The sequence below is a fragment of the Panthera onca genome, chromosome A1, assembly GCF_046562875.1.
Source record: "Panthera onca isolate mPanOnc1 chromosome A1, mPanOnc1 haplotype 2, whole genome shotgun sequence".
Taxonomy (NCBI): Eukaryota; Metazoa; Chordata; class Mammalia; order Carnivora; family Felidae; genus Panthera; species Panthera onca.
Window position 1 is genome coordinate 144,775,935 of NC_138339.1, and position 134,165 is coordinate 144,910,099.

At 39.8% G+C, this 134,165-nt stretch overlaps 3 protein-coding genes across 8 annotated transcripts; 2 read left to right on the forward strand and 1 right to left on the reverse strand.

Annotated features, from left to right (window-relative positions):
• Positions 1–275: 275 nt before the first annotated feature.
• AP3S1 (adaptor related protein complex 3 subunit sigma 1) lies at positions 276–73,299 on the reverse strand. Of its 5 annotated transcripts, none has more exons than XM_060636336.2 (7): positions 73,117–73,299; positions 48,277–48,368; positions 46,264–46,375; positions 25,056–25,127; positions 9,898–10,005; positions 6,746–6,786; positions 849–995 (listed from the first exon to the last, which is right to left on the reverse strand). In XM_060636336.2, exons 1-6 carry the CDS (start codon positions 73,183–73,185, stop codon positions 6,751–6,753), a joined length of 489 nt encoding a protein of 162 aa, XP_060492319.1. In that variant the 5' UTR covers positions 73,186–73,299; the 3' UTR covers positions 849–995; positions 6,746–6,750. The 5 variants fall into 5 exon arrangements, with proteins under 5 accessions (XP_060492316.1, XP_060492317.1, XP_060492319.1 ...); XM_060636337.3 differs by lacking the exon at positions 849–995 and adding an exon at positions 1,571–2,353; XM_060636333.2 differs by lacking the exon at positions 6,746–6,786 and having other exon boundaries at positions 276–995.
• A 156-nt stretch (positions 73,300–73,455) lies between these two features.
• ATG12 (autophagy related 12) lies at positions 73,456–86,963 on the forward strand. 2 transcript variants are annotated; one of them, XR_013557531.2, is made up of 5 exons: positions 73,456–73,834; positions 77,980–78,116; positions 82,807–82,859; positions 83,887–83,949; positions 85,295–86,963. XR_013557531.2 is itself a non-coding variant. In XM_060636339.3 (4 exons), the coding sequence occupies exons 1-4, from the start codon at positions 73,672–73,674 to the stop codon at positions 85,352–85,354; spliced, it is 423 nt and encodes a 140-aa protein (XP_060492322.1). In that variant the 5' UTR covers positions 73,456–73,671; the 3' UTR covers positions 85,355–86,963. The 2 variants fall into 2 exon arrangements, 1 of the variants encoding a protein (XP_060492322.1); XM_060636339.3 differs by lacking the exon at positions 82,807–82,859.
• A 7,005-nt stretch (positions 86,964–93,968) lies between these two features.
• On the forward strand, positions 93,969–107,128 carry CDO1 (cysteine dioxygenase type 1). The gene is made up of 5 exons (XM_060636332.3): positions 93,969–94,378; positions 97,876–97,953; positions 99,876–100,030; positions 105,181–105,350; positions 106,375–107,128. Exons 1-5 carry the CDS (start codon positions 94,209–94,211, stop codon positions 106,402–106,404), a joined length of 603 nt encoding a protein of 200 aa, XP_060492315.1. The 5' UTR covers positions 93,969–94,208; the 3' UTR covers positions 106,405–107,128.
• The last annotated feature ends 27,037 nt before the right edge of the window (positions 107,129–134,165 follow it).

A 134,165-nucleotide genomic window follows, 5' to 3' on the forward strand; every position in this document is an offset into this window, starting at 1 on the left:
GTGTTCAAAAGCAATGAGGTATTTGCCACAACCGTTTTTTGTCATCTGAGCAAGAAGGGAGAAGGGACCGGATGAAAGACTTAAACCTACCTGTATAAAACAAGATGTTGCAATTTCTCAGTACGGATTTTAGAAAAAAATCTGTCATCTCCCACCCCAGTTCTCTACACAGTGTGTGACCTCATACACTTGGCTTCTGAAATAATGGAGTTTTAGAAGGATTTCACCAGTTTTTGAATATTTATTCAATTAAATAAATCAACATCAACAGCTGCTTAACAGTGATAAAATATATTTTTATTTACTTTGTTGAGTCAGAGGGTCGTAAAAAAATTATTGCTAAAGTAGATATCAGGCAAACAGAAAGGTGCTTTAGAAGTCCAGTTACCTTGGAGTTTATTTAAACTAAGAGAAAAAGATCATAATGTTTTCATGCAATACATACTTGGTTCTTTAAATAACAAGTGTGACAAATAACAGAAAGAACTATGGAATGCTGCACTTGTGATCCATACAAAACACCAACAGTTTGGATTGTACACAGTTGAAAGAAATGTCTCACACACCTTCTGAAATACTGTAGTAGCCAATACATAGAGGCATGCCTTAGGTGGGCACGGGAATGCAGTTTAGAAAAGAAAGTGAAGTATCACACTGGAACTACCCCATTTCTTCAAAATCACTGAGCAGGAAAAGCAACATTGAACTTCCGTACGGGTTTTACGCAACTTCTCTACAGTACCTTGACTTCAATCCAAGAGCAAAACTTAAGACTCTCCTCCTCTATTTTTGGTAAACAACTGCATGGTAAACTTAGATGACTTTTCCCCCTGGATTTTACCTGGGAGTGGCCTTTTTAATTTTTTTTATTTAAAAGAGGGCAGGTTTGGCACTTTTATACTGATGTCACCAATGTTAATATTTCTTGGGATCTCAGGAAGATTCATATTCTTTACAGCTGATACAGCACGGGCTGGAGCTCCCGCTAAGCCAGCCTGTATACAGAAGCAAATAAAAGAAAAAGAAAATGTACAACTCAGGTGTAGCTCATCAAAAAACACTAAAAATGGAGGACAATGATAAAAGATTTTCATATAACAAGCTTAGAGACCAGATGGTAGTTGGAATTGGTATGGGATGGTTACTTTGAAATTCTAATCTATAAAGAGAAAACAGTTGACACATTAAAAAGTACAGCGAATACATGCAATGATAACAACGGAAAGATTTACATACAAGTTAACCTGTGCTTAGATACCACATACAATATGCAGATGACAAAAACTACATCTTCACCTATATCCTGACTTACTGACTTATAATAGAAGCATGAGGCATATTTTACATTAGTTCCTTTTTAAACATCTCTTGCAACAACATGATGGATTTGGGTTTGTTTTTTGTTGTTGTTGTTGTTATTGTTTTTTGTTTTCTTTTTGCTTTTGAAATAGCATTTATTATCAAACTGTGCTATGAAATAAAAACTGAAAGTAATAGATCATGCTTGCTTAGTTTCTTTACTTAGAGCCAACTCCTTAAAACATTTCAAAACGACAATTTTTTTTAAAAAAATTCTTGTAATTGTGGAGGCTCTTCTAAACTTTTCTAGGAAAGTTCTAAAACATTGAAAAAAAAATCAGGCTTTTCAAGCAAAGCCTCAGTCCAAAGAGAACAGTTCTGCCTGAAAATGAAACTGCAACAAAGAGGATCTTTCCAACCCTTCAATGCATTAGAGACAATATGATGATTAAAAATACTTTGTCATATAAAGTAGATTCAATGACATATGTTCAGTTTACAATATACAAATTTAGAGACAGAACAGCATAAATACAAAAGGCAGTATTTCTATAAATAACTGAATTTTAAAGCTTCTAGTAGCATTAGTGTACGATATTTGGCTTTATTCTTAATAGGGAAATTTATAATCTGTGAAATAATTTTGAAAGAAAATATGCTTAAAATTTAAAAGAAAAATGCAACTGTATCATCTTTCTCAAATAGCTACAAGAGTCTTCATACTTTTGGGATTTAAAAATATTTAGATTTCATCCATTTTTATTCAGGTGATATAAGAAAGCCAACAAACACGTCTGAATTCAGTGGCACACATCATCTTGCACAAAAGCAGACAATTAGGTAACAGAAACAAATCTTCCACTTTGCTTCAATTACACATATGAGACAATGTCTGTGTAATTAGAAACACTAGTTTTAAGTCCCTTTTTGAACTTTTAGGTCTTTTTCTCATATGTAATCCTACCTCTTTTGTTAATTAAAATAAGAGTAATAATAAAGCTGTTACCTGAGAAAAATCTTGACTGATACAAAATAGGCCAGTGTAAACTATTTGCTGAATAAAGGATACAAACATTGTTAAGCAATGAAATAAAAGCCATGGATTATCAAGTCAGAATTGGAAATAATAGAAAAATCAGTAAAATAATATTAATAATAGCTATGGTCCACACAGGCAATGATAAGGGTGATAGGGTGATATAAATGAAACACTCCATATCCAATTAAAAATGAATAGGGCTGGAGTATTCAATTTTTGTAAGTGAATAGAGGTTAGTTGTTTTTCATTGACCTCTACATTTATACCTACCTGAAGCAATGCAGTTAATTTGTGTACCCCCAAAAGATGTTGGAGATATGAATAAATATTGCGTATTCATTCAAAAGGGTCTTTAACCTGATTATCTCAAGTTCAACGTCTAGCTACCAAAATTTAGAATGGTTTAGGACCAAAGAAGGATCCATCTTATGGCTCTCTTCCTTTCACCCAAAATCTGTTGTCTGCCAAGGAACAAAAATTATTTTACAGAGTTACAGCCATCCTGGAGCTTGTATCTTTCTAATTAAAAACCACTTGCCACCATTTTTACTTGGATGTGTCTATACAGGGTACAAATGATGAGTAGATTATGAAAAAGTATTGATAAGATATTTGAATACAAGTATTTTAAAAGGCAGGAATTATTAGAGGACTTTATTACTGAGACAGAGAGAGAAAGTAGGTATGTGTGTGTGTTTTACTGGATGCTATGGTTTTAACTTTTATAAAGAGTGAAAATAATTTTTTTCAGTATTAAATGTCATTGCCAGAAAGCCTTCTTTTCCATACCACCCTGTACCATGAACAGCTCTAGACTGAACCTGAGCAAAGAAAATGAGAATAAAAATGCGTCCTGTTAAATTTCTTTAGATTAAGTCGTTTCTTTGTGACCAAAGATGGTGTCGACTGTTAGCTGCTAATGAGAATACATAAAGTCAATATAGCAATTGATTTAAATAGCATATATGTGCCAAGTTCTTATTATGTAAAACCAAAAGAAGTTTCTAAGTACAACAAACTACAATTCCTCTAAACATAAGCAGCAAGCCGTAGACATGCAAAGGATGGTAACTATTCAGAACACGCAAATGAATTAAGAGAATCAAATTATTTCTCAAGCATGTTCAACACTTTTGTGTAGTACGTCATGAATTTAAATGGCAGGAAATAATCAAAAAAACCTGTAATGTGTACTTCAGTTAAGTTTTAATTAAACTAACATTTTAAGAAATCAGATTCTGCAGAATATAAAATATAAGAAAAACGTAAGTAGGACTGCTGATCAGTAAATAGATGCTTAAATGAGCTTTCAATATCTCCATACAAAAATGAAGGGCTTTAAAAAAAAAAAAAAAGACTATTCAGGCGGTCAATACCAGAAGTGCTGTAAAACAAATTTCTTTTTTCAGACTTCCACGACAGTGAAGTCTGAAACATTTTTATTAAAGAAAAAAATATAAATGAGGTAATTTGCCATCAGGAGATTAGTTTGCCAACAGAGAGGTATAAAGTAAATTTTATCTTAGTTAAGATTATTTTTCTTTCAGTAACATACATTCAAAGCAACAAGATAATGTGTACTAGTTTGTTTGGGTTTTTTTTGGACACTAAAATTTACAGAAATTAGGCTTACCTGACTTGTTAGTAGTGTGTACAACGTAAAATGTAAAATTAAGATACTCTGACAGCACAACATAGCCCTCTTAAAGATCTGAGATTACGCAGCTGACACAAAGCAGAAATAAAAAGAATGAAACCCTACTGGAGAAATAACTTGTTTCTGTCTATGTTATTGTACTCGAGCACCACCATGGCAGGCCGACTGCAGCGACTCCACTAACGAAAATAAATATGTGACTCCAAAGCAGTTAAGAGTATGAATTGGATGAGAGAATGAAGTACAGTATATAAAAGGATGGTCATGTTTTCTCTCCCATGGGATTAAATAAATTAACAGAATTAAGAGAAAGAAAACAAAATGAAGTCTGCAAGTATACCAAAATGAGGCCAAACAGATAGAAGACTTATACAGACATACTCTCGAAAATTTCAAGCACTTGAATCACAAAGATAGTAATGGATGGATATGATTTGTTTTTGATTTTGTTTTTAAATTGCCAGACCCAAAAATAAACAAAATATGTGCAAGCAAAAGTGGAAAAGCAGCATTGCTAAAATATATTTCAAAGGCTCCCTTTTCCTCATGCAATAAGGCAATCAACTTTCTCGAAGGGAAAAGGAAAGAATCTAGATATTTATTTCATCTAAGACATAAATTACTATCCTACCATCGTGCAATATTTTTCCCAGCTTGAAATGCCAAGTAAGATGGTAGTGGGATTAATTTGTACCTACTGAAACCTTTACCCACCCTTCCTGCTGGCAGCTGCTATATGCACATTCATAATTTTGACCTAACAGCAAAGTGAAAGAACAGCAACATTAATAAACACAGTATTAAATGGTTTCAGACTCAAAATCATTAACAAAATAATGGCAGTTCTTGAATGCACGTTTTGAGCAAAATAGGAAATGTCAGTATTTTACTTTCTGAACGTAAGGTAGAATAACTTAATCTGGGATCTTGTAACAGGCTTGTTCTTTGCTTTAAAGGCAGTGCTTTAATATTACAATTAGAAACAAACAGGTTAGAAATGCTGCTAATGACAGTCCTTTAGGGAGCAAGAACTGGAACATTTTATCAAAAAGTTTTATCATAATTAGAATATTTAAAAATTTATAAACCTTCCCAATCATATAATCCGTTTTATATAATCTTCAGGTATATTTTCATTTCAAGCACAGGATTTGCCTGTGTGAAATAAATATAGCAGATTCGTGCCCAATTTGCAGATTTAACAGAACTAGTTCTGACTGTGCCAATGACCTCAGGGGGTCCTCACTGTAATTTTGTAGAAGAATAGAATAACTGCATGTCAAGGTAAGAAGCAGGGACCAACTCACAACCTGACCTTCCAATATCACTGTGTCTCAGGGCCACTTTTCTTACTCTCTGCTCTTTGAAAATAGAAACTTGATTTCAAAAGAGAAGAAATCTAATTACTAGTTCTCGTGATGGAAGTTAACAGACCCAAGCAGTTCTTGGCTAGAAAATAACAATCTGACATACATTAAAGACTAGAACGTAGAAATTGGCAGTGACGTGGATCAGTGGAGTAAATGAGACCATTATGGATTTTCTATTCCAGGGATAAAGTAATACAGATCTAAGGACCAAACGTCGTACTCCTAGCTTCATGACACAACCCGCGATCTTGGGATAAGATAAGCCACCTGTATGCTGCAGCTTCTCAAACCCATCCAGAAAGTAATAAATTCGTGGCTGAAAAACAATGCCAAATTCTCAGTAGCATTTTTCTAATTAGTCAAGTGGGTCATCTAACTTGTGAATTCAAATTTTTTTTTCCCTCTATGGGACTCAATATAGTATTTTCACTTTGAAATTTTTTAATGGAGGCCTATAAGCATTTTCATTTTTGTACAGAAAAAGCTGTTCATCATCATTTAGATTGAAATTTCTAAAAAATACTTTACACAGTTAATTTAGGGTGTGAAAAAATGCACAGGAAATGTCAGAGAATATAGAGTTTTATGAAGCTAGGAGTCTACTGAGTCTTATTCTAATATGTTTGGGATGTCAGAAGGTTGCTATGCTGGAAAGCCATTTTATTTTGGTCAAAATATTTAATTCCAATTTTTAGAACATTTAGTGCAATTTTAGGAGACTTGTTATCTGATACTTTTTGTTGGCCACTTTTAATATGTACTTGTTAGTCAAAAACATAAAAGCAATTCTGTTAAGACTTTGGAACTGAAAACCATTATGGGGAGAGAGAAAGTACTATTTAAGTCACTATTCTAAGCCTTCACTGCTTCTCACTTTGTATGCAAAACTTTAAAGGTTCATGAAGCCTTTAGTTTTCAAAGCACAGCTTCCAAAATTCAGCAGGCAATTTTATGTTAGAATTCTAATTTGAAAGATGGAGAAAAAACTAGCTGTGAGAGTTAAATTAGATTGATTCTACCATATGATTCTCGAAATAAACTCTAAATTTTTATATAAAAGTAAACTGTCATTTCTACAAATGTAATTTGTCAGTTAAATGACGATGTTAAAAAAAAAAGAACAAAAAATTTACTTTCCTTTCACAATGCAGGCAGACAAAACACAACAAACATGACATCGATGAGATACTAGTAAAATACAGTAAGTCCAATAAAAGATGAAGAAACTACAAGGAGAAATTAGAATGGAAAATTGGCTACAGGGACTACATGGGTTCATTAACACAAAGAATTTTTGAGTCTGGCCTAAATAATTAATTGCCTTTGACATCATTTTGCTTTCCCTTTGTTAAAGTACATTTTTCTCAAAGTCAGCAATACCTTGTCTACCTGTCCTGTCTGGGAGATTGAAAGATAAAGGTCTGTAAGAGAGAAGAATGGAAAGAGCTAGAAAGATCAGGATGTTCGGAAAAAAAAGAAGACTGACTTTAAAAAAGTAGTGACTATATTCAGACCCATTTATCCCATTTATTCATCTTAAAAATAACATGAAATACATAAAAGCTAACAAGTCTCCCCGACTCCACCCCTCTACCCCCACCCCCAGGGAGTCCTGTATTCCTCAGGCAGATTCCTGAGTGCCTCTGACACCTTCCCCCAAACCCATCAACCTCCCAGCTTAAACCTTTTCCCAGACCCCATTGTTAGTAAACCATTTTTCTGTCAAATCAGGATAGATGAAAATACATTCAGAGCATATGGTTGTTTCTACTGTCCTTAAAGATCTGGCTGATCTTCGCTTACACTGGGAACTGAGGTGGTTCACTTCCAACTGTCACTGGAAATATACTACCTTTAAGCCAAAATAATAAACTCTTCAATTTCTGACAAGGTAAAGGCACCTAGATATACCCATGTTGCATCTCAAGAGGTTTAACCTTAAATATACCTAGGCTGATTTCTAAAAGATAAATGATACTCTAAATATCACTTAAATTAATCTTAAAAATGATACCCCCCAGGTCTTTTCATCAACCACAATATTCTGGAATTTGATTCTTTCTGGGCAAGTGTTTGCTTGCATTTTAACTAAAAGTTAGTAAGAATCAGATAAAAAAAAAAAAAAAAGCTTATAGCGTGTCCTCAAATAATTCTGGATGATTCTATAATCATTCATATATTTGGTATAAATGCCCAGTTAAGAGAAACAGGGAAATGGAACCCATATGAAAACTTCCGACATTTCAATGTGTCTGGAATAAAGGTGGTAGTCTTCAAAACATACGTATGAAAACTACGGAAAAATTACACCAAGTCAACATTATTTTGCTGAAAATATGATCAGGACTAAATGGTCTCACTTGAATTCAAAATCCTACTTTAAAACATTAGCAGACATCACATCTAGAGATATACTTGATAAAAAACAATGTTGTGGTTTATTCCCAGATTTTCTTTTTCTCCTAATTTGTACCAGATAACAGCAGATTGTGCGAGTTAAAAGATGATCAGTGGATGAAAAATATCAGTACTTTTTTCACCAGTACTTAAAACCATTTTAAATAGAAATGGTTCTGTGAAAAGACTTTTTTGTAAGTTACAGTATTCTTATAATGATTTCCATTGAAAATGTAAATTTTGTATTTTACTGCTTTTCACAGATAAGAAAAACTGCCTCATTAACAAAGTTGTACTGGACAATCAGAAAACAAATATCCATTATGCAATTATAATAGGTCCTTCATGACTTCTGTCAGTATTATAAATAGCAAACCAAGGCCAAAAAAAAAAAAAAAAAAAAAAAAAAAAAAAAAAGAGGAGGACACCATCCATGAAAAGAAGTTAAATAAATACCCGGAATGTGAATATTCCAGACAAAAGGTCAATATATTTTTACAGATAATCACACAGAAATCATGAATTACCACATTTCCATTCATTTCTGACAGATTATTAATGGATTGTGTCACTGTCTCTTGGCATTTAAAATCTATATCCATACATTTTTGTAAAGCAAGTTTTAACAGATTACATAAATTTCAAGTTATCACTTAAGACTTTACAGCTCAGAGGTTATAGTAAATCTCTTACTATACTAAACAATAAGATAAACCAACTATAGTCAATAATATTCTGGCTCTTTACCTTGTCCTAAAACAAAGCTTTCTGTATTAATCTAGTTTGTTTTCCCTTTTCAAAAACCAGTATTTTAAAAATTGCCGTAGAACACATAGCCTATACATAGTTATTGAAAAGAATCATAATTTTAAGCTCTTCACCATTACAAGTATCTCTTTTGGGCAATCATAGGGATGGTAAATTGAGATAAAGAGAAATCCAGAGCTATTGGAAAACATTGGAAAATGTTCAACAAAGCTTCAACTATTTCTAATTCTCAGATGCTGGATTTATCCATCATCCTATGTTTCATTCTATTCCAATGAGCATAGCATTATTATGTTAAACTGATCCTTTAAAGTGCCAACAAGATAAAAACTCTTTAGAACTCACCTGTTGTAAATTAATGCTAGCATATTTTTAATACCTTGCTGCTTTTATAGTAATATTTACTTTAAATCAACCAAACACCTGAACTTGAACTAATAATTATAAATATACAATTTGCTTTTCTAATCTGAGTTATGACTATAAATATCAAAAGTAGCAAATACAGTGTTGAATGAGATATCAAGACTATTCATCTTTCTAAACTTCCACTATTATAACAAGAAACAACCAAAATCGTGTGAACTTGAGTGGCTCAGCTACAGTACCTGTTATTGATATTCAGTACTTGAGGAAAGAATCACTAAAATTCTCAAGCAGGACTGTATACAATGCTAAAGTGCTGGTTGATTCTCATGCACCTAATCTAACAGAACAAAGTTAGGCATGTATGACTAACCAAATCTTTCTCATCTAGAATGCAGTAAAAGCCATGAAATGCATGTATCAGTGTACAAAATATGTGCCTTAGCCAACTTGTAAGTGACCTCTGAGAAGGATCCAGAATTAAGCAATTAAGGCAATGAATTTTTTTCAGTGTTCACTCAGGCTTGCTAAGCCCCAACTGAAACCATAACAAATGAAATGCTCTATTCCTCATGAGAATCCCATTTCCTCTCCTCTCCTGTCCCAGAAATAGTTCTGTGACACTAAATTTATAGTCTTTAAAAATATCAGTTCTTGGATTTCCTTGATAATTACTGAATTAGGTTTTGTAGGGCAAATCCTGATTTCATTATTTGAATATCTAATCTCTTTAATTTTCAAGCAAGAAGAATCTGAACTGTTTATTACCCAAGGCAGTTACAACTGTGACTAAAAGAGAATAGACAACACTATCAGGTGGATAATAGTCACAGAACATTGAACATACTAAGATATGTATATTCCATTTTTTATAACCTGAAGAAGCCTCTCAGCTGTCCTTAAAGGGTGATACTGAAGGACAAACAGTGAAAGCTACACATCATGCATAATTTGTGATCATGCTTTCTACCTTCATTACCTAGAGCACTTTCCATTCTTACCTCAGACTTCTCCAGTTTATTCTGGGCGTCAATTTGTGTAACGATCTCATTCATGTTGGTCTCCAACACCATCCCCCCCATCACCATTTCTGCAAGAATATTGTGAACCTAAAGGAAAAAATAATACATGGCCGTAAGGAAAACTCACTACAAAAATGTTTCATGATTCCAGTACTTTTTGTTTCAAAACTGCTGTGGCTATTTTATAAGTATGAAATGTAAAAAACAACAACAACAACAAATAATAACTCGGGGGGTGCCTGGGTGGCTCAGTCGGTTAAGCATCCAACTCTTGATTTGATTTAAAAAAAAAGAAAGAGGGGGCGCCTGGGTGGCTCAGTCAGTTAAGCATCCGACTTCGGCTCAGGTCATGATCTCACGGTCCGCGAGTTCGAGCCCCGCGTCGGGCTCTGTGCTGACAGCTCAGAGCCTGGAGCCTGTCTCAGATTCTGTGTCTCCCTCTCTCTCTGCCCCTCCCCTGTTCATGCTCTGTGTCTCTCTGTCTCAAAAATAAATAAACATTAAAAAAAAATTTTTTTTTAAATAAAAAAATTTAAAAAAAGAAATAAATAAAATTGACTAATATATATTTAACCAAAAGAAGTTTTTTTTTTAATAAAATTACTTTATAATACCTTTTAGGTCCTATGCTACATACTCTGCCTGAATTATTCTTACGATAACCCTATGAGGTGTCTATACTGTTTTTATCTCTATTTTACAGATAAGGTAGTAGTTGCACATGTATGAAAGGGCATACAAGTAATAAGTGGTAGAGTCAGTATTTATACCAGTCTAATTTCAGAGTCTCCATTCTTTTTTTTTTTTTTTTTAAGTTTATTTTCGACAGAGAGAGAGAGAGAGCAGGGGAGGGGCAGAGAGAGAGGGAGATACAGAATCTGGAGCAGGGTCCAGCCTCCGAGCTGTCAGCACACAGTCCAACACGGGGCTTGAACCCACAGACCATGAGATCATGACCTGAGCTGAAGTCGGATGCTTAACCAACTCAGTCACCCAGACGCCCCTATATTATTTCTCATTCTTTTATAAGACTGTATACAAATGTATTCATGATTTTTAAATCCTATCATTATTTACTAATTTTCCATTTTGGAAAGAGGGATACCTGATGTACAATTCTTGAAGAAAGAATTAGAGAAATCACTTTTCCTGCAAACAAAACAAAACCAGAAGTCACAACTGTTTTAAGTACTAGAGCTAACTATCATTACTTCTGACTGCTACCTCTTCTGCAACTAGATACCATTTATTAAAACTATGTTTTGGTGTTGCATTTAACAGTATCTAATTTAATTTTCATATTAACCTTTGTTACAGTTGAGAGAATAAACCAGCTTCCTCAAGACACATAAACTAATACGTAGCAAACAAACAATTCAAACCTAAGTCCCAATCCTTGCTTTCTTCTGTTAATGTGAAACTGATACACCAAATTAATTTTTAGCCATATTCTATGAAGATTCAATTAAGGCCAAGAAGGTGATTAGGTGATAAAATATAATGTCCTCACAATAGCTAACAGGTACTATCCAGAGGAAAAGTATTCAGAAAGAAAGGCCATGGCCAGCAAAAGATTCATTAAAACTTGTTTTAACAGTAGAATTTCCCCTCTTCTTTTTATTATTATTTTTTTAAGTTTATTTATTTTGAGAGACAGAACACAAGCAGGGGAAGGGCAGGGAGAGAGAGGGCAGAGAGAGAATCCCAAGTGGCTCCATGCTGTCAGTGCAGAGCCCGACATGGGGCTCGAACTCACCAACCGTAAGACTGTGACCTGAGCCAAAATCAAGAGTCATACGTTTAACCAAGTGAGCCACCCAGGTGCCCCTCCCTCTTCTTTTTAAAACAAATTCTCACGAGAAAGCACAAACTGTAGTGCTGATAAAAGTGTAGCAACTCCACCAACCTGACTTTGCTCAGGCTTTCTGGGGGGGGCTCACCCCTACATACACTTACTCCTGCCTTTCCAGAAACATCTCAGAAGCACAAGCAGATTAGTAGAAATTGTCGATTTCGGTATTATAGAAATGTCTACCAAGTTTAAAGGTATCAAAATATGAGAAGCCTGCAAATGTGGGTCATACCCAAGAAATTCTAAGAATGTATGATAATTTAATAAGGTCTAGGATGTAAATCTGTCCTCAAAGTAAAAATAACTCCTACGAAAGCAAATTCAGAAATCCAGAGAAAATAAAATAAATAAACGAGAGCCTGTGAGCTAAATCCTTAAACACGGTGTCACTTATTAGAAATATAGTAAGCGCCTAAAGAATGTATTCTAGGTGAGGAGGTACTATGTGTATAAGTCCCAGGAGATTAACCATATGGGAATGAGAAGTATTAATTGGGAGGCCAGTTCAGTATTTTCAAGGTTATGGTTTTCAAGTAAGGTATGGAGGGATCACTTAGAAACTGTCCAGTGACCGAAAACTTCCACGTTTCAAGAATTGATTGGGAGGAATTTCTGGCAGACTTAGTTAAGAGAAAGAAGATGATAAAAGCTTTAGCTTAGCTCTAACACATACAGATGACAGATTCCAGTATTTTGTCTTTAAATTTTACCTGAAACAGACTTAATGGAAATAAAAGGGTGACAATATGCTTGAAACATAACTCATCTACTGAAATCCTTTGATGTTCACCTATAATAAGAGTTCGATAGGTTTTTATCCCCTTTTCCTGAATACTTATAGGTATTTAAGTGTTTTTAAAAGTAGCAAATACCACATTAATGATGTATTTTTGCTTTTTTGTTTGGTTTTAACTATATATACCCTATCTATCCAATCGCATAGCTTCTTATGGACATAAACCAGAATTTCTAATTTCATTTTAATTTTTTTAAATCACAATACAAGGAAATTGTTAAAAGTTCAAGCTATACCGAAACTTAAGTATGAACAGTAACAGTCTCCACCACCCTCAACCTCTGTAGGTCCCTCTATCCAAAGATAATCACAGTTAATTGCATCTTATACAGGTTTCTCCCACTTCCCGCAAAGTTTCCTTTGAGTCCCTTCACTTTTACAAAAGACCTATGCTCCTATCTGTTTTTGTTAACTGCAAGAAATCCAAAGAGAATTTTCAACTTCTATGAAATGGTACTGATTCAGTGCTTTAAGCCACTTTGGCTTATGAAGTGGTTTATAGGAACACTACTTTTTGGATAACAAGGGAAAACCTGTACACCCTTCTTGAAAACTTTTTTATGCATATACTTGTTATATGTGTGTAAATCTAAGTCTAATTTATACAATCATATAATATACATTATAGTCACAGTTCTGCAAGAGAATAAGGAATGGACTTAAAGAGGCACTAGGGAATTAAGGATGTGAGTTAAGAAAATAATAAAAGATACTGGTGCCAGATATATGTGCAAGAATGATCAAGCAACTTTGTTGGTAACAGTAAAAAGACAAAAAACCAAAACTGTAAAATGGTAAATCTATACCATTTTTTTTAAAATTGTATTCAAATTCCAGTTAGTGTAATATTAATTCCAGGTGTATAATACAGTGATTCAACACTTCCAGACACCACCAGGTGCTCATCACAACACATACACTCCTTAATCCTGGTCCCCTATTTAACCCATCCCCCCACCCCCGCCCCTCTGGTAACCATCAGTTTGTTCTCTAGAGTTAAGAGTCTGTTTCTTGGAAATCTACCTGTTAATGAGAGACATCTACAGATTCCTTAGTAATACAGATTATTAAATGAAAAGATGGATGGGATAGAATAATACCTATAATATGATCCCACTGAGGTATACAAGAAAATTACATGTACACACCTACTTGGATATACCCAGAAAATGCCTGGAAAGACATGCAAATACTTTTTATCCATTTACCTACTGAAGGACATCTTGGTTGCTTCCACGTTTTGGCAATTATGAAATAAGCTGCTATACACATATGTGTTCAGGTTTTTTTGTGGACTTAAGTTTGCAACCCCTTTGGGTAAACACCAAGGGGCATGATTGCTGGATTGTATGGTATGAACATGTTTAGTTTTCTCAGAAACCACCATGCTGTCTTCCAAAGTGGCTTTCCCATTTTGCATTCCCACCAGCAATAAATGAAGAGAGTTCTTTATCACCACTAGGTGCTGTCAGTGTTCAGGATTTGGGCCATTCTAATAACAGGTGTATAGTGGTATTTCACTGTTGTTTTAATTTTCTGCAAATATTTTTAAAGGATAGTAGTTACCTAGAGAATGGAAATGGAGGACTGAGGAAGAATAGAGACTTGTCTTTCGCTTTATAGTTTTTGTTTATTTGTTCTGAAAACTTTTAGCATGTGCATATACTAAAACAAAAACAAACAAACAGAAGCTTGCTAAAAATAAAAGAGTGTCACATAGTAATTCAGAGAAATAATATTAAAGGTTATAGCCATGCACATATTTAGGTTAATTTAAGAGGCAGCCCAAAGGTGTTGGATATTTGTAAGTGATAAGAGAAGCGGGTCACTTTTTCCATGCGTTTAAATAGTAAAAATTCTATCTCATTGTAAGTGTCAGTGCAGAACTTGGAGACTTTTGCTTAAAACTACTTTAACTTATTTAAGATTAAATGTTCTCTAGGGGCGTCTGGGTGGCTCAGTGGGTTAAGTGTCCAACGTTGGCTCAGGTCATGATCTCACGGTTCGTGCGTTCGACCCCCGTATCGGGCTCTCTGCTGTCAGTGCAGAGGCCGCTTCAGATCCTCTGTCCCCTCTTCCTCTATCCCTCCCCCAATCATACTCTCTCAAAAATAAACAAACACTAAAAAATACATAAATAGTCTCTATATTATTCTATCATTATTTATAAAATATAATGTACATTGTGGGTATCTAATGAATGTTACCCACAAATTTTCTTCAAAATTATTTATCTCAATTATCTTAAAATTCAAAAGTTGAAGAACAAGCCATGTGTTTTTCTTTAGCAATTTTTACCACTCCATCAGTAAATCATGTTTATTAAATATTTTCTTAAGTGTTGATTTAAATCCCAGTTAATATACAGTGTAATATTAATTTCAGGTGTACAAGTTAGTGATTCAGCACTTCCACACATCACCCGGTGCTTCTCACACATTTATTAAATATTTATGTAAAGAGCTCACTGACAGCAGCATCCTGGTTTGAGGAAAGTGCACGTAATCACTGGAGACTAAAATGAAGATTAAATCAAACACATTTCACTTGTAACAGTTCCCAGCCCTCCACCGGATGGAATGAAGCATATAACAAAAGATGACAAAAGGAAAGGAGGTCCAGTTATACAGATTCCTTTCTACAGACTGTCACTTGTTTGCAGAGTATCAAAGTTACTTGCTCTAACTTCTGTTACAAATGAAGTCCTCTGCACCAAGTATTTTTCACTTTGCATTAATATTTGATGATAGGGGTGGTCAAGTAAAATACGGCAGATCATTCTGTTTAATTCTTCACCTAAGAATAAAAAGGATATGTACATATTGACGGGAGACTCTAAAGACACATGAAGTTAATAAAGCAAGGCACAGAAACACTGTGTAAAATAAAAACCAACCTGATCACTCACTAGACCAAGAGAACTATGCCTATCTTTGAAAATACATAGGAAAAAAGTCTGGAAGCCTACCTAGCCAAACTAGGAAGAGAAATGACTGTAGGGAAACAGCGTGGGATGAGGTTGAGTGGATATGAGGAAGGGGACAAGAAAAGAAGAACTTTAATGTTTAAGCATATAGTCTTTAGTACTGTTGGGCTTCTTTGTTTCTAAAGAAAGGTAAGTATTATTCATGTAATTTTAAAATAATAAAATCGTTTGCTATACATAACACTGTAATGTTCTTTAATGGTTTTATGTCTGTCAGAGAAACAGAGACACAGGTGTCTGCTCGAAAACGACAAGCTACAGGAAGACAAGGATAAGAGCGCCGTCTTCTCATCACCCTGCAGAGGGTTAAAGGCTCAATAAATATATATATTTTTTAATGTGTTTTGCAAGGAACACCTCCTCCTTCTTTCGCTTGAGGCAAAAGGAAACTGAACAGGAGTTTTAAAAGTATGGATGGAGGGGGAGTAAAGCAGAGTTACAGGTCTACTCTAAAAACTGTAATACTGTAAGACATGACTTTTTAACTATTATGACAGAATAGCCAATTAAGATGAAATGACCGATTTTAAATTGTTAGAAAATTTCAATTTATGTACTTCTGTGGGTCATACTGTTGTTACTGATTTGATAATAAAACTTAAATACATACGTTTGCTAATAAAAATTTTAAACACTAAAGTAATCTATTAACACCTGTATTTGCAATTCTAACTGTTGTAAACAGATCACTCTTCATATTTTGGTATTTCTTCAAATCTAAGCTACAACTGATTATTTAAAAAACCATTATGTTACATACTACTGAAAAGGAAAAACACTGCCAATTAAATTATGACAAGCTGTAGAATATAACATGCATCCCAATCTCAAAAGTGTTAAAATGTGAGAGAAATCTGCAATTTTAGAGGCAACGAAATATGGTATTTTCTCAATTTTAGCCCCATGAGGGTTGCTAAATAAAATAAAAGCTACAACGAAAAAATTTAAGTAAAAAAATGAATGTTTTGGGGGTTTACTGGTGTACTGTCAACATCAGAAAAACGTTTAATTCTGGATGTATTCTGAAAGTAAATGCATTAGGATTTCCTGATTAACTGGATCTATGATAAAGAGATTCATTAGAAATGATTAGGGGCGCCTGGGTGGCGCAGTCGGTTAAGCGTCCGACTTCAGCTCAGGTCATGATCTCACGGTCTGGGAGTTCGAGCCCCGCGTCGGGCTCTGGGCTGATGGCTCGGAGCCTGGAGCCTGTTTCCGATTCTGTGTCTCCCTCTCTCTCTGCCCCTCCCCCGTTCATGCTCTGTCTCTCTCTGTCCCAAAAATAAATAAAAAACGTTGAAAAAAAAAAAATTAAAAAAAAAAAAAAAAGAAATGATTCTAAGTTAAAGAGAAAAAAAAAAGCTTAGCTTCAGAGATATACCCTCTCAAAATGGATTTATCACAATTTAATTAAATCTAAAAATATTTTTTTAAGTTTTTATTTATTTTGAGAAAGAGGGAGGGAGAGAGAGCGCAAGTGGGGGAGGGGCAGAGAAAGAAAGAGAGAGAGAATCCCAAGCAGGCTCCATGCTGTTAGCGCAGAGCCCAATGTGGGGGTTCGATCTCACGACCGTGAGATCGTGACCTCAGCCCAAGTCAAGAATCGGATGCTCAACTAACTGCATCTCTCAGGCACCCCAATTTAAAAGTTATTTTAAGGGGCTCCTGGATGGCTCAGTTGGTTAAGCGTCTGACTTCAGCTCAGGTCATGACCTTGTGGTCCATGAGTTTGAGGCCCGCATTGGGCTCTGTGCTGACAGCTCAGAGCCAGGAGCCTGCTTCGGATTCTGTGTCTCCCCCTCTCTCTGCCCCTCCCCCGCTCATGCTCTGTCTCTCCCTCTCTCCTTCAAAAAATAAATAGACATTAAAAAAAAAAAAATGAAAGAAGTGACTAGGGGCGCCTGGGTAGCTCAGTTGGTTAAGTGTCTGACTTTGGCTCAGGTCATGATCTGACTGTTCCTGAGTTTGAGTTCCGAGTCAGGCTCTGTCTGTGCTGACAGCTCAGAGCCTGGAGCCTGCTTCAGCTTCTCTACCCCTCGCCCGTTCTGTCTCTGTTTCTCTCAAAAATAAACATTAAGAAAATAAATAAATAAAAATAAAAGTATTTTTAAATTTTGCTATAATTATTCTCCAACAGGCTATCTGACATACCAAAGTGTTATACAAATCAAAACTTACAGTTGATGTTATTAACCTTACGAAAGTATTTGCTGGGGCACCCGGGGGGTTCAGTAGGTTGAGTGTCCGACTCTTGATTTCAGCTCAGGTAGTGAGACTGAGTGCCACACTGGGCTCTGTGCTGAGTGTGGAGCCTGCTTGGTATTGTCTCTTTCCCTCATGTTCTACGCCTCCCCTGCTCACATGCATGTTCTCTCTCTCTCTCTCTCTCTCTCTCTCTCTCACACATACACACACACACACACAAAATAAACATTTAAAAAAAAATAAAGTATTTGCTAAGAAAATAATCAGTTTTATAGTCATCTGGTTAATATTATCTTGAGACTGAGTCAGTTAAGCAGATGCTGTTGCTAAACAATACTATCCTCCCCCAAACTACTGATGTCTTTCATACTATGTTATCATAATGACTTATCATTATAACGTATCAGTCTAACATATATCATGTTATAAAAGAACATTCTAAAGTATGACAATTTGGGAAATAATTCTGAAAGGAATCAGGAGTATATTTTGTTAGCCTATCAAAATTTTGGTACAATTTTCAAGACAAAAGTAGAAATGAAAAGCATGTAACTTATTAATAATAATGAAGACATTTGTTAATTACTGACCAATTAACAAATGGAAAGCAACAGGGATATAGTAATTCAAAGTAACGGATAAGAGTAAACCTATTTTGGTACACGATGCATGTTATACTAACACTGAATATTTCAAAATCTGAAAATTCAAAATATTCCAAGTCTGAAAAACTGGAAAGCTGTTCTACTTTCTGTTCTATATTCTGGGCTGAATATCAAGATATCCTTTTTAAAAACTGCTTATTATAAAAGCCAGAGCTGCTCATTAAAAGATCTTAAACTATTCCAACTCCCTTTTCCCCCCTTCCTGGCTTATGTTTTCTTGGCGACTTGTATTTTAATGCTACAAACTCTTTTCATATTAATTCCACAAGTACTTTAACAGTCAATGTTCTTTTACCCTCACCCACACATTTGCAACTTTCTTTGTTCTTCTTCCTTCTATAACTCACTCCTGATATCTGACACTTCCTTCTGTGTCAAGTACCTTCTTTTAGAATTTCTTTTGAGAAAGGCTTGAAGCAAACTCCCTCATTAGTTTTCTTTGACAGAGTCTTTATTTTATTTTCTTGTAAGATATTTTTGCCAGCTTTAGAATTACAGTTGGACAGCTATTTTCTCAATACATTGCCTTCTAACTTCTGTGACTGCCGTTGAGAAGTCATTTCCCAATTTAACCGCTGCTCTTGTGAAGGTAATGTTTATTTCTGGATGATTTTAAGAGCTCTTTCTCTGCTCTTCAACTGTACTATAATTAGTCTAAATGTAGATTTATTTTTATTTATTCTACTTGTGATTCTTTAACGTGTGGATTGGTATCTTTCCTCAATTTTGGCAAATTCCCATAATTTCAGATGTTGTGAAATAAATAAGAATTTATTCTTCTGAAACCGAGAATAAATATCCATTAGACCTTTCTTGCTCTATCTTCCCTGACCTATAAACTGTCTTCCATATTTTCACTCTTTCTTAAGAAGTTTTTTATGCTGCATTTTGGACAACGTGTTCTATTTTTCCATTTACTCAGATATGTGTAATCTACCTTTATATACCCATCCACTGAAATTTTTAATTTTGAAAGTTCTGCCTCTTCTAGAAATTCTATGGAGTTGTTTTTCAATCATCTAGACTCTTTTTTGTAATACTTTATTCATTACAAATTTTATCAGAATTGACTTTCTAACAACTCGCTCAGTTGATGGGATAGGGGCTGGTGGGTCTGGGGCCAACCTTTTGGCTGGTGCTGGCAGGGAAGAGTGGAGACTGGCATGTCTGGAGTTTAGCTTTCCAACAGCCCGGCCAGGAATTTGGTTACAGAAAGGAAGAATTGAGCAAGTAAGTAAATGCATAATAAATAATGGGAATACTAAGTATGAGAATAATCGGCATAATCTTTCACTGTCAGAGTAGCAAGTTGCAAATACAGAAAAGGAGAAGGCTGGAATAACTTCTGTAGCGTTGCACTAGACTCTGAGGCATTAAGAAGAACTCAGTGATTTTTGATATACATAAATATTTAGAAATAGGTTAGGGTGCATGTGTGTGTGCACACATACCTACATCTATTTCCCTGCTTGGTTCAGAGAACCAGGAGTTACATGATGCCAAGACTGTCATTTCTAAATATCACTGTCCCCTAAAAGGAACCAGTGTTTCTTGAAGAAATAGGTGACTCAAGGGCTGGGCAGAAAACATGCTCTCTCCATAGAAAAGGCCTAGAAACAATGACCAGCCTCATAATTATGAGCACCTCCAGACTGTGGTTTCCATACACCATTTCCCACAAAAAGGAATCAGGGCTCCTACATGCAATGGCTGACAATATGTCTATAGAGGAAGAAATGAAGAAAGCGAGTCTGTAACATCTAGTTGTTGCAGAACACAAAACAGCTATCAGAGTCCATGGAAAGGAGGGAACGGCAAAAGGACCCAGAAGACGACCTGAAGGGGCTCCCATGGGTCAAGACAGGGCAATCTGAGCATCCAAAAAAGTAATATCTCCAGTGGATTAAAACAAATCAATTCTGGGGCGCCTGGGTGGCTCAGTCGGTTAAGCGTCCAACTTTGGCTCAGGTCGTGATCTCGTGGGCTGTGAGTTCGAGCCCTACGTCGGGCTCTGTGCGGACAGCTCAGAGCCTGGAGCCTGTTTCAGATTCTGTGTCTCCCTCTCTCTGCCCCTCCTCAAAAATAAATAAACGTTAGAAAAAAATAAATAAATAAATAAAACAAATTCTGTTCAAAGTCCTACGTTACAGGGTACTTAAAAGAAAAAGAAAGAAAGAAAGAAACAAACAAACAAACAATCATTTTTGGTGGGTATTAGGGAACCAAATGGTTATGAAAACTGGTCAAGAATTTACCTGCCTTTCCTATACAAACTGTACCTTTTAAACCCATCATCTCTGTCTTTTAATTCATTTAGTTCACACTTAGTGTACTAAATATCTACTTTAAAATTTCATTTAAGTTACTTTCATTTTTCATCACAAAGTTGGTTGGTTTGATCAAATTTTACTTATATTCTCCCCCTCCTCTTTTAAACCAAAGATTCTACTGTTTATAATAATGATTATGATTTCTATTTTCTCTTAATCAAATAAATGACTTTACTAGTACTTGTAAAACCTTCCTATGTGAGCGAGAAACTGTTTCAGATCAGAACGTCTTGGTGTGTGTGTGTGTGCCATCTTTAGTCTTCACATCCAGACCAATTCTGGGTAGCGGGGGGCTATCTCTACCTCAGGGTGTCTACAATGTTAGTTTATGTGGCTGATACAGAAATAAGTACTTAAAGATTCATAATAAGATACAATAAAGACAGTAAAGGAAAAGACACTAGCTTAAGGGCTGGGCATTGGGCCACATGGAAAGTGGTATACTGAGGCTAGAAAATGAGTGATCGATGTATGCAGTAGCAAAACATTTGGTAAAGCTATCACCTGTGACACTCTGAAAAGCAGATAAATTTGCCCACGAAAGCTCTTCTCTCTGACATAGAAACTGACAATACTCCGGACAGTGACAGCTTTGTTACCGTGGATCCCAGAATTAAGGTATATGGAACAAGATAAACATACTGCATGAATGAGAGGTATTCTGCTATTTCTTAAACTGTAGCATAAACTAGCCCATCCCGATTGAAAACAGAAGGGGTAATCTTTACAACTTCCCCCTTTCACTGAACCAGCTGTGGTCCAAAAGGAGGCTGAGGGCTGCGTGCAAAATTTTGTACCTGCCCCTAAGAAAAAATGAGCTGAGCTGGTTAGGAGATCCCTGGCTGGGGAAGGTCCAGGGCTGCTTAAGAGTTGAAAACAATCCTACTTTCATAGAAGGGCTCAAAACAAGACTAGCATTGTTTTAGACAGAGAAGGGAGGGATAGGAAAGGTCCTGCTATCCTGAAGCTTTTATCTCATTGCACTGAAAAAAATTAAAACAAGAGCTTAGCCCAGAAAGAACAGATCTAGTTAATTTTGGCAGGTTCTAAAATAGTGATACACTGTTGTACAAAGGTATAGGCTACACATACTATATACTGCAGGATTCCATTTGTGTTGGTCTTGTTGACGTATTTGTTGGGGCGCCTGGGTGGCTCTGTCGGTTAAGCGGCCGACTTCGGCTCAGGTCATGATCTCGCGGTTCGTGAGTTCAAACCCTGCGTCAGGCTCTGTGCTGATGGCTCAGAGCCTGGAGCCTGTTTTGGATTCTGTGTCTCCTTCTCTCTGACCCTCCCCGTTCATGCTCTGTCTCTCTGTCTCAAAAATAAATAAACGTTAAAAAAGAAATTAAAAAAAAAAGATGTATTTGTTTCTGTACTTACTTGTACAAAACAATCTAGAACTCTAACACTCTAAAATGTTAACACTAATGTTCATTAAACAATTAGAGTGAGGTGGTTCTAATATCTAACAGCCTAAGTAAGCAAACTGAAACCTAAGCCTGTAAATGTCTCAAGGTTAAGAAATCAAAGCCTAAAGACAACCAATCACAGCAAACTCGACTTTTTCAAATAATACAACTGCTTGAGTTATAATCGGTCAGTTAATTCCCTTACTTTGCTTCTGCCTTTTCTCTATAGAAGCCTCTCCCCTCGCTCCTGTTGGAATACTCCTAAACATCCCTGGTTTGGCACCGCCCAATTTGAATCAGTATTGTTCAAATAAACTGATAAAACTCTTTTTTTTTTTAATTTTTTTTTAACATTTATTCATTTTTGAGACAGAGAGAGACAGAGCATGAATGGGGGAAGGTCAGAGAGAGAGGGAGACACAGAATCTGAAACAGGCTCCAGGCTCTGAGCTGTCAGCACAGAGCCCGATGCGGGGCTCGAACTCATGGACCGCGAGATCATGACCTGAGCCGGAGTCGGACGCCCAACCGACTGAGCCACCCAGGAGCCCCTGATAAAACTCTTAATATGCCTCAGCTTTTCTTTTAACATAAGGCAACCTCTGAAATTGAATGGCTTCTACTTATTTTCCACTTATCTGTATTTTCTGATTTTTCTTAAGTGAATGTATATCAAGCAATGTAAATTAGAAGTTTTAAGGGGCGCCTGGGTGGCTCAGTTGGTTGATCATCGACTTCGGCTCAGGTCATGATCTCACGATTCGTGAGTTCAAGCCCCAAGATGGGCTCTGGGCTGACAGCTCGGAGACCGGAGCCTGCTTCGGATTCTGTGTCTCCCTCTCTCTCTGCCCCTCCCCCCCTTGCGCTCTGTTTCTCTCTCTCAAAAATAAACATTAACAAAAAGAGGAAATTTTAAAAACATTGTGTGCCATGTACGGAATCTGTAGATAAGTGGAGCTTAATTTCCCTCTTACAGATCTCTTTTATTCTCTAGTACAAACATGAGAACTTTACTCTTACTACAATGTTTCTAAGAGATTCCTCAATTTTCTTAAACTGCTAGATGTATTACACAAACTAATGATTTTGAACAGTCTTTTTTAAGCATTTTAATCATATTTAAGCATTTTAATCATGTGCCAAAACATAATTTTGAATATTGCAAACCCTAATGCCTAAAAATAACAGAAGCCTTTGTAATTGTGAAAAAGTGCAAGGTACCGTAATTAGAGAAAAACTAAAAACTGACTCTTAAAAATATCAAGTTTAAGTCTTCTGCCCAAAATCAAGTCATTTAGTAAATAAGAAATATGACCAAGAAAACTGGCTAATAATAAAAGTATTCTTTGATTATTCAGAAATAATAAAATGCATTCCTTCGTTGTGCTGTTATCTTGAATGTGGTAGCAGTCACATAACTATATACATCTTCTGGGACTAACTAACTGTATGCTTAAAACTGCCGAATTTTGGGGGCGCCTGGATGGCTCAGTTGGTTGAGTGTTCGACTTTGGCTCAGGTCACAATCTTGCAGTTTGTCGGTTTGAGCCCCACTTCTGGCTCTGTGCTGTCAGCATGGAACCTGGAGCCTGTTTCAGATTCGGTGTTTCCCTCTCTCTCTGCCCCTCCCCAGCTCATGCTCTGTCTCTCTCTCTCAAAAATAAATAAATGTTAAAAAGAATAAATAAAAAAAATTTTTAAACTGAATTTTGGTGTGTGTAAATTATACCTCGATAAAGCTGATTTTTAAAAATCACCTTTTCTGCTAAAATTTTCAGCATATTATTTCAGACTATTTTATTCAATGGATTAATTATTCAAAACAACTTGTTACTGAGGCCTGTGTGGCTCAGTCGTGAGCTTTGGATTCTGTTTCCCCTCTCTCTGCCCCTCCCCCAACTCGCACTCTGTCTCTTTCAAAAAGAAACAAACACTAAAACCAAACCAAAACAAAACAAAAAACCTTGTTACATTATATAAGCTTAATAAAGAAAAAAACCTGTGTGTGGTAAAAGTGTACTCTCTTCCTCCCAAATTCCCTATCACCAGCACCAGGTAATAAATACTGGCTACAAAGTTCAGCAATCCTTCCCTCCTCTCATGTATGGTATCTATAGGTAAGTGGAGCTTTTTAGCAGACCATGATGTCTTATCAATTCACCCTCCTGCATCCCTACTGTACTGTCTTACTTCTCTTCTTTCTGGAACTCCTCAAAAAGATTTCTAGCGGATTTCCCTGCCTTTAATCTCCCACCTACCACCAATCCAATCCAATCCAATCTTCGTAATGTAGAAAAAACTGATCTTGCCAAATCAAAACAAAACAAAAACCAATGTACAAACAAGGCAACAATAAATGCCAATACATATTTTTATTAAAAAAATTAAAGTGTGTCAGAACAAAGTCCAAAATCCGTGCACTGAAGACACTTAAATTAGGCCTCTCAATCAATACCACCCCACCCCCACCCCCCACAACACACACACCAAAGGCCTGTATTTTATATCTCTGCCTCCAGAGCCATCCTCTCCACTTCGGTCAGTGAAATATCTACTAATCCTTAAAAATCCAACTTTAATGTAATCTCCTCCACTCACATCCCCCTGGGCAGAGGCAGGTGGGACAGCTGTGTTTCCATTAACACTCAACACACTGCTACTTAATTAATGCCACAGTCTCCTCCTCTAGATGTGGATTCCTCTGGCCAGGGTCTGAATCTTCGGCACCAAGCGCAGTGCCTGGTTCATAGTAAACATAATTTATTAGTTACACTAAATAAATAAGGAATAAAAATAGTATTATTCACTAAATCCATTTTTACTTTGACAAATACAAAATAACATTTGTCTTAGATACAGAGCTCAGAAGATTTAACAATAAGAAAGAGTACCTTGTCTACATGGAAAATTAAATCCAGTTCACAGACATTTTCAAAACACTTGTCTAACGTTTCCACAAACACCTGAAGAAAAAGAAAAGAAAAAAAGGTTAAGAGCTCTTGAGAACTGTATAAATTCATTCAAACCTACCATCTACAAAGGAGACAATTCTTAATTGTGAACACTTTTCTAAACTCCGCTATCACATTTGTTTTAAATTAAATACTGCATTAAGTGCAACAGGAATAATTACACGCTATTCCTCATAACTATGTTTCAATACATTAACATACAAAACAAAATAAACTTCGCTGAAAATAACTAAAACTAGAAATTCTTAGCACCATTACTTTAAAAAGCGTTGAAAAAAATAATCAAATCAGGCTCCCTATCTTCATGTGAGGAAAAAAGAAAACTTACTGGAAAGATTTATCATGATAGATGGACATAGTCCAAGTCTACCACATCTAATGCATCCAGTTGGTAATAAGCAATTAATTCAGGATAAAAGATCACTCAAAATTATCTATGGAAAAAGCAAAAAAGACTTTGGAATCAGACTTACCTGAGTTCAAGCTCTGGTTTGAATACCTTGTAGGGCCTTGCGGGGGAAAGGGTTAACGCAACAGGACTGTGAGGCTCAAAACCTACACATCCCCCAAAATGGCCTGTTTACCAGACTAGCCCTTGACTAGCTCCTGGGAACTGAGCTCTGAGCCCCTGCAAAGTTCTGATAAGTATGTTCTGGCATGCCTGAGTCCTTGGGCTGCACTGTATACCAGTCTGAATGAACAGTTTATGCTAACAATGTGATTTATGATGAACAACTCCTTACCTCTGAGGTTCTAGAGCTTAAGTAAGCAAGGTCAAGTCACAATGGTGCCACATGCCTATGTGACTGACCCCCAACAAAAATCCTGACACACAGGCTAGGAGTGACTGTCCCTGATTGCGAACACTTTACACATACCATTTCTGGGGGAATTAAAACATATCTTGTGTGACTACAGTGGGAAGGGACACATCGAAGCTTGTGCCTGGTTTTCTCCAGACATCCCCTCATGTGCTTTTCCTGTTTCTTACCACTGTACTAAACCCTAACCATGAGCACAGCAACTTTGGAGTCCTGTGAATCCTAGCAAATCAATGAGATGGTCTTGAAGACCTTAGACACAAACTTTTGAAAATTAATTTCTTAAATTCCCTTGGATAGGCTGTCACTCTGTTTCTATCTCTATTCCCACCACCCTTCTCAAAGGTTACTGTCACAGACAGGATGACCACAAAATTTATCATACAAACTGGGGGCATGAGGAGTAAAAAGGAGCAGCTAAAATTTTATGATTATTAAGCTATAATAGAATGCAATGTTATCATAATTTCTTAACAGCCTGGAACGAAAGATATAAAGAAGGACTTACTCCCAAATGGAAACGTATGGTTACTTTATTCACAGGTGATCCCATAGGACAAGGAGTAAAATGCAAACAGCAGGCGTCTTGCTAAACTACTCATATCTCAGGCCAATTTACACAGATCTCTAACCCAAGGTTCCTTCCATCCATGCAGATGGTAAGATAGGTGAAACATTACAAACAAGGAACTGTAGGACTATAATCAATATCTCTCAGACCAAGAGTTGGCAAACTTTCTCCACAAAGGACCACAGAATGAATATTTTAGCTTTGTGGGCCATATGGTGCAACAAAAAGCAACTATATAGATATATAAACAATGAGCATGGGGGTGCCTGGCTGGCTCAGTTGGTTAAGTGTCAGACTTCGGCTCAGGTCATGATCTCATGGCTCATGAGTTCGAGCCCCCTGTAGGGCTCTGTGCTAACAAGAGTCTGGCTTCAGATTCTGTGTCTCCCTCTCTCTCTGCCCCCCCCCCCCCCCCGCTCATACTCGTCTCTCAAAATAAATAAACATTAAAAAAAAAAAAAACTGTTTTAATGAGCATGGCTCTGCTCCAACAAAACTTTACAAAAAGGTGTAGCAAGCTGGACTTGACCTGCTGTAGTTTATTGGCCCCTGGCTTAGACTAAAGTCACTAGAAGTAAGAGGTCTATAAGTAACAAAGAACATGCAGTTTTACTCGACAATTTCATTTTTGAGAATGCATATTATTCAGATGACCAACTGTGGGGGCATACAGGGGTCAGCCTCAAAGTTTCCAGTTAATTTCAATTTTTTGAGGTAGGTAGGAAACAAAGAATATCCACTCAACCTCCCAACTTTATCTTAATTTCTCCTCAAGGTCTTAGTGACATGATACCTGGAATGACTTTATTCACTCTACTTGAAATTAATTCAGATTCATTTTCCTTCTTTTTATAGCAGATTCTTGCTTATAAGCACTGAATGGGATAACGCTGCTTGAACAAAGAGTTGAACAAGCTTAACAAACTTGAACTTCTTAGAAGAATGTGAGAAGAAACAAACTTTTCCCATTGATAAAGTAGAAAATATTACTTCTGAAACCGTACCTTTAAGTTGGAAATGATCTGAATTCCAATTTATAACATCATAATTAAATAAGTTATAGTATGTAAAGCCATTTCACTTCTGCTCCCCAGATCCAGGAAATTTTTCCTGAAGCATAACATACATACACAGAAGTACACAAATCACAACAATGTATATAACCTGATGAATTTTCACAAAGTAAACATACCTGTGTAACCAACACCCAAATCAGGTGTTGAAATATTACTTGCACTGCAGAAGCCTCTCATACTTCAGTAAGTCACCATCACCATTAAAGGTAACCACTTTCTTTCTAATACAACAGACCCGTTTTGCCTATTTCTGAACTATATTATATGGGATCACACAGTATGCAATCTTTTGTGAGTGGTGCCTTTTATTCATCAATATTTTTGTGAGATTCAACTATTACCTAATAGCTCATTCATTCTCATCTACTGTATGCCATTGCATGAAAGTATTTATCCATTTCGCTGTTGACAGTTTGGGTTGTTTCCAGTATGGAGCCATTATAGTTAGCACTACTAGGAATATTCTTATTCGTGTCTATTACTGAATGGATGCACACATACCCACTGAGTGCACACACACAGGAGAACTGTGGGGTCACAGGGTAGCAGACGGCTTCAAACAGACTTCCAAAGCAATTCTAAAGCTGGATACCCCAAAGAGCAGTATATGAGAGTTCCCACAATCACACACCCTTGTCAGAGCGTTATGTTGTCCATCTCTTAATTTTAACCAATCTCATGGATATGTGGCAGTAAGTCATTGTAACATCAATTTGTATTTCCCTGATAGCTGTAATGACACTGAGCGCTGTTTCATATTTATCAGCCATTTAGATATCTTTCTTTGTGATGTCTGTTCAAGATTTCTGCTCATTTTTGTATCGGTCTTTCTTGCTAGTGTCTAAAAATTCTTAAATTATCCTAGATACAGTCTTGTCATCTATACATATTACAGATATCTTCTCCCACTCTGTGGCTTGCCTTTTTATTCTACCAACGTTCTTGGAAGTTTTCACTTTCAATATTTTCCAATTTATCAGTCTCTAAGGTTAATCTTTTTTTTATGTCCAATTTAAGAAATCTTAGCCTACAGTAACATCAAGAAGATATTCTCCCAGAAGAAAACAAAAGCTTTACTGTTTTATCTTTCATGTTTCGACTAAATCTAGTGGAGATTTTTGTGTATGGCGTGGTTGAATTTAATCTTCTTTAATTTAAAATCATTATTAGGGATGCCTCGCTCAGTTGGTAAAGCATGCGACTCTTCATCTCAGAGTCGTGAGTTCAAGCCCCAAGTGAGTGTGGAGCCTACTAAAAATTAAAAAAATAATAAATAAAATCATTATTAGACCTACCCATCAGAGTCAAAAGTTTCTAATATGTCTTTATTTTTCCATGCTTACTTTTTCCAAATTACCTGGTTTCATTACCCATATACTATAAGCCATTGGTTTTTAGCCATCAGAAGATGACTATCCTGGTGAAAATGCTGTCTAAATACTTTCCCTCCATTTATGTACACTTATAAAAGATCAGTGGAACCCACTGAATCAATGTGCAGACTATGTTGGGCAAAGTGAAAACAATTTTCCTGGTAGCTTTAAGTGAGCCAGTGGCAAACCATGGAGTAGCAAAAAATTATGGCCTGTCAGAGACAGTAGGGTCTAGTGGTGAGGAAACCAACTCGGTTGCTACCTTGCTATGTGAGCTTCAGCATCACTTACTCCCCCAAACCTCATAGAAAACAGTGATAAAACTACCTACCTTTTTGGATTACCTCACAGATCTAGCTCGATAATTTTGATAAAGTGCGTAACACATCTAATAAAAGGAAACCAGTACTGTTCATCTGGCTGTTCAAAACATGCAAGGATTATAAAATTGAAACAGAAATAGAAAAGTCTAATTCTGTAGGTAAACACTGATATAAAAGCAAGGTGACTACCTGCTGAGGCTGGCAGGCCTTTGTGATATGCTTATTAATATAGAAAGAAAAATGTTGCCTATATTTAAACCAGAACAATACCACCTTTGAAAAATATAAATACAAAAAAAAGTGTTCTGCAGTACAATGTCATTATAACTACAGGTTCTTAATTTAGGAAAAGAATTCTTAAGATTTAAGACATTTAAATGCTACGTCTGGTCTAAACAAATCAAAAACCCTCTTCAAAAAAACCCTCTTCCACTGGGTGCCTGGCTGGTTCAGTCATAGAGCACGTGACTCTTTGGGGTTGCGAGTTTGAGCACCATGTTGTGTGTAGAGATTACTTAAAAAATAAATTTTAGAAAAAAGTTTCCATTAATTTTATTTTGATTTAGCAAAAATTCTTAATATAGTTAGAAATCTGGAGCTTTGTATATAGATACACACACTGATGTGTCATATGGACAAGGCCAAGACAAAACTAATAATCTACAAACTGAAGTAAAGAAATTAAGAACAACGAATTAATGGGCCTTTGGGGTTCTAGCCAGAACAAAAAATAGTAACAAAGTTGTGACTGCATTATATTTCACAAGGAAATAGATAAAAAGAACAAAGTACTAAAAGTGACATGGTAAATACCACTCTCTTACGTTTCATTTTTTTTTAAGCTTATTTGAGATAGAGGAAGAGGGAGAAAGTGAGCACAAGTGGGGGAAGGGCAGAGAGAGGAGACCAAGCAGGTTCTGCGCTGTCAGCGCAGAGCCCAATGCAGGGCTGGACCTCTCAAACCGTGAGATCATGATCTGGGCTGAAATCAAGCCACACACTTAACCAACTGAGCCCAGGCACCACTTTTATGTTTCATTTTCAAAATGATAAAAATGTTGGGGTGCCTAGGTGGCTCAGTCATTTGTGTCTGACTCTCGATTTTGGCTCAGGTCATGATCTCATGGTTCAAGAGATCGAGCCCCACGTCAGGCTCCGTGCTGCCATGGTGGAATCTGCTTGGGATTCTTTCTCCCTCTCTCTCTGTCCCTCTCCCACTTCCTTCTCTCTCTCTTTCTCTCTCAAAATAAATAAGCTTAACAAAAATGATACAAATAAAAAAATAAAAATGATACAAGTTTTAAGGTCAATTTAAATAGAACGGTTATCTACTAAGCAGCAACTCAATAATCTCTGCCCTCCAAAAATTCAAAGGTTAATGGGGAAAATATTAATTTACTAAGAGAATCATATTTTAAGTTTTCCCGCATTTTAATAATTATCTAATTTTCCAAAAAGAAACAAAAAAAACAGATTCACATCCACATAGAAATACTCTCCCTTCCCAGTGCCCTTGTAACAAAATTTTCTTCTGTTTCCTTTATCTTTAATTACAAACCTGGGTCTAGGCCACAAAGGTAACCGGAATCTGTTATGAGGCAGCTTAGTATTTAACAGTGCTTAGAACGTAAGAGCATAAGCTTTGGCAAGCATGTCTCTATTAAAATTCCAGCTTAGCCTCTATGAAATCTAGGGCAAGTTATTTAACTCTAAATCTCAGTTTCTTCATCTGGACATAATAATGGTACCTTTGCCATACAGTCGTTTTAGTGATGAATATATATAGGGGCGCCTGGGGGGCTCAGGAGGTTAAGCATCCAACTTTGGCTCAGGTCATGATATCACAGTCTGTGAATTTGAGCCCCCCATCGGCTCAGTGCTGACAGCTCAGAGCCTGGAACCTGCCTTCAGATTCTGTCTCCCTCTCTCTCTCTGCCCCTCCCCCACTCATGCTCTGTCTCTGTCTCTCCCTCTCTCAAAAATAAACATTAAAAAAAAAATTAAACATATATTGATGAAAATAAAGCCACACTCAATGACAAGAAAATGAACTCTTGGAGGACAAAGGCCAAAGAAATCAAGTTGAAGCTATCTTGGGAATACATAAGCAGGGTATTAAGTTGAGACTCTCATGAGAGAATTCAAGCACATAAAACAATCAAAAATCGGGGCACCTGGGTGGCTCAGTCAGTTAAGCGTCCAACTTCGGCTCAGGTCATGATCTCACAGCTCGAGTTCGAGCCCCGCATCAGGCTCTGTGCTGACAGCTCAGAGCCTGGAGCCTGCTTCAAATTCTGTGTCTCCCTCTCTCTCTGCCGCTACCCCACTTGTGCTGTCTCTCAAAAATAAAATAAAACATTAAAAAAAAATGAATACACATAAAGGGCTTAGAACAATGTCTCCCTTCAAGAATATGTATGTTGGCTAGTATTATAATATACAGTATATAATATATATGTATACATAATATATGTATATATAATACATAATATATGTATATATAATATACAGTATATAATATACAGTATATAATATGGAGAAATAAAAATATGCCTTAGGTAAAACAGAAGCCACAAAATATCCTTAAGCAGTATCACTTACGTGGCAGACCCACCCCCCCCCCAACTTTATTTAAAAAAATATATATTTTTTAAGAGACAGAGTGTGTGGGGGGGAGAGGCAGAGAGAGAAGGAGTCACAGAATCCAAAGCAGACTCCAGGCTCTGAGCTGTCAGCAGAGCCTGACGAGGGGCTCAAACTCATAGACCATAAGATCATGACCTGAGCTGAAGTCAGACACTTAACTAATTGAGTCACCCAGGAGCCCCCCACCCTCCCTTTAGAGTTTTGTTTTTAGGTAAAATATAATTTTTTTTTTCTGAGTTTGAGGATTTCTATCAGATTTCAGCAGGAAATCTATAACATTAAGTGAAATATGTAAATGTTAAATAGACATATCATAAGATAGAAAAAGTCTTAAACCCCAAAATAGGAGGCACAAATTTAAGAATACTAATAATATGGCAAGAGATCTAAAAAAAAAAATTGTTTTTAGTCAGCAGCAAGATGTTCTAGAGAGATACTGGTTTAGCTCAAGCCAAGAATCAAAAAAACGCCACTAAAAATGTACCAGAAGAGGGGCGCCTGGGTGGCTCAGTTGGCTGAGCATCCAACTCCAGCTCAGGTCATGATCTCACACTCCATGAGTTCGAGCCTTGCGTCGGGCTCTGTGCTGACAGCTTAGAGCCTGAAGCCTGCTTTGGATTCTGTGTCTCCCTCTCTCTCTGCCCCTCTCCTGCTCATGCTCTGTCTTTCTGTATCAATAATAAATAAATAAAAACATTAAAAAAAAAAATGTACCAGAAGAGCTGGGGAAGGCAAAATGAACTTAAAACCAGATCAATGGCCTTTGAAGAACACGATGAATACAGCCTAGGGACACTCTCCAGTACGTACTACTGCATGGAGATTCAGGATCTTCAAAATACGGTGCTTAAGGTGTGTAAATGGCACTCAACTTGGAATATGACTGGGTTCTGGACCGAATTTCCACCAAACCTGACCTGGACGCTAACATGCCGATGAGGACAGTCTTAGTAAAAACAGAGCCATTTATTGTGCATTTACCTCGTACCAGTACTTTACACAGATTAAACTCTCAACCTCAGCATGTAAAAATTAAAAGTTGATGAGAGGGCAATCTGTCTTCTACTCTCACATCAAAATGATTCTAAAAGAGTTCACATCAAGGATTCTTTCTATGTGACTTATTTCTGTTTTTCTTAAAAAAAAAAAAAAAGGTTAATGATAATAGCCAAAATCTACTGAGTACATGTTATTATGTCATTGCTATGGTTCCAGGCGCTTTAAATATATTATTTTATTTACTCCTTCATGGTAAGTCATAAGGCAGATACTTTTATTATCGGCCACTTACAGCAAGAAAGGTTCTAGATTAGCAAAAAGTCAACTAACTACTAACCCGGGTAAGTAGAAGAAAGTCTCACTGCAGAACCCAAATTCTTATTCACTAGGCATACTGCCTCCAACAACAGGAAATAGTACTTGATTTTAATGTAGTAAGTAGTTACTTAGAAAATTTGGAAAATACAGAATAGTATAAAGCAAAAACTAACTTTCAATACTTCTACCACCCACATGAACACAGAATTGTGCAAAGCGGACTTCTTGTACCATAGGAAACTTAATTATATTGGAGCCCTTCCATTAAAATGACTTAATATGATTTGTATGTTGGATTTAGAAGTCTAAGGAAGAACCAGGGTTTTCAACCAAATATTAATTTTGGTTTTTTTAATGTTTATTTTTAAGAGAGAGAGAGAGAGAGCGTATACGCACACAAGCAGGGGAGGGGCAGAGACAGAGGGACAGAGGATTCTAAGCAGACTCCATGCTGACAGCAGAAAGCCTGAGGCAGGGCTCAAATTCACAAACTGTGAGCCAACCTCACAAACTCATAGACCTGAGCCAAAGTTGGACAATCAACCAACTGAGCCACCCAGGTGCCCAAAATACTAATTTTGAAAATGAAAATAGCCTCTGAATCATTTCCTTCTGTGCACAAAAGCAACTCGTGAGATTATTAAAATTATATTTAAACTTACAAGCAAAAGCTGATCTAAAAATCATATCTGATCTTGAAAAATATTCTCCCACATATAATTAAAAAATGTTCTTCCATGTATATGGTACAATTGATATGACTTAGAACAAAATAAAATAAATGCAAACCTAGAAAGATTTTCCTTATATAATTTTAACTAGTCAATACAGAGGGCATACTGGAAAATCACCATTTGGCAAACGCCACAACACTAATTCTTCAGGCAAGAATCATTGATACAAACTGAAATTAATGACCAAAAAGATGATTAGATAAAGGATATTTACATCATCTCAAAATTATTCCCCATAAGATACTTTCAAGCACAAAGAGATAACAGAAGTTTACAGTAGACGAACCTGGCAGGCACGGTCTTAACCAAGGGGTCGGAATAAATATTATAGTGAGACAAAATGAGATCTTGTCCCTCTTGATACGATGCACTGCAAAGGATGTTAACAGCACTTCTGTGGTATACTCAAACTGAGGAATATTCTATAAAATAATGGGCTTGTACTCTTCAAAGGCTCCAGATATGAAAGACATGGAATGCATGAAAGACAAAGATGAACTATTACAGAGTCAGGGAGACTCAGGAGACGTGAAAACTAAATGCAGTACGTGACTTGAATTAAACTCTGAATGAGAAAAATGACAATAACGGGACAACTGGCAAGTTTTGAATGAGGTCTGCAGATTAGATAATAGTATTATATCAATGTTGATTTCCCGATTTTAGTCATTATACTGTGGTTATAGAAGATGTTAAATTTAGGGAATCTGGGTGAAGGTATGATATGCAAGAATTCTTTGTATTGTACTTGTCACTCTTTTGTAAGCATGAAATAATTTCAACATATGTTTTTGAAAACTTTAAAGAAGAAGAAAATTTGAAAACCCAAGCTTAATGAGTCTCCTCCTGTATTACCAATTCCTCCCTGAAAACCAACCATCCTACCCTGGCAAATTAGGAATTCACCTTAAGTCAAAGAAAAACACCAAGATAAGTTGAGTTTTTCTCTCTCTCTCTCAAACCTACTTTAAATTTTTTTTTTAACATTTATTTATTTTTGAGACAGACACAGCATGAACGGGGGAGGGGCAGAGAGAGAGGGAGACACAGAATCCGAAACAGGCTCCAGGCTCTGAGCCGTCAGCCCAGAGCCTGACGCGGGGCTCGAACTCACGGAGCGCGAGATCGTGACCTGAGCTGAAGCCGGACGCTCAACCGACTGAGCCACCCAGGTGCCCCTCAAACCTACTTTAAAAGGAGAAAAAAATAAATCTTATTTTTTTCTAGTTCCAAAATTCTGACTTTAAGTACCTGAGTTCCAAAATACTTTCTTTACAGGTGTGCCTGAGTGGCTCAGTTGGCTGAGCGTCCGACGTCAGCTCAGGTCATGATCTCACGGTGAGTTTGAGCCCCACTTCGGGCTCGCGGCTGTCAGCAGGGAGCCCACATCAGATCTTCTGTCGCCCTCTCTCTCTCTCTGCCCCTCCCCCACTCACACTTTCTCTCTCAAAAATAAACATTGAAAAACTTTTTTTAAATACTTTCTTCACCACTAGAAATTACATAATAACATATTTACCATGTTCTAGGCCCTATGCCAACTATACACGTTAGCTCTCATTCTTACAACAATGTTGTTAAGGTAGGTATGCCTATCAGCACCTACAGACGAGAGAATTGGGAATGGATAAGTGGATACAGTTAAGTAATTTGCTCAAAGTTATATAACTGTTAGATGGCAAGAGGCAGTATTCAAATCCATGCCATTTGACTCCAAACACCAACCTGACTCTATGATGCCTCCCTAGAGGGTGGCTGAAAAGTTAACAGGTAAATTAGAAAAGAATCTTCAAATTCAATACCAAGATTTATCACGAAGCAGCAGTGTAAATAAGTGAAAAGTGAATATATTTCCAATTTTGGGAAATAGACTTCTCAGTAAAAATAAGATAGAAAACGAATTGTTTATAGAAACATTTTTTGGTTTCTTACATGTATATGAGAAATGAATCTTACTGAAAACAGAAACTTTTAATACTCAGGTTAAGGTATGGTGTAGCAAGTGTAAATTTTCCTGAAATGATCCCAAGTAATCACTCTGGATTGCTGGCAAAATAAGCCAACTGGGCCAGGGCTCCCTCTTTCGTCAGAAGAGGAACTGCACCAGAACTCATCCTCCCATGGACCAGCGGTTTATCTCCCGGCACCCGCCGCCCAGGGGAGCTGCAACTTCCCAAAGTCCCTAAGTGCTGGTCAGCTGATCTTCCTAGATAATTCTTAAAAATAACCTAGAGAGCCCAAATTTGATGCAGTATGCTACTTAACAAGGTGCTTTCAAGCACAGCCTTATAATAAAAGAGAACAATGACACGGGGTGGTAGGCAGTGAGGCTTCCACTGGCATACCATTCTATGTCCAGCAGCACCCACCTAGCACAATTTCCTATGTGATAAAGGGAAGATCACGGGATCTTTCTTCACTTAAGTATTCTTTTTTTTTTTTTTTTTTTTTTTTTTTTTTATTTATTTTTATTTTTTTTTTTATTTTTTAATATATGAAATTTACTGTCAAATTGGTTTCCATACAACACCCAGTGCTCATCCCAAAAGGTGCCCTCCTCAGATACCACCTCACGCCAGTCAGAGTTCACTTAAGTATTCTTGACTTACAAGTTCCTCCAATTAGGTCAATTTCTTAGTGGCTAACTCTATCACCATATAAAATTCATTCTAAGCACACAACATAGAGGATAAAAAGATTAACAAATTCTCATAAAAATAAGATAAAATAGAACTTCCTTATCCAATTCAATTTGCATACTAATGGAATAATACTTTGTATGCCTTCCTTATAAATATACGCTTTAATGGTAAAGTTAGCTAAAAACCACTGTCTACTACACGTCAGTCATTTAGCCATAAGCTTCATGTATCTTTTTTGATGCTTATACCTACTCTATAGGTTGGCATTATTATTATCACTCCATTTTGTAGATGAGGTCAATGAAGGTCAAAGAGGTTAAGTAACTTGCACAAAGTTACACAGCCAGTACAGGGGCAGAGGCTGAATGATGTTAACCATAACTAGCTTGCTTTAATTCACTGATCTTTCTAACAACCTCATGAAGTTTATAGGCAGCAAATTAAAATAGGCACCCTTGGGGCACCTGGGTGAGCATCTGATGACTCTTGATTTCAGCTCAGGTCATGATCCCAGCGTTGTGGGATCAAGCCCTACATCTGGCTCCATGCTGAGTGTGGAGTCTGCTTAAGACTTTCTCTCTTTCTCTTTCTCTCTCCCTCTCTCTCTCTCTCTCTCTCTCTCTCTCCCCCTCCTCCAACTTGTGTGCACACACACTTTCTCCCTCTCTAAAATATAAATGGATGAAGGAAGGAAGGAAGGAAGGAATAAATAAGTAAATTAAATAGGCATGCTTTATACAGGTGAAAAAATTCAAGGTCTATTAAAATCAAACGACAAGCTCAATCAGCATCAGCAGCCATAAGTAAAATAATTTCACAAAAGTCGGTCTAACATTCAGTACCACAGCAACAACAAATGCTACACATGGAGCTCTGGTTTATATACATATTATAACACCATGTATGATCAAACATCTTTTTTAACCTAAAGAAAAGTTCAGCTGTTAGTGTAATAGGGAAGGACAGGATAAAATAGGCAGAGAGGGAAAGGTTAGGACCTGAGGTCCCTGGGTGGGGAAAAACACATATTTTGTAACAGTACTACGAGTGTCTAACCACAGCAAACCCCCTTGGGTGTAAGGTTCCTCTTAAGAATGTAACAGAGCCCACCTACTCCCCGCCTCAGGTTCCCCTCAGGAATTTGACAATCAAGGTACCTAACTAAAAAAAGTAAACCATGAAACTTATGTTATACGAGGGACAGTACGACCAGTCTGACCCCTCACACAATGGAGTCGAGCCAATCAGGAATGGACAACCCAGCACCTAGAGCTATCAAGCCAATAAGGGTAGAACCTGAGAAGGAACTAGGGGGAAGGGACGAAGGGGGGCTGATCAGAACCTTATCAAACAAGGACCCTGGCCTTATGTTCTGGGTATTCATTTTCTAATGCCCCCCTCTCTGTAAAGAGAGCTCTCCTAATACTCTTCTTTTCTTGCACTCTAATAACTTTTGCCTGCTCCTCAATTTTTGTCCACCTCTTTCATCCTGCAAAGTGGCAAGACAACGAATCCCGAGTATTGAGGTAGAAAATCCTGCAACATTAATACTCAATTTTGTCCTGACTACAACCAAACAAGACCTGATGCTGAGGTAATTGCTACATGCGGTACAGAAAACTGTAATAGAATTTGGAATTATCTAGTGAACTTTTATGCCTCCATTTATTATCAGCTTGGCATAATAAATTAATTGAGGACAATATGACTGCTTATAAATAACTCAACCAACCACTGTCAATATTTAATGAACCTCTCATTCTCACTCTGTAAATATTTTAACGCTTCCAATGAAGACATGCTACAACAGAAAGACTAAAAAAAGCCAGGTATCAAGTCTGAAATTTGCTTATATGGCAGTCAATATCACACTCGAATAGTATGTATCACAAACAAAAAGGATCACCATTTCCCCAACTTACTTACAAAGAATTAAAAAAAGAGACAAAAGAAAACAGAGGCTGATGGTACTCAATTTGGTGATACAGTGGCCTAAATTCCACAGGGAGTTTAGTGATGATGCCTTCTCTCAGATTTCACAAAAGATAAAAAGTCAAATCTGGGACAGCATATGCATACCTCAGAAACACAAAACCTCTGCATAAAAATACATGCTCCCAATGATCATTTAAATGGTATCATTTTCAACATTGAAAAAAAAGCAAAATCTAGCATGTTTCTGAATTATATGATGACGTTTGGGACATCTGGGGGGCTCAGTCAGTTAAGCTTCTGATTTCGGCTCAGGTCATGGTCTCACAGTTCATGAGTTCGAGCCCCACATTGGGCTGTCTGCTATCAGCACAGAGCCTGCTTGGGATCCTCTGTCCCCCATCCCTCTCTGCCCCTCCCCTGCTTGGGCTCTCTCTCTCAAAATAAATCAATAAACTTATTTAAAATAGATAGATAGGGGCGCCTGGGTGGCTCAGTTGGTTAAGCGTCTGACTTCGGCTCAGGTCATGATCTCACAGTCTGTGAGTTCGAGCCCCGCGTCAGGCTCTGTGCTGACAGCTCAGAGCCTGGAGCCTGCTTCTGATTCTGAGTCTCCCTCTCTCTCTCTGACCCTCCCCCATTCATGCTCTGTCTCTCTCTGTCTCAAAAATAAATAAACATTAAAAAAATTTAAAAAAATAATAAAATAAAATAAAATAGATAGATAGATAGATAGATAGATAGATAGATAGATGTTTTGTTTTCCTGATCAATTCTTTAAAGAATATACAAGACCAAGAAGTTTTGATCTAAACTCTCTTGATTTATAATTTTCCATTTCTACTTTTAACATTACACTTGACTTTCTTGAAGCTAGAGAGAGGATGGACGAAGCAAGAAAATCAGCTCTAACTAAGCTTCTGATTAGCTGTTTCATGAAACAGAAGAAGCTATAAGCTATTCCCTTCCAACTTTGTTCATTCAACCAACATTTTTAAAGTGACTGCCTCATGCATGCTCAGCACTCCCTCTGAAGTATTTAACGATCCCTGGTAATCACAGGGGAAAGACAGCAACCACAGAACCTCCAACATGTTGGTGGTAAGCGGTAAATTTAACTGTCCCTGTAAGGGAAGTTACAGAACTTTTTTTTATGACATGACAGATCAACATTTGATAACTCAATTGGACTCTCTTAGAATAACAGCTCTAAGCTACATTAGTAATAGTTAAGTGACACAATACTCCTGAAATCTTCTTTTCTGTGTCTTACCTAGTATCAAGAGAAATTATCAACATTTGAACAGTAATGGCTAAAATATCTTACAAAACACAGACCCAGTTTCCACTTTCCAGAAAGGTGTGATAGAATTTATTTCAGATTTGATGCAGGATATTTGTTCTTTGACAACTCCCCATATAATTCTCTTCTGAGATATAACCACTAAACTATCGTAACCATTAAGATCAGTCACAGAAACAAAGAAATAATGATGATGGCTTAAATCCCAGGACACAAATATAAAATACTTCTGATTGGTCTCTAGGAAAATTCATATTTGTTTTAGTCTTTCTTAACTGCAATCTTTCTCTTACAGAGTAAATTTGAAACAGATTGCTTTTCTCCTTTTTTTCCTCTTGTAACATTAGTAGCTAGCTCAAGGAAATAAAAAAGTGTTTTGGAATGTACTGTGTATGTCTACCACTCCCTTCAGTTGTGGACAAGTGAGACAGAAATAGAAAACACAGTTTCATGTTAACAAATCATTTTCTAAAAAACACAAAGTTTCTATGAAATAATAGTGTAATGAATTAACTACTACCTATATGGGATAAACCAAGAAATGTGTTAATGAACAAAGTTAAAAGGCAATGCAATACTGGGTTCTGATTAACCCTTAACTGTTACCTAATTCATACATAAGTAAGTTTGCTTCTTTTTTCTTTACTAGAAAAGCCTTTGGGAAAACAAAACACAATAAAACTTAGCAGCGTTTCTCACGGAGGCCCCAGGAGGAAATTAAGTAGCTGTCTAAGGGCTCGTGAGGCACATTCACCTCAAACTCAAAATTTCTTTGAAGTTTCCTCTTACAGCTTTAAATACTATAAAAATTTCTATTCTACCTCATATTACAAACATATATATCTTAAAGGCATCATTTCTTCACCACCAATTAAAAAATGAAAGAGCAGGGGCTACTGGGTGGCTCAGTCAGTTGACCGTCGGACTTCAGCTCAGGTCATGATCTCACAGTTCGTGGGTTCGAGCCCCACATAGGGCTCTGTGCTGACAGCCGAGTTGGCTTTGGATTCTGTGTCTCCCCCTCTTTCTGTCCCACCCCTGCTTGTGCTCTCTCTCAAAAACAAATTTTTAAAAAATGGGGAAAAAAGAAAAAAGAGCAAGAATGTCTGCTATGATCACTTTGTGGCTTCATGGAACTCAGACACCCACCTCTTTCTCAAAACCTAGTTTGAAAATTATGGATCAAGAGTAATTTGGCATATGAAATGCTCCATTTATCACTTGTCCTTTTTTTTTCTTCCATTATTAACAATATTTGATACCAAAAGCCTTAATCTGGCCACTTTTACTGTTCTTAAGCTTTGGAACTCAGAATTACTGCCAAAGTTTTCTGCTTTGGTTAATTTCTCATTACCCTATCATATTAACTAGATCTCTAAGCATGCCCCCTTTGTGCCGACTGCAAAACCATGAAACTTATTTGGCACAAAAAAACTTCTTTTTACATGCAGCTTTCTCCAATTGACTACCATGTGCCTACACCACGCCCCTATGTTTTTGCCCTGTCTGGGGCCAAGAAAGAGAAAGAAAATGTATGTTCAGAGCACTCCTTCATGATAATCTTACTCCAGCACAATTATTTGTAGCAGTTACATTTGTTTATTGTGCCAGAGTTAGTTTTAACTATCACAAACAAAAGGTACAAAAAATCTCAAGTGTATACACAGCTTCATGACTTTCGCCAATGGAATCAGTGCTCAGATAAAAAAAAAAAATAAACAAAATAAAATATCACTAGCACGTAGCAACTAAATTTTATTTTTCTAGCAAACTCCTTGTGCCCCTCCCCTGCTCGTGCTCTGTCCCAAAATAAGTAAGCAAACATTTTTTAAAAATTAAAAAAGAAAAAAAAAAAAGAACAAACACAAAGGTTCTGAGGTGGAGGCACGGCTGGTGTTATTTGAGAAACAGCAAGCTGGCCACAGGGGCTGGAGCAAAAGGGAGAAAGAGAGAAGATGAAGTAAGAGAAGCAGAAGGGTACGGGGAGAGGAGTCAGAGCCTGTGGGGCCTCATGGGTCAATCGTAAGGAATCTGGATTTTACTCGGAGCTAGAAGGAAAGCCACCGGAGAATTCAGAATGTAAGAGGTGACCTATTTCAACAATATCGCCAGCTGTTTTGCTAAGAAAAGATGAAACAGAAAAGACAGTGGAAGCAGGAAGAACATCAGGAACCTATGTTAACAGTCTAGGCAAGAGCCAACGGAGGCCTGGACCGGCGTGGTGGCCGTGCAGATAGTGTGTGGTCACATTCTGTGTCTCCTACGGGACTTGCCGAAGAAGAGGTCAGAGAGACCAGGCGACTGAAATGAAGCACCTCTAGGGGCAGGTGAAAAGCAGGCGAGTGCAGTGGCCCAGAAGCCAGGTTGGCAAGTAAAGAATCTTAATCAAATAAAGGAGGACTGATGAGAACCTCTGGATTTAGCAACAACAGAGCTGAAAACCTGAATGGAGTATGTTTAAAAAGAGTGAAGAAGAGAAGAAAAATCTGAAACCGTGTGTGCTGACACCTTGTTTAAGGCATTCTGACAGAAAGGGAGGGAAAGACAGGGGGCAGTGGCTGAAGGGGGAAGTAGGGGTAGGACTTCTTTCAAGATGGGAGAACGTACTAGAGCTGGTGGGAATGACTGGGGAGAGAGAGGGAAAAGGATTCAGGAGAGAGAGGGAGAAGTGCTAGAGCCATGGGGAGGAGACTGCTTCGTAAGTGGGTGAGCTGGTCTTAGGCAGGAGCATGGGGAGTTCCTCCCTCACAGGAGAGAAAGCAGAGTGCATGGACCCAGATGTGGAGTCTATGGAAGTTCTCTTCTGATGGCTTCAGTTCTCTCAGTGAAGGAGGAAGCAAGACGCCAGAAGTGCCAGAGCTTTGACAAAGGAGAACCTACCAGTTGACCAGGAGTCTGGGAGATGGAGGGATCAGGGAAATATGATTACTGGGTAGCATTAAGGACTCACCGAGGTTGGAGATCATAAATTTAAATTTATAAATTTAAACTTAAAATTTAAAGTGAGACCTGTAGCTTCACAGAGCTAGAACAAACAATCCTAAAATTTGTATGGAACCAGAAAAGACCCCGAATAGCCAAAGCAATCTTGAAAAAGAAAAACAAAGCTGGAAGCATCACAATCCCGGACTTCAAGCTGTCTTACAAAACTGTAATCATCAAGACAGTATGGTACTGGCACAACAACAGACACTCAGATCAGTGGAACAGAATAGAGAACCCAGAAATGGACCCACAAACATATGGCCAACTAATCTTTGACAAAGCAGGAAAAAATATCCAATGGAATCAAGACAGTCACTTCAGCAAGTGATGCTGGGAAAACTGGACAGCGACATGCAGAAGAATGAACCCGGACCACTTTCTTACACCATACACGAAAATAAACTCAAAATGTAAGACATTTTGTAAGACAAAATGTAAGACAATTTCATGTAAGACATAAAAAATGCTCATCACTCATCATCAAGGAAACAGAAATCAAAACCACAATGAGATACCACCTCACATCTGTCAGAATGGCTACCATTAACAACTCAGGCAACAACAGATGTTGATGAGGATGTGGACAAAGAGGAACCCTTTTGCACTACTGGTGGGAATGCAAACTGGTGCAAGCTACTCTGGAAAACAGTATGGAGGTTCCGCAAAAAATTAAAATTAGAACTACCCTACAATCCAGCAATTGCACTACTAGGTATTTATCCAAGGGATACAGGTATGCTGTTTCAAAGGGGCACATGCACCCCAATGTTTATAGCAGCACTATCAACAATAGCCAAAGTATGGAAAGAGCCCAAATGTCCATCGATGGATGAATGGATAAAGAAGATGTGGTACACAGATACAATGGAGTATTACTCGGTGATCAAAAAGAATGAAATCTTGCCATTTGCAACTACGTGGATGGAACTGGAGGGTATTAGGCTAAGTGAAATTAGTCAGTCAGAGAAAGACAAGTATCATATGACTTCGCTCATGAGGACTTTAAGACACAGAACAGATGAACGTAAGGGAAGGGAAACAAAAATAATATAAAAACAGGGAGGGGGTACAACACATAAGAGACTAATAAATATCGAGAACAAACTGAGTGTTGCTGGAGGGGATGTGGGAGAGGGAGGGTGGGCTAAATGGGTAAGAGGCACTAAGGAATCTACTCCTGAAATCATTGTCACACCATATGCTAACTAACTTGGATGTAAATTAAAAAAATGAAATGAAATGAAAATAAGAGCAGCTGTGGGGTCTAGCCCCCACTCCAGCACTGACTTCTGCTTTCAGTGGGGATACAGGTGAGGAGCCACCATTCTTTTTAAAAAAAAATTTTTTTTAATGTTTATTTATTTTTGAGAGAGAGAGAGACACAGAGTGCAAGCAGGGGAAGGGGGGGGAGGGAGAGAGAGACAGAGAGAGAGAGAGAGAGAGAGAGGGAGGGAGAAGAGAGAGGGAGAGACAGAATCCGAAGCAGGCTCCAGGCTCCAAGCTGTCAGCACAGAGCCCAAAGCAGGGCTGGAATTCATGAACTGTGAGATCATGCCCTAGCCGGAGACAGACACTTAACTGACGGAGACACCCAGGTGCCCCAGGGATCCACCATTCTGAACTTTATTGTACTAGGCACCTGATGGGTACTTTCAGTGGGGAATAAACCACTTTTTACTCTTTTAGATCTTTCTTCTCATATATATACCTCTGTATTTCTAAAAAATATACCCATATTCTGTTCTTTCTCGAAAAAAAAAAGTGAGACCTGTGGAATGGCTATGTTTGTTTTTTTTCTACAAGTACATTCAGACATCTGGATACAAAGGAGCTAAGTGTATACCAGACTATGATTTATCACGACTGACTATGGAATTGAAGCGGGGTAAGGAATATAAGACATCAGGAAGATGGACAGTAAAAAAAAAAAAAAAAAAAAAGCTAAGATTCAAAAGACTGAAGGTCCCAACAGGCTCAAGGAATTATTGCATTAATAGAAACTGCGATATGGAGAAAGGTGGTAGACAGAGGGGAAACTGAAATGGAGATTATGGAGAATGGCAGTTTGGATAAAAACAAGGTCTAGAAATGAACACCAGGTGCAGCAGAAGGCAAAAGTTCAATGAAAGGGAATACTTAGTCTGAAGACACCAGGGTACTGGGAGAATTAACCACATGAATACTGAATACTGAAATCACCAAGAATTAGAACACAAGTAGTACCAGTGACTGCCAGTGAGCTAAGAGTAAAATTTTTAGGAGACCCCATGGGTCTGCCATTTCTGCATATAATATAAGCAGAGGTACAGACTGCTATTTTTGCGGACTATCTTTTTAAGCAAGCCTGTATAAGAAAACAGCCCCAGAAAATAGAGAGTATTTCTCTCCAAAGCAACAGATAGGTTTATCTATACCCATGGAAGATATTCTTTTCCTCCAGGACATGGGCCGACATGATTAGTGTCCAGTATAAAAGATTCCAGTTCCTCTTCTATAACTCAATCCACTGTTTGTACAGGTATCATCTGGCCCTCTTAACGTCACCCTTTGGCAACTTTGGAGATTGGCGTGGGGATCCAGTGCAAGCAAATGCTGTTACTATGTCTACTGTTTGTGCTGTTCGGAATAAGTCCTTTGTTTCTAATCCAGAAGTCTCCTGTCCTCTGCTGGCATCCACGACACTGTGGTAGTGAACTTGTTAGCTTGCAAGTAGGATAGAATCTCAGACCTTCGAAAGTTTTTGATAAAATCCCCAACAAATAGGAGGTGGGGATGAGAGGTTACTCAAACAGGATGGGCAGAGAAGGTGGTATAGTTTACAAACAAGAAACAAAGTTTGGAGGCATTTTAAACAAGAGAATGGTCTGGAAAAAGCAACAAGAAGCAAAGAAAACACTAGCAGGCTCAGCAGTATGAAGAGAAGAGAGCAGGACTGTTATTACTTGAGATGGTTACAGGTAGTGTCAGCAGGGAAGCCAGATGTAATTTATTACAGCAAAAAAGTGAAGGCAACATTAACAAAGAGGTTGAAGATACAGAGGAATGTGCTTATGACTGACCTTGAGTTCCAGGGACATTAAGAAAGATTTTCAGGAGGCAGGGAGGGGTGGGTTTGGGGATCAGATCTGGATACACATGGTAAGAGATCCGGAATCGTGGGCTTCTTGCATGACTTACGTTAACAGGAAAAAAGGGCATGATTAAATTAATTGTGATTAGTCTTAATCTGATTAAATTTACCCATGTGTTTTAGCACCCTTAGTCCCCATTTCACTCATCTAATATCTACTATGCAACAATTTATTTCTTACCAAACATAACATCATTTTAGAAAATTTAGAGCATACAAGTTTTAAAATATATAAATGCCAAAAATGGTATTAAGACAATAAGTGTTAACTTACTTGAATTAGATCTAAAATGCCAAGTTCACTTTCTGAAGAATCCACACAGAAGACAAAGTATAATGTTGCATAATGTCTATAAATCAGTTTGTTGTCAGATCCTCCAATTAACCTAAATGACAAAACAAAACCAAAAAATGGAATGGTATAGGGATAAAATGAAACACATTTTCATTAGCTCAAGCAAACTGACAATGTGTTTAAAACCCTTTATAAAATGTCTGGGCATAGCATTTAAAGGCATAGCATTCAAGTGAACTTGGGAGATTAAGTAAATTATCGTGGCTGTTTTCTTCAGAGATAACAAGTAAAAGAAGCTGGTGCTTAATTTTAGTTCATTAATTCATTAAGCTATCTACTGAGTACCTACCATTTGCCAGGTACTGAGAGTGGGTAAGAAACAATAAACAAATAAGAAAAAATGATCAGAGTAGAAAACACTACAAAGAGATTCAAAATAGGGGGATTCCATATTGATGGATTTGCTACTTAAGATGGATTCTTAAGAGTGACATTAAGAGGCTGAGAGGGGCTGCTGGGTAGCTCAGCTGGTTAAGCTGAGTGATACACTGAGTGTCTCACTCTTGATTTTGGCTCGGGTCATGGTCTCACGCTTCCTGGGATCCAGCCCCATGCTGGGCTCTACAGTGACAGACGGAGCCTGCTTGGGATGCTCCCTCTCCCTCTCTCTCTGCCCCTCCCCTGCTCAAGCTCCCTCACTCTTTCGCCAAAAAAAAAAAAAAAAACAAAAACAAAAAAAACAAGTAAGTTTATAAATTGTAAATGTGTATTTGCAAAATTTAACTGGAGCATGATATACCCTTTTAAGAAATTCAAGTAAACTTTCTACATGATTAAAAAATAATTTATGATCAACAAAGAATGAATTTTTTATTATCCAAACTCTTTTTCATAACATAAATCATACACATTAAAATACAGAAAAGTGTGGGTTTCTCTGACTAATCTCTGATTATTCATAATGGGGCTCAGCTAGTTTAGTGTTTGAATTGTCAATGAGGAAATATTAAGAAATTGATTATATAAACACTAGAGGGAACATTTATAAAGCTATTTTGAGAACACACTGCTTTCATGGAATCTATTAATTTAAAAGTATTTATAATAGTTGGCAAGATAATTATAACTGATTTTTATTTATTCATTTTAAAAAACAGAAAACTGTATTAGCTGAATTCTATCTATATACATATGCCTATACATAGATACATATACATTCACACTGATATATATGCGAAAAGCAGACTTCAGGCTTGTTTACAATAATAAGATAAAGAATGTAATCTAAATTTCTATGAACAGGTCCATTTACCTAGGCTGTTCTAAATGTGCTTATATGCTTTTCAAAATATTAAGTGAAAACAAGTAACATGCAAACAAGCATACCTAGTGTGATCCCATAAGTAAAAGTTTTGAGGGTTTTTTTTTGTTTTTTAATGTTTCTTTATTTTTGAGAGAGAGAGACAGAGTGCGAGCAGGGGAGGGGCAGAGAGAGAGGGAGACACAGAATCTAAAGCAGGCTCCAGCCTCTGAGCTGTAAGCACAGAGCCCAAAGTGGGCTCGAATTCACGGACCACAAGATCATGACCTGAGCAGAAGCTGGATGCTTAACCAACTGAGCCACCCACGCATCCCATAAGATTTTACTTTTATATGTTAGTCATAAAAAACTTAATTTTCTAGAAGGATACACAAGAAATCGAGAAAGACTAAAGTCAGGAAAGGGAAACTTAGTTTATAATTTTACATGTCCCTGCAACGTGTGAATTGTTGCCATGACCTTTATATAAAATGACTCCACAAAAATTTTTAAAAAAACAACAAAGACTGCATATCTTCAAAAAATTCAAGTTAGATTTACAGCTAACATAGGTGGTAATCTCCTAATCCAATTCATAAAAAGTAGGAAATTTTTACCATTAACCAATTAAACAGCATATATTTTAATCATATAGCCAAAGATTAGAAATGTTCATGAAATGCTTTACTTACAATCCTCCTTCTAGGAAATTACAAACATTTTCATCTCTCTTAGATACCAAATGGAATGTCTCCCTGATGATTTGCTGTTGTGTATCTTCACTCTGAGAAAGAATAATTCATACATGTTAGGATTAAATTTCTAGGTTTAACAGCATTTTAAGAATTAAAAAAAAAGTAAAAGGCACTAATATCTCTCAGGGACATTAACCTAAGGAGCGGTCCTTGGAAAGCTAACATCACATCTCACAGAAACAAAATCCACCATTTTCTGATGAAAAACAAAAAGGAAAAAAAAAACCAAACCAACATTTTACAGTTTGGTACTATAATAAAACTAACATTTCTAAGTTTCAAAAACCAAGAAGAAAAATATTAGATGAATTAAAGACACTAGTAAAAGGGATACTAGGTATTAACCAGTCAAAGCCCATTGTTTTACAAATAAGTAAACTGAAACAGAGAGAGAAAATTATAAATAATTCATGTACCTGATCTATATTTTATTGGAAGAAAAACACAGTAGTTTAGAGTTTCCAATTGTTTAAATGCAAACTGAGATGAATTCATCCATATTAGTCATGTAAGCACAGCCTAAAACCAAGATTTGGCTCAAAAGATTTTAAATTCACCAAGCAATTCACATCCCAGTAAAAAAGAGCCAGCTCTCAAACACTGCAATAGAAAACGGGGGAAAATCACAAATAGGAACTTCACAGGAAAGGAAATACGATGGTCCATAAATATATGAAAAGAAGTTAAAATGTAACAAAGTGAAATACAAATTAAAGTACAAGGAAATAACTCCACATGCACCACAGTAGCCAAGCATAAAAGTCTGTCAGTACTAAATGTGGGACCAAAGAAACTCATCACACCAAGTGGGAGGGTAAATGGCATAATCACTTGAGAAAACAGTTTTATAGTCCAGCATTTCCACTCCTAGATACTATACTAAACCATATGAAATCATTGTTTTTGAAGATCAAAAACAAAGCAGTGTTGGCAATTACATATACACAATAAACTCTTAACCTGTATAGCAAAAGACATGTAGATGTTCATCAAAGCACTGTAATGACCAAAAAAAACCCTGAAATTACCCAAATGTCCACCAATTCCAGAATGGATAAATTATGGTACGTTCACACAATGGAATCCTGTAACAAGAACACTTCTTTTTTTATTAAAAAAAATTTTTTTTTAATGTTTATTTATTTTTGAGAGACAGAGAGAAAGGCAGAGTGCAAGTAGGCGAGGAGCAGAGAGAGAGGGAGACACAGAATCCGAAGCAGGCTCCAGGCTCCGAGCTGTCAGCACAGAGCCTGACGTGGGGCTCGGACCCAGGAACCATGAGATCATGACCTGAGCCGAAGTCGGCACTTAACCAACAAAGACCCCCAGGCGCCCCAAGAAGCAAAACGTAAGGAAATAAATTATACCCATCATATGAAGGATTGTCAAAAACTTAATGTGGAAAAGGGCCTTCCCTTTATCTGAGCTCGGGTTACCATAACAAAATACCACAGACTCAGTGGCTTTAACAGAAATTTTTTTTTCATTATTGTGGAAACTAGTGATTCAAGATCAAAGTGCCAGCATTAAAACAAACAAACAAAAAATGCTGGCATAGTTGATTTCTGGTGAGTGCTCTCTTCCTGGCTTGAAGACAGTTTCTTTTCATACGGGCCTCACATGATAGGGAAAGAAAACAGGAACGAGCTCTCTGGGGTCTCTTCTTATAAGCGCACTAGTATCACGAGGGCCCCACCTCATGACTTAATCTAGACCTAAGTATCTCCCAAAGCCCCAATACCAAATACCATCAAATTGGGGGTTAGGGCTTCAATATATGAATTTGGGAGGTGGGGGGACAGAATTCAGTCTATAGCAGGGGGAAGAAAGCAAATACCAGAATGACATGTAATCATTCCACTAATATAAATTCCAAAAAAATGCAAAACTAAATAATAATATTTTATTTAGTGACACACATATAGGTAATAAAAATAAAACTATAAAGAAAATCAAGTGAATGATTATCATGTTTCAAAGGATTGGTTTTATAAAGACTGTATTCTTTAACCACATTGCAATTGGATAATATAATCAATAACTAAAAGGATGTTTTGGGGCGCCTGGCTGGCTCAGTAAGAAGAGCATATGACTTTTTACAATTCTTTTTTAATACTTATTCATTTTTGAGAGACAGAGCATGAGCAGGGGAGGGGCAGAGAGGGAGAGGGAGACACAGAATCCGAAGCAGGTTCCAGGCTCTGAGCTGTCAGCACAGAGCCCGACGGGGGGCAGAAGAGCATGTGACTATTGATCTTGGGGTCGTGAGTTTGAGCCCCACATTGGGTGTAGAGATTGCTTAAATAAATTTTAAAAAAAATAATAATTAAAAGAATGGGGTTTTTTTGTTTTTTGTTTTAACGTTTATTTATTTTTGAGACAGAGAGAGACAGAGCATGAACAGGGGAGGGGCAGAGAGAGAGGGAGACACAGAATCCGAAACAGGCTCCAGGCTCCGAGCTGTCAGCACGGAGCCCGACATGGGGCTCGAACTCACGGACCGCGAGATCGTGACCTGAGCCGAAGTCGGACGCTCAACTGACCGAGTCACCCAGGCGCCCCAAAAGAATGTTTTTTAAAAATCACAAACAGGCGTTCAAATTGGAAAGAAGTAGAATTTCTATTCACACATGACATCTGTGATAGACTTATCATATGTCTACAAAACTCAAAAGAATCCATAAAAAACTATTAAAGTTAATAAACAAATCTACCAAAGTTCAAGATACAAAATTAACACTCAAAAAACAGCTGTATTTCTATACACTAGCAATATATAATCCAAAAGGGAGACCTAGTTACAGATGCTGCAGAAATTTAATAGATAATAAATTAGTATGATGAAGATCTTAAGCCAATAGATTTAAAAATCTAAGATGAAGTGGCAAAAAATGCCTTCAAAAAATTAGTAAAACACTCCAAAGGAGAAATAGAAAAACTTTATTAATCCTATTATCATAAAGAGAATAAACAGTAATTTAAAAGATCTCTACCAAAAATAAATCAAGCCCTGATGACTTTAACACCAAGTCTGACCAATGATTCAAGAGACAGATCATTCCAATTTAACACAACTCTCCAGAGCACAAAGAATTAACATCCTCAATTCATTTTTATGAGGTTAACATGACACAAAATGAGACAAGGAATGTATGAGAAATGAACACTGCAGGCCAATCTCACTGAAGACCAGAGATACAAAAATTAATATTTAAAAAAACTAACATAACATGACCCAAATAAACGTGTTTATCCTGGTGATGCAAGGTTGATTTATTAGAAAACATATTGATGTAATTTTCTATATTAACAGATTTAGGGAGAAAAAATAGGTCATTTCAATGGGTGAAGAAAAAGCATCTGATAAAATAACATCAACTCTTGAATTAAAAAGAAAACTCTTAGTAAATTAAAAAAAAAAAGAGAGAACTTCCTCTAATTAAGACTATCCTATCAAACACCTTTTGCAAACATAGTCATGAAGAAAATGTTTACAGAGTCTCTCTTTTAAGATCAGAAGCAAGATAACTAATAATGGTTTTCCTATTCAGCACCATACCAGCTGTCATCAGTATCAGAAAAACAAGAAAAATAAAAGATAAAAGAATTTGAAAGAAAGAAAGAAAACTGTCATTCAAAGGCCACAAGATTTTCCATGTAGAAAATCTAACACAGCTTACACAAAAGTGTTGAAACTAATAGATATAACAAGACATAGCCAGCACATAAAATTCTATTGCAATTCTAAATTTCTCCAACTATCAGTTGGAAAGTGTAATTAAAAAAGATACCACATACAATACCATCAAAAAAATATGCAGTGTGTAGGAATAAATGAAACAAAACATGCAAGACTACTATGGAGAAAATATAAAACTTCACTGAAAAAAATTAAAAAGGAGCCAAATAAATGGAGAAATGTACAGTGATTACAGAATGAATGATTCAACATTAAGAAGATGTTCTAGGGGCGCCTGGGTGGCGCAGTCGGTTAAGCGTCCGACTTCAGCCAGGTCACGATCTTGCGGTCCGTGAGTTCGAGCCCCGCGTCAGGCTCTGGGCTGATGGCTCGGAGCCTGGAGCCTGTTTCCGATTCTGTGTCTCCCTCTCTCTCTGCCCCTCCCCCGTTCATGCTCTGTCTCTCTCTGTCCCAAAAATAAATAAAAAACGTTGAAAAAAAAAATTTAAAAAAAAAAAAAAAAAAAAAAAAAAAAAAGAAGATGTTCTATATCTCCAAAATGCTCCAAAGGGTCAAGGTAATTCTAATGAAAATCCCGAGAGAGACAGAGACAGAGACAGAGACAGAGACAGAGACAGAGAGAGAGAGAGAGAGAGACTGAGGGAAACTTGAAAACCTGAATCTGATTCCAAAATATATATATTAGATCAGAAGACAAGAATGACAAGACACTCTCAAGTAGAATGTTAAGAGGACCTGCTGAGCAGGTAAGAATTATTATAAAACCACAATAATTTGTTAAGAGGACGTGCTGAGCCGGTAAGAATTATTATAAAGCCACAGTAATTAAGATAACATGATATTGGTACAGAAATAGGGAAAGTGACTAATGGAACTGAACCTTAAACACACCCACGCAAATATAAGGTAATTTAATTTAAAACGAAGTAGGCACTGTAGATCAACAGAGAAAGACATTTCCATGAATTGTGCCAGTCAGTTGTTGTTTTCATTGTTTTATTATAATGAACTTTGACCTCTTACATTACACTAAAAAAAAAAATCACTCCAGGTTGGTTAAAAATGAATGTCAATGCTCAAGCTACAAAGGCTTTGAAGACGTAATCAGAAAATACCTATATGACTTTGTAATAGTGCCGAACTTTTAAGTAAGACACAAATTAAGGCTAACCATAAGAAAAAGACCGGTCGGGGAAGGGAAGAGGAGGGGTAACAAGAAAGAAAAAAAAAAAAAAAAAAAAAGACTGACAAATTTGATATTTGATATCAAAAGCAAGCATGCCTAATGTTCAGAAGACACCAGAAAAAGAAAGGAGAGCTACAAACACAAAGAATATAGCCACAATACATAAAAACGGCAAAGGAATAATACCCAGTATATATAAAAAACACTTAGATGTCAATAAGAAAAACATCTCAACATAAAAATGACTTAGCAAAACAGAAGACTTAGGAAACCATCAAAAAAAGGAAACTAAAATGGTAAATAAACTATGAAAGATATTCAACTTCATACAGGGGAGAAAGGAAAAAAAAACTTATAGTTAAACCTATAATGACAACATTAAGTACTCATGCTATCAGGGAAGATATATAAATATGTCTAACAATATGAAGTGTGGGCAAGAATACGGAGCAACAAAGCACCAATACTGCTAAAAGAACTGTAAGCTGATACAACCACTTCTGGAAACAGACCAGCACTACCTTGTAAAGTTGAACATGAACAGACCCAACTCCTAGTTATACCCTAAGGAGTTTCAAAAAGACATCTATAAGAACACTTAGAGCAGCAGCACTGTTTGTAATAGCAAAAACAATTACAAAGTAAAATGTCCATCAGTGCAAAATGTAGAAATAAACTGTGTTTTAGTCTTGCACGGAATACTACACAGCAATGAAAATGAATGACCAAACACCAGGAATGATGTTAGAAATGTTGAATTAAAAAAAAAAAAATTCAAGTCACAGAAGAATATGAATACTATGATTCTGTTTTTTAAAAGCTCAAAAACACGTAAAACTAACCAGTGAACTGTTTGAGGGCAAAAACGTGGTAAAACAAAAATAGGAGAATGATTTTAAAAATTCAAGGTGGTGGTTATCTAAGTACAGGGGTAACAGGATAGAATGGGAGAGGTGCAGAAAGACTTCAAGGATACTGGTAATTTTTCTTGAAAGAGGATAGTGAACACACAGCAATTAGAGTAGCATTTCTTGTACCCTGTGGATATTTAATAGGCACATTTATGTTTCATCTATTCAATATTTCAGAAAAATATCGAAAAGAGTGAGGGAGGAAGAAAAACCAATGTAGAAGACTGCTACCCTCTTCCTTTATCATCTCCATCACTTCCTCCTACTCTTCATCTAGAGCTAAACGGTGTCCCTTGAATGACCTGACTTATTCATGTAGCTTCAACCTTGTTAATCTCCCCAATCTTTTTTTCTTGACAAACGTCTTTTTTTAATTTTTTTTTTTTTTAGAGATCTCCCTAATCTTTAATTCTCCTACATCCCCAGTGCTTAAAAGAAGCCTATCTTCTTTTCTGAGTTGGTGACAGACAGATGTTTCCAGCTTGCAAACAGACATCTCCATTTATATTCCATAAAGTGATATTAAAACTTGTGAAAGACTTTCACAACTAACATACATTGTTATATTAGTTTCAGATGGAGGACATAGTGATTCGACAGGTCTATGCACTGCTTAATGTTCAGCACGCTTAAGTGCAATCGCCATCTGTCACCATTCAACATCCTTACGATGTTATTGCCTATATTCCCTCAGCTGTATTTTTCATCTCATTTTTCTCATCATTTTTCACAATGCATTTATTTTACCTAGAAGTCTGTACCTCTTAACAAAACCCATTTTTATTCCTATATTTCTTTTTTTAATTAACTTATTTAAAATTTTTTTAATGTTTATTTATTTTGGAGAGAGAGAGAGACAGAGTGTGAGGCAGAGACAGAGGGAGACACAAAATCCAAAGCAGGCTCCAGGCTCTGAGCTATCAGCACAGAGCCCGACACGGGGCTCGAACTCATGAACCACAAGATCATGACCTGAGCCGAAGTCGCAGGCTTAACCAACTGAGCCACCCAGGCGCCCCTCCTATATTTCTAATTTCAGTTAATAGCATTACCATTCATTTAGTCTCTTAAGTCAAAAATCTTGATGATTCCTTTTCTTTCACCTCCCAAGTCTTTCAGTCACCAAATCCTGTTAATTCAACCACAGAAACAACAGTAAACCTGGATTCGAAGATATTGTCTCAACTCATATTCTTCTTACCCAGGATACTCTAAGAACCACCTAGGGGCACCTGGGTGGCTCAATTGGTCAAGTGTCCTACTCTTGGTTTTGGCTCACATCATGATTTTGCACTTCCTGAGATCCAGCCCCATGTCGGGCTCTGCGCTGATGATGTGGAGCCTGTTTGGGATTCTCTCTCTCCCTCTCTCTCAAAATAAAATTAAAAAACAAAAACAAAAAAAAACCTTAAACATTCACTCTGCCACCTGTCTCTCCACTCCAAACCACCCCACATATGCCACTAGAATTGCTTCCTAATAAACAGTATTTGTTCCATCCTTTTCTTAAAGTTGTCCAGTTTCCATCTGACCTAACATCCAAACTCCCTACCACGCCATACACAAAGCCTTCCAAAATCGAATCCAGATCTACTCTGAGCTTTCATCATCTATTTCTCCTCCCTACACAACCCACCTTCAACCACACTGAACTTCTCACCATTCACTCCTTTCCATTTTCCTACTCTCTCCCATTCTCTAACAACACCGTTTGAAGACTCAGATCAAATGTGAAGTCTTTTCTTACTTTCCCAAGAAAAATTAGTTCCTTATTCCCCAGTGCTTCCTTTGTACTGTTTCTATTCCTATGATATACTTTTTAATAAGTTTACCTATTTATTTTGAGAGAGAGAGAGAATGAGAATGAGAATCCCAAGCAGGTTCCACTCTGTCAGTGCAGAGCCCAACCCTGAGCTTGATCTCTCAAACCATGAGAACATGACCTGAGCCAAAATGACTTGAGCCAAAATCAGAGTCCGACGCTTAACTGACTGAGCCACCCAGATGACCCCTACAGCATACTTTTAATGGTGTGCTCAAATTTCCTTTGCAGCTGAGTTCTATTAGACTCTGACCCCTACAAATCTCTTTAAATCTGAAATGCTTAAGAGTGGCTGGCACAGAGTCACCAGTAAGAGTACACTGAATAAATGAATATCTAATGTAGAAGATGGGATCCACATCCATTTATATTATCAGATACATGGGTTACGTTACATACTCAAAAAAAGGTGGGAGGAATAAAGTAAATGCAGGATGGTATAGTAGTTAAAGGTATGAGCTCTGTTCTAATTAAGAGACTAAATGCACAAAAACATCTATTTTGTTGCCTTGCCAAATCTCAGCTCAAACAATATCAAAATCTTCCCCCCCCCCCCCCGACACCTTTTTTTAAAGGCATAAATCACAAGGATGAGGAAAATAGGAAAGGAAGGCAAGGGCAACAAAATTTAGCAAGGGGCTAAATGAGTGGTCAAGCATTAAGTAAACCTCAGAAAATTTAATCCCAAATTGGTTACAGAGAAACCCAAGAGCTAACCCAATATGTATCACAAAATTAGCCAAAGCCTCAAGAATTGGTGCTTTTAGGTACTTCTGAAAGGGAAGATGAAAAGAGGAGTGTAAAATAATGAGCTTAAGAAGTAGAAGGACCCTAAATTCCCTTTTTCATCCTGAAGAAAAGTCTGTAAACTTATTTCAAGGAGCAGATAAAGCAAAGGGTCTTTGGAGAACAAGTGGTACTATGGTAGGCAGAATAATGCATTGCTCACCAAAGATGACAACTTCCTAATCCCTGGAAACTATGAATATATCCCCTTACATGACAAAGAGGACTTTACAGGTTTGATTAAAGTACAGACCTTGAGTTGGGGAGAATACCCAGATTATCTCATTACCTAATCTAATCACATGGCTCCTTAAAATCAGAGAACCGTTTTCCTGGGCTGTGGTCAGAGGGAGATGTGACTAGAGAGTAGTCAAAGAGATGCTATTCAGTTGGCTATGATGATGGAGGAAGAGGGTCATGAGCTGAGGAATAGAGGCAGCCTCTGGGGGCTGGGAAAGGCAAAGAAATGGATTCTCCTCTAGTCTTCAGAAGAGGATGCAGTTTTGACGATACCCTGATTTTAGCCCAGTAAATCCCACGTCAGACTTATAGCTCACCGAACTGCGTGGTAAGAAGTTTGTATTGTTTTAAGCCACTAAGTTTGTGGTCATTTGTTAGGGCAGCAGTAAAAAGCAAATACAGGCATCATACTGAAAACAGGGAGTTGAGGAAAATGTACACATACCTGATGCTAGCCCTTTTTTCAATCAGGTCCCAGAATACCTGGGCCAGGCCTTCTTCACCCTGCAGGCAGGAGCCTGGCCCAAACTTCTCCAGAAACTCTACCTAAATCTAAAGAGAATGACACTGGAAGCTCTAACAATGGTGGAAACAGTTACCTGTTCACCAAAATATAGCTCCTTTACTTCCCAGACACACAAGTCAACAATGATTTTCATACTCTCTTGAATTAAGGTTGACCCACACAAACTGGTTCTGGCCAGTGAAATGTGGCTGCCAGTGGTTTGCCAGAGCTGCCACAAGTGAAACACAACTGTCCCGTCTCTTCCCAACTCTGCATTATGTGACACCATGTTGACAGCCTGAAACCTGGCCCTTACGGGAGTACTGACCCCACGCAGCAAATGCTACCACTTTTTCCTCCCAGGTGAGCTGGCTGTTAAATATATGCCGTCCAGGGGCGCCTGGGTGGCTCAGTCGGTTAAGCGGCCGACTTCGGCTCAGGTCGTGATCTCGAGCCCCGCATCAGGCTCTGTGCTGACCACTCAGAGCCTGGAGCCTGTTTCGGATTCTGTGTCTCCCTCTCTCTGACCCTCCCCCGTTCATGCTCTGTCTCTCTCTGTCTCAAAAATAAATAAATGTTAAAAAAAAAAAAATTTTTTTTAAATAAAAAAATAAAAATATGCCGTCCAAGCTTCACCCATAAAATTCCTGCACAATCTCCCATGTTAACTAGAAGCAGAGTTTCCTTTGATAAGCCCTTCCTCAAAAACAAAGAACAAACACAGAAGTTTCTAGCTGATCAGGTTCACCAATACTGGACTTTATGTGAAAAATGCACTTTTATTGTGTTAAAGCCACTAAGATTTGGGGAATTGTTACAGCAACTATCATTTTTAAACCAACTAAACTGCCAACTCAGATCAACTCAAGAACAGCTCATATGGGCAACCTCTGATCATGAATTCAGAGCTTCTAAATTATAGCTTTCAGTATGCCACCCTTAGACAGGATCAGTCTACCAAGCATTACTGGACATCGGAAGACAGTTCTAATATAAAAACTAAGGACAAAATAGTGGGTGAAAGCAACTCAGAGAAAACACACCACATAGGGCAAAGAAAATTGTAAAATACTTATAATTAATATCAGAGAAGTAATAAAGAAAATGCACCTGTGAAACAGCATACTATAAGATGCCAACATTCAGAAATTTTAGAAGAAGCTCATGGAAATTAAAAATATAAGGATAAATCTTTTAATTCAGGGGAAAGACTGGAAAATAAAGCTGAGAAAAAAAAGAATCAACCAGAAAACAGAGCCAAAGGACAAAATGATAGAAAACAGAAGAGAAAGAATAAGAAAAACAGAACAGTCCAGAGGGATGCTGAATAAAAGCAGATTCAAAAAAAGAACAGAGAAAACAGAGAAATTTTTCAAGCAGAGAGAAAAAGAATTTCCAAAATAAAAGGCTCATCAAGTACTCAGCACAGCTGGTAAAAACAGCCTCAGACAAAGGGTCTGTGACACTTTAGAAAATGCAGAAAAACGAGAGTGTACATACTTTCTGGACAGTAAAAATCGACCATACACAAAGAAAAAGTAATCAAAATTGCTTTAAGCTTTTTGATAGCAATACTGGAAACTAAAAGGTAATGGAGTGATGCCATCAAAATACTGGGGAAAAGTTATTTCCAACTTAGAATTCTGTAGGCAGACAATGTGAAGTTAGGAGTAAGACTCTTTGCAGACAAGCAAGGTCTCAAAAAATCTCCGTATGGCCTTTCTCAACAAGCTGCTGGAAGACATGTTTCACCGTGGTAAGGTACTAAACCATGCCATCAAGCAACAGGAGGTCCAATGTAAAAACAGGCAAAAGATAACAGACACATCTGCCATCCAACAGGTCTAAACTGGGTCTAGTTTGCAAAAGGCTCCAGAAGCTATTTCTCCAGGAACGTGAAACCAATAGAAGCATATGACTGACACAACTGACAAAGACCTGAATTAGTGGTAAGTAAAAAAAAACCCATCAAAGGAAAAGGCAATTGTTTATTTACAAGGAAAATAAACTGTCAGGAGAGAAAAAAACAAGCACAATTTACCACACGGTTCAGGTGAGAAAAGCATTTTACACAGTAAATTAAAGAAAACACGGAATACTGCTCTAAGCAATATTATGAAATAACACTGAGAAGACTGGCAAGGATACAGACATTGGGCAGGACGGGTGGGGAGCTAAATAAGCATTTTCAATAGCAGAAGTCAATAGATTATGCCGACAACTGAAAAATCAGGCAGGAAAACAAGCGTGTTAGAGACATGCACATAAATACTGAGTAAGCAGCTCAAAGTACTTACCTGTAGGAAGGGGGAAATCAAAGAATATTACTTTTTATAATAAACCTTATAGAAGAACCATTAGATTCTTTAACCCATGTGTATGTATAACTTTGTTAAACAAAGTAAAAATAAAGAAGGAAGGAAAGAGAGTATGAAGTCTGCAGGCAGACTACATGGGTTTATTCCTGGACACACTCTTTATTAACTGTGTGACTTTGAACAAGTTACTTAACCTCTCTGAGCCTGAATAAGGCAACATTTGTAGCATGAATAACAAACAATATCTACCTCATAGAGTTGTTGGGAGGATTGAGTTAATACACATAAAGCTCTTAAAAACAATGCCTGGCACATAATAAGTATTGATTAACAATGACTTATTTTAAAATATCTGTGTCTGGGATTGTCTGTGAAATAAGCTCTTGAATTCTAATGATGGGTGTAAAGACCTTATAGGAGTTTTCTTTTTGAAAAGAAAAGGAAAATTATCTTTTTGCATTATGTTTTGTTTATAAACAAATTACAGATTACATAAGCTAAACCTTAAGGATGTTTTATTATTTTATCAGTGAAAAAAATTCCTCATATAAACTTTAAGAATGCCACTCGTAATTACCTTTCTTAAAATGCCAGCAATACTCATCTGAGAAAATCAATACTGGAAAGAATGCCTTAAAATTTTAATCAAACATCCAAAGTCTAAGATTAAACAAATCAAGTCTCTGCTGACATAAGGTAATTTCCCTTTCTTTAATAATCAATTTAATTTAATGGCTTTCATAAAGAAGCCTGGAGCTTGCTTCAGGCTGATCAGATTTCCTAACACTGTAGCTCCATCACAGAAGTCAACAGATACATTGTAGTTGGTCACAACGCCTAGATTACATCAGTCTAAAATTAGAGTTGCATAAAGGCAACAACTTTTATTAAATACTTCTTAATGAATTAATCAAAACTAAATTTTAAAGATTCAGTAACCTACTAATAAAACATTCTCTTTCTCAACGCTCCTTTCCTGTTCCTGTGCTTTTGTCATAATGGCAATTTTAAAACCAAAACATGCCTCTAATCAAACAGTAAATATGTCATAATCCTCATCCCTCCCTCCTACACACACTCGGAGAATTTTTTCTTAAAACGCATTCACTCACTCTGCTAGATGCTAGAATATCAAAGATTACCAAGAAACAGATCTTTTTCTCAGAGAGCTTAAAACAAGAAATAAAATGAATATAACCATCTAAAATTTTTATTTAGTGTTCTGTATCTTATTTTTTTTTAACATTCTCCAAAAGAAATAGACGTCTTTATAATCAAAGTTAGAGATCATTTCCTGACATAAGAACAGTACACACAACAAGCTACAAGAGGTGAAGGGGAACAATGATTTTCAGTAGCAAGATCATCATCTTCAAAAAAAGAGACAGGTATCTACAAAAAAACTTAGTAATTTAGAAATTCAGAGAATAGAGAATGTGAAGTTGCAAGACATCCAAAGCAGAAAAAAAAAAAAAAAATGGACAAACACTGGGGATCAGGAAAACAAGGAGCATATATAAGGAATCATAATTAGTTCGCTGTTCATTAAAGGCAAGAGAGGTATTGGGGCACCTGGGTGGCTCAGTGGGTTAAGCTTCGGCTCAGGTCATGACATCACAGTTTGTGGGTTTGAGCCCCACATGGGGCTCTGTGCTGACAGCTCAGAGCCTGGAGCCTGCTTCAGATTCATTCTCTCTCTCTCTCTCTCTCTCTCTCTCTCTCTCTCTCTCTCTCTCTCCCTCTCTCTCTCCTCCCCCCCACCTTCCCAACTTGCGCTCTCTCTCTCAAAAATAAAAAAATAATAAAGAAATAATTTTAAAAGTAAGGGAGGTAGGAAGACTAAGCCTCAGAGCAGCCCAACATTTAGAAATCATGAAAAAGAAAAGATCCCAGCAAAGAAAATTTAGGGAGTGTGGTTTTTCTGCCAGGCCTCTCCCAAGTAGGAAGTCTGGCTGGAGACTTGGTGTATGTGAGCAGGCCTTACGTTAGCCTGAGTGCATAAAGAATGAACCACTGGGATGGTGCAACACTTAAATCCCAAACAAGGAGGGAGGAGTATTAGTTCTTGCCCAAAAACCCTCTGGCATCTTCCCTCACAACGTATAAAAATGTATGAAAACCACTTAGCACAACAAGGAAAGTGCTCAATAAATGGCAGCTGTTAATTGACACTCTGAAACTTCCCATCCACTGTAGTAAGACATGACCCAGTTTTGGTGGCAAAGATCCTAGTTCTTTGTTTTGTTTTGTTTTTTTAATTTAAATAACATATAGCTGAGAAGGTGACAGACTGAGTTTAAAATATTTAAAGAGAGAGTCTGAATCTTGGTGGCTGCTAAAAGGTCTGAGAACTCAAGAACAAGCCAAAATTGGCCAGGGTGGGGGGCAGGGAGAGTTGGAGTAAGAGACCAAGACAATTCAATGAGTAAAGAACAGTCTTTCCAACAAATGATACTGAGAAAACTAGATAGCCACATGCAAAAAGAATGAAGTTAGATCCCTACCTCATATCATATATAAAACTAACTCAAAATGGATCAGAAACCTAAATGTAAAAAACAAAACTACAGAACTCTTGGAAGAAAACCCAGGTATTAATCTTCATGATCTTGGATTAGACAAATCTTTCTTAAATGTAACACCAAAAGCACAAGCAAAGAAAATAGGTAAACTGGACATCGAAATTAAAAATCTTTGAGCTACAAACGGTATCAGCAGGAAAATGACAACAACCAGAAGAGAAGCAATTATCTGCAAATCATATATCTGATACGGCACTTGCATTCAGAATATATAAAGGACTCTTACAACTCAGTGATAAAAACACAACCCAACTTACAAATGGGCAAACAATTTTAAAAGACTTTTTTTCAAAGAAGATACGCAAATAATAATCACATGAAAAGATGCTCAACATCATTTGTCATTAGGAAAATACAAATCAAAATCACAATAGATGCACTGGACATCCACCAGGATGGCCACAATCAAAAAGGGACAATAACAAGAATTAGTTAATGAGGATATGGAAAAATTGGAACCATTCGCACACTTCTGATGAGAATGTAAAATGGAACAGAAAATTTGAAAAACACTCTGGCAGTTCTCCAAACAATTAAAAATAGAGTTATCATATGACCTAGCGATTCCACATCTAGATATACGCCAAGAGAAATGAAAACAAATGGCCATGCAAAAATTTGTACATGCATGTTCATAGCATTATTCATAGTAGTCAAAGTGGAAACAACCCAGACACCCATCACCTGATAAAGAGATAAACAAAGGTGGTATGGCAATATAATGGGGCATTATTTGGCCATTAAAAGGAATGCGGTACTAACACATGCTATAACAGTGAATCTTAAAAGCATCATGGTAAGTGAAAAAAGCCAGTCACAAAAGACTACATATTTCATGATTTCATTAAATGAGAAATCTAGAAATGACAAACTTGTAGACACAAAAAATGGATTAGTGGTTGCCAGGGACTGGGGGGTAGAAGGGAGTGGGAAGGAACTGTCAACGGGTACTAGGTTTCATCTGGTTTGATGGAAATGTTCCAAATTTAGATTATGGTGCCGGTCATACACACAACTGTGAATACTATAAATTGTGTTGAACTGTACACTTTCAATGGGTGAGTTTTATAGCATGTGAATTTTATATTTTAAAGATTAGGACATTCTTTAAAAAAATAAAAAATAAAAAATAAAAAAAAACAAAAAAATTAAAAGCTGGGGCAAGTTTTATAACTAACTTTCTCCTAAAAAGTCTTCTTACAAAACTGCTCTCTGGAATAATTTTGGAGGACTCTGTATTCTGTAATAACAAAGAAGTTCATTCTAAAACAAAGCCTACAAAAAGACAATTCATTCTGCGGAAATGCAAAAAAATATCTCAGAACAATCTCTGGAATATTCTACAGTTCTTTAGCTATATAATCTTCCAACCAACGGTAGGAAGTAGCAAGTACTAGTAATAATAAAAATAATTGTTAGTACCAACTTTGTTGTTATTTATTACTTATCTGTATTATGTGTCAGCCTTTACAAGTACAGTATTTCCTTATTTAATCTTAAAAAAAATAAAATAAAATAAAATAAAATAAAATAAAACCTTATTCAAAACAAAAGTCCACAGTAGTAGGCTGTGGTAGATAAATTATGATACATTATACAATGAACTATTATGAAGTCATTACAAATCATTTTCTGGATATGACACTAAAAGCACAGGAGACCAAATAAAAGATTAGTTGTACCTTACCAAATTAATAGCGTTTGTGCATCAAAGGACATTATCCCTTTGAAAAAAGATACTGCAGTCTGGGTGAAAAGGCTGTGCATGGATTGGGAGATAATATGTGCAAATTATGTATCTGATAAGGGACTGATATCCGGAATACATAAAGAACTCCTCAAACTCAACAACAAGAAAACAACCAACCAGGTTAAAAAATGGGAAAAGGACTTGATATACATTTCTCCAAAGATATATAAATAGTCAGTGAGCACATGATAAAGATGCTCAACATCGCTGTCATTACACAAATGTAAAACAAAACCACAAGGAGATACCACTTCATAGCTGTATGGATAAATGTAATGAAAAAACAGAAAATAACAAGCATCAGCAAGGATGTAGACAAATTAGAACTCTTGTGCACTGCTGATGGGAATGTAAAATGGTACAGCTACCGTGGAAAATGGTACAGCAAATCTTCAAAAACATGAAACACAGAATTGTCACATGATCCAGTCACATGATTCCACTGGGTAGAAAAAGAAGTAAAAGAAGTATAACAGATTATCTAGTTTTAAAAAATAAGGAAATTTTGACACAAGCTAAACACAGGTGAACCTTGAAGACATTATACTAGTAAAATAAGCCAGTCCAAAAGGACAAATATTACATGATTCCTCTTTCATGAGGTTCTTAGAGTAGTCAAATTCAGAGACAAAAAACAGAACGGTGGTTGTCTGTGGCTGGGAAAAGAGAAGAATGAGGAGTTAGAGTTTAACGTGTACAAAGTTTCAATTCCTAAAGATGAAGAAGTTCCAGGGATGGATGGTGGTGTCCATTCTACAACAATGTGAATGGACATAATGCCACAAAACTATATGCTTAAAATGGTGAATTTTATGTATATTTTTCAATCTTTTTTTTTTAATTGGGGGGGGGGGGCGCACAGGGGAGAGGGCAGAGGGACAGAGAGAATGTTAAGCAGGCTCTGTGCTCAGTAGGGAGCCCAACACAGGGCTCAGTCCCATGACCCTGGAATAATGACCTGAGCCAAAATCAAGAGTTCGGGTGCTCAACCAACTGAGCCATCCAGGCACCCCCATATATTTTTCCATCTTAAAAAACTTATAACCATCACACTAAGATATATTAATGACAGGAAATAGAATATATTTGTGGTGGGACGAACTGGCAATCTTCCCCGTTTAGTTAGCACACAGAAATCAAAACAATTCAATGGGTCTGGCACATTGAAAAAGAGCCCTTTTCGCCTGGGTAACAAAGACAACAATGACTGACAGCTAGTGACTCTTGAATTACACCAGGCTTCAAACAAGGCAGGAAAGATGTAAATGCTTCTCAGCACAATAATAGAGGTGGTCTACTGGGCTTCATCTAAACTTTGCTCACCTATAATTAAAGTTGTGAGATGTCTGAGAAAAATAAATGCTTTTTTGAGTTCACAGGTGACTTAGGAAATGGAGCCAGCTTGATCACAGATCTCAGCAGTATAGAGGCTGCACAGAATTGGGGCACTCATTGGGTTGGCACTCCCACCTCTCTGGAGCCTATTGTAGACTGGGTAGAGAAAAGAATAATTGAGCAGAAGAAAGCATCACTGCCTATCCTGTAGAGGCCAGAGGCACTGCTCAATCGTGCAAACTACAAGTAGGATTCAAGGAGAAATATCTCTTCTTGTGGACAGCGTGTTGGGGGTGACGTCATGAGACTGAAAGAGTTTGGGGGGAAAGGGGCTGTAGGATTTGGTATACAGGCGTGATCTGCCCCTGCCTTTGTCTCCGGCCTCATCTCCTGCCACTCTTCCCTGGGATCACTCAGCTCTCCTTCTTGCTATTTATTCCTCGGCACCAACTTTGGTCCCATGTGAGAGATCCTGCACCATTTTCTGCCTGAAACAGTCTTTCCTCAGCCGTTCTCATATACTCCCTTACCTCATTCGGTTCTCTTCTCAAATGTCACGTCCTGAAAGAGGCTTTCCTTGATGATCTTATCTAATAATCTCTCCCCCATCACTCTTTCTCCCTTTTCATTGTTTGATTTTTCTTCACAGACTGATCACAATCCCACATGATTTGTTTATTGTCTATTCCCTATCACTAGAACGTAAAACTCATAGCACAAGGATGGTATCTGTCTTAGTCATGACAGCGTTACCTGCTGTTTAGGACAGGGCTATACAAACAAAAAGCAGATATTTGTGGAAGGAACATGGGCTGGGAAAGAGAGAAAGCAGAGTGCAATGGACAGGTCAGGTAGTCTCCAAAAAGACCATTCCTCCTCTCAAAGCACTGTCACGAAGTGCCTCCCCTCAGGGGCTTAAGAATTTCACACCCATTAGCTAGAACGCAGGCCTTTATTCCTCCTACACTGCAATATCCTTCTACCTTGCCTGATCTTTCTGTGAAAAAACGTGCATGCATATCTGTGCTTCAGTTCAAAGGATGTGGTAAGGGAAGGCTGATAAGGCAGAATGGGCAAGGAAAGCACGTGTATAATTTATCCCAATGTAAGAGTTTTATGTGACCAGAGGCTGGAAGAAGACTGGCTCATCTGGGTAGATGACAACTCAGAATCACCTTGCTCAGCAGCAGCAGTGAAGAAATCCATAACCCACAAGTACAAAGACAATTCCAAGTGCTAACGACACAAAAGAATTCTTGGACTTTCCAAAAAAATTAGCAAAGATTTCCCTTTGGGATAAGAAATGGAAGGGATAAGTTCAATTTGTGAAAAAAGATATCACGGAGGAAAAAAATGCACGCAAATTATTAAAGTGCGATTTACATTAATGTTATTTTTAAACATTTTAACGATAGCCAGACATTAATATATTTGGTTATCTTAAGGCCACAAACATTCGACAAATCCACCAATAGCTTCAATGCATTCATCTTATGTTATGAATGTCTAAAAGGTACATATTTTTAGCTATTACGTTATGGGAGGAAATACAATAAACGTTAACAGTTAACTATGAATGGTGAAATCAAGGGTGACCTCAGTGATCTTAACACTTAAATATTTTCCATGGAATCACAAAAAGGAAATGTATTTAAAAATCAAAATAAGTAATTTAATAATCAATAACTTTACTAAAGAAACATAACACAACCACCCTATACAGAGCGCTCCACTTTTCTGACAGGCAGAGGAATGCCCTATATATTGTTTATAACCTTCTCATGAAAACTGAAAACCACTGTATTTTTTTAAATTTTTTTTAAAGTTTTTATTTTATTTTTTGAGACAGAGACAGAGCGCTAGTTGGGGAGGGGCAGAGAGAGAGGGATACACAGTATTTGAAGCAGGCTCCAGGCTCTGAGCTGTCAGCACAGAGCCCGATATAGGGCTTGAACCCATGAACTGTGAGATCATGACCTGAGCTGAATTTGTACACTTAACTGACTGAGCCACCCAGGCTTCCCTGAAAAATCACTGTAATTTTGAGCATTTTATTTCCTTCTTCAGAATTTTCAACAAATTTAATATTAATTTTTTAAAGGAAGATTTCAAGGATACTACCTACAAAAACGATGATATTAGAATTTGAATTTTTCAATGATACTTTGATATAAGGAATACCTTGAACTCAGATCTTTTGTGGTACAGTGTTCAGAATCACATATTATCAATATGTGTTTCCCGATATTAACCTCAGAAGCAATGTAAAATTACAGGGAAAGAAATAATAGTATTTATTCAAAAGAAATAACGTCCACTAATCAAGTGGGAATAGTGACACTTGTTTGCCTACCCAACATCCACTCTTCTCTTACACGTTTCCAACAGAATACTCATTTCATTCATGTTTCTACCCTTATCCTCAGCTCCGAGGGTGGATCTTGATAGTATGAGCTGTTATTTATCTTGGGTGGAACTAACCAGACTGAAGGGGAAGACATACTCTAAGACTGCAGAAATAGATCACACTGTCCTTGTGGACTACACTGATTACCACTGATTTCAATGAGGAAACCAACCTTTGGGTATCAATTTTGTGAAGAGGCAAGGCAGACAAAGAGAGAGAAACTGGATCTACAATGAAGTCATCAATTTGCCGAAACAAATAACTTTGGAATCTGTCTACTATTTTGCACTTCCTATTATGTAACCTAACGTGATTCTTTACAAGCAAATTTAAGTCAGGCTACATAAAACCCTAATTATATAGCCAAAGCATCCCAATTAATATGGAAAGAAATCAAGTCATTTGGAATTCTTTTCCGAACAAAAAGAGCTCCAATGGTATACATTATTACGTACTAACACCTTAATCCTTACAACCGTTGAAAATTATATTTTGATCATAAAAAGAAGTTTAACTATCCCATCTGCCACACTGTCTTAAGAGTCACTAAGAAAAGGTATCGGTAAACATTGATGCATCTTTCTAAAAATTTAAAAAGGAGGGAGCGCCTGTGTGACTCAGTCCAGTTAAGCGTCTGACTCTTGATTTCAGCTCAGGTCACGATCTCACAAACCGCGAGATGCAGGCCTGCATCAGAATCCGCACAACAGTGCAGAGCCTGCTTGGGATTCTCTCATTCTCTCTCTCTCTCTCTCTCTCTCTCTCTCTCTCTCTCTCTCTCTGCCTGTACCGCACTCGTGCACGTGTGCTGGCACACACCCTTGTGTGCTCTCTCTCTCAAAAATAAATAAATATTTTCTAAAAAATTTAAACAGAAAAATTTGCACATACTTGTAATTTTTACTTTTCATGTAAACCAATTCAACAAAGGAAAGAACAATCTTAGGTTCCTTCTAGGGCCTGCATTTAGTTGACAAACAATAATAATCAGATTTAGTTCATATGACAATTGAGGCAACTCACCTACACAACAGTTTGTAACTCAGTATGAACAGTGCATGCTCTACATGCACAATCTTTTGTATCTGCAGAAACAACCACTATAATTCATACCAAAAAAAACCCACTTTTACTTTACTTAAAGCGATATGTCAGGGTTTATTAATAACACAGGAATGAAAACCCAAGGGTTTTATTTGTTTGATGGCTATGTAAAAATATATCTGGCTTATGAACTATACATCCCATTAGTCCTTCATAGTAATACACAAATACAGCCAGGCAAATATTAAAAGACTAAAGTTTATTGTTGCCAAGTTGCTGGGGCTAAACATCAATTAAAGAAACAATTAAACCAAGGAAAACGTTTGAACTTCTGCAGTCATAGCTCAAGGATACAGAGGGCAAAAACAAGAAATGATGACATTCTGAGTCCACCCTTGAATTCTTAATATGTGACTCCAGCAGAATGAATCAAAAACTTCAGTTTAGCAAAACAGGTGTGTGACTTCATATACATCAAACCTCACAGCAGTGTGAAGGAACAATCAAATCTAAAAATCTACTACAGCAGGAAACGGAAGTCTGCACTACTAAAGGGTAAAGATGAACAAATAAATTGTTGTATCATGAGGAACGATAAACAGGGAATGGAAATTCAGTGCAGTAAGGGAAACTGGTTGGCAAATGGTTCAACAGTTTTCAAACTGCTCACTGCTAAACCCCTTTACTGTTGGACTCAAATCTCTGCATCTTATCAGGACCACACTCGTAGGTACTGCTTAATAAATTAAACTCAAAACTGTCAATCTTATTGAATATACACTTCTCAGAAACTTCTTCAACTTAAAACAAATAGTTGAAGTAACAGCTATTCCACCATTGCTCTTATCCTGAAGGCATGAATTCTTTTCGTTTTTTTTTTTAATGCTTATTTATTTTTGAGAGACAGAGAGATACAGAGCGTGAGTGGGGAAGGGACAGGGAGAGAGGGAGACACAGAATCCGAAGCAGGCTCCGGACTCTGAGCTGTCAGCACAGAGTCCAACGTAGGGCTCAAACTCCCGAACTGTGAGATCATGACCAGAGCCAAAGTCAGAGGCTTAACCGAGTCACCCAGGTGGCCCTGAAGGCATGAATTCTTAAAACCTCTAGTTAATGAAGGACAAAACATTAAAAGTTGGAAGGAGCCCTAGGAAGTCACTTCTAATCCAGACTCCATATTAAGCTAGGAGAATCTAATGAATCCGTTAAACAAAGATTTTTGAGAACTTTCTATATTCAAAATTCAATGGTGATTGCTGGGGGTGACACAAATATATCTCAAACCTGATCCCTTCTCTCAAGGAACCTATAGGATGCCTCCAAGGAATTACAGGCTGTGAAACTAAATATTATACCATTAAGATAAAAATAAAATCCTAAGAACCAGGCAGAGTCATCCAGCAAGATAAAAAAGGTTCAGGAAATGTTTAAGTGATGTTTGAGTTAAATGGGGAACAGGAGGTCAAATCTGGACATCTGGCAATAGAAGAGAAGGACATTCCAGGCAGTGAGAAAAGAATAAACTCGGAAGCCCTACACAAATACACCTTGTTTCCAAGGACTCTTTCCATGCACAGTCTGCTTGGGCCACACCAGTTTTCTTGGTGTTCTGGATCTTCAAATAGGCATTCCATCCTCAGGGCCTTTGCATCTGCTGCTTCCTCTGCCAGGAATGATCTTCCCTCAGATACCCACAAGGCTGGCCTTCTTAACTCCTTCAAGGCTTTGCTCAAACATCACCCTCTCAGTGAGAAGTTCCACAACTATCCTATTTTAAACAGTCATCCTTGTGTTCCCTATCACCCCTATCACCCTTCCCTGCTTTATTTTTTCCACAGCACTTACTACCATCTGACACAGTATATACTCTATGTATTGGCTTTGTCCATCCCCTGCCAAAAGAGAAGTTGCTCATTTCCAGATTTTAAAACACCACCTGGACACGGTAGGCATGAAATGAATATATGCTGACAAACTGGCTAATGGAATAAACGCATAAAAAAGATTTCTGCCCTCAAACAGGTTATGATCTAGTAGAAGCAAATAATTATGTGACATCATTCTTTTCTTTTTTAATGTTTATTTTTGAGAGAGAGAGAGAGAGAGAGAGCACACAAGTGGGGGAGGGATACAGACGGAGACACAGAATCCAAAGCAGGCTCCATCCAGGCTCTGAGCTGCCAGCACAGAGCCTGACACGGGCTCCAATCTGCTGACCGCGAGATCATGACCTGGGCTGAAGCCACACGCTTAACTGACTGAGCTGCCCAGGTGCCCCCATGTTACATTATTCTTGAAAGACAAAAACATAGTTGGCAAAACCTAATTTCTAAAAGACTGATGCACAGAAGCAGCTCCTGGCATCCCCACTTCTACATGTCCAGCGAGCGCTAGGCTCTTTTGTGCACACCTCTTAGCTCCCTGCCCCCAGTAACACTGTCACTAATGCAATGGCCAAAAATGACACCAGAGTTGCCACTGCTGCCAGAACTGTCTCTTCCCACATTAACCTTCACTGTTACCCCTAAGCAAAAGCAAAAAGTATTTCTGATCCATTTTTGGATCAGAGAAACATGTATTCTTGGATTTCCAAATTAAATACATTTTTCTGCAGATGCTTAAATACTGCACCACATGAGTGGTTACACTGACATTACGGATTTGCAAGAAACCTAACTGTTTTGAATAATGATTGTTAAGTGTAAGTATGAAAAAACACATCTTTGATTTCTGTTTCTGTATTGCAACGTAGCTTTTCTATACTGCAAATGGACAGCCAACGCAATATGGTTAAGAAAAAGATGGGTAACAATGTAAAGTTAAGGGCATTTTTTTTTCCCCAGTCAGAAGGATCGACTACCATTTTATTCTGGGTTAACAAACAATGTTGAGTTCGCGACTAGAGCACAAGTATTTGAATTATACACTAAAACCAAACAGGAAAAGGAGAAAATATTCTTTCTCACTAGCAAAAGCAAAACCACTTAAGAAAATGAGGAATAAGCTCAAGATTTCTCACTTCGACTAACACCTCCACAGACTGCATTATCATTTTCAGCAAAGTGACATTTTCACATTTAATTTTTAACGGCAGCAATCCTTTCCATCTGGGCTTTATCTGCAGAGAAGTGTTAGCCTTGGCACAAGTTCAATCTTTAGTTGAAAGTCCATTTCTGACTATAAGCAGAAGCGCCCCAATAGTTGTACCCCTACATTAATCCTTACCCTGACAGCTCAATGTTACGTTTTACCTGGGGGTGAATTTTGCCCCCAGATGGGCACATATGTCTGTAACCCTTCCTCAATCATTGATAAATTACTTATCCTTACTCCCTTAAAACCTCCTGCGTTTTCTTCAACAACATTTACACTTGTCAAAGAGTTTCAGGAATATGACTATTCCTCCTAAATGGGAGAAAAGCTACAAACGAGGGCAAATTCCCTTCGGCCGGGAACTGCCAGACTAGCAGGCTGACATCGTAACTTTCAGGTAGAGAGAGTCAACCGTTCTCAGCGGACAAACGTCGCCGGTTATTGCAGGACCTAATTTACAGCCACTAGGGGAGAAGCCCGAGCGAAAGGTTAGGTCCTCACTTCTCTTCTTTAATAAAGAGACACCTGAAAGTCACACCGGGCGGCCGTTGGCTGTATGGCAACACAAGGGAGAGACCGCACAGAGCGAGCGCCCGGCTGATCGCAGGAAGCCCAAGTTCCTGCGCGACCAGAGGATTACGGGGGGGAAACAGAAGCCTCTCTGTCCACAGGAGGAGAGAAAGAACTCGACCAGGAAAGGCTGCGAGTCGGGGAGGTGGGGCTCGGCGCGCACAGAAGCCGCGGGCGGCAGGAAGGCCAGGGCTCCGCCGGGTGGGCTCGAGGGCACAGGTGGGCTGCGGCCGCCCCACCGCCGAGGGCACCGCGCCGGGCAGTCCCCCGGGCCTCGCCCGCGCCGCCGGGGAGACACCCAGCCCACAGACGGGCGGAGGAGCCGCCTGGGCAGAGCCCCGTCGGAGCACGGGAGCGCGGAGGGAGGTGAGCACCTAGCTCACGCCCGGCGGGAAGCAGACAGCCCGGGAAGCGCGAGGCGGCCGGGGCGCGCGACGGGCCGAGGCGCGCCTGAGGGGGTCGCCCTGAGGGCGCTGCCAGCCGCCAACGACTCCCCCTCTCGCGGATCGGCGGCGGCGGGATACTCACGTAGGGCTGGTAGAACTTGGAGAGCCGCGGCTTCCCGTGGTTGTTGAAGATGAGGATCGCCTTGATCATGGCTGAGCCGGGCCGACCGGGTGGGCGCTGGGGGCCAGGGCGGGGGCGGGCGCGCGAGCCTCGCCTCGGGATCTCGCCGGCGATCCTTCCCCACCCGCCCCCTCCCGCACGCGCGCGCGCGCGCTCCCGAGCCGCGGGGCGGGGTCTGGGCGGGGCCGGGGCGGGGCCGGCGTGAAGGGAAGCGGAAACATCTCCAGCCCCGAGCCCGCTTGTCGCACAGGCGCTTGCGCGCTTGGCGGGGCGCGGGTACGTGGTTCAGTGACTCCTTCCGGGGGCTGTTGCTGTGAGAAAACCGTAGTTGCGGTATTAAGAGTCAGGGCTCTGCGACAGGTTCCACATGGAGGACCAACCGGCAACTCCAACCAGCCCCGTTGGGTTGGGTCGTCCCCGCCTACTCTGGCGCCTCCGTAGCGACGCCCTCGGCGTAAAGCCCGCCCACTGCACGCGCTGAGCCATCACTTCCGCCCTCGCCTTCCACTGAGCAAGATGGCTGAGGAGCCGGAGTCTGCGCTGCAGCTCCCTCCCTCAAGTACTACTGATGGCGAAGGACCTACGGAGGTCTCCCCAGAAACAGCCACTCCGGAGCCTCCTTCTTCCGCTGCAGTCTCCCCGGGAACAGAGGAACCTGCTGGCGACACCAAGAAAAAAAGTAATTTTGAGAGCAGTTTCTTTCTAGGCAGTGGCGGGAGGCTTAGAGTGCGTCCGACTAGGTCCCTGGCGGCCAATAAAGAAGCAAAATTTAGAGGAGGGCTGGTCCCAGGCGTGGCTTTTGACCTGTCAGGAGAGAGGAAGTGTAGTTTTCGGCTTTCGAGACCTTTGAGTCGAGTCCTCTAGAAAGCCATCTCTGGACGCACCTTAGCAGTGTGGTACCGGTTCTTGGCTGCCACGGTACTTACTACACTGCCTTCGATTCTTCCTTTCAGTTGTCCAGACTGCGAGGTCGTTGAAGATGGGAGCCGAGCGGGATCTCGGTGGCTGCAGGCTCTTAGTGTGTATGGGACCTAATTATTTGATTAACGACTTATGGTGATAGGGATGGACGGTGATAGGGATGGTCGGTAGCAAGCCTGGATTAGAATCCACGCCTTCCGGCTGGTTCGCTGTTTTTTGTACCAACGGCGCGCGAATTCACTCCTTGTACCAAAAAACTAAAATTTGATCAAGGGTAAAGAATGTTCAAAGAAAACCAAAGGCATAAGCATCGCCTCCCCCGCCCACCCCCTCCAGCCCATTTTGGAACCTTTATAAGCGAGTCATTTCATTGGTTGAACCCTCAACCCTTCATTGCTTGAGAATTGGTTTGTCATTGTAAAATACGGAAAATCCTAACGAAATCACTTGTCCTCGAGCACTGTATGTAGAGTTGCAGATGAAAAAGGACTGAAATCAGCAATTACGATGCGGATCATTTGACCCTGGGCCTCAGACCGTTTTTCTCACTCCAGAATTTTAAATATGGGTATGGTATGTTTTCTACTTCCTGATCTCACAGCCTCTCAATAGAACTTCATTCAGTTGCTGTTGCTTTTGGAGAATTGACTCTCCCAGCACTGTCTCCCTTTTAAGTCAGATCGCCTTTACATTTGTGGGAAAACTTGTTCTGTTATTTCCACATGATACATTAGCAGAGAAACAGAAACCCAAGATTATGTGTGTAGATTACCACTAGAATCTTTATTTCTGAAGAATTCCGTGGTTTTTATGGATTCTTGCTATTTTTTTTTCCTTCATTTTTACTGTAAGCAGGAACAGACTTTTCAAAGGTTCTTTTGTTTTTTTGGCTTTAACAGCCTTAGTCAAAAGCTTACTACTTGATCCTGAAGATAGCTGAGTAAAACAGAGGCGAAAAAACAATGGCTCACAACCCAGATATGGACTCTGGGTTATATGGCATGTTTTCTTTGGTCTACATAGTTGGGTGGGTGGTTTTTTTTTTGTTTTTTTTTTTAACATTTATTCATTTCTGAGACAGAGAGAGACACAGCATGAACGGGGGAGGGTCAGAGAGAGAGGGAGACACAGAATCTGAAACAGGCTCCAGGCTCTGAGCAGTCAGCACAGAGCCCGACGCGGGGCTCGAACTCACATACCGCGAGATCGTGACCTGAGCCGAAGTCGGACGCTTAACCGACTGAGCCACCCAGGCGCCCCTTGTTTTGTTTTTCTTTAAACCACCTTTGGAAGATCCTATTTTCATTTTCTGGCTCTTGGAAACATTGGAGTTTGCCTCTGTGATGTAAAACTTAGCTGCTAGCTGTTGAATTTCTACCCTGAAGTTGTCCTTTTTTTGAGGATCTCTTCTGGTGAAAGAAGCTTCAGTATTTCATATGATCCACTTTGTTTTAATCTACAGAAGAATAAAGATTCTTGAAGCTCACCAAGGTTGTTGGTCCTTAGGAACTCATTAGGATGTCCTGGGAGAGCTTTTGAACATACCAATGCCCTGCTTTCAAAAGATTCTCATTTAATTGATATTAGATACCTGTATTCTTGTCAATGTTCTCCTAGTTGATTCTAATATATAGCTAGGGTTGAGAACTCTAGGCAAATCACATGTAGAATTTTAAAAAAGAAAAAGTTAAGGTATAACTACAATAAGTAACTTTCCCTTCTCTAGCTTCTTGCCCTCCCACTCTTGTTCCTTCAGCAGCATATGTAACTCACAATATTTTCTGCTTCACTTTACTGAAATTCCCAATTACAACTGAGTTATTGATAGTCCCCACGGAATTAGGGGAGGTGTGGAAGGTGAATCCACCAAAATCTTCTGTTACCTCCCAATTCATCCCTATTTAGGTAACTGAAGCCATAATTATTATATGGAAAAAGGAAGATAAACTTTATCAGGAAGATAAGTTGTATGTGTTCTGTGTTCTAGGTGCCTTCATTCCAGGGGTAAGCTTGAGAAATTGATTTCAGTGACCTGGTGGAAATCTCCATCCATTTTTAATACCAAAGAGTGAGTCAAGAAGGATGTAATAGAAGAGAGCTAACTTTAGGGGGCAGCAGTACACTACTTTGCTTTCAGTGTTACTTTTAAATTTTTTTTTTTTTCAACGTTTTTTATTTTTTATTTTTGGGACAGAGAGAGACAGAGCATGAACGGGGGAGGGGCAGAGAGAGAGGGAGACACAGAATCAGAAGCAGGCTCCAGGCTCCGAGCCATCAGCCCAGAGCCTGATGCGGGGCTCGAACTCACGGACCGCGAGATCGTGACCTGGCTGAAGTCGGACGCTTAACCGACTGCGCCACCCAGGTGCCCCCAGTGTTACTTTTGATTGTAGATGTCTGGGTTTTGTTTGTGTTTTGTTTTTTTGTTGTAAGCAAAGTAACTTTAGGAGAAAGGTTCATAGTCTTTGCATTATTAGCACTGTTGTGTTTTGGATTATTGAAACGATTTCTCCATCTGAAATTATCTAGTACTTTCGTTTTAATACTATTACTTTCCTTTATTAAGTTTATTGTGGAAAAGTTGGTGGTTACAAAAAGCACAAATCAAATCAAATGATTGTCTATAATGTCACTACTGAGAAGTAGCATTTTGGTGCATATTTCACATTTACGTGAATATGTGTGATGGTTTTAATGAAATCAATATCCTATTATACATGCTGTTTTATATTTAGTGCATTTTGATAAGTCATACTGTTAAATATGCTTTTATAATGTTTCTCTAATGGCTGCTTAATCCTAAGGCTCAGTAAGTATGAGCTGATATTGCTCTGAGTACTTTACACATATTAACTCATTTAATCCTGCCAACCTTATGAAGTAGATGATGATACCGTTTTACAAATGGAGAAACTGTGGCACAGAGAGATTAAAAAGCTTATCCATGGGGCGCCTGAGTGACTCAGTAGATTGAGCGTCTGACTCTTGATCTCAGCTCAGGTAATGATCTCACGGTTTGTGGGTTCAAGCCCTGTGTCAGGCTCTGTGTTGACAGTGTGGTGCCTGCCTTGGATTCTCTCCCTCTCAGTCTCTGCCCCTTCCCTGTGCGTTCTCTCTCTCTCACCTTCTCTCTCTCAAAATAAATAAATAAATAAAAGCTTATCCAGATATATATACCTAGCAAGTAGCAGAGCCAGGATTTTGAATCCAAGGAGTTTAGAATGTGTATACTTTACTATATTATTTAAATTTTATCAGAGAGTGTAATATCCTTCATTTAGCCAATCTCTTCTAAATATCCTTGCTACATATTTAGGTTTACCAGGTTTTTTTGTTTGTTTCTATAAAAATGAATTCTTCAGCAAAGGTGAAATCCTTCTAAGTGACTCTTTTCACATCTTATATTTTCTTAGATTAGATTCCTAGAAGTTTTGCTGAGTCAAAACATATCTTAAGCACTTTGATTTGTATTACCATAATACTTTCCAGAAAAGGTATATGTACCATTTTGTTTTCCCAACAGTAATAATGTCTACACAGTTACTGTAATTTTACTAGTTTGGCTGATGAAAAAGGCCATGACCTTATCATAAAGATTTTTTCGTATCTTTATTGACCAAATATTTACATTTATTCTCTTTGGAATTGCCCGTTATGTCCAAATACATTTTAAAGGTCAGTTTCATGGGGAAACCTTTGTGGGACTGTAGAATCACGGGAAAGAATCCACAAAAATATGATGAAAAAGAATATCGCCTAACATTTCTACGTCTTGGACATCCCTCCAGTATCATAAATACACAAACGTGTGTAGATTAAAGGTTTAAGTTTTCTGAAGTCTTTTATATCACATTCTCTTTGGATGCTCAGTATAATTGCCAGTATTTTTTTTTTCTTTGACAGTTGATGTCCTCTTGAAGGCTGTGGGAGACACCCCTATAATGAAAACAAAGAAGTGGGCTGTAGAGCGAACCCGAACCATTCAAGGACTCATTGACTTCATCAAAAAATTCCTTAAGCTTGTGGCCTCTGAACAGTTGGTATGAAAGCAACAGTGATCATTTGCCTACATAAATTCACATTAGTTCCTAGGCAACCACAAATAATTGTTGTATACTGAGATGTTGGTGGAATTTCTGTACTTTATTAAATTCTCTGGGGAACCCCAAAATGAAATGAATTTTAGATTTGCTTTTACATTGTGAACCACTTTTGTACCTACTATATTGGTGGTTTTTCTCAGTCACTGAATGCCCATGCAGAAAGATCTCTCATAGAACATTAGTACAGAAAAATTCTGGGTTTTTTTATTTATTTATTTATTTATTTATTTTGTTATCAATGTTCCTTTCTTCCCAGTATTGAGGTAAGCAATATATTTTTGCCACATATCATCGAAGAACTAAGAGAGATACCTATTTCATAATATAGTACTTTGTGGTAGCATTTGTAAGGATTAATATTTTAAATGCCACTGGTTTTTAATTTAGTATTTGACTACAGAAATTTAAATGTCTCCAGGCATCTGGTATTTTTTTGTCACATAGTAGTATATAAGATCTCTTTATCTGCATATCACAATCTTAGTATTAATACAGATAGTGTATGAGTGGATAGGTAATTGAAGAATCACTAAGTATTTTTAAAATAAAAATTAAGAGTTTGTATGTATTAGTGTTGGGGAGGGATAGAGTTGCTTGTAAACTTAGGAGTGAGAATGTATAAGATGAGTGAATTAATTTATTAAAGTGGAATGTGTTGAAATATATTTCTGCCATTAAAGAGGAAGAAACAGATCTAAGAGTTTGGCTAGAAGTGGCTCTCATGAAAGGTTTATAGGCACAAAAGTAAGTGCAAGGTAGGTCAATCACTAGAAGTTATTTGAGACAGGAATAGCATAAAACCAAGGATTCTTCCAGAGGAAGTTGCCTTTGTGACCAATGAGAGTGTGTAAAGCATCTGTTTTATAAGAATGCCATATAGAATTTAATTAAATAAATGCCAGAGATGGGCACAAGATTATAGTGTCATCCACATGCATATGGTAGCAGAGGACCTTGCCTAGACTCCAAGTCTAAATGGAAAAATTAGGGGAATGAGGACCTAATACTTAAAAGAAATGAGCAGAGGCTGTCTCTACTAAGGGTGCAGCCTGAAGGGATGGTGAAATAGAAACCCAGAGGAGTACCAAATAAGGCATTACTATTAGAAATTAATGAATACAAAATGAAATGATGCTGTGTTCTATGTTAATGTTAGACTCTTGACTCTTTGTATTGCCTATATCCAGTAATCTGAAAGGACCTGATAGATATCAGTATGTATTAGGTTGAACCACATAAAATTGTCATCAGTCAACCACTGTAACATAAAAATAGCAGTTTGGTATGGTTTGACTTTAAACCTTTGTAGTGAATCCGATTAGTTCTTCCCATTTCAGCAGTAGGAAAAAAAAAAGTAGAATCATTTTGTCACTTTCATCAATTAAAGTAGAACTCAATCTGACTTTCATCCAGGTGTACCCCACATTATTTTGAGTAAAATGGATGTTATTTTAAGCAAAGTGGTGTCAGAGGTGTCATCAAGTTTCCAAATTCCCACAAAAACAGAGTCGACTAGATACCAAAACCAAAAAACATTGATCAGTATTTATAACAAAATTGGATGACGGGCACCTGGGTGGCTTAGTCGGTTAAGCTTCCAACTTCAGCTCAGGTCTGTCCCTCCCTGACTCATGCTCTGCCTGCCTCTCTCTCTCAAAAATAAATAAACAGTAAAAAAAAAAAAAAAAAAATTGGGGACGCTTAGGTGGCTTAGTTGGTTGAGCGTCTGACTTGGGCTCAGGTCTTGATCTCACGGTTCGTGAGTTCGAACCCCATGTCAGGCTCCGTGCTGACAGCTCAGAGCCTGGACCCTGCCTCGGATTTTGTGTCTCCCTCTCTTTCTGCCCTTCCCCCATTCGTGCTCGCTCGCTCTCTCTCTCAAAAATAAATAAAAACATTTTTAAAAATTAAAAGAAAAAACTGTATGACAGAGTATCCTCATGAACCCTAAAATGCATGGTATCAGCAAATATGCCAAGAGAAGCATGGAAGCAACAGATTGGTATCTGACAGCACTGGGAAAAGGAGAACCTGAAAATAGCCAACAAGTATTCCCTGGAAAGTGGAGCAGGTCAGTTTAAGAATGGTAGCTGAGGGGCGCCTGGGTGGCGCAGTCGGTTAAGCGTCCGACTTCAGCCAGGTCACGATCTCACGGTCTGTGAGTTCGAGCCCCGCGTCAGGCTCTGGGCTGATGGCTCGGAGCCTGTTTCCGATTCTGTGTCTGCCTCTCTCTCTCTGCCCCTCCCCCATTCATGCTCTGTCTGTCTCTGTCCCAAAAATAAATAAAAAACGTTGAAAAAAAAAATTAAAAAAAAAAAAAAAGAATGGTAGCTGAACCTGAGCGGGTCCTCTCCAGTAGCAGGTGATTACATATGTATCAGTGCTAAGGAGGACTGAAGAGGCTGGAACAGTCTAGCTCCAAAGAGCTGTCAAAACAGACTCAGTGGGGCTCCTCTACTGAGGAAGAGCTTCTGGAAGTGAAACAAAATTGAGCAGCGTAACAACCTGAGAGAAGAGAGAAAGACCAGATCAAAGTGGAGAGGAACAGTGGAAAGCTCAAAGTTGAAGAAAACAAATTATATATAAAAGTAAGCAATGGAGAAGTACAAAGCTCAAGTCCCATACAATGTTACAAGAAAATAATGACATTCCTGAAGACCAAGGCATGCCAGAAAGATGTGCCTGTGATAGAAGTCAATAACTAACTTATTTCAAAACGAGCTAAAAGACATTAAGAAAACCATAATCAGCATCAGTAAAACTCAAGTGAAGTGACAGAGCTAAGGAAAAGATTTATAAATAAAAGTTATTTCAGAAATGGAGATTTAAGTAGAAGAAACATAAAAGCAAATAACAGATAATGCTTTAGGAAAAGTAGAAGGCAAAAACCAATTTTTTAAACAAAGAAAAAAATGGAAGGTAGAAAAGATTTCAGAAAAGGTGGCAAGGGCGTCTAGGTGGTTCAGTTGATTGAGGGTCTCGTGGTTCATGAGTTCGAGCCCCCACAGAGCCTGGGGCCTGCTTCAGATTTTGTGTCTCCCTCTCTCCCCCTCCCCTACTTGCGTGTTCTCTCTCTCTCTCTCTCTCTCTCTCTCTCTCTCTCTCAAACATAAAAAAAATTAAATAAGAAAAGGTGGCAAATGGTGAGTATGAGCAAAGGAGAGTGAACATATGGTTAACAGGGGTCCCTGAGAAAGCAAAGCAAAGGAACAAAACAAATAATTTAAAACTATAAATCAAAACAATAATTTGAAACCATAAATTTTTTTATTAATGTTTTTACTTATTTTTGAGAAAGAGACACGAGCAGGGTAGGGACAGAGAGAGAGGGAGAAACAGAATCCAAAGCAGCCTTCAGGCTTGAACTGTTGGCACAGAGCCTCACACTGGGCCTGAACCCATGAGACCATGACCTGAGCCGAAGTCGGACACTCAATTGAGTGAGTCACCCAGGTGCCCCAAGGAAAATGTCTTAAAAAGATTTGAAACTACATAGTGAAAAAGTGCCTGAGAATATCAACAAAGAATAACAAGTACCCAAGAAACATTCTGGTAAGATTGTATTACACTTGAAACTAAAAGAAAAAACTCCTTTGCACATACAGGGGAGAAAAAGAGGACATGACTTTGAAAGAAAATTAGTTTATCATCAAGCTTTGACAGCAAAGTTACAAAGAAAGAAAATGTGAGATAAGGATTTTATATGCAACAAAACTGACTTTTAATAGGCACAAACTATTAGCAATGTGCAAGAATTTGGAATTGTCCCCATGAACCCTTCCTGCGGAAGCTACTAGAAAAAAAAACTTCATAACAATGAAAGACTAGTGATTTAAAAACAAAATCAATTTTTAATCTTCCCAGGGCGTCTGGCCAGCTTAGTCAGTTGAGCATCTGATTCTTGATTTCAGCTCAGATCATGACCCCAGGCCCTGCATCACACTCTATGCTGGGTATGGAGCCTGCTTGGGATTCTCTCTCTCTGTCCCTCTGCCCCCCTCCTCTGTGTGCTCACGTGCTCTCTCTCTCTCTCTCTCTCTCTCTCAAATAAAATAAATACAATCTTAAATGTTTCTTGAAAAAAAATTTATCTTCTGAAGATGTAGCATTTAACAAAAGATTGCATTTTAAGGTTTTTGGTTTTTTTTTGTAATGTTTATTTATTTTTGAGAGAGAGACAGAGACAGAGTGCAAGCAGGGGAGGAGCAGAGAGAGAGGGAGACACAGAATCCAAAGCAGGCTCCAGGCTCCAAGCTGTGAGCACGGAGCCTGATGCAGAGCTCGAACTCATGAACTGCGAGATCATGACCGGAGCCAAAGTCAGATGCTTAACCAACTGAGCCACCCAGGTGCCCCCAAAAGATTGCATTTTTCACATTTTACTTCTGTGGAATTTTTTTTAAGTTTATTTATTTTGAGAGAGAGAGTGCACAAGCCAGGGTTAGGGGTAGAGAGAGAAGGAGAGAGAGAGAATCCCAAGCAGGCCCTGTGCTGTCAGCACAGTATATGTATGTGTATGTGTATGTGTATGTGTATATGTATATGTATATGTATATGTATATGTATATGTATATGTACCAGGCACTGATAGGTGATGTGTCTTATCTCATTTTATCTTTTCCAACAGTCCCATGAAGCACAAGTACTGTTATTTTCCACATTTGCAGATAAAGAAGCAGGGTGAGAAAGGTTATTTGTATTTGGAGCCAAGATTCAAACCTAGATCCATCTCTGTAGAGCCTCTGTTCTTAGTTACCACACTGTATTGCCTAAGGGAGAAATGGAAGGAACATTTATTCTTGCTATAGCTGGTGATCCACGTAGGATCTGATGTTTGGTTGTCTTTTTTTTTTCCAGTTAAGACTATGCTAAGCCCAGGAAATTTTAGTCTTCAAGTTTGATTACAAAGGAAAATTGAATATGTTACCTGCAAATAATGTTGTTTGTTTTCTAAAAAGAAAATTATCAAAACCCACTTTGACACCGAGGCCTTTTGTTTCAGTTATCTTCAGAAATGTTTTAAGTACTAGAAATGTTTTAGTAAGAACAGACCACCGAAGCATTGAACAGTGAATCCTTTAAAGAACAAGGCTGTAAGGATACTAGGTTTCAGTTACATTACTTTTTTTTAATCTCATATGGCTGGAAGTGTGACTAAACAGTAGTGGTACTCCACTGATGTTCAGTACTTTTGAGAGTCTTCAAAGGTGATAAAGGTTAAAAAAAAAAAAAAAAATGTTTTTAAGTCCAAACATGTGGCATTTATACTCCCATCCCAAAATGCACAAAGTAGCTCAAATACTAGATTTCTTGATTTGGGGCTGTATCTGTGTGGAATTTCCTTAGGAGAAAGCCTGTCTTTAATTATGAGTAAATGGGAAAATTTATATTTCCAGCAATTCCTTGAATAAACCTTTAAATGCTATTTGTAAAGACAGTATTTAAAAGTTTCTCAGTTATAAAAAGTTGGGAGCCACTGTTGTAGGACCAGAAATTTTGTTATGTGTGTTCACCCAGAGGAAAGAGGTGATTGATCTTTATAAAGCTTTCATTGGGTTGACTAACTTATTAGTATTAGAAGGAGTTTAGGGAAGCTTTTTTCACTTGTGAAGACACCTTGAAATAGCTGATTGATTGGAGCACAGAAAAGTATAGATTAATCAGGATACCACTGAACATGAGTCACCTTTTTTCTTCTCTCTTGCAGTTTATTTATGTGAATCAGTCCTTTGCTCCCTCCCCAGACCAGGAGGTTGGAACCCTCTATGAGGTAAAACATCAGGGCTTTGTTTTCTTTCTTTCTTTTTTCTTTAATAATTTTTTAATCCTTTTTTTAAAGCATGGCATATATATTTTTTAATTTTTTGCATGTCTTTATTTATTTTTGAGAGAAAGAGAGAGACAGAGACAGAGTACTAGCAAGGGAGGGGCAGAGAGAGAGGGAGACACAGACTCTGAAGCAGACTCCAGGCTCTGAGCTGTCAGCACAGAGCCCGACGTGGGGCTTGAACTCATGAACTGTGAGATCATGACCTGAGCCGAAGTCAGAGGTTTAACCAACTGAGCCACCCAGGCACCCCTTAATTTTTTTTTTTAATGTTTATTTATTTTTGAGACAGAGAGAGACAGAGCATGAACGGGGGAGGGTCAGAGAGAGGAAGACACAGAATCAGAAACAGGCTCCAGGCTCTGAGCTGTCAGCACAGAGCCCGACGCGGGGCTTGAACTCACGAACCGCGAGATCACGACCTGAGCCGAAGTCGGACGCTTAACCGACTGAGCCACCCAGGCGCCCCTAATAATTTTTTTTTAAGTTTGTTTATTTTTAAGAGGGAGCACACGTGGGCCTGTGCGCTTGTGCACGGGGACAGGGGCAAAGAGCGAGGGGGACAGAGGATCTGAAGCAGGCTCTGCCCTGACAGCACGGAGCCTGAGAACTCAGCACTGTGAGATCATGACCTGAGCTGAAGGCGGATACCTAACCGACTGGGCCTACCAGGTGCCCAGCGCTTTGTTTTCTTGATGGAGTCTGCACATCTGTATATATTATGTGATCATTAACTGACAACATTTGAAGAGATGATAGGCCATTCTTAGTCGGCGTGAAAGGAGAGATTACTTTCTTGTCATATCTAACACTTTGAACATAGTTGGATCTCAAATTATAGTGATGGGGGAATTAGGAAACGCATAATACAAACAGAAGATGACTATGAAGTACAGTAAATCCAGATCTGCCTCCCGAGACACTGAAAAGGAAGACAACCCAAGAATGACTTTCTTATCCCACATTCTTACGGGGGGTTACTGGTCCTAATCACTCAAGTGTGCATACTAGCAGCACTACTGGAAAACAGTACATACCTTATAGTCAGAGATGGGACAAGGTACTATGCAAGCCCAGCCATGCCTAAAATACTAGGTTTTATTAAATATTTATGATTACTGATATGTGTCTGAGAGTAACCTGGACCTGTGGAAAGAAATAGTCTTATAGATAACTTACGTGTATGAGGACATTTATAATACATGTAACTTTTTTCTTAGTTTTATCCAGGAACATCAAAAATTGAGTTTAATTTACTGCCTTTTTTTTTCTTTTTTTTTTTTTGTAGTGTTTTGGCAGTGATGGTAAACTGGTCCTACATTACTGCAAATCTCAGGCCTGGGGATGAAGTACAGAGAAAAAGATCTTGCTACCCAAATGAATCTTCACAAAGGAAACAGCCTTGGAAAAAGTTTTGATACTTGTGACAAGAGACTTGTGTATGTGATCTAGTTAGCATGTATCTACCATGACTTCTGTTTATGCCTAAGGAAATCCATAGAGTAGATGGGCTCACAAAAATGTGATTTGTATTAATACACAAATCATCATAGAAGATTGACTTTAGAGTATACCCATTACTACAGCTCTTGCTCCAAATCTGCCTCCAGTGTGTTGAAAAGGAGACTAAGACTGTAGAAAACTTCTTCGTTACCAGTTCTCAGTGACTGAAATTGTTTACTTGTCGAATGAACACTCTGCTGATTTTTTCCACTGTAAAAGGCAGTTTACTAAGGGATTCTTTTTGTGTGCATTCAGGGAAGTTCAGTTTGAGGTATGGGTTATGCCTTTTCTCATGTGCATTTAGACCTACGGTGTTAGGAAGTAGGAACAGAGACTGACTGACTTTATATCTCACATGGTCCAGTAGGTGGCAGCCTAGCTGGCAGAAAGATTTCAGCAGTTTGGTTTTACATTTTTCCCGGATGATAATGGAGGGAAAAAGCGTCTCCTGCTACTTTGTAGCAAACATCTAGCCGAGAGAGCAGGCATGTTGACACATTAGAAGGCTGCTTTAGAGAATGTGCCTGGTTTACAATTATTTTAGTGGGAAACGTAAGGAATTTTACAAATTCTGGACAACTGAGCATACAGCACTTCAGTCCTATCATTTAAGGAGTGTGAGTCCTAATGGTTGTAACTGTGGTGTCATTTTGTGTCTTATTTTTACAATGTCAAAAGCATTTAATGAGTAAAGCCAGGAACATCTTTGAGTTTTTTATAATCCATTTTCTACCCTGAAAATGCTCAAAGAATAATGGATAGCCTTAGGTTTTTTGTGTATTTCATTCTATGACTAAAAGTACCATTTTTCCTGATGCTGTAAGACTGGTAATTGCTTACAGGTGAGATTCTGTATTTTATCATTCTGTACTATAATGGTAATGCAGCATTTCAAAAAAGCATTCCAATAAATGGATTGGAATGTTCAAACAGGAGCTAATACATGGATGAGAATTCTGAGTGTTTATTTTCAAAGGTGATTATGATTTTGTCAAAAGACTTTGAACTACACTTTTGTCCCTTAAATCCCACGATGTACTTTATGGTTAATGATCTGCCATATGTTAGCATCAGGGTATGCTAAGGAACAATTCAGTTTACAGTGATGCAATCACTCTTCGGTACTCATTTTTCTGCCCAAGAATGAATTCTTAAGTCTCCTTATACTGATGGCCCTGTGTACTAAATTAATATAGCTAGGAGTTAGCGCTGGAATAATACAGGGTGAATTATGCGAATTTATCTTGTAAGACTGGGGAAGAAATTTATATATATGTTGAAAGCTGGGAAGGGTATTATTTTTGAGTCAAATAAGTTGGATATGGAAAAGATCTATTCTCTAGCTTTATCCACTTATAGTTACTGAAGGGTGTGGATATATTTATTTATATGCGTGTATGTAGCAAAAATGTGTTTAAATTACATTAAATTTGCCATTGAGGTTTCGGATAGAATATTTACTACCTCAGCATTCAAAACTGCTTGAGTTTGACTTTGTAACATCAACTTAATTATTCTTTTTTGATCTAAATGACAAATCTAAGGTTAGGTAAATATACATACCTTATTTGTTTTCATCCCTAATAACCTTGAAAAATATATGGGGCTTTATGTATTTTTCAAACCATATTTACATTATTATCTCTTAAATCCTTGCCCAAAGGATTTAGTCATTCTGTGCTAACTTTGCAACAGTTAACTTTTAAGCCTGGATCTCATAAGTTATTGAGTGGCTAGAAACTAAAACACACTTCACAAGTATTTTTACAATTATCTGGTTTAAACTGCCTTAATTGTAACTGAGTCTGGGGCAGGGAGCACCAAACCTTCCAGTTGTACTTCAAGTTTTGCATCTTTATGAGAAAATCAATGTCAGTAACTTCATGCCTTACCTTGCTGTGCGAAGATGACCCACAGCACACACAACATATATAGTAATGGAATATTGTGCTTCCGTCTTTGAAGGTCCCAGTGCCAAGGATTTCATAATGAGCCCCCCCACATTTAGGGTATAAGGTATGCTGAGAATTTTATCTGTAGTCAAAATAAGATTTGCTACATCATGGAATCTATGATTTTGTAGAAGTTTTAACCCCCAAGGGACCTTAAACATCTACTCTAATCAGATTAGAAAACCAAGTGCAAACTGCTCCTTAGATTGTATGGCGCTAGTCAGCTGGATTCATTTGTGCTCAACCCAGAGCCCGAGGGGTCTCGGTGTTGAAGGACTATGGAAATGAAAATCCCCTTTCCTGCACCTCCTTCATTTTCCAAAGATCATAATACAATGGGTAAGCATCTGGCAGTAGGGAAGTCAATTACAGACCTCATGGTGGAAGAAAAGTATTCAAAATAGTTCAGCAATGTCTTGCTCTTTCCCTACATTATCCAACCCACACTGGACTAATCACTGTTTCCTGAACAGGCCTTGTGCTTTGTTTCCTACATCTACTTATGCAGTCCACTTCTAGAAGTATACGGAGACCTTCCCCTCTGAAAATCCTACCTCTCTGCCTAATTCAGATTTTAACTTTTCCTCAAAGCCTGTCTAAATCATTTAGGATACTCTCCCTCATAAGAACACTCACAGCGAACTCCCACTCTTTCAGCACTTACTGTATGCTATATTATAAGCACCTTTCAACTTATAAGCTATATTATAACACCTTTCATGATTGTCATGTCTCTGAAAACAGGGATGCTTTTTGGTGTTTTATTTGGTCTCCATGCATAATATTCAGTATGTTTCCTTATACATATATAATCAGTAATTGATTATACAATACAACTTTGGATTGCGAGTCACTTGTTCTGCGAGTGTTCCGCAAGACAGGCAGACGTCTCTAATAAATTTTAATTTGATAAATGAGTGAGGTCTTGCGATATGTAGTACGCAACACCAAATGTCACATGATCACAACTGAGCCAATGGTTCTTGAAATTCGCCTTGATAGACAAGTGGTTAGGATTATAAGCATGTTTCTGGAACAAATTATGCTTGCAAACCACGGTTTTACTGTATATTGAATGAATTTTTTTGAGAGAGGGAGAGAGAGCCCGTGCATGCACACAAGTGGGGGAGTTGCAGGGGGAGAGAGAATCTTAAGCAGGCTCTATGGACAGCCCAACGCAGAGCCCAATGCAGGGCTCTATCCCACAAAACCTGATATCATGACCTGAGTCAAAATCAAGAATCGGGCACTTAACTGACTGAGCCACCCAAGTGGCCTGAGTGAACGAACTTTTTAAATGTGGCTTTAAAATACTCAATTTAGCAAAGCAACATTAAAGGAAATATATTTTACATTTTTGTATGGGGGAAGGTAAAGGAAATTATTTGCAACGTGTAGGGTTTTAATACTCAGTATGCATAAAGGACTGATTTCAATTGATGAGAATAAAAGAACCACCTGGAAAATGGGCAAAAAAACCTTAAAATACAATTAAAAAGAAAGAATACAACGTGGAGGAGTGGATGAAATAGATGATGGGGATTAAGGAGGACACTTGTGATAAGCATCCAGTGATGTATGGAAGAGTTGAATCACTATGTTGTATACCTGAAACTAATATTACACCGTATGTTAACTATACTGGAGTTAAAATTTTTCAAACATTAAAAATATAGATGCTTAAGTGCAAAACTCCATTATGCAAATAAAAACTGAGATGCCACTTGTCACCTATCATAGTGGCCATCACAGAAAGCACTGTAGTTGTCAGTACTGGCAAAGTTGTGGGGAAATAAATCCTGTCCTATTCTTGGTGCACGGAATATGAATGGACACTACGTTTTCAAGGGGCAGTTAAGCAAAACCTATCAAAAGCCTAGCCTAAACTCTTATTTGTACCTTCCCTTGGTTCATTCACGTACCAAGTGCCTATTAAGCCCTCAGCTCTAGAGTAAGACAGGATCCATATTCTCATCACTTTTGTTCTAATTAGGCAGGTTTTTAGATGGAGACTGAAATCTTGAAAATTTTTACACTGAATTTTTAGAAATGATGGAAAGCAAAAAGAATTTATACCAGATACTAGATTTACCTCTGTTTTCTTTCATAATAATGAAAAGTAAACCACGTATGTTTATGAGTGGGTAAAATCTCAGGTTATAAATCCACAGTTCCTTCTGTGTCCTCCTAGCAGATACACTGGAAGCTTAAGTTGATCACCTGTCGTGGTCGCCACAAAGAAGGCCCTATTCATTTTGACAATGCTCAGTTCCTTAGAAACGTCTTCTGTGGTCCTCCCTGCCTCCTCCAACTGTTTGTTCCCAGTTTTAGTATCTAGATCTCTGAAGATTATCTTTTTCCACATCCCCACCCCCAGTCCTCCTAAATCTTCTCTTAGTCTATAGCACATTTATTCCTTCCAGTGAGACTCATTCTTGATCCCTCTTGAACAACCCACTTCCAAATCTCTGCAAATCCTGACAGCTTTACCTTCAAAACGTGTCATTGGTGTAACCATTTCTCTTCTGCCCCTGCTCTGGCCACAGCCCACAGTTATCCCTCACTCCCATTGCTGTTAATAGCCAGCTAATTGGCTTCCCTTGATTTGCTTGCTCTCTGGCCAAAATCCCTGAATGGCTTCCATTGTTCTCCCTACTTCCACACCCTGCCACCCACATCCATGTTCTTCAAACACTTAGTGTTTCCTCCCAGGGCTTGTGCACTTAACTGTTTCCTCTACCTGGAAACTTCCCCCAGACACCTGCAGTCTGACTTCCTTCAGTCCCGGCTGACATACCACTTCATCAAGAAGTGTTCCCCTAAACTCCCCTAAAGTGACAATTCCTCAGCACATCCCACCCTGCTTCTGCCTTATTTTTCTCCATTATATATCTGTGTACATTATGTATCCATTTCTCCCTATATACTATAATATTTGTTGGCAGTGTCTACCTCCCCCCCTCCCAACCTTATTAGAGCATAAGCCCTGTAACGGCAAAGACTTAGTTTTGTGAAGAGTGCCTGGTATATAGCACATGCTTTTAAAAATGTGTTCAATGGATGGATAGACCATTATTTCCAGACCTGTAGTAATTCGTATTCCTTTCTCTGGATATCTACCCTATGTCAATGTCTGAAAATGTGATAATCCTTACCCTTGGCGATGCAAAGTGCAGTGAACCTACATCCCTGGACCTGGGTATTCTACTTATGTTAATAGAGCCTGTAATGGCAATCACTTTCTCCTCCTTCCCCTCCTCCTCCTCCTTTCATCCTCCTCCCCCTCTTCCTCTTTTTTCCTTCTCCTTCTTTCCTCCTCCTCCACCCCCTTGAAGAATTCAGGTGTCCTTTGCAAAGAATCCAAAAATACTTGAAAGAAACAAGTCTCTTGGATTTGAATTCACTACCCCAGGATCCCTAAAGAAAAACTAGCAATTCAGTTGCCCTAGCCAATTACCTATGCTTTTCCTAACTTTGCCATTCCTGCATACACAATGCAATGTGTACTGGGCAGTGAGGGGGGATATGAAAATAAAACGTAAACAGAGTCTGTCCTAAAGGTTCTCCCTGTTAAGATGATGCACATAGCAACTGGGATACATGCTCTGACGTAGTTAAGTGCCCTAAAAAAGATACTGATTATTGTACCAGTTCAGGGAGAAATACTACACCTTATTTGAAGGAAGGCATTTGAGCTAAGTCCTTAAGATTTGGACATAGAAACAGTCTTCTAGAATCTAGTCAAAAGGAAAAGCTAAAGCAAAAGAATGGATTGGGTAAGCACCAGAAATAGTCACTAATCCCATTTCACTGGAAGATATATATTGGGGGGGGGGGGGGGGGGGGGAGAATGGCAAAAGGTGAAAGATGAAAAACGTTATTTAGAACCAAAGGTGTAGAACTTTGAATGCCAGCCTGACAAACCATATGTGTTGGAAATAAGAGTTATTGAAAGTATCTGGGAAACAACATCCTTAGTTGTTGCCTTAGGATAATGAATCTGGTGGCTGTGAAGAAAAGCTTTGACAAGGCATGAGGGGTGGGGGCGGAGCTGGAACTAAGGAATACAGTTTAGGAGGTCAGTACAATTATCCAGCCAAAATTATTCAGCTTGAGCAAGTGCAGTAGCAGTTAAGAATAGAAAAGCAGGAAATCACAAAAGATATGGAGGTACAAAATTTGGAATTGGGTTGAAGGATTTCAGAATGAAGCAAAGAAAGGGTAGGCAGTGGTGGATGTGGCTTTTGAGTCAAGGTAGCCTCACTGCAGAAATAGAAACTCCAGGGGCACCTGTGTGGCTCAGTCGGTTAAGCATCTGACTCTTGGTTTCGGCTCAGGTTAGGTCTCACGGCTTGAGCCCCACATAGGGCTCTGTGCTGGCAGTGCTGAGCCTGCTTGGGATTCTCTCTCTCCTCTCTCTGCCCCTCCATCTCTCTCTATCTCAAAATAAATAAATAAAAACTTAAAAAAAAAAAAAAAAAAAGAAGAAGAAGAAAAGAAATAGAAACTCCAGGAGTTGAAAAGCTTGCTTGGAAGGAGTTCCAAATATCTTGCATTTTAGATGCCAAAAGATGTTAAATAGACATTGCTCTCAGTATTTAAAATTAGGGAGATGTGGGAGGCATCCGCACAGAAGTGACCAATGAAATTGTGAGTTTGCGGGAAGGTTTAGAGAAGAGAGGCAATGAATATGAATGTGTGAATATGGGTATATTAGGTAGATTCTAGAAGTCTTTGAAAGTCCAGAAGAAGAGCCAGTGAACGTAGATTAGGATAGCTGAAATGAAGCAATTAAGAGACTCAATAGAAAACACTGACAAGAATAAAAAAAATAATTTTGAATAAACAATAAAAACTGTTCAATGTACTCTGTCCCCAGCTAACCACCTCTCAGCAACATATATCACCAAAGGTTGGGTTCTGGAGTGCCTTCTACCTTTTTTTGAACAATGGGGATTGAACTGTCATTTTTATTTCCTAACAACATTGTTAGAATACTTGCAGTATAATTAGTTTAACCAGGGATGTTTAAAATAAGACCTTATGGGGCACCTCAGTGGCTCTGAAGGTTAAGCTTCAGACTTCTGATCTTTGAGCTGATAGTATGGAGTCTGCTTGGGATTCTCTCTCTCTCTCTCTCTCTCTCTCTCTCGCTCTCTCTCTCTCTCTCTCTGCCCCTTACCATCTGGTGCTATCTCTCTCCCTCTCTCTCTCAAAAAATAAACTTAAAAAAAACAAAACTAGACCTTATGGGGCACCTCAGTAGCTCTGAAGGTTAAGCTTCAGACTCCTGATCTCTGAGCTGTTGACATGGAGTCTGTTTGGGATTCTCGCTCTCCCTCTCTCTCTCTCTCTCTCTGTGCCCCTCCCCAACTGGTGCTGTCTCTCTCTCTCTCTTTCTCCAAAAATAAACTTACAAAATAAGACCTTAGGCGGCACAAGTAAATTTAAAATAGACACACATACATTGATGCAAAGAGCAGTCTTTCATAAATTTATGCCTTTAATAACACTGAATTTGAACTCTTCCCTGGGTCCATTTATAATGAGAATTAATCTAGACTTGCATTTCTCCCGTCCCTCACATTTATTTTCATTCCTACTCAATTTGTGTTGTTCACAAAGCATGCCAAGTGCCCTGCACAGCACACAGAAAATGTTTCCCTAACCAGTAGGCTCATTCATGCGCACGCCTAGATTTGAGTTTAATAGTATAATTAGAACCCTATAAATTATTGCATTAGGAGCCCGGAAGAGCATTTCTCTCACCATTAATTGACACATCAGGTCTTTGCACCGAATATATATTATCTGAAAGGAAATGTTTGATTTTAAAATCAGACAGGGTTACCTGGCCTTACTTCGTTTCGCTAGTCTTGCTAGAGTCCCGAGTGTCCTTTGTGAAAAATGTACTTTCAGTACAGTACATTTAATTTTTTTTTTTTTTTTTTTTCAAGAAAGACTTCCATTTTTCCCCCCGCCTAGCCTGGAGCATATTATGGACAGTGTCAATCAACAAAACAGTAGCTCTCCAGCTAGAGAGTACACTCCATCGTCAACCTTCGCAAGCTCTTCATAACCTCAGCTCTGTTTGGAAGCGAGGGTCGCTTTCCTCCGCCCTCCGCCGGGTCCCCCCAGCGTCCTCCCGATCCCTTCTGTCTACGTCCCAGTGTCGCCAACTACAGCGGCGGAGGGGAGCCTCCCAGAGTAGCTGGGGGCGGAGGGAGGGGGCGCGGGCAGAGGGGCTGGGATGGGCGGACACAAGGCGCCGCGCGGAGGTGGCGGACACGCCGCGCAAAGCCCACCGCAAGTGCGCGGACGCCGAGACGGGGGCTCCCGAGAGCGCTGCGTTGTGGGGGGGCTCGGGGCCGCCTGCGTGGACCTTGTCCGCACGCTCTCGCCGCCTCCGCCCGGCTGCCCAGCTCGCTCCCCGCCTCTCCCCACCCTCCCAGAGCCGTTGGTACAGTCCCGCTGACTCCGAGAGCTTAAAAAGGGCCGGGGCCGCCCAAGCCAGCCGATTTGGTCCTGATTTGTGTGCGCGGCGCGTCTCCTGCGATACCGGATCCGCCACGCCGCTGGAGGACGTCGGGGGGGGTCTCTTGCCGTCTTGGTGGGGGGCGTTCCTTCGGCTGCGGCGCTCGAGCGTGTGTAGCCGTCCAGCCAGCAGCTAAGGCCCCTCGCCGCCGGCTCCTCGGTTCGCTCAGCTCCCGCACCGGAGAGCCGCGCGCGCCGCCTGCTCGGCGAGGGATGGAGCAGACCGAGGTGCTAAAGCCGCGGACCCTGGCAGATCTGATCCGCATCTTGCACCAGCTTTTCGCCGGCGAGGAGGTCAACGTGGAGGAGGTGCAGGCCGTCATGGAAGCCTACGAGAGCGACCCCGCCGAGTGGGCAGTGTACGCCAAGTTCGACCAGTACAGGTGAGCGCGCCCTAGCCCTGGCCGCGGGAGCCCCGGCGCGGGATCCGGGTCCGAAGAGGGATCCGAGGGCGCGGCGGAGGAGGGGTCTGGCCGCTCCGGGCCCGCCGCTCGTCAGCTTTTCCCGCACCCCCCGCGCTACGCCTGCTCGCCCGCGGCTCGGCGCTTTGGGCCAAACGTGGATCATCCCCGCCTGGCCGGAGACTGCGGCAGGCTCCGGGTGCGGAGGCCACCGCGCGGCCGCAAAGGGTTTTGTCCTCTTCGTGCCGGTGCACCGCCTTCTCCGGGCCCCGGGAGCACTGCCCTGCCCTCCGGCGCAGTCGCTCGCCCCGGCCGCCAGGGCGCGGGGTGGGGGGACCCCCGGTGGCCCCAAGCACTCATTCTCCGCCGGGCCCGCCGCCCGGGGGGGACCGACTGGCCGGAATGTCGGAGCGTGCCCCCGGGAGACAGGGGTGGCGGCTGGAGGACTCGATTCCCCCCCGCCAGTTCTCCATCACTCGATCGCCTGCAGCCAGGCACCTGCCAACGCGCATTTTTATTTTTATTTATTTATTTATTTTTTTTTTGCCGATATTAAAATAGCGTCGTGGGGTTCCCAGCTGCTGCTGTTTTTCAACTTGTGCCGCCCCTCCCAAACCCATTTAACTTCCCGGACTGCGGGTTTGTTTCAACCCACGATCAGGGGTGTGCGTTGAAGGGCTGCTTCTGTTTGAGCCCTCCCAAGCAGTTGTGCTTTCTCGAATCCTCAGTTCTGAGGCATGTCAGTTGAAGACCGCTGCCTTTGCCACATGTGATGGAGCGAGGGGGCCCGTGGCAGCCCTCGCTTGGTGGTACCAATACAAATGAATCTCCCTACCAGGCGTCCGGGGCCAGAAGTAAACCTGAATCACCATGAAGGGTGAGGGTTTCTTTGCCGACGGGCAGCTCGCGATTCAGTCTTTATGGTTAGTCGGGCTGAGGGTAGGGAGAGGAGGATCCCTGAAAGATCAGAATAAACCGAGATTGTGTTCCTTGGGAACAGTTTTTGTTAGTCCCCTCACCTAAACATAGGTGTTTGTCAGCAAGGGCAGTTTCCTCTGCATTTTAGGGCTTGAAATAAAAATGTGAAGCCTTTGTAAGATCCCATTGGCTGCTTGCAGTGGCTCCAGGAAATTCCTTCGGTTCCTATCCTGAAGTGGTTGCCAGTAAAGCTACCGGAGGCCACTTTTTAATTTTGCCACCAGCTCCAAGTAAGCAAGGGCTTATTATGGCCCAGATACTCCTTACCTTATGCTTGTATTAACTCATGCACCTCATGACAGCCCTGTGAGATAGGTACAATTTCTTACCCTTTTTTTTTTTTTTTTTTTTTTTTTTTTACAGATGATGAGTGGTAGGCATTAATAAAAAGGTTGGATTACCTGCGTCAGGTCATACTTCTATCAGGTAGCAGCTCCAGGATTCAAATTAACCTTGTCCCACAGCCCAGAGCCCTTCCTCCAAACAACTACTAAACTTACTGCAGACAGATGATGTGGTAATAGTTTGCTTTCAAGGTAGATTATTGATCAAGTGAAATTCATCAACCAGGGTAGGCTGAGGGCTCTTTATCTATAGAACAATGCCATTTCCCCAGGCTTTGAGTTCATCTTGACTGACAAGCTCTAATTAAATCACTTGAGATGCAAGCATTTGGATTGATCTATTGCATGGGTATGCGGGGCGCAACTAATGAAGATAAATGGGTGGGCATTTGGAGAAAGGTGGGAGAGCAGAAATCATTTGGGCAGTATTTGTGTGTGTGTGGAATAGGTATCCTAGCACTGCAAAGGATTCTGATCTCTGACCTTGGGAAGGCCAGTACAGAAGAACCAGGACAGAATATGTTCCAGTGTGGGGCGCCTGGGTGGCTCAGGGGGTTAGCACTGGACTTCTGCTCGGGTCATGCGTTCATGTCAGTTCGTAGGTTCACGTCAAGCTCTGTGCTGACAGCTCAGAGCCTGGAGCCTGCTTCAGTTTCTGTGTCTCCCTCTCTGTCTGCCCCTCCCCCTGTTGGCGCTGTGTCTCTCTCTCTCTCTCAAAAATAAACACTACAAAAAAAAAAATTAAGAATATATTCTAGTGTGAGCCAGACAGTAATTTCTCTGGGAACAGTCCCAGAGAAGCAAGAGGGGGGCCCCTAAGACTGGTAGAGGGAGAAAGAGTCTGTGTGTGTGTGTGTGTGTGTGTGTGTGTGTGTGTGTGTGAAACAAAATGTAGTTTATTGTGAATTAAAGGCTGTGTGCACAGCCTCTTGGTAGGTCCTCAAGGGCTACAAATTTAGGATGACTGACATCTGAATAGCACTTACTAATCCACTCTCTCCCTCTGCCAGTACCTGGCTTCCTGCCTTGCTGGAAGAAAGGGGAGGAAGGAGCATTAGGGACATAAGTGAACAGATGACTCTGTGATCAAACAGTACCCCAAATATGGGGTAAAGATTCCTTCTCTTAAAAAAATAAATCTAAATTTAAATAATTAAATAAATAAATAAATAAATAAATCTAAATGAATGTCATAATTATCAAACTTTACTAATTAGATGGTATGGGTGATACCCCCCCCTTTTTTTTTTAAATGTTTATTTACTTTTGAGAAACTGAGACAGCATGAGCAGGGGAGGGGCAGAGAGAGAGAGAGGGAGACAGAATCGGAAGCAGGCTCCAGGCTCTGAGCTGTCAGCCCAGAGCCCCGCCCGGGGCTTGAGCTCCTGGAGGGCAAGATCATGACCTAAGCAGAAGTCGTGGCTTAACTGACTGACCCACCCACGCACCCCTGGATGGTACCCCTTTGATCCATAGAAACTTGAAAGTGGGTTGTTGTGTTTTTTGTTGTTTTTTTTTTTCCCTGATGATGGGCTTGTGGTGGTTTTGATTTGGGATTTTTTTGAGGGGGCCAGTTGCTGGCTTCTCCTGGAAAAGTTTTAGGGTGTTACTTACTATGCTCATGTAAATTTCCTTTGTTGTATACTTAAATCAATCCCCACCCTATTTGTGGAGGACTTTAAATCATGAGTGCTTTTGAATGTGGTTTGTGTCTGGGCTATAGCAAAAATTATGGAGAATTCTAAAAACAGCTGTGTAATGAAACCTTGTTTCTTATGGTTTAGCTTACAAGAGAAAAAAGAAAGCAATAGCAACTTTTTTTGCATATACAGCAGCAATGCACTCTGCAAATACCTCTGTGAGAAACTGATTCTTTATCAGCTCCAGGCTGTCATGTGGAGAATCAAAGAATTTCCTTTTTTTCCCCCGTTATCTTTTTTGTGCCTTTAATTAAAACGGAACATCTATAAACATGGTGGTTCAAAATACAAAAAATGTCCAAAATGTTGAACTGTGAAAAATTATTTGTTTTCATTTGAAGTTGTTTGGAGGAGGAAATGTTAGCATTTGTCAACCAGCCATACTTTGTGACACACTTCTTTTTCCCAGTGCATATTTCATCAACCAGATTCAAACTTCTGAATACCTTCCTTTTAGGTATACCCGAAATCTTGTGGATGAAGGAAATGGAAAATTTAATCTAATGATTCTCTGTTGGGGTGAAGGTCATGGCAGGTAATACAATTATTCATTTGCAGATACTTATTAATTCTCTGTTCCATCGTAAGGAAAGTACAGTGCCAAAATGGTCACAGGTCTTGGGAGCACTAACACATCTCATGTTACAATTATTTTGTTTACAACGTCCCAACAAAAATTCTTACGGGAATTAGGGTCAGGGAGTTAGGCATACACCCTGGGTGTCAAAACCAGCCCCCCAAAATGAGTAGTAAATCAAAGGATGTATGTAACCAGTTTAACTTCATCTCTGTCTTCTGTGGAGTTAAGTATATATGGAATTTTGCTAAAACTTGACCTTTGTGGTGCTTTGAGATATGCAATCAATTGCAGGACCAAAGACCAAAGTGTCCACATCTGGACCTAGAAAAGCAGTTCACCAGTTCAGAAAATTTCTTTCTGCGTCAAGTTAATTGTTGACTGTTAATTTTTTAGTTTTCTTTTTAATTTTTTATGTAGAGGGTAAGGCAGCTTAAACTAATTCCAATTCTTTGAAACTTGGTTCCTTCATTGGTCTTTAGTTGATACATTTGTGAGTTGCTATTCTCTGTAAACAGATCCTTCTCAGGCTTTTGAGAATGGTACAAAAATTGCAGACCCATTTTTGATGGGAGAAAGAAAACCTGAATTTATGAGATTTGGGGGCGAGTCAGGTCTATCTCGAGGACATTTATTTACTCCTATGGAATGGAGTTGGTTGCATCCATTCTTTCAATATATTTTGAAAGTAGATTATATGTCGAAAGTGGGACTAGGCTCTGTGGGTTTAGGAAATGAGTTCTTACAGTTTTATGAATTCTTACAGTTTAATGGATTCAACATAGGCATTAAATGCTAATGACATATATGGCTTCCTATCTTTTAATCAACCCTATGGCTAATGCTACTTATTAAACTGAAATACCGTTTACGATTACATGAATAAATATTTCCTGCAAATCCAATGTCCTTTCTTTCTCCCTCCGTTATTGGGAGTTAATCACAGGTGGAATACTTTAAACCTACAAAATGTTAACATTATTACAGTATAACTTCTGGGTGTTAACATCCATATACATATCTTTTGTCCCTCGAAGGAAAAGAGAGAAAAGGCCTGGGGTGAGAAAAAAACACTATATGTTACATGATCTTACAAGTGAGACACAGTTATTGTAGATAATTATCTTTATTCTTTACAGATTTTCCCTAATGTAATTGTATAATCAAGTTGTAGCCCAGCTTAACCAAGTTATTAAAAGCTATGTCTTGGAGAAGATAAAAATGCCATATGTACATTGATATGAAAGCCATAGCACAGTAAAACCTTGGTTTGTGAATATAATTCATTTTGGAAACATGTGTATAATCCAAAGCACTTGTATATCACAGACAATTTCAAGAACCATTGGCTCAGTTGTGATCATGTGGTATGTACTGCAAGACATTTCTTGTTTATCAGGTTAAAATTTATTAGAAATGTTCACTCGTTGGGTCGCCTGGGTGGCTCAGTCGGTTAAGCGTCTGACTTCAGCTCACGTCATGATCTCACGGTTCAAGACTTGAGCCCTGCGTCAGGCTCTGTGCTGACAGCTCAGAACCTGGAGCCTGCTTCATATTCTGTGTCTCCTTCTCTCTCTGCCCCTTCCCCACTCACACTGTGTCTCTCTCTGGCTCTCAAAAATAAACATTAAAAAAGAAAAATGTTCGCTCATCTTGCAGAGCACTCCTAGAACAAGTTCCTTGCAATCCAAGGTTTTACTGTATCTTATATGTCGCCCTGAACAATGTTAATTATAAATTGATGACCTTTACAAATACAGCTGAAGTGATTTGTGACCTGTCCTCATGATAGGATGTGGCGGGAAGCTCTGGGCAGACTTACTGCACGCGTGGGGCCTGGACCATTTACTGAGCTCAGTTGTCTCTTTGTGTATATATAGCAGCATCCATGATCACACTGACTCCCACTGCTTTCTGAAGATGCTGCAGGGAAATCTAAAGGAGACATTATTTGCCTGGCCTGACAAAAAATCCAACGAGATGATCAAGAAGTCTGAAAGAATCTTGAGAGAAAACCAGTGTGCCTACATCAACGGTAACATCCAACACCTTTCTTTCTTTAAGGGCGAGCGGGAAAAGCCTTGAACCCCCATCTGCAATATTGCTTACTTGCACATGTACGGCCGAATTTGGATCATGGAGTCGTGACTTCAGATACTTGGAAAATGGCCTAAAAAGCAGTTGGTTTTGTTTTTAAAGTTTTGCGTCTGAATTGGAATCACTTATTCAAAATATATGCACGTAGATTAGTGTCCACTGAAAAGGCATTTCCTGCCAAGTCTTAGGACAGTTAGAATCGAATATGAATTTACAAAAGTAGATTGTTTTAATAAGGGAGTGAGGCTATGTGGAAAATATTAGTCTTTGTGTTAGAAACATTCTGGAAACAATTAGAAATGTGAGCTATAGTCCTTGTTTATAAAATGTATACAGCATACTTAAGAGTATTCTCAAGGGAGCTTTTACAAAGCACGTTATTTAGCAGTGATTTCTAGCTCTCTAACCAAGAATTCATTCTTTTTCCTAAAGGTGATTTGGCAGAGCCAAATGCTTTTCAAGAACAGTCTGTGATTAACATCTGTATTTTTTTTTTAAATGTTGTTTATTTATTTATTTTGAGAGAGAGAAGAGACTGCGAGCGGAGGGTGGGGGTGTGGACAGAGAGAGAAGGAGACACAGAGTCCAAAGCAGGCTCCAGGCGCTGAGCTGTCAGCACAAAGCCTGACGCGGGGTGGAACTCACAAACTGCGAGATCACGACCTGAGCCGAGTTCGGACATTTAACTGACTGAGCCACGCAGGTGCCCCTAACATCGTATTTCTAAAGAGGATAGTAACTTTCCAAATAGCCTGTTAATGATTATAGGAGATCATTTTTAATTCCCATTTAATAGATGAGATTGCCAACACATCGGAAGAATAAGTAATGCAGCCAAGGTCCCTCAGCTCTTAGTGCAAGTCAGGATTTGAACTCAAGCCATTCGATTCCAAAGACCATACTCTTAATTGGGATACTATCCCCATGATGTAAAATATTGCAGAGATTTTCTGGTCATGCAGCTGCTTCTTGTATCTTTTGTGGGTTTTTTTTAAGTTTATTTATTTTGAGAGAAGGAGAGAGAGAATCCCAAGCACTGTCAGCGCAGAGCCTGTTGTGGGGCTCGAACTCACGAACCGTGAAACTGTGACCTGAGCCAAAACCAAGAGTCTGTGGCTTAACCAACTGAGCCACCCAGGCGCCTCGTTTCTTCTTATATCTTAAAGTCCCATTTTGGCTTTAATACTTGGCCTGAATTTGTTCATTAGTTTAAGAATGCAAGCCAGTTACAAAGGTCAGATTGTATGGGAACTTTTCTCTCCCATTCACAAAACACAGAGATGTTCGTTTCTTAGGTGACAGGAAGCTTTTATTTGAGGCTTGCTGTATGTATAAGGCACACCAGATTTCCAAGAGCGATTTTGTTGCCTCTGTCACTCACAATAAAGCCCAGAGCCTTTCAGAATAAATACTTTCAGCTGGAGTCACAGAGTCTACAAAACTAGATTAGATCTTAAAGAATAAGTAAACTTTTTTCAAGGGTCTTTGATGCAGAACCTACCAGAGCCAAGCAGTGAGTGACGCAGGGCAGGAATAAGGCTGGGGTACTGGTGTGTGCAAGCCACACTGTCCAAGGGGCAGTGACCACCGTCCGTTTCCAGCCCTTTGTTCTGATTTCTTTTTCCACCAAAGTGGGAAATTCCCATTTTTATGGGAAATGTTGCCAATTGGTAAAATATTGGGTGGGATAAGCTGAATGGGTCTGTGGATGAATTTCCCGTAAGAGCAAAGGCCTCAAAAATTCAACCTTTGATTTTTACAGACGCAGGAGAAGGGGTGCAGGTGAATAGTGGTCAGCGGGAAGGATGTTTCCTGCACAGGAAACAGTGTGAGGGCAGGGGAGGCACAATGATTGCAAAGAATGGTCTTGCCAGAGGGAAGAAGGGACAGTGGGCTTGGACAGGAGTAGTAGGAAAGTAAAGTGAGATCAGGGCCTGGGCCTCCCACGACCTGCTGATGTAAGAGCCTGCTTTGGTCAGTAGAATTCTGTCAGGAGTGTCTTGATGGATTCCGTAGCAGTATGCAACACAGGGTGGAGGAAAGAGAAAACTGGGACAAGGAGACCAAATTACTTATCGTAAAGGCACATGGTAGACATGTCTGGCGTCCATAACTACCACCAAGAAAGATTCAAGGTTATTGTGAAAGATGGTACCCCATGGGCATAAAGGAAAGGAGGCAGAGGCGGATGGATGGACAGACGGATGGATGGATGGATGGATGTTGGGATTGTTAACAATAGGTATTAGACAGGAGTTTCCAGGGTTTCTCTAAAGGATGGTGGCTAGCATTTGTGGGGTCTGTGCTTGCAGGGTTGTACGGCTTGCATTGGGTAGCATACGCATGTGCACCTGGAGAAACAAATGATAATTTGCATAAGGGACAGTCATTCCTTAAGAAGGTGGAACTTGTGTTCAAGATTGTTCTTAAGCCAGCGTCTTATGAGCAGTAAGCTATAGAACCAAAGAGGTTGCACCTGTGAGAATTATGTCCCATTTTTGGAAGTGAGGAAAACTGCTGAAGATCCCAGAAGTTGTGAGTTGGGGGAAGGCGGTCTTGGCTATTATCTGGCCGGGAGAACTTCAGTCTTCTGCTTAAAGGCTTTTCTGTTCTCTCTCGCAAGCTCGTGGAGCCAGATCATGAATCACAAATCATAAAAAAGGCACCAAATTGGGTGCCTACATTAACGACACAAATTACCCTGAATTCCTTCCTTGATTATTCTTTAAACTCTATCCTAACTATAAATTTCTTCTCAACATATTTTTAAATTGTTTTTGTCTTTTCTTTCTCCTTCCTTCCTTTTCTCCTTCCTTCCTTCCTTCCTACCTTCCTTCCTCTCCCCCAGGGCCCCTAGACTTGCTTCAGTTTGAATTGGTTTGTTTCCGAGCCAGGGCTCAGCTGTCATCCTGGAGTACCTTCACATCATTCAGTCTTTCCCTCTGTTTTCTCCTTTTGCTGATACCCTTATTTCCTGATATGCTGTCTGCTTCCTTCTTGGTTCGTGCCCTTATTTTGGTGGAACATCTCCTCAGTCTCATCTCCCTTGGTGAGAAAGGGTTCGTGGAAAGTAAATTTCTGAGACCTCATTCACCTGAAAGTCTCTATAGTCCATCGTTACAACATGATTGATATGGAATTAGGGCCTAGAATCTTCTCCCAGAACTATGAAAGGTAATCCCTTGACTTTCAGTTTCCAGTCATCTTTGTGAAAGCCTGCTGCCACTCTGATTCTTAAATCGTTCTATGAAACTATTTTTTTCTTTCTAAAAACTTTGGGATCTTCTCTTTTGGTATCTTTTCCTGTCCCGAGCATTACAGTCATGTCCCTTGTTTCACGACTCTCAGTCATTGTGTTGGGTACTCCGTGGGTTCTTTCATTCTGAAAACCTCTGTCCTTCTAATCCAGGAAATATTTTCAGGTTATTTCTTTGGGGTTTGGTTTCGTTCTATTTCTGAAACTCCTGTTGCTCAGTTAGGAAACCTCCTGAACTGGTTGTCTGATTTTTTAAAGTCTTCTCCTGAGTAGTGTTTATTCAGGTTGTTTTTTGGGAGGTTTGCTCTGGCCCTTTTTAATACTAGAGATCTTTTTGTTGTTGTTGTTGAACATTTTAAATTAATTTCTGAGAGACAGAGAGCAAACGGGGGAGGGGCAGAGGGAGAGGAGGACAGAGAATCTGAAGCACCTTCAGGCTCTGAGCTGTTTTTAGCATAGAGCCCGACATGCAGAGCTCAGACTCATGAACTCTGAGATCATGACCTGAGTGGAAGTTGGATGCTTAACCCACTAAGCCACCCACGTGCTCCAATACTAGAGATCTTGCTCAAACATCTAGGGGCCTTGGCTGTGGGCTAATATTTGAAAACCAGGGACAAAAAAAAAAAAGTTAACTGATAGCTCTGAACACAAGAATGGTGTCTGTCAACTGGCCTTCACTCTAGAATAATCTGGCAGAGCTTTTTTCCTTGAGGAACAGCCAATGGCAGTGTTTTAAGAGCTTTATTCTGGAGCCATTCAGATTCTCTGAGAAGCTCCTTCGAATTTCCACCCTCCACCCGCTGAGAAAACAATCCTGTCTGGCAGCATTCCTGCAGCTAGGTGGTGAAGAAAGCAGGGATCTCACCATTCAGTATGTTAAGTCACTTGTTTTTCACCTGGTATTCACCAGTCCTGAGTTCATGTATTCTACTCCTTCTAGACTAGAGATCTCAGACTTATACTCTGGGGAATGGGGGAAAAGTGGTAAAAGAGATCAGAGCCTCTACTTAAATAGGCTTTTCAACCAGGTCTTGAATTTTTAGCCCTGCCTTCATCCTCATTTCCAGAAGTATCTGTGCTGCCAGTCCCTAAGCTTTTGAGACAGATACAGATTCAGATACAGATATTATATATTTATGTATACATATTTATGATATCAAGATATAAGTGAGGTTATGGGGCGCCTGGGTGGCTCAGTTGATTAAGCATCCAACTTCAGGTCATGATCTCGCAGTCCATGAGTTCAAGCCCCTCATCGGGCTCTGTGCTGACAGCTCAGCGCCTGGAGCCTGCTTCGGATTCTGTGTCTCCCTCTCTGTCCCCTTCCCCACTCATGCTCTGTCTCTCTCAAAAATGAAAAAAACTCTTTTTAAAGATAACAGTGAGGTTCATTTACATATATATATTGTGTGTATATAGATATGTAGATATATAGATATAGATATGATATCAGGATAGAAGTCAGGTTAATTTTTGGCTCTCCCCATGGGTAGCTAAGGATTTCTCTTTCTGTCCTTGGTAAAGCTATTCATGTTCTTTCAAGCTCTCAAACTTTTATTGATGCTTTATCTTGTCTCTTTTTTTTTTTTTTTTTTTTTGTCTTTGTGAATTGATGCCTTTTTAAAATTCTTCAGGTGTAATTATAGAGGGGTTTCAGGAAAGTAGAGTACATGTCACTTACTATCTTAAACTGGAAAGTCCCTAGTGAGTAATTTCTGTTAATTCCAGCCTTATCAAATTGATTTACGGTCTTAGGAGGATGACAGATTTTCACCTGCACCTGTCATTTAAGCTCCTTCATCTGCTTTTCCTTCTTGGGTATTGTATAGATTCCATTGGTTTACATCGAGTAGAGAATATCAGCCATACAGAGCCTGCCGTCAGCCTTCACTTGTACAGCCCGCCTTTTGATACATGCCACGCCTTTGATCAAAGAACAGGACATAAAAACAAAGTCACCATGACATTCCACAGCAAATTTGGAATCAGGATTCCATTTGTAAGTATAATTTCTCTCTTCTCGGCTTAAGTGCATTGTCTGTTGGCAACATTACACACTGTATGCGTTGCTTGTTCTAGATATTGTTCGTATGTCTTGCTGTAAGTAAGTTTTCTCAAAGTGAAGAATGAGATGAACCTTAACTTGTTGCAAAGGCCCCTGACATCCTAATTCTTTTCTTCTTTGGAGACGACATGACAATGTTTTCAGTTTATTTAAAATAACGTAGATTTGGGGCACCTGCGTGGCTCAGCCAGTTAAGCATCCCACTTGGCTCAGGTCATGATCTCACAGTTCAGGACTTTGAGCCCTATGTTGGGCTCTATGCTGACAGCTCAGAGCCTGGAGCCTGCCTCGGATTCTTTGTCTCCCTGTCTGCCCCTCCCTTGCTCCCACGCTGTCTCTCTCTCAAAAATAAATAAATATAAAAAAACATTTTTAATAAATTAATTAAATAAAATAATGTAAATTAGATGCAAAGAATTATTTACTGAGAAATTTAAAAATGTAAGCTCACTACTAAAGAAAATGTTTTTTCAGAGTGCCTGGGTGGCCCAGTCGGTGAAACATCTGACTCTTGATTTTGGCTCAGGTCATGATCTCGTGGTCTTGAGATCAAGCCCTGCATCGAGCTCCACGCTGAGCGGGGAACCTGCTTGGGGTTCTCTCTCCCTCTCCCTGTGCCCCTCCCCTGCTCACGCATGCAGCGCTCTCTCAAAAAAAAGAAAGTCCAGGAATGTCCAGAAATAGACAATGCGTGAAAATCCAATACTGGAAGCCATCCTTACAAATCTTAAAGCACAGCCTTGGAGGGAAACAAGGGCAGAAATTTCTCAGGTGATTGCCCCACTTGGTTTTCTGCATTCTGATCCCCAAGAGATAGTCTTATCACAGGAATGAAACTACAGGGCTCCACTGCCAAAGCCAAGTTTACGTACGCTGCTAAAAAAACAGGACTCCTTAGGAACAAGCCGAAAAGGTCTTGTGTAAAAGATTCTTACACAACTTTCTTTCTTTCTTACAGACAGTTTCAGGATCCCTGGAGAACAACTAAGAAGCACCAAATCCTCTAAGGTTTTACTCTAAGGTCTGCTAAAAGTTTTGCCTTGGACAGGGAGGCCTCTCCACCATCTGCTGTCCAACAATACACGTTTTACAAAGCCAATACCTAGATCTACTACAAAGCAGACGCTAATTGTAAGGCATTGAGCAAGCAAATAGTGCCCTGAGCTACTGCAGAAGAAAAATCCCACTAAAGAGAAAATAAGCATCGTAATTGTAAGGGCCAAATCAAGTACTCTCTTGGTTTTATCCTCTAAATTCAGGGGAACCACGGTGGGAATGTCAATGAAGGATGCTTTTGGAAACGCTTTGGTCCCTGAACTGTAATTAGCAATAAATAAAAACAAGAAACCACAGACGTCAAATGCTCGCCTTGCTACTTGGAGGACTAAATGTAGATGCCTTTAGTATCCTTTGTATGTTCTTAATATTTGCAGAGAAATTTTTGGACCTATGGATTTTATTTTTTCAGTCTTACTTTACAAATTCTTGTCCTATACGTAGTAAGGTATTGTAGACAGAGAAAAACGTAAGGAACTTTGTCATTTGGTAACGAAAGGAAGGACAGAAGGTTTAGAAAAGTACACATACCCAAACACAAACCAGACCAAAAAATATTAAACTCCTGTCTAAACATGCGCAGCGGTCATAGTCAAAGACTTTGTACTGCTCCTGAAATCGCCAAATAATTTTAATAAAACTGGATTTGAATACAATTCAGTGTTGTCTTTCTGTTTAACTTGATAAGAATTTCCTACAATTCATACTTTCTTAGATTTACATGAAGTACCAAAAGCATGACAAAAGATACTTTGATGGGGGTGCCTGGGTGGCCCAGTCAGTTAAGGGTCCGACTCTTGATTTCAGCTCAGGTCATGATCTCATGGTTCGTGAGTTGGAGTCCCATGTCAGGCTCTGCACTGACAGTGTGGAACCTGCTTGAGATTCATTCTCTCTCTCCCTCTCTCTGTCTCTCCCCTTCTGCCCAGGTCGTGTATTCTCTCACTCAAAAATAAAAACTAAATTTTTAATTTTTTTTAGTGTTTATTTATTTATTTGTAATGTTTATTTATTTTTGAGAGAGAGACAGAATGCGAGTGGGTTAGGGGCAGAGAGAGAGGGAGACAGAAGCAGAAGCAGGCTCCAGGCTCTGAGCTGTCAGCATAGAGCCCGACGCGGGGCTCAAACTCATGAGCTGTGAGATCATGACCTGAGCTGAACTCGGTTGCTCAACCGACTGAGCCACCCAGGCGCCCCTGTGTGTGTTTATTTTTGAGAGAGAGAGAGAAGGAGACAAAGAATTTGAAGCAGGTTCCAGGCTCTGAGCTGTCAGCACAGAGCCTGATGCGGGGCTCAAATTCACGAACCGAGAGATCATGACCTGAGCCAAAGTCGGATGCTTAACCGACTGAGCCACCCAGGTGCCCCTTAAATTTTTAAAAAAGATACTTTTATGGTCTAACCCTTACGGTTGTGAGAGTGCCAAAAAATGAGTTCAAAAGAGCTCACCTTAGGGGCGCCTGGATGGCGCAGTCGGTTAAGCGTCCGACTTCAGCCAGGTCACGATCTCGCGGTCCGTGAGTTCGAGCCCCGCGTCAGGCTCTGGGCTGATGGCTCGGAGCCTGGAGCCTGTTTCCGATTCTGTGTCTCCCTCTCTCTCTGCCCCTCCCCCGTTCATGCTCTGTCTCTCTCTGTCCCAAAAATAAATAAAAAACGTTGAAAAAAAAAAAAAAAAAAAAAAAAAAAAAGAGCTCACCTTTTTGTGTTTCACAGTTGTTCAGGAATTGCCCAGAAGTCCCAACCCCAGAGGCCCTTGGCTCTCTTGGGATTCACTGACATAAACAGTTTTGCCTGAGAATTGTGGGTGGATCTGTGGGTGTTCTGTAGGTGTTCAAATGCGAATTGGTTTCCAGCATTTAAAAATGAGATTTCCTAGAAGAAGATGTAGATTTCTAGCTTCTTGAACATTTCTAGTTCCTTCTCGGCATTTTCACGGATGTCCGTTAGCTGGGCTCAGCTCTGCCTCCTGGATGGGACCACCTCTCCAGTCTGTGTCCGGCTTACCTGTCTCTCTGTTGATGTTACTTGCAGAGACCACATATGCGTTTCGGCTTTCTGCCCTGCTTCAGGCAGTCATATTAGGAATATCTGTCATAATCTTGGAATTCATTATCTCCAGAAGCTTAATTAGAAAGTAAAGTCCTTTGGGTTGCCTGGGTGGCTCAGTCGTTTGAGTGTCCGACTCTGGATTTTGGCTCAGGTCATGATCCCAGGATGGTGAGATCAAGACCCATGTTGGGCTCCACACTGAGCCTGGAGCCTGCTTAAGATTCTGTCTCCCTCTCTGTCCCTCTCCTCCACTCACTCTCATGTGTGCATGCACACTCATTCTCTCTTAAAAAAAAAAAAGTCCTTTGAAGATGGTTCTGTATCGGTCACTGTGTTGTTTACACCACACCACCGTCTATAGAATTATTTACATCTTGCTTCCTCTCATTTAATGAGTGCTTACTACGTAGTAGGCATTGTTAACCAGTTGTCCAGACGTACTAACAAACTCCTGGAATGTTTCTTCATGAATTAGGTCCTATATTGGCTTTCTACTGCTGCTTGAATGTATTTCACTACAGACTTAGTGGCTTAAAGCAACATGAATTTATTATCCTACAGCTCCATGGGTCGGAAGTCTGACTTTCACGGCCTTAAAATCCATAATAACGGCAGGCTTGCATTTCCTTTGTGTGAGTTTTGTGTGGGGTCTGTTTTATTGAGTGTTTTCCCCCAGCTTCTAGAGACTAGCCGGAATGCCCGGCTCAGGATCCCCTTGTCCATCTTTAAGCCAGCAATGGCGGACTGAGTCCTGTATCTAGGCACTCTGACCCATTCTTTGCTACTCTTTCCTCACTCAAATAACCAGAAAGTATCTGTATCTCTAGATTGTACCCTTCCATCTGTAAAGTCTCTTGGCATGTGAGATAATGTATTTATAGGTGCTGGGGGTCAGGATGTGGATGTTTGGGGGGGTCACCCTACCACAGTGTGCCCCCGTCTTCCCAGACAGCTATGTCCATCCCACATGCAAACTAGATTCACCCCATCCCAGGGTCCCCATCACAGTGTCAACTGAAAGTCCAAAATTTCGACCAAATCTCATCATTTAAATCAGGAATGGGTAAGGCTCTATCATAATCCTTGGGACTCCATTGTTCCCCACATTTTGAATTGTTCAGCACGGTTTAGACATGTGCCAAATTCATCCAGCCAAGATGTTACAGAGCTAGGATTTGACCCCAAGCCACTTCCTTTAAAACTCCTTCTCAGGGCCTCTGGGTGGCTCAGTTGGTTAAGCGACCGATTCTTGATTTCAGCCCAGGTCATGGTCTCTTGATTGTGAAATTGAGCTCCCCATCAGGCTCTGTGCTGAAAGTACGCAGCTTGCCTGGGATTCTCTCTCTGCCCCTCCCCTACTCATGCATTTGCTCGTACTTCTCTCTCTCTCTCTCAAAATAAATGAACTTTAAAAGAAAAAAGCAAAACCCAGCCACTCTCCATATGATTTCACTGAACCACTTAGGATTATCTGAAAAGTGTTCTTCCTTTTTTTCCTCCCTACCAATAAGATGGAAGCCCCAATGGGTGGATTTCATTTACTGCCTTATCAGACCTTAGGTCAGACCTGACACAGAGCAGGTACTCAATAAATACGTATGAAGTGAATGAAAAAAGGCTTGGGGTGACTGGGTGGCTCATTGGGTTAAGCATCTGGCTTGGCTCAGGTCTTGATCTCATGGCTTGTGAGTTTGAGCCCTGCATCGGTACAGATCCTGCCTGGGATTCTCTCTTCCTTCGTCTCCGCCCCCTTTCCCACTCTCTCTCTCAAAATAAACAGACTTAATTAAAAAACTCTCAATCTCCTCATATAACAATTTTGCATTAATGTACCCCGATGCTGCGGTCGTTTCCTTGTGTTACCAAAACACATGTGTTATATTATTTTCTGTTAAGTATGGAAATTCTGAGAATCATATTTTGAAGCCAGAGACTTCTTTCATTAGGCCCATGTCAGTGGCTTATCTTTTGGTGTGAGTTCATTGACTATGTACTTAGACAAACCAGTTGATGAAGAAAAGGCTTTTAGATACATTTCATGGGTGGGGACAGCATTAATTATCCCACTTAGCAATGGTGCTCTTTCTTTCTTTCTTTCTTTCTTTCTTTCTTTCTTTCTTTCTGATTCACAGACCACTTTGAAAACCTCTGAATGAGAAAATTCTCTCCAGAAAGCCCAGCACACCATAAATTTGCATACAATTTCAGAAAAGATTCCTGGACCCTCCTAGGGTCTAGATTCCTAGATTCCTAGGTCCCTGGATCCGCATTAAAGAAGCTTGTCTTTTTTTTTTTTTTTTTAAGATTATTTTATTTATTTTGAGAGCGAGAGAGCACATGAGCCAGGGAGGGGCAGAGAGAGAGAGAGAGAGAGAGAGAGAGAATCTTAAGCAGGCTCTACACTCTGCTCTGAGCCTGATGTGGGATTTGATCTCAGAATCGTGAAATCATGACCTGAGCCTAAATCAAGAGTCAGACGCTTAATTGAGCCACGCAGGCGCCCCAGGAACCCTGTCTTACTGAGCCAAAGCTTGTGGGAAGTGATGGCTATTTGAGTTCATTTTCTGAGATAGGAGGGCATTGGCAAGCTAGGCTACTAGTTAACATTTTAAAAGTTACAAGGTTGGGGGATGGGGGCGGGGGGGGGGGGGGGGGAGGAGGTGGGGGAAGGTTCCAGGAAACACCAGAAACTGGTGCTACCTTGTCCCAGGCAGGTCCACATATTTCACAAGTTCTGTTCTCTTTGTTTCTAAAAACATGAAGGACATTTTAGACTTTCACAACTTTGTGTATCCAGTTGGTAGATGTTTTCTTTAAAAAGTATATATGGAAAAAAAAAAAAAGAAGAAAAGAAAAAGTGTATAAAATAGTGAAATAAGCCAGACACAGAAAAAAACAAGTATCGTATGATTCCACTCTTAGATAAGGACTTAGCCAATCCATAGAGACAAAAAATAGACTGGAGTTTCCTGGAGGGAAGGGGCTGGGGGGAGAGGGAGTTAGTGTTTCATGGGTACAGAGTTTGGGAGTCATGAAAGTGATGTGCTTGGGGCCGCCTTAGTAGCCCAGTCAGTTGAGGGACCAACTCTTGATTTCGGCTCAGGTCATGATCCCAGGGTCGTGGGATGGAGCTTCGTGTCAGAGTCTGTGCTAAATGTGGAGCCTGCTTAAGATTCTCTCTCTTTCTCCCTCTGTCTCTCCCTCTGCCCCTCTACTGTTTGTGCTCTTTCTCTCTCTCTAAAGTAATATACGTATATATATTTAAGTATTTGTATAAAATATATATTTGGGTGCCTGGGTGGCTCCATCGGTTAACCAGCTGACTTTAGCTCAGGTCATGATCTTGTGGCCTGTGAGTTCAAACCCCACATCAGGCTCTGTGTTGACAGTTCAGAGCCTGGAGCCTGCTTCACATTCTGTGTCTCCTTCTCTCTTTGCCCCTGTCTGCTCATGCTCTCTCTCTCTCTCTCTCTCAAAAATAAATAAACATTAAAAAAGTAATAAAATAAAATAAAAATAATAATAATAATAAAATAAAATATTTATATTAATAGATATTTATATTACATAAATATTCATATAACATTCATCTATTCTAACATAATGTAATTATAATATAATTAAACATTAATATATTCATTTATATTATATAAATATATATTTATATTAAAATAAAATTATATATTTAGAAAATGATTTGCTTGTAGATACTGGTGATAGGTACACACCATTGTGAATATATCTGATGCCACTGAATTGTACTTTTGTGGCTGGTGAATATAATAAATATTATGTATATTTTTCCATAATTATGAATATTTTTACTGGTGAAACTTACAAAATGCCCCATCATGGAATAGGTTAAGGGGATTAAGAGTACACTCATTGTGGCACACAGTGGGGAGGTTGCTGCTGAGGAGAGGACAATGAAGGAATGAGTTTTAAAAAAAGGTACATTAGGGGCGCCTGGATGGCGCAGTCGGTTAAGCGTCCGACTTCAGCCAGGTCACGATCTCGCGGTCCGTGAGTTCGAGCCCCGCGTCAGGCTCTGGGCTGATGGCTCGGAGCCTGGAGCCTGTTTCCGATTCTGTGTCTCCCTCTCTCTCTGCCCCTCCCCCATTCATGCTCTGTCTCTCTCTGTCCCAAAAATAAATAAAAAATAAAAATAAATAAATAAATAAATAAAGGTACATTTATTGTGATGGGCACTGAGTAATGTATAGAATTGTTGAATCATTGTATTATACACCTGAAACTAATATAACACTGTATGTTAATTATACTTGAATTTTTTTTTAAGTTTTTACTTTTAAGGAATCTCTAGACACAATGTGGGGCTCAAACTCACAACCCTGAGACCAAGAGTCACATGATCTACCAACTGAGTATAAGGTGCCCTTATACTTTAATTTTTAAAAAACATCACTTCAAAGGCAGAGGAGTTGACAGATAGACTCATGGGTATTCCCCAAAGAAAGCTCTAATATCTTTCTTTCTTTTTTTTTTCCAGAAAGCTCTAATATCTTTTAAAAAAAAGAGCGAATGTGAGGAAAAAAATGCATACAGATACGTGTGTATGTTGAAATAGGTGAGACATATTGTCATGGAAAACATAAAGACATGAAAAGAATTTGGTGTGGGCAGCTGGCTGGCTCAGTTGGTTAAGCATCCAACTCTTGATTTCCACTCAGGTTATGATCTCCTGGTTCATGGGTTCAAGCCCTATGTCGGGCTCTCTCTCTCTGTCTCTCTTGGCCCCTCTCCCACTTGCACATCTGCACATGCGCTCTTTCTCTCTCTCAAAAAAAAAATAAACTTAAAAAAAATTATATGGAGTTTCCCTCTTTAGAGGTAACCTATATTACCACTTTCTGTGTTTGCTTGTTTATTTTTTATCATTTATACGTAGGGTAACATTCTGAAGTCCACATTGTACACTTACAAGGAGAGCTTTCCACACTGGAATACAAACATGTCCTTCGTTCTTTTGTAGCCACGGGTCATGGTATTTCCATCACACAAACGTACCCTGGTTTAGTTCACCAATCCCCTGTTACTGGACTTTGACATGATTTCCAGCCTTCTACAATTACAAACCGCTCCACAATGACAACCGTGTGCATAATGTCATTTCACAAGTATCAGTTGACACACTCCTTTATTACAAAGCAAACGAGATAACTCGGCCCCAGGAAATGTGACAGCACAAGGTTGTGGCAAATTGTCCTGGATGAAGAGTACCCCCACCGTGCAGGAGCTGTCCCCCAATGTCACTGCTTTCCATTTTAGGGCTTCCACCCTGTGAAGTGGTCACATGCATTCATGTGAAGCCTCCAATGCTCTCGGAAGCTTGAGACTCACAGGGATTACTTACCACAGGCAAGAAGGTCCACGTGTTCATGAGAAAATTAATGATCCGGTCATGGTCAGTTTAGAATTCCTCCTGCACTCAACGGGGGAGTCAATGCTTTCCTGATGTGGTCATTGAGTTTTGTTTTTTGTTTTTTTTTTTTATCACTGAGCTTTTTGGGTAATGAAGATGCGAGAACAGGTGATAGCTTTGAAAAAACGCGTCTCCAGTTGTTTAATGCGGGGGCATTTTGTTTCTTTTTCAAGTAATTCACAAAAAGACAAGTAATTCACAAGAAGAAGCTGTGAGAGAGGCAGAGCTACTGAAACATGGTTCCAAACACTGAGTTAAACCAAAAGCAGTGGTCTGAGGGACATCCTTCCTTATACAAGCTCGAAAAGTGGTGGTCTGTTTAATATATTTATATTTATATATCCATACACTATACTGATATGTATAATGTTTACCTAAAAGTGCGACCAGAAAAACTCCTTGCACAGCAGGGGTCGAAATATTATAGAACTAGAAATTAATCAAATGCAATTGAGGATGGTGGATTAGCCTTCAATGCCAAGAGTCGTCCTCGGCATGCCATAGCAAAGAGAAAAAGTGTCGTTACACTGCAGATCACTGCAATGTAGCTTCCGGCAAAAGCTGTATGATTGTAAATTTATGCATCTGTGGTTCATCTAACTGATAAATATAAAATTATGATCTTATGCAGTCATGAAGATGAAATGTACTCGAGTGACCACTGATCCAAACAAGTCGTATTATAAATAGAGAAACTGAGGCAAGTGAGGTGAAAGTTAACCAAGCAATGCCCAAGCAATGCTATACCAGTGCAGGTTCACACATGAGAGCTGATATCCAGGAATTCTGCAAGCTGATCGGTAGATGAAAATTGATCACAGCAGGAGTATTTACACTGTGGGAATCTGTCAATGCTATAAATCAGGGTAGTTTTCTTCCCTCAAAGAGCCTGTTAGACATTTGCCGACATTCCACTGGGTCTAAGGCCATTCAGTCATTTCAAAACAAAGACAATGTTTGCCTGGACTATTTAAGTATACATTCTTACCCTTTCATTTTTATTTCACTTTTATGTATTTATTTTTTTAATGTTTTCTATTGTTTATTTGAGAGAGAGAGAGAGAGAGAGAGAGAGAATGAGCGGGGAGGGGCATAGAGAGAGGGAGACACAGAATCCAAAGCAGGCTGTTAACTGTCAGCACACCTCCCCACACGGGGGTCGAACCCACAAACCCAGAGACTATGACCTGAGCCAAAGTTGGTCGCTTAACTAACTGAGCCACCCAGGCGCCCCTGCACCTTAAAAATTTAAATCGCTTTTTGTATATATAGATATATGTTGTTGTCACTTCAGAGAAATCCTTTAAGGTTAGAGAGCAATATTATTTCTCCCCACCCCACTTCAGAGGTAAGGACATTTAGGCACAATGCAGATGAAATAGTTTACCCAAGGACACACAGCTAGGTAATGGAAAAACCAAAACAGACATTGGTTCTGCTCAGACACGTTGGAACTTTGGCAAAAGAGAAAAGCTATTGAGCAAGGACAGAAAATCAACAAGGTGCCCCATGCAATGGTGTTTCTATGGCTCTTCCGTCCAAAATCTGTCAACTGGTTGAGACGTTGTAGTTTAAAAAAAAAAAACACTCATGAGGTACTCAGTCTGGATGGGTCAGTTAAGAGTCTTTTTTTCCGCAAGTGGATCCAATTAGTTCTCATGTCGCAGCAAAGGTTGGGACTGGGTTGTGCTTTATTCTTACTTATGTGACAGGGTACAGGTTATAATTCTTAGGGTTATGTCACTTTTATGTTAGTTCTACCACATGGCACCAGACCAGGATTCCACATTATTTTGATAAAGACTCGCTCAAATGCAACTGACAAAATGTAACTCAAACTGACTTGAACAAAACAAGCTCATGTAATTCAGGCAAGGCTGTATCAAGGGGTCCAAACTGATTTTTAGGACTCTATCTTGCTCTCCATATTTTTTGACTCTAAAGTCTACCCTTGTGGCATTAAGATCTCCAGATTCACAACTTCCATTTCAATTTTGGTAGGATTAGGGGTTATTTCTTCACAATCTCTCAATAGAAGTTAAGGAATGTAGGTATATGGACTCTGATTACATCACACGCCCATCCCTGACCCATTTGCTGCGGCCAGCAGGGTGTGATCTCTGCCCTGGCCTGAGTCATGTGTTTGCCTCTGGAGTCAAGGCTGGAACAAGGTCCACCAAATCAAACAGCTTGGTGTGGGGGTTGGGGTCACCGAGGAAAATTAGAATTCCGCTATGAGAAGAAAGAAGAAAGAGGAGACTATATACAGTAGGTAAGCAGAAAATCAACAGATGTCCATTACATAGGAGCCCGATAGGTATGTGTTGAATTAATGAATAAATGAATATGGAGTAACATAAATATAAATCAAGGAACCAAGGGTGCAGAATGAAAGATCACGGCAACTAAATCATCACCTTTTTTACCCCTGATAACACCATTTTAAACAATGCAAGACTAATTGTTTTTCTTTCTCTTCTTTTACTGGTGAAACTTATAAAACACTCCATCGCTCCAAAGACAGAGGACTTTACAGATGGACTCACGGGTATTTTCCAAAGAAAGCTCCAATATCCAGGGGTGCCTGGGTGGCTCAGTTGGTTAAGTGTCCAACTCCTGGTTTTGGCTCAGGTCATGATCTCACCGTTCATGGGTTTGAGCCCCACCTCAGGTTCTGTGCTTCCTTCTTGGGATCCTCTCTATCCTTCTCTCTCTGCCCTTCCCCCCTCTCAAAAATAAGTAAGTAAACTTATTTTTTTTTTAAGAAAACTCCAATATCTAAATATCCTCCATCAAGCCCATATCAAAATTTTTCCACTAGAATTACCACATTTTGTAATTTTCCATCGTCCCAGAATCTAGTGAAGTCTTAAGGCTGAAAACAAGGTATCAAATACCTCCTACGTTAAAAAGGGCTGCCAAAAGTCACTCAGAGGTTGGCGACAGGCATTTCTGTTCAGGACTTATCAGGAGTTGGCAGATCCTCCTGTCCTAGCAGCAACCCCATTCCATCTACTCCCCAGTCTACATAAAATAAGGCTAGGGAGTTGGGAGTCTTTTCGCCACCATTGTGAATTGACCAGATCACTCTTGTAACATTCATTCCCAGACCGGAACCGCAGTAAAGTCTGTTAGAACCACATCCCAGCTCCTGTTGTGACCACACTTCACTCACCCGCCCCCCAGCTCACAACACAGCCAGGTTTTCCATTCAGATGTTAGGCATTCCTGAGCTTTGGCCAAATCACACTTTCCTACCTCGCTGGCTCTGTTCTCCCATCTCCTTCCTGAAACGCACCTTGCCCCAGTACCCTGCCTTCTGGTAGAAATAGCAACTCCTCTCAAGGTGATACTTCCCCAGCTCAAGTACCATGTCTTTCATAAGCTACCCCCATGGGAGGGAATCTCTCCATCTCTAGGATTCCATAGAATTCATTTTCACTTTCTTGCAGCTGTTTGCACGTTCTGTTCTGCCGCAGGAATTTGTGTTTGATCTACTACCAGATAATAGACTCCCGAGGGCTGGACAGAACCTGATTCTGTGGGCCCCAGCTTATTCTCCTTGTACTGAGCAAGACAATTTTTTTTAAAGACTATTTGTTTGTATCTTGCTTAGGCTTCTTTACAGAAATCAGAAAGAATATCAGGCACTAGCTTTTTTTCTGCTTGTATTTTCCTTCCCTCATTCCAAGAGAGTAGTGGCCTTTGAAAACTCTTGCCTCGGGATGTAAAGAAGTGGCTTCTTTTTTTTTTTTTTTTTTTTTTTAAATGATCATTTTTTAGAGAGAGCATGCGAGTGGGGGAGGTGCAGAGAGAGAGAGAGAGAGAGAGAGAGAGAGAACCCTAAGCAGGCTCCACACTGACAGCAGCAAGCCTGACGTAGAGCTCGAACTCATGAACCGTGAGATCATGGCCTGAGCTGAAGTCGGATGCTCAACCAGCTGAGCCACCCAGGTGCCCCAGCACGTGGCTTCTGAACAACCTTTCCTCCTGGTCTTTTTCTCCCCCTAAAGCCTAAACTGATTGAGGAGATTATGGTGGATGTTCCAGGGGGGTGGGTAGGCAGGCTCTTAGAAGTCTTTGCAGATACTAGCTGAATAGAAAAGGACATGGTTTCTTTTAGTAGGACCTGTGACTCCTTTCTTAGAAGTATTTCCATAAAGTTAGAGAGGGAGGGAGCCAAACCATAAGAGACTCTTAAAAACTGAGAATAAACTGAGGGTTGGTGGGAGGGAGAGGAAAGTGGGTGATGGGCATTGAGGAGGGCACCTGCTGGGATGAGCACTGGGTATTGTGTGGAAACCAGTTTGACAATAAATATCATAAAAAAACAAAAAAAGAAGAAGTATTTCCAAAAAGAGCAGATTTCTGGTGCACCTAAGAAGGTCAGACTCTTAGGGACGCCTGGGTGGCTCAGTCGGTTGAGTGTCTGACTTCGCTCAGGTCATGATCTCGTGGTTCATGGGTTCAAGCCCCGTGTCTGGCTCTATGCTGACAGCTCAGAGCCTGGAGCCTGCTTTGGATTCTGTATCTCCCTCTCTTTCTGCCCCTCCCCTGCTCCCATGGTGTTTCTCCCTCTCTCTCAAAAATAATAAACGTTAAAAAATTTTTTTTTAAATAAAAGCAGGTCAGACTCTAGGGACTAGTGCCCCCAGCCGTGGCACAAAGCAGGTCTTTCCAGGGACCATACAGATTTAAGCACTAAGCCTACCAGTCACAACAAAGATGAACTGGATCCCAGAGACACTTATTTTCTCAGCCTGCACCTACTTGTATTCCAGTATAATCGTGAGAGGGGGAAGGCACTCCCTCCAATAAAAACAAAAAGCCTGGCAGGATATTGGCCAAGAGGTGGAATTAAATTTGACTTACAGAAAAATAAAACGCTTTCAACGTTGGATAAGATCCTGGCTGCTGAAGCCAACGCTGAGTTCGAAAAGGGATTTTCTGTAAGCTGGGATCAGATTCATTGACTTGCCCTCCACTGGACCCCAGGGCAAGAATCTGCTAAAAACACTTTGCTTTCTAATTCAAAATAAGTTCAAGTCTGGAGCAAAAGGGCACAGACAGGTGGTGTAAGAATACAGAGGTCAGTGTCATTCAGGGATGTGGTGAGCCCAGTTGCAAGCTTGTGGAGCTAGCTGAGAGATGCACTTTGTTTGGCCTCCTTCTGCAAATATGCGTCTTACATTACAGCAGCTTAGAAATTAGTCATTCTTGGGAATGCAAGCTGGTGCAGCCATTCTGGAAAACAGTATGGAGGTTCCTCAAAAAACTAAAAACAGAACTACCCTACGACCCAGCAATTGCACTACTAGGTATTTGTCCAAGGAATACAGGTGTGCTGTTTCGAAGGGACACGTGCACCCCAATGTTTATAGCAGCACTATCTACAATATCCAAAGTATGGAAAGAGCTCAAATGTCCGTCGATGGATGAACAATAAAGAACATGTATATACAATGGAATATTACTCGGCAATCAAAAAGAATGAAATCTTGCCATTTGCAACCAAGTGAATGGAACTAGAGGGTATTATGCTAAGTGAAATTAGTCAGAGAAAGACAAATATCATAAGACTTCACTCATATGGGGACATTAAGAGACAAAACAGATGAACATAAGGGAAGGGAAACAAAAATAAAATAAAAACAGGGAGTGGGACAAAACAGAAGAGACTCTTAAATATGGAGAACAAACAGAGGGTTACGGGAGGGGTGGTGGGAGGGGGGATGGGCCAAATGGGTAAGGGGCACGAAGGAATCTACTCCTGAAATCATTGTTGCACTATATGCTAACTTGGATGTAAATTTAAAAATAAATAAAGAAAATAAAATAAAGAAATTAGTCATTCTTGGTCCTTGGCAGGCAACAGGCACTTACCAAAGGTTCCAAATGTGCATCATTGTCATCAACACACACAAAAGTGAAGTACTTCCTTTAAACATACATGACACAGGGAAGCCTCCACATTTTTCTCAGGTAGGAGATAAGTAAGTGTTATGGGATGCCCTAGTATTTTTAGAAACGTGGATGACAAAAAAAAAAGGGGGGGGGGAGTATGATTGAGAGTTGCAAGCACCTTTTTTTAATTTTTTTCATTTACATCCAAGTTAGCATATAGTGCAATAGTGACTTCAGGAATAGATGCCAGTGATTCATCCCCTGCGTATAACACCCAGTGCTCATCCCAACAAGTGTCCTCCTTAATGTCCCTTGCCCATTTAGTCAATACCCCCCCACAAAACCCCTCCAGCAACCCTTAATTTGTTCTCCGTATTTTTTTTAACGTTTATTTATTTTTGAGACAGAGAGAGACAGAGCATGAACGGGGGAGGGGCGGAGAGAGAGGGAGACACAGAATCCTAAGCAGGCTCCAGGCTCTGAGCCATCAGCCCAGAGCCCGACACAGGGCTCGAACTCATGGACTGCGAGATTGTGACCTGAGCTGAAGTCGGATGCCTAATCTGACTGAGCCACCCAGGCGCCCCATGTTCTCTGTATTTAAGAGTCTCTTATGTTTTGTCCTCCTCCTTGTTTTTATATTATTTTTGCTTCCCTTCCCTTATGTTCATCTGGTTTGTCTCTTAAAGTCCTCATATGGGTGAAGTCATATGATTTTTGTCTTTCTCTAATTTTGCTTAGCATAATACCCTCTAGTTCCATCCACGTAGTTGCAAATGGCAAGATTTCATTCTTTTTGATTGCTGAGTAATACTCCATTGTATATATATATACCACATCTTCTTTATCCATTCATCTGTTGATGGACATTTGGGCTCTTTCCATACTTTGGCTGTTGTCAACAGTGCTGGCAAGCACCTTCTGAATTACTTTTAGGAAAAACTAATGCTTTGTTCTTGGAAAATATTTTCTATCTTGGAGTAACATAAATATAAATCAGGGAACCAAGGAGCCCCCACCCCTTCCTTTTGGGAAAACTGCGATGTCATTGTTTATCTCTACACCAGTGTTGAGATAAATAAGCCAAATGCTCTGGGTGATCATATGAATTGGATGTATGTCTCTCCACAGACTTTGTTGTTACTTTGGAACAAAGGGATCTTCTCTCTGGATGGGTCGTGTGTGTAGTCACGCTTTGGCCCACAGAAGACTAGTTGCAGAGATTTGTAGGAGGACACAAGATAGCTTCAGGGTCCCCTCACTCTGCAGAAGAGACTTGGGAAGGCCCTGGACTGGCTTGGAATAATCCTGCATGTGATCCTCTCTCCATGTTGTTCAAAACCAATGAGTCCAACTTCAGTAAGCATTGCTGTTGGATCGTTTTCTGTTGTGAGTGTCCTGCTGCAGCCAGAGGGCCAGTCATACCCAGATGTAGGGGGTGGAGGATAGGTTGGGGCAGGCTTTCCCCGAAGGGGGTGTCATTCTGGGAAGAGGCAGATTCTGGTTGAAGGAAAGAGGAGGTGGGCTACAGACTGGAAGGGGGTGAAAAAGTCTCTCCTTTTCCCCAGCAGATGGTTGCAAAATGTGGTGTAAATCTGGGGTTTTGTAGCAGGGGCAGGGCTATCCCCTCCAGGTGGAGGCAGGAGGCAGCACTTTGAGAAATCCCAGAGCAGATCTGAGGCCTCAGAGAAGCCACGTCCAGCAGGACTATGAGGCTGTGTGTTGTATAGACTGTGCCCAACCCCTGAGAGATGCTGTTTTCATTTCAGTTTAGTCTTTGTGGGATTGTGAGGGATCAAGGGAAGGTTTGAGTTGGATCCACAAAGGGGCCATGATGTCTCCTCCTTGAGGCCAGAGTTGGGGACACAGTGATGAGGGGGGCCAGTCACCCCCAGAAATCGTTGGCAACAGCATTAGGCAAGGCAGCAAGGAAAGCAATAGGGGGCTTGTTGCACACACAAGAGACGGCATCCTGCACAGTCTCAAACATGCCTTGGGGTTGCTTTGCAAGGACTAGGGCCCAAGTGGGGTCTGGACTCTTCTTCATAAGAATATTAATAGAAACATGATGATCGAAGGTTACAGTTGCAGGCTGGCAAGAGCTTCTGTGGGCTTATTACCCGAGCAGTGTCCCCAAGGAGGCAGGCCACCTGGCCAAGCAGCTGTATATATCATAGACTAAGCTCTCAGATGATTCCAGGTATCATAGAGCAAAGAAAAAACACCCTCTCTGTGCCCTGTTGGAATTCATGACCATCATAATCATTTGCATAGCAAACAGTGGCTTTATACCATTACACTTTGGGGTAATTTGTTACCCAGCCATAATAACTAGAACATGTCAGTGGATTCCAGATACTGATAGTGACTGACTTCCATATTTATTTCCCTCATAGCATTTACACTCCACTATTTCTGAGATTCCTTTTAGAGCTGCACACATTGTGGGAGTTTCAGGGGCCCTGGGTTTGGAATAGACAAGTCCAGAGATATTCTTAGGAGTCAGACACATAGAGTTGGAAAATATCAATTTTGTTACTGGCATGTTGATTGGTAAACACGGCTTCAAAACTATGGCCAGGTGGGTTTGCTAGTATCTTACTCCTCAGTTTGACATGGTAAATCACCCCTAGGCACTGGCCCAGCAGTAATAACTGCAGACCACTCCCCCACCTCATCATAAATCCCTTGTTGCAAGGCAGGGAAGTCTCTAACACTGAGAAAGTGGCTAAGTGAGCATGCCAGTTCCTTTTCCCAAACTGACCAATCAGACCACTCCCCGCCTCCTGCTGGCAGAATGAGGGGTGGGGAAAAACACTTCCATGCGGAAATGTGAGTGTCCTACTTCTCACCACGTTATTATTAAATATTTATGTTTCTTTGATTTTTTGCTACTTTAGCCTTGTCCTAAGCAAACACTCCATGAAATCATGGGTTTGATTTCTAATTATGTATTTTTCCAACATGCATTAAAATAAGCACTCAACTATTAAAAATTGTCCATGTACCACTTAAAATAATTACACATGGGGCGCCTGGGTGGCTCAGTCATTTAAGCACTTGACTCTTGATTTCGGCACAGGTCATGATCTCCCAGTTGGTGAGATTGAGCCCCACGTTTAGCTATGCGCTCACAGTTCAGAGCCTGCTTGGGATTCTGTCTCTCCCTCTCTTTGCCCCTCCTCTGCTTGTTCTCTCTCTCTCTCAAAATAAATAAATAAACATTTTTTTAAATAAAAAAATAATTTCACATATATCAATGGGTGTATATCACACTTGGGGAAATCATACTATAAGAAACTGACATAGGCTCTTGCATAGCTCAGGCAGTTAAGCACCTGACTCGATTTTGGCTCAGTTCATGTTCTCATGATTCTGAGATCAAGCCCCATGATGGATTCTGCTGAGCATGGAGTCTGCTTAAGATTTTGTCTCTCCTTCTCCCTCTGCTCCTCTGCCATCTGTGTTCTCTCTCAAAAATACATACATACATACATACATACATACATACATACATACATAAAATTATATACATATAAAAAGAAACAAGTACATATCACTCCACAGAAAAAGTAAGCTCCAACTCAGGCAGGTATATAATTAATTCACTGTCTGCTCAAAGACAACATGAAAAGTGATGTTAAATGAAAAAAATTAGAGAAGACTGCATGTTCCCATTTTTTTTGCAACAGTGCAATCCATAGGGAGGATGGTAGCTGAAGCTTCATGAAACCGGAAATCATATTACGTTACAATGGAGTCTCCTGATTCTTCCTATAATTCCAGCATTGTGGGATGATTCAGAATGATTCTGTATGATTCTGGATTCTGAACCTTGGCGCGTTCACATGCCAAGTGCCATGCTATAAGCCTTTGAGGCAAAAGTTTGTTGCCTTACATGTGTTCTCCTCACGCTTGGTGACAACAGCTGCTGTCCCATTTTTTTCACTCCCTTTCCTCCTTTTCTCATTCCTAGAGCCCACTGGAGAGAAGCCAGGGTGGGGGATGCCAGCCTAGAGTGTAGTCACAAAACCACAGTAGGATGGTAGTTAGCATGTTCTTGGTTGCTAATAGTGGGTGGTCTGTTAGTGCTGTTTCCATATGTGATTGATTGATTGATTTTTAATGTTTATTTTTTATTTTGAGAGAGAGAAAGCAAGTGAGCTGGGGAGTGGCAGAGAGAGAGGATCCCAAGCATGCTCTGTGCTGTCAACCCTGAGCCCAATGCAGGGCCTGAACCCTTGGACCGTGAGATCAGGACCTGAACCGAGATCAAGAGTCAGATGCTTAACCAACTGAGCCAGCCAGGAACCACCATCTGTGATTTAAATATCAATTTGAAAGAGCCAATCATTTCCTGTCATCCTGAGCACCCATATGGGAATGTCCTTCTCACTTGGTTTCCTGATTCACTGCACAAAGAGGGGGAGTGCTGGAAGCCAGCCAGGCCACAGCAGCAGAAAACAGTGGTGGGAAGAGCTGGAAAATGCCTTCTTGTACCAACAACCTTACTTCACCAAAAAGGACCTCCTCAGCTGAAGGTCAGATCCCTGTTTCTTCAAGGACACTATCGGAGGAAGTGTGGAAACAGTTATGAAGCTCGTCCAGCTAAAGCAACTGTGAGAACTGTGAGAACAGGAAATTTGGGACCACTCTGCCTCCCTCCCGGATTACCAAAGGTACTTTTATTTGTTTTTATTTTTTTTTAACATTTATTTATTATTGAGAGACAGAGACAGACAGAGCATGAGCATGGGAGGGGCAGAGACAGGGAGAGACACAGAATCCAAAGCAGGCTCCAGGCTCTGAGCTGTCAGCACAGAGCCTGATGTGGGGCTCGAGCTCACAAACGTGAGATCATGACCTGAGTGGAAGTCAGACACACCAACTGAGCCACCCAGGTGCCCCCAAAGCTCCTTTAAAAGTCAGAAACAGGAGAGGTGCCTGGGAGGCTCAGTTGGTTGAGCATCTGACTCTTGATTTCAGCTCAGCTCATGATCCCAGGGTCATGGGATCAAGCCCTGTGTCGGGCTCTGTGAGGAGCACAGAGTCTGACTGGGATTCTCTCTCTCTCCCTCTCCCCCTCCCCCTGCTTACATGATCTCTCTCTCTCTTTATGCCTCTGAAAAAAGTCAGAAACCAAGTAGCAGCAGCTACAAGAAGTGGCGTGCAGGTGACACATCCCACTATGTGCTGCACTCTGCCCCCATTGGTATGAAGGTGGCTCTTGAAGGGATGGATTATGCAGTAGTCAAGTGTAAGAATCCACTGGGGAAGCTTGTGGAGAAATGTATGTAGTGTCCTGGACCCATATCCCTAGAGAATCCAATCCTTCGGGGCAGGAGTCAGGACCACTACACTTGGAACAATTTCCCAGCAACCCCAGGGTATTCTGGTGCAGAAGATGTACAGAACACACTTAGAGAAACACCCGCTCACATCACTATCTTTGAGACTTGTGCTAGAACGCATATGCCTCAACCCTTTTTTAAGTTTATTTGTTTATTTTGGGAGAGAGAGTGTGTGTGCACAAGTGGGGATGGGGCAGAGAGAGGAAGAGAGAGAGAATTGATCCCACAAACCATGAGATCACGATGTGAGGTGAAATCAAGAGCTGGTTGCTTAACGGGGTGAGCCACCCAGGCGCCCCAGGCCTAAACTATTTCTTAGTAACTCTTCTGAAGTTCAGTCTGAGTGAGTTTCCTTTGACTTTGTTTCCCAACCTCTGCCAATAACAGACCTATTCTAGGAGGAACAGAACGAACACTTAGGAGACCTGGGTTCTAACTCTGCTCTGCTATCAGCTTATACTGGAATATTAGGCTTCTAATTTCTTTGGGCCTTGGTTTCCCCATCTTTCATTGAAAGGAGTTTTTTCATACTGAGCTCCACAGAACCCTAGGGTATCTATATTTTTCCCAGACTCAAAGATTTAATGAGGGGCAAAGGATAGACTGATAGTCTGGAATAAAGCACATCCTCCCATCACACACATGCCCCCACACATACAACACCCAACTCCTCCAACAATCAAACCAGCTTGGCTTTGAATTTTTACTTTATATCTAGGAATTCTAATAATGGTTTTGTTTGGTCTGGAAAGAGACCCCACTGCTGTTTTTATTTTTTAATCCACAGGATTTAAAGAGGTCTTTAAAGAGTCCCTTTGATCTCTGGTGTCTATGATTCCAGAAACCCTGGATGGAATCCATGACACAAATCCTTCTCTGTAGGATATTTTTTTTTTTTTTTTGGTCCCATGCCATGCCCAGTTTTATTAAACTGGGGAGAAAGCATTCACTTCTGGGAAGCATGTTTTATTAAGAGCCAGAGGTGTGAGTGGGTGACACGAGCATTATGGCAATCCGTGCTTACCAGAGAATCAACTCAAGAGTCACTTAAGTCTGGGGACACCTGGGTGGCTCAGTCGGTTAAGCATCCGACTCCGGCTCAGGTCATGATCTTGCAGTTTGTGAGTTCAAGCCTCGCATCAGGCTAGCTGCTATCAACACAGATCCTGATTCAGATCCTCTGTCCCCGCCCCTCCACCGCTCGCATGTGCACACTCTCAAAAATAAGTAAAAACATTAAAAGAAAAAAATTGTATAAAAGAGTCACTTAAGCCTAATTATCCAAGGACAATGGTCCATCCAATTCTGCTCCGTCTCTACCAGAGTTACGTCTCCCCCTCCCTGTTACCCCCATCACAGTGATGCCCCTGATAAACTATCTACAAGTTGTGGTATGGACGACAACAGACTGTGCAGAGGACTGCCAGAACATTTGAAAGGTACAGTTCCCCTGAAAAGCATCATATCATCTCAAAACAAGATAAGATAATCCCTTTGAGTTCTTTCTCTCTGTTCCAGGACAATGTGCTATCACCCCAGCAACGAGAGCAGCAAACAAGGGAGGTTTGCTCCTCCCAGGTTGGGCAGCAGTGACCATGTTCAGCCATTAACCAGAAAGGGTCAGGCGCCTGTAATGTGGCAGGAGCAGACAAAGTTCTTTGGCCAAAGGGATTGAAGTACTGAAGGGATTAACGACTTCCATTAATTGAAGAATTAGTAGGTATCCTTCCCATTCGTGTGTATAAATAAGGACAGTGCAGTACAAAGAAATATCTCTGGACATGCTGGAAGACACAAATGCCGCCTGCCCCAGATGGTTGGCATCATGGTCTGCTGGGAAATGCTCTGTCCTCCACATCAGACATTTTCTCTCCAGAACACAGCCTGGAAGTCACAGGCACTCACCAAACCCTGGACTAATGTGTGCTCACACCACTCTAATCATCTCCTGGCCAGTAGGACATATATCATCATAGGTACCCCTAAGGTGGCTGCTCAGATTGCCATCAATAGAAAAAAAAATTATAGAGCTACCACCTGTATGTAAAAACTCTGTTTATTTATAAATGAAAACTTTCTAATGCAGTAAACTTTGCTCAAATTTCAAGGAACCCTATAGGAAACTAAACTTCTGATTAAATAAATTGCACAAAGCAAGTCTGCTTTGGCAAAACCCAATCCAACAAATGAATTCACTTATTCATTTATTCAATGGACATCTATCGGCACCTCTTAGGTGCCAGACTTTGTGTGGGGAGTTGAAGGAAGTCCAAATAGAACATGGCCCCCATCCTGAAGAGGAATATGTAACATACACACACACACACACACACACACACACACACACACACACACAGAATATCAAACTAATAACTATGTCATGAAAGATATGAGCCAGGCACTGTGGAAATTCAGAATGGAGAGGTCTTTTTCCCAAAGGATAGGTAGGATTTTTACAGGTAGACACGGAGGACAGTGTAAAGTAGGGAGAAGAAAAGCTACCCCATAGCCAAGGCTCACAACCTTCTGAGTTGCATATGTTTAAGGAGACATTTTTAGGAAAATTGTGGATACAATTTGACTACAGGGCAGGGTGGGAGTGGAAGGCAGAGGGAAAAAGCAGTGGGCAAAGGCTGAGGACTTTGGGCATAATACTGAAAGCAATGGAGAGTGATTCAAATGGAACAGTTATGTGATCAGAGCTGGGTACTAGGAAATTTGACCTGGTTCTTGGTGTGAGTTGGGTTGTGGGAAGGACAGAAGTGAAGGCAGAAATGTCATTTTAGAGGGCCCTGATGGGGAGGTCTGGATCAAGAGTTGGCCACCAAAATGGACAGGATGCAAGGGACAGAGGAGCCATTGCTCAGGCTGAATGCTCAGGACTTGGTTGTGGACTGGCTGGAGGAAGCAAGTAATCAGAGACAACTGAACGCTCTACCAGGCTCCGGGGAGAAGGGTCTGACAAGTCAGGAAGAAACATATCCTGGGAAGATAAAATTAAGTTTGATTTGGAGGAGTTTCTTAGGAAAATAGAATGTGTGAATTGACCTGCCTTCGATTAATTCTCTTATCAGACTGATTGGCACCACCATCAGAATAGAGCCCGAAGGGAAACATGACTGAGGTAGGAAAATCCATGCAGCCCCTGAAGGAATGAAAAATGCTTTACAGGGACAGTCTATCCTGTGTGATTTGCCCAGATAAGAATGTGCAGATTCACTTAATCCATTTTTTCCATTCTATTAATAACTTGTTTCAATTTTACTGAGGTATAATTGATGAATACAACTGTAATATACTTAAAGTGTACAACGTGCTGATTTGATACACGTATACACTGAAGGAATTTCCATCATGATTTAATTAACGCATCCATCACTTCACATCTATACCTTTTCTTGGATGAGATTGGTGGAGGAGTGAGAACACTAAAGATCTACCCTCCTAGGGGCACCTGTGTGACTCAGTCTGTTAAGCATCCGACTCTTGATTTCGGCTCACATCATGATCTCGGGGTTCTCTGGGATGATCTCTGGGACGGAGCCCCCCCCCCCCCCCCCGCCCCCATTTGGGCTCTGTGCTGACAGCGTGGAATCTGCTTGGGATTCTCTCTCTCTTCCCCTCCCGCACTTGTGCACGAGCACTTTCTCTTTTTCTCAAAATAAATAAATAAACTTTAAAGATCTACCCTCTTGGAGCGCCCGGGTGGCTCAGTCGGTTAAGCATCTGACTTCAGCTCAGGTCATGATCTCGCAGTTCATGACTTCAAGCCCCGCCTCAGGCTCTGTGCTGACAGCTCAGAGCCTGGAGGTTGCTTCATATTCTGTGTCTTCCTCTCTCTCTGCCCCTTCTGCACTCATGCTCTGTCTCTGTCTCTCAAAAATAAATAAACTTAAGACAAAATAAAGATCTACTGTCTTAGTGAATTTCAATTATACTGTTCAGTATTATCAACGATAATCAGCATGTTACACATTATATCCTCAGACTTTATTCATCCTATAATTAAAAGCTAATACCCTTTACCAGCCTCTCCGTATTTCCTTACTCCCAAAGCCCTGGCAACCATTATTCCACTCTGTTTCTCTTGAGTTCAACTTAAAAAACAAAACCAAAACTAAAAACAAAACAACTTATATCCCATACAGAAGCAGATTTCACTTAATTTAAATAAATTGTTATGAAGGGAACATAACAAAGTCTACTTCTTGGGCACACAATGGGAAGAACTGTCATGTTAGTTTCAGAAAAAAACCATCTCTGTGTGAGTCATTAAGGTTGTTTTTAATGCTGCATGGAAATCTAGTTCTACATATTTTTCTATGCTATTTCTTCTTCCAAGATATAAATTTGTCTGTATATGTTAATTCAGCCATTATGTGAAAGAACCTCAAGATTTTTTCCCATCTACAATATTTTAAGATCAATGCAATTAAACTGCTTTTGATTCCTGGGGCACCTGAATGGCTCAGTCAGTTGGGCCTCTGACTCTTGATTTCAGCTCAGGTCTTGATCTTGATCTAAGGGAACTTGAGTTCAAGCCCCATGTTGGGCTCCACGCTGGGCATGAAGTCTACTTTAACCAAAAATAAAAAATAAAAAGAGAGAGAAAACAAAAAACAAACTACATTTGATTCTGATCAAATACTCTTTCTTTGCCCACATCAGATATTGGCAGGAATTTGCAATGGGTCTCAACTGGGAGAAAGTAATTTGCCTTTAATTTATAGGTTTCAATGTTAGTCTGGGAAGGTCCAAACCTAAATTCAATTTTTTAAACTTCAAAATCCAAAATGGCTGACTTTTTTATTTCAGGAAGCAATTTTCACATATTTTTTCCCAAAATAGCCAGAAAAGAATCTTTTTTTTTTTTTAATGTTTATTTATTTTTGAGAGAGACAGAGAGCAGGAGTGGAGGAGGAGCAGAGAGAGAGGGAGGCACAGAATCAGAAGCAGGCTCCAGGCTCTGAGCTGTCAGCACAGAGCCCGACGCGGGGCTAGAACTCACAAACTGCGAGATCATGACCTGAACCGAAGCCGGACGCTCACCCAGGTGCCCCAGAAAAGAATCTTTTTACTCCCTTTGTAAAGAAACTGATAAACAAATTCATCTCAAGACAGTTCAAAGATTTGAGCAAACAGATCCAAAAGGTCAGTCTAGTCTACCTTGGGTCTCAGGATGAGAGTTCTAGAGGGTGCTTTTGGGATTGCTGAGCAAAATCACATAGAAAAGAGGTAAAACGGGTTGCAGAGCTGAAACCATGCCCCTGGGCTCCAGGACTGCAGAGCATCTGTGGGCTGGGGTTATCCCAAGAAAAACTAAGAACGTAATAAAAGTAACCATCACTGCTGTAAATGTGTCTACTTAGGCTGGGCACAGCATATTCACAATGTTATTCCGTACTGTTTGCAACACCCCCATGAGGGGTGTTTTTAATCGTCATGTTACAGATAAGGACATCAAAGGCTCAGAGCAAGCTGCAAAGTGTCAGATTTATGATCCAGACAGTTCGCCTGCCTCCAAATTGTGTGCCCGTCTCTCCAGAAAGCTTTTCTCACTCACTTGAGCAAGAGTCCAATTAAGAATCCTGGCTGCAGGCTGAGCTGTTCAGATGCTGAGGGCCAGGAAACTGAGCCTTTGGGCATAAAACTGAGGTCCTTTCCAAGTTCTTCTGGCGAAGCACCTTCATTTTAGCGGTTTTTACTTTTCCATTCCACTGGAGGTTATTTTTCTGATTTCTCCCGCTCATCATAAAATCAGTATTTTTCTACTGTTGTGTGAAAACAAGATACAGGATTCTACTGTCTTTCTACCAGTCCTCATGATGTTTTTGCTTCCTTCCTTTCTAAAGGAGAGCTTTCGAATGCTAATCCTTCCCCCCTCCCACTCTTAATTCCTGCTTGCTGAGATCCTCTGGTAACTTTACTTCTGAACTATTATTACATTTTCCTTTGCCATATAAGTCTTCAACTCTTCAGTTTTGAGACTCTTCGACACTTAGATTACACATTCCCAAGCTTTCCACTGCCATGTATTTAGATTTAATGATGTGTGTTGGAGAGCGCGTTGCATATCGGTCTTACATATTTTCTTGAACTTCCTTTAGTGTTCAAGGAAGTGTTCAACACTCTTCCTTAGTGTTTTCCTCAGCTAGGATACATGTGGGATAAATCATCTCAATCATCACGTATTCATCAATAGGTTTATTTTTACTCTGGGAGGCGAAGGGCATCTTGGCTGAGAGCAGGGTTTTCTGATTACATTCCTTTCTTTGAATGTGTAATAGATATTCCACAGTCTCCTGCCTTCCATTGCTGCCATGGAGTCCTAGTCTAGGGCCAATCAGATACTTTGTCCTTTGTCTGGAAGCCTGTAAGATTTCCCTTTATCCTTGCAATTCAGAAAACCAGGAGATATCTAGGAATAGACGTATTATTTATTTTTTAATCCTGCCTGGAACTTGCTAAATCTTTTCAAGGTGATGACTTCAGTTTATTTAAATCAGAACTTTTGTTCTTTGTTTTGAGATGTTTTTCCTCCACCTTCTCCTTCCCCCCTCCCTTTCCCCTCCCCCCTCCTTTCTTCTCTCCTCTTCTTCCTCCTCTTCGTCTTCCTCCTCCTCCTCCTCCTTGTTTCTCTCCTTTCTCTTCTTCAGATATTTCTTCTGTTTGATCAACACACCATTAATTAGATTCTCAATTTCATCGTCTCTCCCTTTTTTATGTTTTCACTGAATAATTTAGCTTCAGAATAATGCTGGCTAGGTCCAGAGAGTTCTTGAGTGCATGCTTATGTATTTATTACTTGTTTATTCATTATTATAGTCGTCTTCTGTCTCCTCTGCCAACTAGTACAGTAGAAGCTAACCCAATTCTGGATGTTCTGGTTGCTCTTTATTAGGTTTTTTTTTTTTGGCTGTTGGGTTGCCTAAGACCATTTCTTTCTTGCTTCTTTTAAATTCAAGTATAATGAATAGACAGTGTTATGTTAGTAAATACAGTGTACAATATATAGTGCTTCAACAATTCTGTACATTTCTCAGTGCTCATCAAGATGCTAAGAACATTTCTTTGTTTGCTCTTGGCTCTAACTGCCCCTGAGGGTTGGTCAAGCTATGGAGGTGCGTTAAGCAGAGGGGAAGCTGTGAGTGATACCGCAGATGCAGGGGTAGATCTGCAGGGGACAGGCAGACAAGCTGTAACTCGTTCCTTGGTCAAGCGTCAGTGAGGAACTTCCTGCTCCCTTTCTTCTCATCAGTAAAGGTTAGTGTTCCTCATGGAAAGAGGAGGATGTATCCGGTTCAGCTGCCCCAGGGTGTCTGGCAGTACTTCCTGGCCCACTTGGAAGCCTTTTGGTCATCTTCTCGAATGGAGATCCACAGATCGTTTCAAGGCAATCTCTCTCTAAGAGCCAATCCTTATCCTACAGTTCTTCCCCTATACTTCAGAGATGCTGGTCGGATGTTTAACAATGGTGCCAAGACTATTCAATGAGAAAAGAGGGATCTTTTCCACAAATGGTACTGAAAAACGACATAGCCACAAGCAAAGGAGTGAAATTGAGGGGCACCTGGGTGGCTCATGGTCCAACTTCAGCTCACGGTTTGTGACTTTGAGCCCCGCATCTGAAGCGCAGTGCCCACTTCAGATCCTTTTGTCTCCCTCTTTCTCTGCCTCCCCCACCTATGCTCTATCTCTCAAAAATAAATAAACATTAAACAGATTTTTTTAAAAAAAGGAATGAAATTGAATGCTTACCTCACACAATATATAAAAATTAGCTCAAAGTGGATCAAAGACCTAAATGTAAGAGCTGAAACTATAAAATTCTTAGAAAAAAACTGAGGGGTAAATCTGCAGTACCTTGAATTTGGCAATGCATTTTTAGGCACGACACCAAAAGCACATGCAACAAATGAAAAAACATCCAAACATTGGGTTTAATCAAAAATTAAAGACTTCTATGCTTCTAGGGACACAATCAAGAAAGTAAAAAGACCACATACAGAATGGAAGAAAATATTTGGAAATAATACATCTGATGAGAGACGTGTAGCTGGATTACATAAAGAGCTCCTACAACTTGATAATAAACAGACAAATCACACATTTTTTTAAATGAGGAAATGATCTGAATAGACATTTCTCCAAAGAAGATCTACAAATGACCAATAAACGCGAAAGGATGCTGGACATGATCAATCATCAGAGAAATGCAAATCAAAGCCACAATGAAATACTTTTTTACACTTGCTAGAATGGCTAGAATCAAAAAATCAGGGGGGCCTGGGGGACTCAGCTGGTTAAGTGTCTGACTCTTGATCTCAGCTCGGGGTCATGATCTCATGGTTTGTGACATCAAGTCCCAGGTGAAGCTCTGCACTGACATCACAGAGCCTGCTTGGGATTCTCTCTCCCCTTTTTTCTCTGCCCCTCCCTGGCTTGTGCTCTATTGCTCTCTCTTTCTCTCAAAATACATAAATAAAGTTAAAAAAAAAGTCTGATAATGACAAGTGAGGATGTGGCTAAATCAGAACCCTCATACACTGCTGGTGGGAATGTGAAATGATGCAGCCACTTAGGAAAGCAGTCTGGCAGCTTCTCAAATAATTTAGTTTCCATTTGACCCAAGACATCTACTCCTAAGTAACAACCTAGATGGAAACAAGCCAAATACCCATCAGGTGATGAACGGATAAACAAAATGGGATATATCCATACAATGGAATATTATTTAGCCCTACAAAGGAATAAAGTACTTATACTTGCTGCAGCACGGATGACCTTGAAAATATTATGCTAACTGGAGTGCCTTGGGTGGCTCAGTCATTTGAGCATCCAACTCTTAATTTTGGCTCAAGTCATGATCTCATGGTTCGTAGGTTCAAGCCCTGAGTTGGGCTCCGTGCTGTGGAGTCTACCTGGGATTCTCTCTCTCCCTTTCTT

Excerpts from the sequence above, each read along its gene's own strand:
- CDO1 (XM_060636332.3), top strand. The coding sequence starts at position 94,209 with ATGGAGCAGACCGAGGTGCTAAAGCCGCGGACCCTGGCAGATCTGATC. Across the intron at positions 97,954-99,875 it reads TGGGGTGAAGGTCATGGCAG|CAGCATCCATGATCACACTG; the intron begins GTAATACAATTA and ends GTGTATATATAG. Across the intron at positions 105,351-106,374 it reads TTGGAATCAGGATTCCATTT|ACAGTTTCAGGATCCCTGGA; the intron begins GTAAGTATAATT and ends TCTTTCTTACAG.
- ATG12 (XM_060636339.3), top strand. The coding sequence starts at position 73,672 with ATGGCTGAGGAGCCGGAGTCTGCGCTGCAGCTCCCTCCCTCAAGTACT. Across the intron at positions 73,835-77,979 it reads TGGCGACACCAAGAAAAAAA|TTGATGTCCTCTTGAAGGCT; the intron begins GTAATTTTGAGA and ends TTTCTTTGACAG. Across the intron at positions 83,950-85,294 it reads AGGTTGGAACCCTCTATGAG|TGTTTTGGCAGTGATGGTAA; the intron begins GTAAAACATCAG and ends TTTTTTTTGTAG.
- AP3S1 (XM_060636333.2), bottom strand. The coding sequence starts at position 73,185 with ATGATCAAGGCGATCCTCATCTTCAACAACCACGGGAAGCCGCGGCTC. Across the intron at positions 46,376-48,276 it reads AATTTCCTAGAAGGAGGATT|GTTAATTGGAGGATCTGACA; the intron begins GTAAGTAAAGCA and ends TTTGTCATTTAG. Across the intron at positions 996-9,897 it reads ATAAACTGGAGAAGTCTGAG|GCTGGCTTAGCGGGAGCTCC; the intron begins GTAAGAATGGAA and ends TTCTGTATACAG.